The 122243-nt window shown below is 46.1% G+C and overlaps 3 protein-coding genes and 1 pseudogene across 16 annotated transcripts; 1 reads left to right on the forward strand and 3 right to left on the reverse strand.

Moving 5' to 3' along the window:
* Positions 1-13469: 13469 nt before the first annotated feature.
* On the reverse strand, positions 13470-31916 carry Znf180 (zinc finger protein 180). Of its 5 annotated transcripts, none has more exons than XM_020172994.2 (6): positions 31674-31916; positions 28468-28546; positions 27640-27663; positions 20418-20492; positions 16429-16555; positions 13470-15317 (listed from the first exon to the last, which is right to left on the reverse strand). In XM_020172994.2, the coding sequence occupies exons 2-6, from the start codon at positions 28516-28518 to the stop codon at positions 13585-13587; spliced, it is 2010 nt and encodes a 669-aa protein (XP_020028583.1). In that variant the 5' UTR covers positions 28519-28546; positions 31674-31916; the 3' UTR covers positions 13470-13584. The 5 variants fall into 5 exon arrangements, with proteins under 5 accessions (XP_020028583.1, XP_073913643.1, XP_020028581.2 ...); XM_074057542.1 differs by lacking the exon at positions 31674-31916 and adding an exon at positions 31579-31627; XM_020172992.2 differs by lacking the exon at positions 31674-31916 and adding an exon at positions 30868-31551.
* Positions 31917-33750: 1834 nt separating this feature from the next.
* On the reverse strand, positions 33751-74819 carry Ceacam20 (CEA cell adhesion molecule 20). 6 transcript variants are annotated; one of them, XM_074057553.1, is made up of 20 exons: positions 74541-74819; positions 71597-71713; positions 70798-71076; positions 70348-70629; positions 68233-68511; positions 64096-64374; positions 61859-61970; positions 61570-61655; positions 60199-60263; positions 59740-59775; positions 59173-59292; positions 57307-57426; positions 54444-54563; positions 52549-52668; positions 49699-49818; positions 47859-47978; positions 46002-46121; positions 43158-43277; positions 40296-40415; positions 33751-37647 (listed from the first exon to the last, which is right to left on the reverse strand). In XM_074057553.1, the coding sequence occupies exons 1-20, from the start codon at positions 74590-74592 to the stop codon at positions 37594-37596; spliced, it is 2721 nt and encodes a 906-aa protein (XP_073913654.1). In that variant the 5' UTR covers positions 74593-74819; the 3' UTR covers positions 33751-37593. The 6 variants fall into 6 exon arrangements, with proteins under 6 accessions (XP_073913654.1, XP_073913653.1, XP_073913649.1 ...); XM_074057552.1 differs by lacking the exons at positions 68233-68511; positions 70348-70629 and having other exon boundaries at positions 64258-64374; positions 74541-74812; XM_074057548.1 differs by lacking the exons at positions 68233-68511; positions 70348-70629 and having other exon boundaries at positions 74541-74811.
* Positions 34946-35048, reverse strand: LOC141418341 (small nucleolar RNA SNORA8; annotated as a pseudogene).
* Positions 74820-91636: 16817 nt separating the features above from the next.
* Igsf23 (immunoglobulin superfamily member 23) lies at positions 91637-103959 on the forward strand. Of its 5 annotated transcripts, none has more exons than XM_074057565.1 (3): positions 91637-91820; positions 98410-98679; positions 100453-103959. In XM_074057565.1, exons 1-3 carry the CDS (start codon positions 91745-91747, stop codon positions 100950-100952), a joined length of 846 nt encoding a protein of 281 aa, XP_073913666.1. In that variant the 5' UTR covers positions 91637-91744; the 3' UTR covers positions 100953-103959. The 5 variants fall into 5 exon arrangements, 1 of the variants encoding a protein (XP_073913666.1); XR_012442586.1 differs by lacking the exons at positions 98410-98679; positions 100453-103959 and adding exons at positions 93290-93383; positions 96255-96911 and having other exon boundaries at positions 91641-91820; XR_012442585.1 differs by lacking the exons at positions 98410-98679; positions 100453-103959 and adding an exon at positions 96255-96911 and having other exon boundaries at positions 91641-91820.
* Positions 103960-122243: the final 18284 nt, after the last annotated feature.

Consider the following 122243-nt stretch of genomic DNA (forward strand, 5'->3'; position numbering starts at 1 on the left):
GTATATTTCTTCATGAACAGATTAGAAAGAAACACACATTAAAAGGAGAAAAATCTTCCCTCAAAAAGAAGATATGCAGGGGAGGGAGCAGGCCATTTTCTAGTACATTCTAATAAGAACCAATGTCTGTTACTTTGGGAAGTAAAGTGATTGCAGCCGCTACTCTCCTCTCTTGTATCATCAGAATTGCCTTCCTCCCATAATCAAATGCTGACTTTCCCAATCCCCCTTGTGGATAGGGATGGCCATATTACCTTGTTAGGCCAAGTCTTGGTGCAATGGTTGAGAAAATTTTTTTCTACCTGATAAAAAGAACCCTCTCTACCTTTCTTCCCGCTGTGTGAGAATGTATGGGGCACAGCAGCAATTTTGTGACTGGGAAAAACACGTGAGGAGAACAGCAGAGAAGTAAATCAAAATACTTGTTCACTGCTATGCTAAGCAAACCCTGAAAATGCCTACTGACTGAGTTCTTGTGAAACAAGCCCTTACATCAGCTGGGGACTCTATTACATGTAGCTGAGGATAGCTCCCTTAATGAACAAGTATCAGGTGCCACTTTCTCTGAGGGTCTTCCAGAGCATTTCTCTATAAAGTCAAAATATATAGGATAGTTTTTAAAGCAGAGAATATATTTTGCAGTTGGCTTTTACTCAAGTGGAAGTTAATGGGGAGTCCAGTAGTCCACCCGACAGCCTTACAAGAATAAGCTGGTAACACTCAACACAATGATTTCTTTTTCATCACGTTTTTTCTTTTTTTCCACGAGCATGGAGACCCTCTCATAAGTCATTACTGTCCCTAACTTGGGAGTCTATTTGCCTTTTTGTTTTCTGATTTTAAAGCCTCTCTATCATTTACCAGAGTTTGACTTAGTACAGAATATTGCTCAAGTATAGTTTTACACAGAATACTTTAATTCATATATGAATCTGCATCAGCCCAAAAGACCTACAAATGTTACTTCTTTGTTTATGAGTTCCAATCCTAATGCAGTATATTGAAGTGCACCAAGATCCCTGATTGATACTTTCATTAATGAGAGTTTCACCGTCATGGTTCCAATGGCCCTGAAATGGCATGAGAACACTACGGATTTACTTGGATTCACGTACACATACCCAGTCTTTTCCCCAGTGATGATGACCAAGATTTGGGGTAAAGTCATTGTGTTAGTTTGGCATCACTATAACCAAATATGTGAGATTTAACAACTTAAAAAGAGGAAAGGTTCATTTTGGCTCATGGTTTCACAAGTTCCCACCTACGGTCACTTGGCCCTGTTGCCGTGGGTCTGTAGCAGCACAGTACATCATGACAGGTGTGGTAGAGGAAAGGAGGCCTAGTCACCTCATGGTAGCCAAGAAAGGCAGGAGGGGTCAGGATCCCAATGACCTAACGTCCTTCTGCTAGGCTGTCCCTCCTAAAGATTCCACCACCTCCCAATAGCACAATAGGTTTGGGACCAAGTCTTTGACACATGGATCTTTGAGGGATACTCCATATCCAACCTACAGCAGCCACAAATCTTTACAAATGCTATATATGACCTGGGTCAAGAGATCCAAAGTTTATCAGTGAAACTGTGCACTCTGAGGGCCACTGTACAGGAAAGAGATGCTAACAACTGGCTGGTCCCACAGTACTTGCCATATATGCTCCACCTCAGGATGGAGTAGCAGGACCCAAATTACAATCTAATTTGTGCTTGATGGATGGTAGATAAGGTATTGTTTTCTAGAATGAGGAAGGAACTCCATTTTAAAATCAGGTTCTAGCACTAAGAAGTGAGAGATGTGGGGTCCTGCAACACAGAACAATAGGACCAACTCTTAGAAGCCATAGGACACAAAAAACATAGGGAAAAGAAACGTCAGTCAGTCTTGCTTAGACATTTGACTCCTAAGCTTTCCTTGAACTTGTGTTTGATGATATTTTGTAATGCTCTTTCATTTCCCCCTTTTATAGCTAAGTCTCTTCAATAATTAATCCACGCTTACCTGCCTATACCCACATTCAGGTGATGAGATGGGCCATACTCACTAAATTTTTCCTTCATCCTAAGCTTTAACAAAAGCAAATGAAGGCTTGTTATCTGCCCTCTTTAATAATATTTACAACCAAATGCTTCTGGGGATGAGCCCCATCCATTTGTCACATCTTTATATATCCTTACACAGACCACAGTTCTACCTGCTAGAGAGAAACCTAATGAGGTCAACATGTGAGTGCCAGTCAGTGAGGGCTTGGTTATATGCTATAGGATTTTAGACGCTCTTTTCAGTGTGTGATGAGCTGATGCCCAGTTTACAGATGAATGGCCTAGAAAAAATTCTGCTTCCTGTATGAGGCTACAATTTTACCACTCATTGTAATATTAGATGCTTACCAACACTTGCCTGCAGGACAATTTGGACTGATCAATATAAAATATATTTATTTATTTAAACATTTTTATTAGTGTATTAATGAAACACCTTTTGTTAAAGTGCTAAAAAGTCAAGTGTGTACCTATCTTCAGCAATGCTGATACTACATCCCACAATGGATCAGTAGCTCTGTACAGACCTATGTTGGCCCATCTGTGACAAATTACTTCTTGGGAACTAAACAGTTCCTGTCAGTGGCTCCTGTGAAACCACCCAGGTGGCTCTGAAAGTGTTTTGATCAGTCATAAGATGTTACAAGCTTGTATTTATTCTTCTGCCCCAAGTTGCACTATTCACCAGAGCCCTGGTTCCGTATCATTGCCGCACAACAGATGGGTCCACAGGACAATGACACAAACCAAGAGACTGCTCAACCTGTGAAGGCACAGCTAATGCTGCTGCTTCCAGTTCAACTCCAGTTCCAGCCTCAAACCCTTCTCTTACTTTACATTTTAATTCAGTATCTTGTCACCAATTTCAAAAAGCCATAATTTTAAATTTTCACTTAAAGCCAGAGGCTTTAGTTATTATATAGACTAAATACAGTTGGACTTCACCCATTAATAATATCCCAGACACAGTAGCAGCCAATCTTCTCAACTGGACAAAGGATAACTAGGTGTCCAATTTTTTAGGGACACATCTTCAAACTGGCTGTATCATACACAGGAATACATAATCAACACTACCATTAACTCCCAATTAAAGCACAAAATTATATTTTAAAAAACAGATCCCCCAACTCTCTCCACCCCAGCATAACATAAAAATGCTAGAGTACTTAGTGCCAATAATAGAATACTCAGTATAGTAGTATCAGAGAATAAAGATAGATTTGAGATTTCATCAGAAAAAAAAACATTTCCTCTTGCTTTTCCATAGTTTGAGTTCCTTTTTAACCTCAATGATTAAAATTCCTGCACATTCTACTTATAATCACGTTTACATGCTTTTCAAGTAAAACTACAAATTCAGGTTAATAGCATGCCCTTGACATTTTTGTTAACTACAGAAAACTCAGAAGCTTACGCCCACAGAGTTTGATCATATCACAAAATGTCTTGCGGGGGGTGGTGTGGCATTCATTTTCAGAAGGCAAGTTGTGAGCAATGTACACAAATCAAATTCAGAATGAGGATGAGTCCAATGTCAGAAGTCATTCACCTGCTCCCTATGCAGTTTTAAAATTCAGTATGGATGTACTCTTTGAAAAAGAGAATATTTCTTAGCATTGAAGTATTAAAAATATTTTGGTCACCTTTTATTTCTAATTTTACTGGAGAATGATCAATGAAATTCAGCTTGTAAACACAAAGTTCACTACCCCTTATCTGAAATGTTTGGGATCAGAAGCATTTTGAATTTTAGATTTGTTTGCTTTGAAGTATCTGTATACGCTTAATGAGGTATCTTTTTTTTATTATTATTCTTTGGGGGTTGTCTTTATTTTTTTTTCATTTTTCTTTTATTATTCATATGTGCATACAAGGCTTGGTTCATTTCTCCCCCTGCCCCCAACCCCCTCCCTTACCACCCACTCTGCCCCCTCCCTCTCCCCCCCCTCAATACCCAGCAGAAACTATTTTGCCCTTATTTCTAATTTTGTTGTAGAGAGAGTATAAGCAATAATAGGAAGGAACAAGGGTTTTTGCTGGTTGAGATAAGGATAGCTATACAGGGCATTGGCTCACATTGATTTCCTGTGCGTGGGTGTTACATTCTAGGTTAATTCTTTTTGATCTAACCTTTTCTCTAGTACCTGTTCCCCTTTTCCTATTGGCCTCAGTTGCTTTAAGGTATCTGCTTTAGTTTCTCTGCATTAAGGGCAACAAATGCTAGCTAGTTTTTTAGGTGTCTTACCTATCCTCACCCCTCCCTTGTGTGCTCTCGCTTTTATCATGTGCTCATAGTCCAATCCCCTTGTTGTGTTTGCCCTTGATCTAATGTCCACATATGAGGGAGAACATACGATTTTTGGTTTTTTGGCCCAGGCTAACCTCACTCAGAATGATGTTCTCCAATTCCACCCATTTACCAGCGAATGATAACATTTTGTTCTTCTTCATGGCTGCATAAAATTCCATTGTGTATAGACACCACATTTTCTTAATCCATTCGTCAGTGCTGGGGCATCTTGGCTGTTTCCATAACTTGGCTATTGTGAATAGTGCCGCAATAAACATGGATGTGCAGGTGCTTCTGGAGTAACAGTCTTTTAGGTATATCCCCAAGAGTGGTATTGCTGGATCAAATGGTAGATCGATGTCCAGCTTTTTAAGTAGCCTCCAAACTTTTTTCCAGAGTGGTTGTACTAGTCTACATTCCCACCAACAGTGTAAGAGGGTTCCTATTTCCCCGCATCCTCGCCAACACCTGTTGTTGGTGGTGTTGCTGATCATGGCTACTCTAACAGGGGTGAGGTGGAATCTTAGCGTGGTTTTAATTTGCATTTCCTTTATTGCTAAAGATGGTCAGCATTTTTTCATGTGTTTTCTGGCCATTTGAATTTCTTCTTTTGAGAAAGTTCTGTTTAGTTCACTTGCCCATTTCTTTATTGGTTCATTAGTTTTGGGAGAATTTAGTTTTTTAAGTTCCCTGTATATTCTGGTTATCAGTCCTTTGTCTGATGTATAGTTGGCAAATATTTTCTCCCACTCTGTGGGTGTTCTCTTCAGTTTAGAGACCATTTCTTTTGATGAACAGAAGCTTTTTAGTTTTATGAGGTCCCATTTATCTATGCTATCTCTTAGTTGCTGTGCTGCTGGGGTTTCGTTGAGAAAGTTCTTACCTATACCTACTAACTCCAGAGTATTTCCTACTCTTTCTTAGGAGTAGGAAAACTTAAGAGTTTGGGGTCTGATATTAAGATCCTTGATCCATTTTGAGTTAATCTTGGTATAGGGTGATAAACATGGATCTAGTTTCAGTTTTTTGCAGACTGCTAACCAGTTTTCCCAGCAGTTTTTGTTGAAGAGGCTGCTATTTCTCCATTGTATATTTTTAGCTCCTTTGTCAAAGATAAGTTGCTTATAGTTGTGTGGCTTCATATCTGGATCCTCTATTCTGTTCCACTGGTCTTCATGTCTGTTTTTGTGCCAGTACCAGCTGTTTTTATTGTTATTGCTTTGTAATATAGTTTGAAGTCAGGTATTGTGATACCTCCTGCATTGTTCTTTTGACTGAGTATTGCCTTGGCTATTTGTGGCCTCTTGTGTTCCCATATAAAGTTAATGGTAGATTTTTCAATCTCTTTAATGAATGTCATTGGAATTTTGATGGGAATTGCATTAAACATGTAGATTACTTTGGGGAGTATCGACATTTTTACTATGTTGATTCTACCAATCCATGAGCATGGGAGATCTCTCCACTTTCTTTAGTCTTCCTCAATCTCTTTCTTCAGAAGTGTATAGTTTTCCTTGTAGAGGTCTTTCACATCTTTTGTTAGGTTTACACCTAGGTATTTGATTTTGTTTGAGGCTATTGTAAATGGAATTGTTTTCATACATTCTTTTTCAGTTTGCTCATTGTTAGTGTATAGAAATGCTAATGATTTTTCTATGTTGATTTTATATCCTGCTACCTTGCTGTAGCTATTGATGATGTCTAGAAGCTTCTGAGTAGAGTTTTTTGGGTCTTTAAGGTATAGGATCATGTTGTCTGCAAATAGGGATATTTTGACAGTTTCTTTACCTATTTGTATTCCTTTTATTCCTTCTTCTTGCCTAATTGCTCTGGCTAGGAATTCCAGTACTATGTTGAATAGGAGTGGAGATAGTGGGCATCCTTGTCTGGTTCCTGATTTTAGAGGGAATGGTTTTAATTTTTCTCCGTTCAGTATAATGCTGGCTGTAGGTTTGTCATATATAGCTTTTATAATGTTGAGGAACTTTCCTTCTATTCCTAGTTTTCTTAGAGCTTTTATCATGAAATGATGTTGGATCTTATCAAAGGCTTTTTCTGCATCTATTGAGATGATCAGTAGTTTTTGTCTTTGCTTCTGTTAATGTGGTTTATTACGTTTATTGATTTTCGTATGTTGAACCACCCCTGCATCCCTGGGATGAAGCCTACTTGGTCGTGGTAAATAATCTTTTTGATGTGTTGCTGAATTCGGTTTGCCATTATTTTGTTGAGGATTTTTGCATCAATGTTCATTAAGGAGATTGGCCTATAGTTCTCCTTTTTGGAGGTGTCTTTGCCTGGTTTTGGGATAAGTGTAATACTGGCTTCATAAAATGTGTTTGGCAGTTTTCCTTCCCTTTCTATTTCGTGGAACAGTTTAAGGAGGATTGGTATCAGTTCTTCTTTAAAGGTCTGATAGAATTCAGCAGAGAATCCATCAGGTCCTGGACTTTTCTTTTTGGGGAGATTCTTGATTGCTGCTTCAATTTCATTTTGTGTTATAGGTCTATTCAGGTGATTAATTTCCTCTTGGTTCAGTTTTGGATGATCATATGTATCTAGAAATCTGTCCATTTCTTTTAGATTTTCAAATTTATTTGAATATAGGTTCTCAAAGTAGGCTCTGATGATTTCCTGGACTTCCATGGTGTTTGTTGTTATCTCCCCTTTTGCATTCCTAATTCTACTAATTTGGGTTTTTTCTCTCCTCATTTTAGTCAGGTTTGCCAGGGGTCTATCGATCTTGTTTATTTTTTCAAAGAACCAACTTTTTGTTTCATTAATTCTTTGTATGGTTTTTTTGGTTTCTATTTCGTTGATTTCAGCTCTTATTTTTATTATTTCTCTCCTTCTATTTGTTTTGGGATTTGCTTGTTTTTGTTTTTCTAGGAGTTTGAGATGTATCATTAGGTTATTGATTTGGGATCTTTCAACCTTTTTAATATATGCACTCATGGCTATAAACTTTCCTCTCAAGACTGCCTTAGCTGTGTCCCATAGGTTCCGGCAGGTTGTGTTTTCATTTTCATTGACTTCCAGGAACTTTTTAATTTCCTCTTTTATTGCATCAATGATCCATTCTTCATTAAGTAATGAGTTATTTAGTTTCCAGCTGTTTGCATGGTTTTTGTCTTTACTTTTGTTGTTGAGTTCTACTTTTACTGCATTGTGGTCAGATAGTATGCACGGTATTATTTTACTTTCTTATATTTGCTGAGGCTTGCTTTGTGCCCTAGGATATGATCTATTTTGGAGAAGGTTCCATGGGCTGCTGAGAAGAATGTATATTCTGTAGAGGTTGGATGAAATGTTCTGTAGACATCTACTAGGTCCACTTGATCTATTGCATATTTTAGATCTTGGATTTCTTTATTGAGTTTTTGTTTGGATGACCTATCTATTGATGATAATGGAGTGTTAAAGTCTCCCACAACCACTGTGTTGGCATTTATATATGCTTTTAGGTCTTTCAGGGTATGTTTGATGAAATTGGGTGCGTTGACATTGGGTGCGTACAGATTGATGATTATTATTTCCTTTTGGTCTATTTCCCCTTTTATTAGTATGGAATGTCCTTCTTTATCTCGTTTGATCAATGTAGGTTTGAAGTCTACTTTGTCAGAGATAAGTATTGCTACTCCTGCTTGTTTTCGGGGGCCATTGGCTTGCTAAATCTTCTTCCAGCCTTTCATCCTAAGCATATGCTTATTTCTGTCAGTGATATGAGTCTCCTGTAAGCAACAAATTGTTGGATCTTCTTTTTTAATCCATTTTGTCAAATGATGTCTTTTGATGGGTGAATTAAGTCCATTAACATTAAGCGTTAGTACTGATAGGTATGTGGTGATTCCTGCCATTTAGTTGCCTTAGTTGTTTGAAGGTTTGATTGTGTGTACCTAACTTGATGTTACTCTCTACTGTCTTGCTTTTCTTATCCTGTGGTTTGGTGCTGTCTGCATTTTCATAGTTAAGTTGGGTGTCACTTTCTGTGTGCAGGATCCCTTGCAGAATCTTTTGTAATGGTGGCTTTGTGGTCACATATTGTTTTAGTTTCTGCTTATCATGGAAGACTTTTATTGCTCCATCTATTTTGAATGATAGCTTTGCTGGGTAGAGTATCCTGGGGTTGAAGTTATTTTCATTCAGGGCCCGGAAGATCTCACCCCACGCTCTTCTTGCTTTTAATGTTTCTGTTGAGAAGTCTGCTGTGATTTTGATGGGTTTACCTTTGTATGTTACTTGTTTTTTCTCTCTTACAGCCTTCAATATTCTTTCCTTAGTTTCTGAACTTGTTGTTTTAATGATGATGTGTTGTGGAGTAGTTCTATTTTGATCTGGTCTGTTTGGTGTCCTGGAGGCCTCTTGTGTCTGTATGGGAATATCTTTCTCTAGATTTGGGAAATTTTCCGTTATTATTTTGTTGAATATATTATGCATTCCCTTCGCTTGCACCTCTTCTCCTTCTTCGATGCCCATGATTCTCAAGTTTGGTCTTTTGATGGAGTCAGTGAGTTCTTGCATTTTCTTTTCACAGGTCTTGAGTTGTTTAATTAATAGTTCTTCGGTTTTTCCTTTAATTACCATTTCATCTTCAAGTTCTGAGATTCTGTCTTCTGTTTGTTCTATTCTGCTGGATTGGCCTTCCGTTTTGTTTTGCAGTTCTGTTTCGTTCTTTTTTCTGAGGTTTTCCATATCCTGGCAGTTTTCTTCTTTATTGTTGTCTATTTTTGTCCTGAGTTCATTTATCCATTTATTCATTGTGTTCTCTCTTTCACTTTGGTGTTTATACAGTGCTTCTATGGTTTCCTTTATTTCTTCTTTTGCTTTTTCAAATTCTATTTTTATTGTCTTGGAATTTCTTGAGTGTCTCCTGTACATTTTGGTTGACCCTATCCAGTATCATCTCTATAAAATTCTCATTGAGTACTTGTAGTATGTCTTCTTTTAAATTATTCTTGTGGGCTTCATTGGGTCCTTTGGCATAGTTTATCTTCATTTTGTTGGAGTCTGGATCTGAGTTTCTGTTCTCTTCATTCCCCTCTGGTTCCTGTACTAATTTTTTGCTGTGGGGAAACTGGTTTCCCTGTTTTTTCTGTCTTCCCATCATTGTCCTTGGTGTTGTTACTGTCCCTGTACTGTGTGTAATTAAGTATTTTCTAGCTTGTAATAATAACAATGGTAATATTTAGAATGGAAGAGTGAGCTGAGATGGAAAGCAAGAAGTTAAAGAAAAGGGGAAAACAAATATACAGACAAGAGGGAGAAAGCAGAACAAGGTATCAGACAAGAGAATTTCAAAGGTATAAACAGGGAGTGTTAGTGTACTAATTGACAGTAAGCTGAACAGACATTAGAGAGACAGAGAGAGGATTGAAAATCAAAGATAAAAAAATAAAAAATAAGTAAATGAAAGTAATATCTATGAATTAAAAATGAATTAAAATAAAATGGAAAATAGAAAATTAAAAAAAAAAAACCAAAAAACTTCCAAGTTTATATGCAATGCAGTTTCAGTCTTAATAATTTGGGTGTCCGTCTCAATCTCCAGTCCTGGAGTTGGTGCCTCAGATGTTGTTCTGTAGTTGTCTCATCAAAGGGGATGCATAAAGTAGAACAAAACTACACACTCACACACACACACAAAAGCCCCATCAAGTGTCCCCAGTTCAAATGCAATACAGTTTCAGTAAGTTTTTCGGCTTGCAGGTGTAATTCGGTTGTTCTCTCATCAAAGGTAGGGAGAAAAAAAAAAGCGTCTGGAGACAGTTCTGAGAGTGGTATCTGCAACTGTGGCTTGCCTGCCTGCTGCTCTCAGCCTGTAGCTGGCGGCGTTATTTATGCAGATCTCTGGGGTGAGCTAGCACTCACCTGGTCCCACAGGCTTTGTTTGCTCAGAGTTCTCCTATGCATGAGCCTCTGCTACAGGCTTTCCCCTTTCCAAGCACTGGGAAAGGTGACACTGCCCCCACGTTGTCAGGCCTGCGTATTTACAGTTCATGTGGGAGGTGGGGCTTCCCCCCTCTCCTCTGAAGTTTTCCTCCCACTGCCACTTTCAGAAGCTTTCCTGCTCCTGCTTACTGGGCGGTGCTGCTGCTCCTGCCGGCCGCCATGTTTGTTTACAGTTCACGTGGAAAGTGGGTCTTCCCTCCTCCACTCTCACAAGCTTCCCCGCTCCTGGTTGCTGGGCGCGCACCCCGCTCCCGCCAGAGGCTCTCCGGCCCACCTGGCTTGTTTATTTACAGTCCTGGGAAGGATTCCCTTCCCCCAATCTTCAGCGCTCAGGGCGCCCCACCCTCTTTCCCGCGTGTCTTAACTGTTCTTATTGCTTATTACTCAGTTTCTCTTTTTTTTTCCCCGGGTGGAGGTCAGTCTGTCCAGGGGGCTATGCTGCTCTGGCCCAGGCTTGTCTGTGGGGCTACTGCGGTACCGCGAAGCTCACCTGGTCCGTGTCTTCCCAAGCCATATGGGCGCCGGCCACTGGCGGCCCCGGAAGCCCTCCTCGTTTCTCCGCTTAACGTGGAGTGGAGATTCTCTGCACCAGCTGGAGATGTGGAGGGGTCAAAGTTATGCCTTTTCTCGGTGATTATGCCTGCAAAGTGTGTCTCCAGCGTCTCTCCAAGATTTCACTATAGGAGGGTCGCTTTCTGCTTCCTACCTCTAGCTGCCATCTTGGAATTCCGGGTTAATGAGGTATCTTAAGAATGGGACCCAAGTCTAAACACGAAATTAATTTTTCATATGTACCTTACACATACAGCCTGAAGGTAATTTTATACAGTAGTATTTTAAGTGTCTGTGTTGTGACTGTCACATAAGGTCAGGAGTGGAATTTTCTATTTGTCAAATCATGTTGGCACTCAAAAATCGAAAAAATTTTGGATTTTAGAGTATTTAGAATTTCAGGTTTTAGGATGGGTACGATGTTCAACCTGTTGTGTGTGTGCATATTTTTAGTAATATGTCATTAACATCAAGCTAGTGGTTCCCCATCTTTTAACCCTAAACTTTAGACTTAGAAGTTTAATAACTTTTTTTTTTTTTTTTGCAGGATGACACTATTCTTTATTTTGGGTTGACCACTTTATAACTATAATACATTTCTTGCAAAGGGAAATTTTAAGTAACAGAAATTACCCTAGAATTTTTGTTTAGTGCTTAATAACCTCAAAACACTTGGTGATCATAAATCACCATCCAGGAACTGGTATGTTTATGATAACACACATGGATGACTCATACAGTCAACCTAGCCAGGTAGTGGGGACACATACTCACTCACACTCACACACAAAAACACTTACAAAGGCTTCAAAGTGTTTTTGCATCTTCACAAATTTCATCCTCTATAAAATATTTTCAACATTTACTGCAAAATTCCTTTTAAATAAATAACTTCCAAAACTTGACTCCTCAGATCCCTCATGTTTAGTCCACTGGACTTTATGGTCATTTGTACAATCGAGATTCCTTCCTTCAAAGTAGGATTCAACATACCAAGGAAAAGTCAGCCACGTGTACCTAGCACTGAAGCTGGCTTAGTCTGTAATTTGGGAAGGTGATTTCGTCACCATGTTACTCGGGGTTTTCCACAGTTTCCTGCCCTGTCCAAAAGCCAATGCATGGAGATTCCTTGCTGTTTCTCTATCTGCACTCATGGACTGACAGGATATTTTCCTGGGGTGGGAACCAGTTTTCCAACCATCAACAATCATTCCCCCAGACCTCCTGAGTGCCAGGGGTACAACACACTCTAGTGTAATCCTCAAACAGATGGCTCCCAGGGGTCAGTCATCACATGGGTACAGGATTTTACTAAGAGTAACCCCTCTCAGATGTCACATTGGGTTTTCTTTTCTCCTGGAATTTACCTATAGCATCTAGCCTCTCCATTCAACTCTCAGCCTATTTTTATTACATTTCAGGGAGGCTTTAGGCACATGGGAATTTACAGGATTAGAATTCATGATTTAGGGACAAAGGTCAGAAAGACATATCCTAAAAATCAAAAAGTGCCTCAAAGTTTCCTGACTAAATGCATTCTCACAAGCTTCACTTAGGTGAACAGCACTTAGCTAAAGCACACACTCCCACTCAAGGGCTCTCCTATTAGGGAAAATGAAGCAGAAGACACAGTGCTACATGAGGGGAAGGAAGTCCACTGGAAAATACGACCCCTTTATACTGCCTTGGACACAGGAAAAAAATTAGCCTCTATACTGCCCATGAATTCTCAATCCCATTCTGGCATTTCTGGTATAAATTCTAGTTACCCATTCCCAAAGTACAATTTTATTCTCAATATCCCTAGAGGGCAACCATTTCATTCTAAGTCAAATAGAGACCTCAGAAACATGGGGATAACTGACATCTGGTTGCTCAGTCTTTCCTAGACACTCAAACAAAATGGAAAGCTTTGTCTCTCTTTTGTTTTTAACCAATTTTTACTCACCATATCATGTATTATAGCAAAACAGCATACATGCCAAAAAGGAAGACCTGACATAAACCAAAATATCAAGTAAAAACATAATTCCTTTGTATTCAGATTCACACACAAATGTTTTATCAGTGTTACTAAAAACGAATACTTCCCTATGTTTCCCAGCATTTTTCATTCCCACGCCATAGCCATGTCCTAATTGTAGAAATTCCTCAATTTGTAATGAACAGTGCTATGCCAAAAAGACTGCAAACTACCTAAATGAAAAATGGTAACTGAAATATTGTTTTCCAGCCTAACTTCTAAAAACTGTAACCATCTTCCCTACTGCAAATCCACCTGTGAGGGCATTTCATTTACTTTTTGAGAGCTACCTCACTAGTTTTCTAAGACTCATGTCTGAGTGCTTTCTGCAAAGGAAAGTGTGTTTATTACTTTGCAGGAATGCTCACAAGAGCCAAGTATAATTTTTCTTTGAGACACTGTCCCATTATGTCACCCAGGTTGACCTCAAACTCACCATCTGCTTGCTTCCACCTCTGAATTGCTGGGATTAGAGGGATGCACCACCTCACCTGGCCCAAGGTAATTTTGCATGTGGAATTGCCAAATTTAAATATAATTCATAGACTTCCCCACCCCTTTTCTTCTTTAGAACAAATTTCCAGGTATACAATAGCAGGGATAAACAAAAGTTTTTCCATGTACATTGTTTTTATATTAGTTCTTCCCACTAAATGCACTCTCACAAAAACAAATTTTTGAAAGTATGGAAGTAAAAGGAATACATTTTGCCTGAAGGATTCTATGCTAGTTATACTCATACAGCTTCTCTTCGTTATGAGTTGCCTGATGCCTACTAAGTTTAGAGCTGTTGATGAAAGCTTTCCCACACTGATTGCAAGTAAAGGGTTTCTCTCCAGTATGAGTTCGCTGATGTACAATAAGTCTAGCACTCAAGCTGAATGTTTTCCCACACTGGTTGCATTCATAGGGCTTCTCCCCCGTATGAGTTCTCTGATGTTGAGTAAGGCATGAGCTCTGCCTGAAGGATTTCCCACACTGGCTGCATTCATAGGGCTTTTCTCCAGTATGAGTCCTCTGGTGCACTACGAGAACATAACTTTGGCTGAAGGATTTCCCACACTGGTTACATTCATAAGGTTTCTCTCCAGTATGAGTCCTCTGATGCATAACAAGGTGGGAGCTGCGGTTAAAAGACTTCCCACACTCATTACACTCATAGGGCTTCTCTCCAGTGTGTGTTCTTTGATGTGCTACCAGCTGAGAGCTCCAGCTGAAAGATTTCCCACATTGATTACATTCAAAAGGTTTTTCTCCTGTGTGAGTCCTCTGATGGGCTACAAGTTTATAACTTTGACTAAAGGATTTCCCACATTGGTTGCATTCATAGGGTTTTTCTCCAGTATGAATTCTTTGATGTGCAATAAGTTTATAACTCTGGATAAACGATTTCCCACACTGATCACATTCATAGGGCTTCTCTCCAGTATGAGTTCTTTGATGTGCAATAAGTTTGTAGCTCTGCCTGAATGACTTCCCACACTGGCTGCACTCATAAGGCTTCTCTCCAGTGTGAGTTCTCTGGTGCACCACAAGGACGTAGCTCTGGCTAAAGGATTTGCCACACTGGTTACACCTATAGGGCTTCTCTCCAGTATGTGTTCTTTGGTGGGAAACCAGATGTGAGCTTCGGCTGAAGGATTTCCCACATTCATTGCATTCATAAGGCTTCTCACCTGTATGAGTTCTCTGATGAGCAACAAGGTGTGAGCTCCAGCTGAAGGATTTCCCACACTGATTACACTCAAAGGGTTTCTCTTCAGAATGGTTTCTTGTGTTTTGAACAAGGGGAGATGTTATACTACATTTATATTGACTCTGCTCAACAGTCATTCTCTGTTGTTCAAGGGATATATCACAGTTCAAAACTTGCCCACATTCCTTAAAGTCTAAGGTTTTACCTCCTGCATGAATTTTTTCATGTATACTTAGAGATGTACCATGGGTAAAGGGCTGAATACTGTCATTCAATTCACAGGATTTATCTCTCTTTGAAGTTCTTGTAAAGTGAATGAGGTGAATGTTCTGAGGGGTCTTTCCAAATTCATTGTTTTCACACATTTTATCACTGTCATTAATGTTCTGATGATTGCTTGCACAAGAACTATAATGCAATTTTCTAACATGTGATAAATGTTTATGAAAATGGTTTCTTATGGGTATCATCGGGAGCGAAATAAAACTGGAATTCAGACCACTCTTTTCTTCCAGTTCATTACTTTTGCAGATTCTCTCATGAATTACAGCTTTCCTTTGAGTGAATGCCACTTTCTGAAAAAGTTTCTCTTGTTTTTCCTGCTGCTTCTCCACTTGATCCTTGCAATCACAAATGTCTTCACAGGAAGAAAGCCAAGGACCATCTCTTGTTAACCTTTCTATCTTCACTCCATGGGGTGATTCTTCATCAAAAATGCTCTGCTTTGAGGTTGATTCACTTCTTCCAAGTGCAGTTGCCAAGTCTGGAAGAAAGCAAAACAAGACACTCTAGACAAAAAAATTTTAGAGCTGGAACAGTGGGATAAAATTCAAAATATATGTGGATTTGTTTTCATTTGTGGACCTATAACCTGGGTTGAGAAGGCAAAAAAGTGGGAATTAGTATTAAATACAGCCTCGGAGCACAACAGGGCCTTCAAATGAAACTACTTTTACCTTAGTTTTGTCTGAATAAGCAAGACTTTGAATGCCAAGTACCTACATATTCCAAAATAAGATCACGTACAGGTTCTCAACCCAATTTTGAAATCCTTAGAAATGCAGCAGAAGATCCTTTCCATCCTCAGTAGTGCTAAACATGTTCACTAAAATGGGTTAGTACCTACATTTGTAGGAATTTCTGGAGGTGTGCAACTTACTAGAAAGTCAAAACATGAGCAAACTACTTTGTGAACCCAGAAAAAGGAATGTGCACTACTATCCCAGTTCTCTAAATACATTATAGGCTAATGTGACCCCATGGTTTCCTGAGATTCCAACTGAGTAAGAATATAGGTTTGCTCAGAGGCAGAAGCCTGAGTGGCATTTAAGTAATACAGTGGAAGAAATAAACCAAGCCTTGTATGCACATATGAATAATAAAAAAAAAAGAAAAAAAGAAAAAAAAAAAGTAATACAGTGGAGATAACAACAGGAAAAAGTGGTCATCTGGACCTTCCATCAGGATATGGGGGAAAGTGGCATCCTACAGGGACTTCTCAAACATACTTTCTACACCTGTAATGATGCCTATGTGTCTGGTTCTCAAACTGGACATAAGTCTTGGGAAACTCTCTTTGTATTCTTCCCCTTGCTCCTCTGGCTTGAGATACTGATGGGGAAAAGAGTTAAGAAAATCACTACAGAACCTGGTGGCAGCCTTTGGCCTTTAGAAACCATGAGCTGAAAAACTCAAAATCAAGAAACTACCTTATCTACTCTACAAATCCAAGCTAACATTCACTGGGAAATAAAAAGCACAAATACAATCTGTGTATGGTCAAAGTATTCTGGTTGTTGAAGCCCACAGCTCTTAAAGGGGATGTGAAACATTTCAGTAGACACCCCTTAAGTAAGGGGGGATTATGTGCTTACCCCAAGAGATCAGGCCCCTGTGGTTCTCCAGGACCACATTTCTGTCTGAGGTCCTCTGAGCGGAGTTCCAAGTGCTCTGTTCCTCCTGAGTGAAGTCCACAGTAACAATTTTCAAGTTTATTCCCTCCTGAAACAGGACACAAATTCTTGCTCAGATGGGCATCATTTCTTATAGATGTCCATGGAGGAGGAAACATTTGACAGGAAGTAGAAAAATCTAATGACCTGGAAATTATCTTGAGACTGTCAGTTTTCAAAGGATTCTAGTCAAAGTATACAAATGGGTTTTGGGTTTTGGATGCTGAATCAGTTTTAACAACCTCAAAGAGGAACACCAGATAAGAACTGATATAATTTGCTTCCTCTCTTGTCTACTTTAAACAAAATGTTTATTATGAATTTTGCACTGGTGAATTTCCACTTAGATATTCCCTCTAAATTCCCAAGAAACTAACAGAACAAGGGTGAACAAATTTTTTTCTGTCAAAGGCCTTGCAGGTCATACAGTCTCCATCACAACTACTCAACTATGCTACTATATAACAAGAAAGAAGTCATGGAAAATATATAAATAAATGGATGAGGCTATATTACAGTAAAAATTTATTTTAAAAAACAGGCAGTGGATAAGATTTGGTCCACAGGCTATGAGACAGAAGGTGATAGATAAGCCTCAATGAAAGACAACAGGTATAATTCAAGAGCACAGGACTTAGAAGAACAGTCTTGGATTTTCTCACCTTTAAAGAACATCTATCTGAACCAGAATTCTGAATTCTGAGTTTTACTACAATTATATCAACTTACTTCAACAATAATTAGGTAAACAAAATTTGTAATTTGACAACCTGTCTTTTAATGGTGAATTTATTAGGCATAATCACACCCCCTCAGAAGGTTTAGTGAATTCACTGTACTGTAAAGTTTACTAAATCAACAACAAAAGCTGGTGATTATTATTATTATTATTATTATTAGGTCTGAGAGCTCTGAAAGACTAAATGACAGTCAATGTCATTTATCCTAAACCCTTTGTCTTCAGATGCTCGCTCTATTTCTGTCAACATGCAAAGCTTCAGGACAGGACCTCTTAGGAGACAGTCACTGTCATTACTGCCTTATCAATTAGGCTTGAGCTGCCTCCTCTAAGAAAAGAATGCCTTTCCAAGATATTCTAATCCAAAAAAAAAAAAAAAGTGCTAAGTGTGACCTGTCCTCACCCAAAAACAGCAAATACCAAGGAGTCAACTGCTTCTTGCAACTAAAAGCTCTTTAAGTAGAACAGGCTTGCATAAGCTGTGGTTCCCAAGTGGGATACATGGTCCTGAATCCCATGAAAACACATGCAAAAGGCTGCTGCATTTTTCTAAAGTGGTGGGGGGGAGGGGAGGACATAAATTTCACCAAAATCTTAAAGGTTTTCATGATAAGCCCAAAATGGGATTCAGAAATACAGTTAAAAACTGCCACCTGCGCTGAACACAGATCTCTAGGATAGCATTTTTGACCCTTAATCCAGCTTCCCTTTAATGAACACTTGCCTTTGCTATTTAATGCAGATGCCACTGGGGTCAAGCATGTTTAAATATCAAATAGATAACAGTAGTCTAGATTTATACCCCTCACTCCACCCCCCTTGCAGAGCTCCAAGGACTTTTGTTATAAGACTGACCACACTCTGTCATCGTGGATCATCTCCTGGTCACACTGAGATTCATGTCACTCTCCTCACTTCTTACAGCTCTGTCCTAACCACAATTCAGATCCCACCACCCCATCCATGAAGACTCACACCTAGGATCACACCCTCTACTAAAACAATTTACATTGTCATGTCTTGCACTGTCTACAGCATCATTGGTATATTCACCTGATAGTGATAAAAATAACTGACCTTAATGAGATACCTAAGAACTTTTAGAAGCACCAGTGTGGTGTCAGACAGTGGGCTAACTGGTCACATGGATTATCATACACTTAATTTTCACAAGGCTCCTGTAAGAAAATACTATGAGCAGCACCATTTTCATACGAAGAACAAGGAAGAGAAATGAAGACATATACCTAAGGCTGGTAGCTGGGATGCAACCTCAAGGCTGCATGATGGCAGACACTGTGTTCTGTCATTGTATGATCCCTGAGAAAAGCAGGACACCAAATGTCGTATCTCTGATATACCCCTTTCCATTCCCAGGGCTCCAGCCAAGCCAAGGAATTGATCTGAGCCAGGAGGGCCCAATCTAAAATGTTCAGATAAAGTTAACTCCTCACAAGCACACTGGGAACCCAATGGAGGGAACCTGCGTCCTGAACAAAGCGGGAAGTAAGCTTATTATGCCAATGCTTATATCATCTAACCTATAAAACCCCTGACCTGTGGTCAGCAGAGCCATAAAGAAGAACTGTGGAGTGGACTAGTCCTCTGGGTCCAGCAGCCACCACTGAACCTTCCAGCATGGTGCTGTATGAGAAGTAAGCATGATTGGTGAGGCACCATGAGGGACGGGGGAGCTTCCTGTCCAGCCTATCACACTGGACTCCCCATTGGTAAGTGAACCTCCTCTGTTAGCTCCCCTTTAGTTACATTTCAGCAAATCTGTCTTGCACACCGCCTCTGGGTGTTTGCTTCAGTTTCTTGGCAACCTTAGCACAGATGGTCTGTGGATGCTATGGTCATCGGTTCCTAGGAACAGCCCAATTCTCGGGTATTGGAGCTGCTCACTCCAAGACCACTCCCTGGTGACACCCCATAACACACTCCATCTCTCCAATGACACATCTGTGACACCCTCCGACCACACACCAAATTGCTCCTGTTACTGCCTTGGCTCTCCCTTTACTGCTCTTGTTCTGTGATGACTTTGGGACATCTATACTGCCATCCAAAGGTCTCTGTTCTTTTCCTTTCTGTGCGGTGCCTTCTTTAGCTGTATCTTTCCATCTTAATTATTCACTTTCATCCATTTCACTTCATTTATTTTCATTTCTCCACTTGATACATTTAAAAATTGTCTTTCAAATATTCCCTTGGCCTATGGAGCTTCCACTGCACATATGTGGCAAGTTACAAACTCACTGGATTTGAAAGTCAATGTACTATCGACAGAAAGTGGGTCACAAACTGCCCCAGGTAAGAAAAGCCACAAAAGCAGCTGGACAGTTATAAATCTATAGTTACTGTCTCCCCATGATTCTTTGTGAGCAAACAGCAATTTGATTATACCTACTGGGGCAGCTTATTCTGTTATAATCTAAAATTATGGGGGAGAGGGATGTGCTTTTTGCTTTTTTGGTGGCACCGGGGTTTGAACTCACAGCCTCACACTTTCTAGACAGGTGCTCTACTACTTAAGCCACTCCACCAGCCCTTTTTTGTGTTGGATTTTTTCAAGATAGGGTCTCGAACTATTTGCCCATGGCTGGCCTCAAACCCTGATCCTCCTGATAGCTTCCTCCAGAGTAGCTAGGACTACAGGCGTGAGCCACAGGCACTCAGCCCAAACTTATGCTTGTAAGCTTTCTGCACCCTTTTCAAACTTTCTCCACTCCAAATCCAGTATTTCACAGAGAAAATCCAGGCCTTCAGATAACTCTCCCAACCTCATTCTTCCTAGATGATAATGTCCTGAATACAGACCCAGGGATTCACATTTGCCGTGTCCCTGGTATTAATCAACAGTTCTGCTTTACAGTTGATCTCCTCTGGTCCTGATTGCTAGCTTCTTTTTTTCCACTCACTCCTTCCTGTAGCCACTTCAATAGAGTCAAATTTTCTCAAACTCTTCAGAGAAAATAACTCCTCAATCTCAAGTATCCTCGCAGCTCTCCCTGTCAGTCTTTTACACAATGACCGAATTTCCTGGAAAAGCCACACACTCTTCCCTTCATTTCCTCACTCTCTACACTCCCCAGCTCCTTTCAATTCACTTCTATCCCTGACCAGCCATGCACGCTTCTCCATGTAAGGAAAGAAGCCTTGCCCAACTCACCTGGGGCGGGATGGCCAGTGACTCAGCATCTTCCTCCTCAACCTTGATGATGATCTCTTGGGGAAGGAGAGAATCCTAAGAAGGAGGAACAGAGGAGAAAAAGGAAAAGAATCAGGGAACTGAGTCTTAGCTCAAAACTCCCACTGAGAGGCAGCTAGAATTTGACATAGCAACTGCATTAACATCCTGCCTAACAACCTTCTTGTAAACCATGAGAAAGGGACACCTGGAACAGAAGGGCCCCAGACATGGGTCTGAGGTCTCTGTGGATCTTCCAGGAAGCCCCACTGCCATGTGCAGCAAGAGTCATCCTGCCTAAACTCCTGCATCACAGAATGTAAGCAAATGAATGGACTACAGCACGACCAAAGGCAGAATCACATGGTGGTACAGCACACCATGGCAGGGAGTGGATGGTGGAACACCATGCTCACTCATGGTGGTCAGGAAGCAAAGAGAGACAGGAAAGAGCCAGGGTCTCAGCATCCCCTTCAAGGTCACATCCCCAGTGACCTAACTTCCTTCTGCTGGGCCCAGCTCCTAATGGTTCCACCACTTCCCAGTAGTGCCACCAAATCTTTATCACATGAGCAGCTGGAGGAACCTTCTTTCTTTGGCTCCCATGATTCCCTTTGTACTTAATTCTTCAAGCCCTGGTACATGACCAACATCCTGGACTGTGCAGACTGTTTCACTACAGTCCTAACTCTGTTGCTAAGTAACGACTCCAGCTCTGGCAGCCCACTGGCGAGAACTTCATATATTCTTGTAGACATATAAGCCAAACAACCTTGCTGGATTGGCTACGTGTTTATATTTATACTTAATGTCTTATTATAAGGCTGGGATCATGGCTGAAGTGGTAGAGTGCCTGCCTACAAACCATGAGGCTGAATTCAAACACATAGTGTCCTATTTTTAAATAACTAAAGACCCACAAGACATCAGAAAAACAGAACCCCACTCAGCTTTCCTAATGACCGTATCATACACATTATCAAAAGAAGCAACTGGACATTGGTACAATACTAGTAACTCAGACTTTATTCAGATTTCATCAGTTTTTAAGCACATTATTTTTATTTTTGTTTCTTAGTGATAATATTTTTAAAGAAGCACAATAGACCACACTTACATGTATTTGTATTTTTCCTACATCTAGATGTAGGTATAAGAGATCTCACTAAAAGATAAAATGATTGTAGCAAAAGTGGGAGGGGGTTAAATGTTCTGGTAAGTGCCTGGCTAAATAAATTCTGCTTCATCCAGAGAACCAAGTACTGTTTAGCAACCAAGAGAAAAAGAGATAGGTCTACATGTACTGAAACAAATAAATGACAGAAAGATGTCTATAATATACTGTCGAGTAAAGAAATTAAGATGAATAATACAGTACTGGGATTTGAACTCAGGGCCTCACATTTGATAGGCAGGCACTCTACTGCTGAGCCGCTCCACCAGCCCTGTTTTGTTTTCGGTGTTTTCAAGATGGAGTCTCTCGAACTAGTTGCCTGGGCTGGCACTGAACCTCAATCCCTCTGATTTCTGCCTCTTTAGTAGCTAGGATTACAGGTGTAGCCACTGGCGCCCAGCTGTAGTCATCTTTTTCAGTAGCATTTATATTCTTGAGTTCAACATTCAGAAATCAGTGTTTTTTTCTTGAAAAATTACCTTTAAGCTGGGTACAGTGGCTCATGCCTGTAATCCTACTTAACTCAGGAGGCTGAAATGAAAAGATCATGGTTTGAGGTCAAGCCAGGCAAAAAGTTTGCAAGACACCATCTCAACCAACAGATGGGTATGGTGCCACATGCCTGTCATCCCAGGTCCTGGGAGGCCAAATTCAGGAGGGTCACAGTTCAAGGCCAGCTCAGGCAAAAAAGTACACAAGACCCCATCTCAGCAGAAGAAAATCTGGGCATGCTGGTGTAAGCCTGTCATCTCAGCTCCAGCAGGAAGTATAAAAGAAGAAAATCATGGACCAGGCCAGACTGCATAAAACTCAAGACCTTATCTCCAAAATAACCAGAGATAAGGGATGGAGGCATGGCTCAAGTGGCAGAATACCTGCCTAGTAAGTGTTAAGCCCTGAGTTCAAACCCCAGGACCACCTTCAAACAAGATCATTCCTTTGTAGTTTCCTGAGGTTTCTTCCTGAAAGTCACAATAACTCAATCTGTCCAATGGCAGGGAGTTTGTAGCAAGTCTACTCTGCTCCTTCCGAAATCTTCAAACACTGAAAGGCAAGTGCTGTTGACTCTTGATAATAGCTCAACTATGCAGAAGACTGAATCGAAAGCTACATGCAAACAGCTGCATTCTCATAGCTGTGCAATTCCACAATGCAGTGCACAGTGTTAGTGAAAGGGGCTGGCACCCGTGTGAATAAAGGCAGGATGGGATTTCTCCAAACCTAAACACACCTCTGGATATTTGGTGGACAGAGCTTGCCCAGCATGTGTGAGGTCCTGGGTTCTATCCCAGCACTGCAAACCAAACAGAACAAAACAGGCTGGTGCAGTGGCTCGAGTGGTACAGTGCCTGCCTAGGAAGAATAAGGTTCTGATTTCATACCCCAGTACTGCCAAAAACTAAAACAAAAAGGGCTGGGAGGAGAGACATGGCTAAAGTGGCAGACCTCTCGCCTAGCATCTACTATTTCAAAAGCCCTGGGTTCAATCTAAGGCGCATTGTTGAGAAAGAGGGACATGGAACATGCTGTCTGAGCCTTGGCATTGGTCCCTGTGGTCCCTAAAGGCACCAAAGCACTACTCAATTCAAGTCCCTCCTCTGGCTAGAGGAAACCTGAGATGGAGGCTTTTCCCCTCAGAAAGTTCAAAGCACCAGCCTCCAGAACCTGCACCTCACTTGTTCTCACAAGTAAATGCTCAAGAGCCACCTGTCACTAAGTAAGTAAAACACTCCCATCTTTTTTTTCCTTCCTTCCTTCCTTCCTTTCTCCCTCCCTCCCTCCTTCCGTCCTTCACTGGGCATTGAACCCAGGGCTTTGCACACGCTAGGCAAGTACTCTATTACTGAGCTACATCTCCAGTACTCGTCTCTTTTTCCATAGATCTATTTTGGATTCCTGAGAGTTTTAGGAATGCTTCCTGGATTTACTTCCTTGCTTTCATGATTTCCTTCAGATAACATCATCTATCACTTGCATGATGACAAATATACATATAAACTAAAATATATGCAGTATTTCACCACAGAATATCTCACAAAATCCTCTAAGCAAATCTGAAGGAGTGATGTATCTATTTCAAAGCCAAGAAATTAAAGGTGACAAAAGTTGAGCAAATCCACCTAAGTCCACTGGTTGCTGGATACAAACTCCTCCTCTTTCCCTTGTTCCATGGGTTAAAGTCTGACTGACCATTGCAGACCCAGAGCAAATGACACCTCCTCCAGGAAGTGTCCCCAAATAGCACAAAGCCCCATCTATGCATCCCTTAAGATTTACCTGTCTTTCCCAGATCTTTTCTATACCAGTAAAATGATTCTCCTCATATTATTTCCATCTCTCCATATCTCTCCCTGAATCCTAAATTTGATACCATAAGGAACCACAGTTCTTAGACTGGTGTGGTATGCACCCCTGTAATCCCAGCTACTTGGAAAGTGGCGGCAGGAGGACCTTGAGTTCAAGGCCAGCCCAGGAAAATTAGTGAGACCCTATCTCAAAAACAAAATACAAACAAAAGGGCTAGAGACACAGCTTAAGCAGTCAAGCACTTGCCAGGTCCTGGGTTCAATCCCCAGTAGTATAAAAAAAAACAAAAAATAAAAAAAAAAAAAAAGAACCACAGTTCTTTATCACTGTATTGTCCTCAGTATCCTCAGTATTAAGGAGCACCAAAACAAAAAAAGAAAACGTTCTCTGGGCCCAGCGTGGTAGCTGTTATCCCAGCACTAGAAGGCTGAAGGAGAGTGGCAAGTTTGAAACTAGCCTGAGCTACACAGCAAGATGTTGTCCCCAAACGCAAAAAAAACAAAAAATAGAGACAAACAAAAAGTTCTCTGCATTCTTAGAAGGACTAGAGATGTGTGCAGAGTCTGGGGCACATGAGGGGATTAAAGACCTCACCCCATCCTCTTCTCTGAGCACTTCTCCATGCTCCTTCTTGTTCAACAGTCACCCGTGTCAGAAAGAAAGCTTGCCTTTTCTCTTGGCATCTGTCACACACTAGGAACAGCAATGTTTCTGCTGACATCCACAGAGGGAAGGTCATGGAAAGACAATGACTGCTCTCTCTGTGACATGGGGGTTGAGAGGGGAGCATCTGTGACCCAAAGCAGAGGAACAGAGACAAGCAGAGCCATTACAGAGTGAGGTCACCCCTCCCTGTGGACCAGGGTTGAAGCAAACAAAGGGCCACTTGCTATTTGCTCACCATAAGGAAATGACCGAATTCACCCGTCTCACCTTGAGGCATGCTCAAAGCAACAAAACAAAGTAACTGAGGAATCCCAGAGTGAAGCTGCGCTCAGTCCTCAGGTGTCCTGGAGGACATGTCTCTGTCTGTGAGGTTTGACCACACAGGCATCACACAGGAAGATGCCGTGGAGACATAAGGCAGAACTCCCACTCTGGCTCCTGTGATCAGACATCCACAGGCCAACGCACAGAGAGCCTGAACTTTTGTAACCACTGATTCTATGAACCCCTGCCCCCAAACTGCAAAGCTGGAAGGGTCCCTGGCTTCAATGTCAGAGCCCTGCCCCCGGGGGGAGGAGGGGGTCCCCTCTAGTTCTCATACACAAGGAACTTCTCTCTCCCAACACCCACCACTAGGCATGAACAGTACTCGCTCCTCAACCATGCAGAAGGGACTGTCCACCACAGCAACCTGCTGGCCTCTGGGTGCTGACACTGACAGTGGACAGTGTCCATAAAAAGTCCTTACAGGATTTTTTAAACTCAGATCCTGAAGACAGGAAGGGCTCAGTGGCTCAGGGTCTTTCCTGACCCAGGTACTTCCAAGTATACAAGCTGCTGAAATCGCTCAGGTAACCTCCCAATACCCAACCATTTCTCTGTACATGAGCTCCCTGGACTCAGGGCCTTCACTCAGATCCAGTAAGACCTGAGCTCTCTTGGCATCTCTCTCTGCCAGGGACCTAGAGAGTACACACCAGGCCTGTGCCAAGTGGCCACACATCTTCTGACTATCATTATAACTAAGTGGAGGACATGCAGAGTGAGCAGAGTGGTGGCCTGCTGCTAAGATGGCCCCCAATGGTCCCTGCCTGAAGTCCTTACCCACATGGTACCAGGTAGGCTATGTGACAGTGTCACTTCTGAGACCAGATGATAAAAGACACTGTGGCTTCCATCCGGATTCTGTGTAATTAGTTCCTGTAGGTAGGTAGGTAGGTAGATAGACAGATCTATCATATCATCATATCTCTCTCATTATCATCTCTCTCTTTCATCTGCTGTGAGAGAAAGTAGCTGCTATGGTGGGAACAGCCCTAGAGAGAGGCCTCCGGGGTGGGGGGGGCAGGTTTGTTACTGAGGCCTCTTGCCAACACTACCTTAACTGCGTTTGCAAGTGGATCCACCCACCCAGCCAGGCCTATCAGACCTGCAACTTGACTGAAATCTTATGAGGGATCCTGAGTTCCAGAAGTGCCCAACTAAGCCACTCCTGGATTGCTGAACCTCAGAACACAAAAGTGTGAGAAGAAAGGAAAAAAGAAAGAGAGAGAAGGGAGTGTGTGTTAGTTGGATGTTTTGAGTTGCTAAGTTTTGGGGTATACAATACTGATAACAGAAGGAGGGTTGCTTTGCTTTTCGTGTATGGCCCTAGAGAATAAGATATGTCTGAGTTCAATCCCCATTACCAAAAAGAAGTGTGTCCCTGGCTGAGAGGGCAAAATAATGCATGGCAGGACCGCGTGCTGTGTCCTTCTCCCAGCACTCCCTGAGGCCCTCACACTGATTAGACAGTCAGTAAACGTGTGATGAACACAGCAACACAATGAACAGACCACTAATTCAGTGTCTGACATAGAAGATGGCAGAAAAGACCGTTAAGATTCCCAAACAATGCCAGCATGGTGGCATACACCTGTAATTCCAGCTACTCAGGAGATAGAGGTAAGAGGATCAATGTTGAAGGCCAGCCCAGGCAAAAGTTAGCAAGATGTTGTCTCAAAAACAAAATAAAAACAAAGGGCTAGGGGCATGGCTCAAATAGCAGAGCACTTGTCCTGGATTCAATCCCCAGCACAAAAAAAAAAAAAAACCTCGCTGTACTTTTAATAAAAATGTAAATATCTATCTGCATAACTCCTCCCCTGAAATCATATGAAAAACGCTTCCAGCAGTGCTATCTAAAGAGTATTGGAGATAAAGAGGTCTGTGACACAGACGTCTCCCGCCCACAGGGGTTCTGCCACCCACATTAGGTCACCGTCTGCCAAGGGGCCCTGCTGGGCTGGGACTCAGACCGTGCCACATGGATGACCTGCTGTGTGGATGCATGCCACAGGCTACACAGCTGACACCCATGCCACTTCCTCCTGCTGGAGGACCTCAGCCTGCTCAAGCTCCACACACCTGCCAGGCTGTACTCCCACCCCAGCAGAACGCTCATCTCCAGCTCCAATACCCCCTGCTGGGCAAGGACACCTGCTCGCTGCGCTTGGGTTCCAAATGCACAGAGTACTGGGGCATCCCTTTGCCCACCCTGGCTTCTCACCTCACCTAATCCCCTCTTCCCCACACGTACACTGGGCTCATCTCACATGGGTTCACTCCCCACTCAAGGCCACCTCCTTGAGTGGGGAGTGAACCGGGCTCTCCCAACCACAGGGCCACTGCTGTATACACAATTCCCTCCCTTACCAGGGCTCTGACACCAGGCTGGCTGCCATTCCATGGACACCCCACTCAGATGTCCTCCTCACTCAGATCACACCATGGCCTCCACAGCAGGCAATCCCCTCAACAGCAGATACCTTCCTAGCTCATCCCCACACAGCTAGTGGTTTTGGAATTAAACTGTTCAGCAAGGGGGGAGAAGTGCAAACACACTGTTAAGAGAATGAGTATTTTCAAAGAATATTTGTCATAAGAAAATGCTTTAAATTATGAATTTTTAACCTTAAAATGTACTGTACAAAAGTATAAAACTAAGGTGAGGTGGTGCATGCCTACAATCCCAGTACTTGCAAGGCTAGGCAGGAAAATGGAAAGTCTGAAGCCAACCTGGGCTATACAGCAAGACCCCATCTAAAGGAAACAAACAAACAAAAAGTACAAAAGTGTAGATAAGTAATTTTTAAATTACCTGTAATTAAAATCACTTATAAGTCACTTTACAAAATCATATAATCACAATTTTTAATTTACAGATCTTTTATTGTTTGCTGTATTTATGATCTTCTAATTCATTTTCTATAGACACACAAACTATATCCCTGCTTCAAAAGGCTAAATGCTATCTTTTTAACATTGATCATAATACTGGGCTGGCAGAAAGGCTCAAGCAGCAGAGCTCCTGCCTAGCAAACATGAGGCCCTGAGTTCAAATCCCGGCACTGCAAAAAAAAATCCTAATGCTATTATTTAAATAAATGCTATCTACTTAATATAAATTATAATTATCTTTCTCTGAAAGACAAAGATATGACTGGTTATCACAACATATCAGTTTTGATGGCCACAGTGTATTTCATAGCATGGTGTAGCCATAAGTCACTCAACTACTCTGAACAATTAACTATCTGGAATTCATTGCACATTTAGGAAACTTCCATCTGTTTGAGCTCTAACAAAGCTGTAAATTCCTGGTGAAAGGTACTCAGTATTCTAAGAGTTGTTAACTCAGCATACCAAATTTCTCCCAGAAAGCTTTTCCTCAGACTAAAGGATAAAGAATTGAGCAGAGAGACTGAGAAAATGTTCAGCGTGCAGGTGTTAAATGGCTATGAGGGATCAAAGCCCCCAAAACGCCGCAAAGAGAACACAGGGGTCAGGCCAGGCGCCGGGGTGGCAGCAAGCTCCAGGGACTCTCAGGGCAAGGGCTCCACTCACCTGCACACAGGCCTTCAGGGGCTCCGGGGGCTTCTGGTCCTGTCCTTCCATGCTCTCGTCCAGGCCCAGCGGGGTGCAGCTGCAGTGAGAAGGGGAGCCCTGAGCACAGCATCACACAGCATTTCCTGCAGATTGATGGCACTGTGTCCACATGCCAACCTGCCCCCAGACTAACCTCTGACCGCAGGCTGCGCGTCCCCATGGTAAGTGTGCTTCTAGCAGATTCTGCACAAACATCTGCACACACACTCAAGAGTCCCTCAGTTCCTTTCCCACACCAAGCCCCTAAAGCTCCAACCCAGCTCTTTCACCATATCAATCTGTAAGCCCATCTCGTACCCAAACACGGCCTTCCACCCACCCCCAAATCTGCAGCACAATCAGGCCTTTCCGTATTCCACTGGGCCCTGGGTTCCCCACAAACTCCAGCACATGGAGGACCCCCAAGTTCATACCCTCCTACCTCAACCTGACTAGAATCCAAGACCCCAAACCAGCACCTTCTTCCTAGAGCCACCAACAGGACTCTGGCCACCAAAGCCCAGAATCCAGTGACTACATGCATGGGGCTCCTGACACCAACCCACCCCTTCCCAGAATGGGATGAGTGAATGCTGACCCGCCCTTCCATCAGCCTGTCCTGAACCTCCAGGAACGTGTCACAGACTGCTGCTGTGATCGCTCCCTGCTCAAACAGCCAAGCATGGGCTCCTGACTGCCCCCCACTGCCTACTAGAACATTGCCAGTCCAGATTCCTACCCTGACACCTCAATCTGAGCTTTGACCTAGTTCCTCCATCAACTTGCGTGTTCTTGGACTGAAACTGCAAAGTCTGGGCAGGCCTGGGGTCCTATGGCAAACACCAGCACATGCCAGTCGGGATAGCTCCCCCCAGACCAAGCAGCCCCTGCCAAATCCCACCCTGTGTACCCCACCTCCCCAGCACCTTATGACTCCCTCTTATCCACCACCCTGACCCTTCATTCGCACTCAAGCATCACAGTGCATTCACATCGCCCTGGGATCCTCTACCCAACATTTTTTTGTTGTTGTTTTGCATTACTGGGGATTGAGCCCAGGGCCTTGCAAGCACTCTACCACTTAAGTCATGCCCCAGTCCTTTAGTTTGTTTTTTTTGTTTGTTTGTTTCTAAAACAGGGTCTCATTAACTTTGCCAGGGCTGACCTGTGACTCAAGATTCTCCTGCCTCTGCCTCCCAAGTATCTGGGATTGCAGGCATACCCCGCCAGGCCTGGCTCCAACCCACTTTCTTCTATGGCCCTCCAGAGTCCCCTACTTGAGTCACACCTGGGCAGATTCCTTCCCTACCACCTTCCTGGGCACCTCTAGTTCAGGATGATCCTGTCTTTCCATCAACATGGACATCATGGTATCTCCAGAACAACACCCATAGAAGACTCAGCACTGAAAGATCCACTTCCAGCCTCCTGTTTCCCATCAATCACCCATTCACATACAGAGGGGACCTGGTACAGCCACCCCTCTGTGGCCCTGGACATGCAGCTTCCCCCTCCTCCAGCTCAGGCATCTTTGGGCACTACCTGAGGTCCATGACTGCCCAGTGCCTTCCCATTCCGCCCACAGGCCAACGCATGCACAGAGCACAGCTCCCGAGATGAGAACCTGCAGATACAAACAGGGGATCCCCAGTCTCTGCTTAGCAGCCACTGCACAGGGGCCACCCACCCAGCCTTCCTCCTTCCAGGACACAGCCACACTCAAACCTAGTGCAGGTTCACTCAGAATCCACATCCAGGCCCTGGGCCCTTCACCAGTCTGGGGGTCTTAAACCAGAATATGCACTCCTCATCCTAAGCCTCAAACTACCTGGGATACCACAGCCTCCACACAAGTCCTGAAGTCATTAGCACCACTGACTGCCTGTAGTCAAACCCCAGAACAGCATATCTGTAATCCGGGCTAATCAAGAAGTGGATACAGGGAGGATCGAGGTTCAAGGCTAGGCTGGGCCCCGACCTAAAAATAACTAAAGCAAAAAAGGCTGGGAGAGTGGCTTGAGTGTAGAGCATCTGCCTAGCGGGCTTTGAATTCAAACCCCAGTACTGCCAAAAAAAAACTCTAAAAGCAAAAGAACTGAAGTGGTAGAGCACTTGCCTAACAAGCAAGAGGTCTTGGCTTCAATGTCTAATATCACCAAAAAAAACAAAACAACAGACACCTAAACAGTAGTCAGTGCCAGGACTTGGGCACTCACCACCTTAAGGGTTCTCAATCCTGTGCTGGAGCTCCCATAGAAACGGGGCCTTCTACCTCCTCCTGCGCAAATGTGACCTAAAGTCAGCCCCTTCCAGGCCCAGCTTGGGCATTCTAGTGCCTACAAGCAGAGGAACTCAAGTAAAGTTTCCAGCCACACCTACTTCATAAGGACACGTGTAGCGTCCTGGCTCCCCAATCAATCTGAGTGCAGCAGTGCGGCTCCGTCCTTCCTGGGCTCAGATTCTGAACCTCCAGCCCGGCGTCTCCACCAAACTTCAACGCCCTGGCACTCCGCATTAATCCACATTGGTCCCGGGATAATCCGCCCAGTTCCTGCTTCGTTTGGACAGTCCCCACACACACCCCACACGTGCAGGGAGCATTCTGCAGAAAACCTCCTCCTCCTCCTGGTACCTTGTGTCTATCAGAGTCTCCCACCGAGAGTTCGCTGCGGCCACACTGCCTCTCTGGGGACAAGGCAGTGTGGCCTCTCTGGGGACAAGAACGTGCAACTTTGACCTGATTTCTCCACCAAGCATATGTCCCCAAGGTCTTGGAAAAAAGCAGCGTCTGCTCCAGGGTCCCGGAGCCACCTGCCGGTGCTCCCCACCCAAACACCTACTTAAGGACATAGGTGTAGTAGCACAGAAACAGAACCTGCAATTGAGTCATCAACCTGAGCGCCCCGGGGTCCCCCCCATATCCGTGCACCTGCCCTGACTTCCACCATCCTGAGCATAGGTGCACCACCAGAGCAAGCACCGCGCAAGCACACAGAGCTCAGGCGCCGCTGCCTCAGTGTCCCCACCACCTCTCCCACACTAAGCTAAGGCGCCGCAGGCTGAGACGCCCGCACGCACACCCACACTCACCCCCATTTCCAGCTTGCCGCCTGGATCCTGCGCATGCGCGAACCGGACACCAAGCGCAGCCCGTCGCGTCCCCCCGCCAACCCCCACCCACCAACCTGGGCGTTCACCGGCCTGTGCCCGCCTGAGTTCCCGGCACAGCTCGGCGACACGACGGACTCGCGTTAACGACCTCCTGTCCCGGTTCTACAGCACGTCCGACTGGGGTGGAGATAGTTCTTTCCCAAACCCTATTAAGACCGTTTGGGGTTGACTGCGAAGGGCTGCTGTACGGGACAACAGCAGGCGACCGCAAATCGGACAATGGCTGCGCTGCGGGCCTAACCCGGAAGTGCGCTGGGCTCGGCGCAACTGAACTACAACTTCCAGAAGTCTCAGCGGCGCGCGTGCGCGTGGCGTCTGGGCAGGGCTTAGTTCCTTCGGGAGGGCGGCGCGAGGCTGCGCGGTGCTCCTCCGCGGCTCTGTCATTCTCCGTACGGGTTACTATTTTGCGTGTCTGAGGTTTTTGCGGGACACTGAAACGAGGAGTATAACGGGATGACCGAGGGAGGGAAGTGACGGATGAGGACTGGCCGACATGGAAAGGCTGGCCTTGGACCTGCCTTGAGTCCCGGTAGTCTCCCGGATCGCGAAATCCAGATGGAAACCGCGGGGACCCCTCCTGGGAGCCCACTGCTTGTCGGTCCGGGTGGCAAACCTGGGACTCCGTTGTGACGTTCCCACTTTGCAGTCGAGGGAGCTCCTGCCGAGCCCCTTCAACAATCTGATGTGTTTTTGTACTTAATAATGGTAAAATAAGAATCCACTTGATTTTTTAACCTGAGTTCTCAGTCTGTGATGCCTTAAACATTGTTCCCTCTCTCTCCCCTTTTCTCTTGCTCTCATAAATGCCCGTTTTCCTGGCCCATTCCCCACTTTTCCAATAGGTAAAGCAGATTCGCACCACAGAGCCTTTGCACGTGCCGTTCCTGCTGTCTGGCAGGCTGTTCCTCTGACGGTTCCACTTGACTCTGACTGGTCTTTAGGATATGTCACCTTCTCATGAGGCCTCGCCTGACCACTGTTATAAACTTGGAAACAAACATTTCTGTTCCCTCATTTTCTTTGCCTCCCTCCCCATCTTTTTTTTTCTCTAGAGAACTTTTCATTATCTAGTAAGACCCTGAGTTCAAACCCCAGTACCACAAAAAAGAAAAAAGAAACTAATATCAAAGACAGTTTAGAAAGTCATTGAATCTTAAACATACAATAACAGACATTTCTGTAGCACTCAATGCCAGGCCCTGTTGTAAGGTTCATACATATACTTTTTTTCTCATTTAATCTTATGAGATGGGACTGTCATTTATATTTTACAAAAGATGAAATTTCTGTTAAGCCTACAGATGTTAAGCACCTATATTGTATTGTTAGGGTACAGCTGGTAATTGAATCCAGGAAATCTGACTCCAGAGCCCATACTTTTACATTAGATTTTACACTTAAATTAATTTTACATTATCTAGCCCTTATCCACTGTGATGGTTAATCTTGATGTTCAATCTGACTGGATTGAGAGACACCTAGAAGGTAACTAAAGTGCATTTCTAAGTGTCATGAAGGCATCTTCTAGAACTGATTAACTGGGGGAGAAGGGAGGACCTGCCCTGCATGTGAACAGCACCATCCAATAGATGGGGCCTGAATAGAACAAAAGGGGACCAAGGCGGAAGCCCACTAGAGACAAGAGGTGGGCTCTCCTCCCTGCTTCCTGGTCACCATGGAGCCAGCAACTCTGATCGATCCACTACACGCTCCCCACCATGATGCTTTGCCTGTCCTGGGGCCCACAGCAATGAAGCCAGCCCACCATGGACTGAAGCCTCTGGAACTTTGAGCCAAAACCTTTCCTCCTTTTAAGTTGTTCTCTCAGGTATCCAACACAGCGGCAAAAAAAGCCAACACATCTACCCATTGATATCTTTCTTCTACGTAAGCAACACCAGTTTTGCAGACAAGACAGGAAACAAATATTTGCTCACAAAAAAAGAACAAAAGTCATATTAAAAAACTGAGTAAAATAAATGCAAGACATAAAAAGAACCATCTTACTGATAGACATAAACTGCAAATAGAAATGCTTGGAGCTCGGTGTGTTGTCATGGTGTCAAATCTATGTGTACAAATACCACAAAATCATGATAGGGTGCTTTTATTTTTTTGTTGTTGTTGCTCATCTTCCTGTTTTTTTCTTTTCATTTGTTTTTGTTGTCAACTAGTTTTTTCTTTTTTACTTTTAACATATTCAGACAATAAAGCATTTGTAATGTTTAATTTAAACTGACTTTGTCTTTTTAGGGAGTGAGGAGGAGGTTAAGACAGAGTCTCCCTATTTAACAGCCTGTGTTAAATAGGGAGACTCTGTCCTTAAACTCATGATCCTCCTTCCTCAGACTATTGAGTGCTGGAATTATGAGCATGCACCACCAAGCCCAGCTCACTTAGTCTTTTGTTTGGCCCTTCCTTCTTTTCTTCCTTTCTTCCTTCCTCCTTCCTTCCCTCCCTCCTTCTTTCCTTCCTTCTCCTCTGGGGGCCTCCAAATCCTGGCTTAACCTCAATATTATAGGGACTGCAGAATAGCTACCGCTAAGAAACAAGAACCCATTCTAGAAAGATACCCATTCACTCAGAAGTTTCTATAGCACCTGTTTGGGGTTGACCAAGACCCAAGTTTCCCATTGAGGTAGTATTTTGGGGGGAGATTAATGGTACTGGAGTTTGAGCTGAGGGTCTCCAACTTGCTAGGCAGGTGCTAGGCAGCCCATTTTGCTTTATTTTTCATGTAGGATCTCAATGTTTTACTCAGGGCCTGCCTCAGACCACAACTGCAGTCCTACCTATCGCCTCCCTCAGAGCTGGGATGAAGCCATCGACCACCATGCCTGGCTTTTTTGGTCAGGCTGGCCTTGAACTGTGATCCTCCCATCTCCACCTCCCAAGAAGCTGGGATTATAAGTGTGAGCCACTGTGCCTGCCTAACACTGAGATAGTACTGGCCAAGATTTAGGTGAAGGGCAAAAAAGTCATCAATCCACTTTCTGTAAATACTAGAAGACAAAGGTAAAAGTCACAGAGCTGGTGGAGTGGCTCAAGTGGTAGAACATCTGCCCAGCAAACATGAGGCCTGAGTTCAATCCCCAGTACTGCCAAAAAAAAAAAAGTTCAGAGTAGAGAGCAGCGAGGGAACGTTATCTAGGATTCTGAAGACAAGGGGATGTTTCTTGGCTTGGAAGAGGGAATGGCCCAGGGCTCAAATCAGATGTTTCTGACATTCTATTTTTTTTCTATTTATGACCTTACCAACCTAAACTAGTACAAGAAACTATGAAAATGCTGAATCACCAGAGATACCAGGTTTCATGTGCACAAAGGCAAGAAAACCAACATTGCTACATACTGAATTTCTACCATGCTGTCCTTTGAACACCAGCATTCTTCCACATAGCATTAAAGATTGTAAGAACAGTGTCCTCCATCATTTCTAGTGATTAACTCTCGACAATCTGAATCAATATTACTATCAATATTATAATCTGACAGCTCCAAGAAGAGCAACCCATTCTGGAAACCCTTTCTTGGTTTCCAGGAGTTTGAACTATTGGCTTCTCTCTTACCTTCTTCAGTCCTTTAATGTCTCCTATAAATGTGTAGGTACCCTGGTCTCAGTGGTCAGCCCCCCTGCCCTTTTGTGGCACTGCAGTTTTATCTCAGGCCCTCATGCTGGCTAGACAGCGCTCTACCACCTGAGCCACTCCACCAGCCCTGTTTTGTGTTGGGTATTTTCAAGAAAGGGCCTCATGAACTATTTGTCCAGGGCTGACTTCCAACCTCAATCCTCCTGATCTCTGCCTCCTGAGTAAGTAGGATTACAGGCGTGAGCCACTGCACCCGGCTAGCCCCTATTCTCCCTGTCTTCATTCCTTCTCTCTGGAACTAATGAAGCAGGCCTGGGTTGCTCAAACCTACACATGTTCAAGAACAGCCTGTGTTCATGACTAACATTGGCAGCTCAGGGCCTGAACTCTGGCCATGCTGTATCTGATAGGAATGTTTTTGCACATCCAAGGCCTTGATCAACACTGTTCTGGTTTGTCAAGAGCGTGCATAACAACAACGTGATTTATGGGGGACACTGGCCTCCCACTAGGGAGTCTGGAGCTTCAGTGCCCCTGAGATCAGTCACAGAGCATATGCAGATGGGACTGACCATCTATAAAAACCCTGAACATCCAGGTTTAGTGAGTGACTCTGGTGGGCAACACTTTGCACACTATCACACATCATTGCTGGGGGTCTTTCTACGTGAGTCCACTGAACACTTCGGCGAACACTGAAGCTCATACATGATGTCCTCCTCTTCCCTTTGCTGATTTCTCTGTCTTTGTGTTGTTGAAAAAAATTAATCATAGCCAGGTGTGGTGGTTCACACCTGTAATCCCACACGTGGGAGGCAGAAGCAGGATTATCGATAATTCAAGGACAGCTTGGGCTACACAGAGAGACTCTGTTTCAAAAATCTAAGAAAAAGAAAAGGAGGGGAGACTAGGGATGTAGCTCAGTGGTAGAGTGCTGGCCTAGCATGTGTGAGGTCCTGGTTTCAATTCCCAGAACAAGACAAAAATAAAATTGTAACCATGAGTGTAACAGCTGGGTCATGAAAGTCTATCAAGTCATTGAGGTGGCCATGGGGACCCCTGAAAGAAGAGGTTATCTAGCCCCATAAGTGTAAATCCCAACAACTCCCAAATGTGTATCACCAGCCCTGCTCTACCTAGACTTTTATGAACAGTTGCCTACTTGATTCTCCAAATGATTCCTTTATTTACTTATTTATTTATTTTTATTTGTGGTACTGAGAATTACACTCAGGGCCTTGCATTAGCTAGACAGGTGCTCTACAACTTGAGCCAACCCCCTCACCCCAGTCCTTTTTGCTTTTAGTTTGTTTTTAAGATATGGTCTTGCACTAACTTTGCCCAAGCCAACCTCAGACCATGAGCTTCCTACCTCTGCCTCCTGAGTAGCTGGAATTACAGGTATGCACCACCATGCCCAGCCCCTCCAATTAATTCTTGAAGACCTGACTAGACAAATGTTTCATTTTCCTCCCTACCACGAACCTGCTCCTCCTCCCCAATTACTGCTTCAGAAAGTGCCATCCCAACCATCCAGCTGCTCTACCCACAAACTTCAGAAATACCCCTGATTCCTTGCTATCTTTACCTTCATCAAATCTCATCAGTGCCCTCTCCTCCCCTGGGACCCTCAGGAATATAAGAATGTCATGCCCATCCCTCCCCTGGGACACTCGGTCACTGGCTTCACCCCAGCTTCTCTCCAGACAGTTCTTAGGAGTTACTTGTTACTCATCCTCTACCCTGATTTCAAAAGCCACTGTCTGATCCCTGTAGATGTCTGTCCCCTGTACATCTCTAGCTGACCCAGATTCATATGTCTCCTTGGCTGCTATGTCCATTGATCTTGTTTGTCATCTTCAAGTTGTAACTCTGATGTCCTCAGCCTCCGAGTCCCAACTCTTGGCCCTCTAATATCAGTTCAAGAGCCGTTGAGCACTTCAGTCATGCTGGTCCTAGAATGGCTCACATACTTCCCAATTGTGACAGGTAGACTCTAAGGCAGTTCCCATAATCCCCGCTTCCTGGTACTTACGCCTGTAGTTTGTTCCCTCCCCTTGACCTTGGACTTGCATCTAACCAATAAGATTCAGCAAAAGTAGCAGATGTATGTGACCATGTTACGTAAGATCACCCATTTCTACTGCTTTTCAAGAAGCACGAATCAAAAGCTGGTGGAACCCAGGATGTAGAGCCTGACCAACACACCAAAATAGAACATCACAAGGTCTACAAGGGTGATGCAGCTGAGTGGCTGGATTATCATAGGTACACAGTAAATGTCACTGAGCACATGATTCAGCGTGGTTTCTCTGGGACCTCTTGAGAGGAACGTGTGCTTCCATTAGACTGAGGGGTTAACTTGGCAGTACATGCTGGACTCTGAATTCACAGGCATCTGTTAAGCAGAGAAGAAAAAGTGAGTTCCACCTGCTGCTTGACGCCTCCTGCTCTCCTCGGCTGGAGTCTGTGGCCTACACAGCCTGGCACTCTCCTGTCCTATTGGAATTTCTTTGGAAATTCCAAAGATCTTCCTCCTTTTTCACTGCCCTTCAGTCATGCTGGAACTTCTCCATCCTAGAATGGCCCACGTACTTCCCCACTATGATAGACAGACTCTAAGGTAGCCCATAGTCCCCCTGCCTCCTGGTATTGGTGACCTTATAAGATCCCCTTCTTCTGAGCACAGAACCTATGGCTTTCATCTAACCAATAGGATACGGCAAAGGTGGAAGGATGTATGGGACTGTGATTCTGTTACAATCATAATTTCCACCTTGGCTTTGAAGGAAAAACAAGATGAAAGAAAGAAAAGACACGTGGCAAAAGATGAAGCGTGGCCCCTAGCTGACAGTCAGTAAGAAACTGAGACCCTCACAATCACAGCCTGCAAGGATCTGAACACTGCCAATAACCAAGAACTTGGAAGAGGATCTTCTCCCAGCCAAGCCTCGGATGAGACCTCAGCCTTGACCTATACCTGGTGACAGCCTTGCAGGAGATGCCTCTAAGCAGTGCTGGGCTCCTGATGCACAGAAACTGTGAGATGATAAATTATGTTGTCTTAAGGTGGTACATCCATGATAATTTATCTAGCAACTGATACCTAGAACACCCACCTCAGGGCTTTTTTTCTTTGGTGACCCTCAACTTGGGATGCTCCATGTCATGCCCTTGGCATGGTTCTCTCCTTTCATCCTTCCGGAATGTAGCAGACACCATGTTGACTGGCCTACCACTCCTCCCCATAGCTCCACCCTTGCTTGCTTCTATTGAAGAGACTGAGAAACCCAACACCTCATTTTCTCAGCCTTCCTTTCAATGACACTAAAGATGTACATGAGGAAGCTTTTTGGGAAGACATAATAGTGAATAAATACAGCTTCCCTCCTAGACCCTGAAGAAGAGCGTGACTTAAGTAGCTAGGTTTGTACAAACTCATGGCTGATTGCAGAGCTAACTCAATCTACACAATCCCCTGACCCAACTCAATTCTCCTCTGCAGGACTTGAACTTAGAGACACTTAAATCATAGAGAGGAAGATGTTATAATATAGTAGGAAGTCATAGAGGAGCCATGACCAGAAGACGTACGTAGGAAATCCATCCAGATTGTGAAAAATGAAACAAATTCATAGATTAGCCAAAGAAAGAGACAATAAGAGAGACAAGCTTCATGGTAGCCTTCCAGTCCCCGTGAATCCCAGCAGTAATTTCTGAAATTGAGTTATCTGACAGACCTCAATGTGCTCTCAGTAACTCCCACTTTATTCGAACTACTTCAGAGAGTTTATCTTTCATAGTATTAAAAATCCCTGACCAGGCCAGGCACTGGTGCATCACACCTGTAATCCCAGCTACTTGGGAGGCTGAGATCAGGAGGATGGCAATTTGAGGCCAGTCCAAGCAAATAGTTATCAAGACCCTATCTCCAAATAACCAGAATAAAATGAACTGGAGATGTGGCTCAAGCAGTAGAGCACCTACTTTGCTAGTGCAAAGTCCTTATCAAAAAATAAAATACCCTAAACAAGATATATAGTATATCCACACTTTTTGAGAATGGCTCATCTGTCAATTACGCTAAAGTCCACCACTCTCTAAGCAATCCTCATGATAAGTGATCCGCCTTCTTGAAAAAAAAGGAACACAGCAGTCCTCTATGTTAAGCAAACATTTTAGACAGCACTAAATTATTAAAGTTCTGTGACCCTAAACCTTGGCTTTTCCAAACCCAATAAAAGTGTCCCTGGGACAGGCACCGAGCTTTGGTCTGGCTCCTCTGGACAAACCTGGGTTGGTCATCAACACCTTCAGAATACAGAACCAAAGGCCCAGTACTGGACCTGGCATCATCCAGCCAAGCCTTACACCAGGATGCTGTCGCCTGAGTTCTCTGGAGGAGTTCCACTAATCCCTAATTCTCTGAGCTTGCTACGGGAACTTTTGTTTAGACTTGGATGAACTAATAGTTTTCATGCTTTTAAGTGGTTTAACTGTACATATTGCTCTTCATTTGCTTCCAGGAAGCTCAAAGACAAATAAGGTATCGGAACAGAGACCACATAGATCCAGCATATTTTTACCTGTTTGCTTATAACTTGACCTCCTTCTATTTTAAAAAATATTTTTCTTAGCCAGGCATGGTGTTGTATGCCTGTAATCCCAGCACTCTGGAGGCTGAGGCAGGCGAATCATGAGTTTGAGGCCATCTTGGGCTACATAGAGAGACCCTGTCTAAAGTACAGAGGTGGGAGAGAGAGGGAAAATGAAGGGAGGGGAGAGAGAGAGGTGAGACAGATGGGGAGTGAAATTGACAGAAAAGAAGTGGGTGGAGTGAAAGCAAATTCAATGCACATAGAATGAAGTACAAAGGAGTGGGTAAAATAACAGGGTAAATTCACCAAAAAATGACAGGATGGAATCCAACTGAAATGATTTATAGGAAAATTCTGTTGGTACAGCATCATAAAGACTTCAGCAGAGGAAAAGGCAAACAAGGGACAGCCTTCTACCTGCCTAAAGACTCAGCATGGCATAAAATACCTCGTACTCTGCCTCTGTATTGTCTTCTGGAACAGAGCGGACCGGTGGACGCATCCGGGGTTTGGGCACAGGATTTCTAGGGCCAGAAGAGTGGCCTCCCGGGGCTGTAGGTGGTTCCATCTGCAGGTGGGCAGAGAAATCAGGTGAGAGCCCCCATAGACTGCCTGGAGACCTACACAGAGGAAAGAAGTCACCCAGGACCTCGCAGAGAATCAGATTAGAGAAGGATTGGGACCCACCCCACAGATCATAAGCTCTTGGCAAAGTAGCAGGATAAAAAATGAACATACAGAAATCAGTAGCCTTTCTATACAACAACAATGAACAGAATGAGAAAGAAATCAGGAAAACAATCCCATATACAATAGCATCAAAAACAATAAAGTACCTTGGAATAAATTAAGCAAAAGAAACCCAAGACATTTTTAATAAAAATTATACACCACTGAAGAGAGATATTGAAGACAACTTCAGAAGATGCAAAGACCTTCCATGCTTGCAGATTGGCAGAATCAACATTGTGAAAATGGTTATACTACCAAAAGCAATCTACATGTTCACTGCAATCCCTATCAAAATTCCAATGACATCCTGCACAGAAATAGAAAACTCAATCTTCAAATACATATGGAAACACAAAAGACCTCAAATAGCCAAACCAATTCTGGGCAAAAAGTCCAATGCTGGAGGCATCACAATACCTGACTTCAAACTATACCACAGAGCCATAGCAATATAAACAGCATGGTATTGGCACAAAAACTGACAGGAAGACCAATGGATCAGAATAGAAGATCCAGACATAAACCCACACAGCTACAGCCAATAGATCTTTGACAAAGGAGCACAAACACACAATGGATATCTTCATGTATAAGGCTGAAAGTAGATTCCTGTCTTTCACCCTGTACCAAAATCAACTCAAAGTGGATAAAAAAACCTAATATAAAGACTGAAACTTTGAAACAACTCCAGGAAGCAGTAGGAATTACACCGGAACATATAGATATAGGGAATGATTCCTAAGTAGAACTCAAAAGGCTCAGCATCTAAGAGAAACAATGAACAAATGGAACTGCATCAAACTAAAGAGCTTCTGCCCAGCAAAAGGAAACAATCACCAGACTCAAGAGACAGCCCACAGAATGGGAGAAAATCTTTGCCAGTAACTCATCTGATAAGGGACTAGATCCAGAACCTACAGGAAACAAAAAATTCAACCACAAAAGAATCAGCACCCCAATGAAGAAATGGGCAAAAGAATTCAACAGGAAATTCTCAAAGGAAGAGGTACAAAAAGCCAGTAAATACATGAAGAAGTGTTCAACTACCCTAGTTATAAAAGAGACGCCAATCAAAACTGCACTAAGATTTCATCTCACCAAAGTGAGAATGGCCACAGTCAAGGCCAATGACAATGACAAATGCTGGCGAGGATGCCAGCAAGAACCTTATACACTGCTGGTGGGAATGTAAATTAGTATTACCATTATGGAGAGCAGTATTGAGATTCCTCAAAAAGCTAAAGTTAGAACTGTCCTATGATCCTGTGATCCTATGATCCTTTGATCTTATGATCCTTTTGAGCATCCACCCAAAAGAATGAGAGTCAGGATACAACAGAGACACCTGTACACCAATGTTCAACATAGCACTATTCACAACAGCCAAAGTTTGTAAACAACCCAGATGCCCTAACTGATGAATGGATCAAGACAATGTGGTACATATACACAATGGAGTTTTATTCAGCCATAAGGAATAATGAAGTGGTTCGAAGATAAGTGGATACAATTCGAGGACATCATGTTAGTGAAGTAAGCCAGGAACAGAAACACAAAGGCTACATGTTATCTCTCACATATGGAAGATAGATCAAAAAGATAAACATATACACAAAAACTAGCATGATCATATACAAACTCAGATGGAGAACATGTTTGTAACAGTAAAATTACTCTATGGAACTCGGCGAAAGAAAAAAAATGATACAGCATCAGTAATATGGCATACCATAAGATGTAAAGGTAGAGGATATAAGGATGGGTATTGAAAGCTGTTGAAAAATATGGGTAGGAGGTAAAGGGGTAAGGGAGAGCGATGGAAGGGGTTGAACAGACCAAAGTGAAGAATATCCACAGTGGGAATATATTGAGTAACTACTTTGAACATCACCTTAAATATTAATAATGAAAGACAGGACTATAAGTAGGTATAGTGTTTGGGGGTACTAAGGAAGGAGGAGGGTAAATGAAAGAGACTAAGGTGAGGATATATGGTCGATGGACTTTGTACACTGATAGGAAAGAGAACAAAGAAACTTCTTGCAATTGCTTTAAGTGGGATGGAGAGGGGCTGAGGGGAGAACAATGTAAGTGATGTGATCAATGTACAGTGTAAGCCCAATCAAAGTGTTACTTTGAATCCTCATACATACAGAATATATCCTAATTTTAAAAATGTATACTAAAAAAGTTTTGTTAGCTGGGCAAGGTGGTGTGTGCCCTTAATCCCAGTACTCAGGAGGCAGGGGGAGGGGAGAGAGATAAGAAGAAGGAGGAGAAGAAGGAAGGGGAGAGAGAAGAGAAGGAGTATGGAGACAGAAAGAGAGAAGGACAAGGAAGAGAACTTGAGGGAAAAGAAGTGGAGGGAGTGAAAATCAATTCATAGGATGTGGAGTAAAGTACAGGCATGGACTGTAAAGGGATGGGTGGAATTAAGCAGAAAATAACAGGAGGAAAGGGACGAAATGAGGGAAAAAGACTTCTAAGGGAAATTCTGTTGGGAGTTTATCATAAAGACTTCAGCAGGGAACAAGGCACACAGAGTCTATCTGCCTAAAGACAGCATGGCATAAAATACCTCGTAGTCTGTCTCTGTATTGTCTTCTGGAACAGAGTGGACCGGTGGACGCATCGGGGGTTTCGGCACTGGATTTCTGGGGCCAGAAGAATGGCTGCCGGGGGCTGAAGGTGGTTCCATCTGCAGGTGGGCAGAGAAATCAGGTAAGAGACCCAGAGAAAGGAAGGGAGTCACCCAGGACCTTGCAGAGTATCAGAAGTAGAGAAGGATTGGGACCTGCCCCACAGATCATAAACTCTTGGCAAAGTAGCAAGATAAAAATTTAACATACAGAAGTCAGTAGCCTTTCTATATACTAACTAAGAACAGAGTGAGAAAGAAATCAGGGAAACAATTCCATTTACAATAGCATCAAAAACAATAAAGTACCTTGGAATAAATTAAGCAAAAGAAACCCAAGACATTTAATAAAAATTATACACCACTGAAAAGAGATATTGAAGACGACTTCAGAAGATGGAAAGACCTTCCAAGCTCATGGATTGGCAGAATAAACATTGTGAAAATGGCCATACTTCCAAAAGCAATCTACACGTTCACTGCAATCCCTATCAAAATTCCAATGACATTCTGCACAGTTAGAAAAATCAATCTTGAAATACATATGGCAACACAAAAGACCTCGAATACCAAAACAATTCTGAGCAAGAAGTCCAATGCTGGAGGAATCACAAACCTGACTTCAAACTATACCACAGAGCCATAACAAAAAAAATAGTACGGTATTGGCACAAAAACTGACAAGAAGACTAATGGATCAGAACAGAAGATCCCGACATAAACCCACACAGATACAGCCAACAGATCTTCGACAAAGGAGAAAAAACACACAATGGAGAAGAGATAGAATATTCAACAAATATTGCTGGGAAAACTGGATATCCACATGTATAAGACTGAAAGTAGATTCCTGTCTTTCACCCTGTACCAAAATCAACTCAAAGTGGATCAAAGACCTTAATATAAGATAGAAACTTTGGAACTCCAGGAAGCAGTAGGAATTACATTGGAAAAGATTTGTATAGAGAATGATTCCTAAGTAAAACTCAAAAGGCTCAGCATCTAAGAGAAACAATGAATAAATGGGACTGCACCAAACTAAAGAGCTTCTGCCCAGCAAAGGTAAGAATCACCAGACAGAAAGGAAGAAAATCTTTGCTAGTTATTCATCTAATAAGGAATTAATATCAAGAATCTAAAGGAAACTCAAAACACTCAGCCACCAAAGAATCAGCACCACAATGAAAAAATGATCACATGAAATCAACAGGGGATTCGCAAAGGAAGAGGTACAAATGGCCGGTAAATACATGAAGAAGTGTTCAACTTCCCTGGTTATAAAAGAGATGCAAATCAAAACAGCTCTTAGAGTTCATCTCACCACAGTTAGAGGGCCACAGTCAAGGCCAATGACAATGACAAATGCTGGCGAGGATGCCAGCAAGAACCCTATACACTGCTGGTGGGAATGTAAATTAGCACAACCACTACGGAGAGCAGTATTGAGATTCCACAAAAAGGTAAAGTTAGAACTGCCATATCATCCAGTGATATTGCTCCTGGGCATCTACCCAAAAGAACAAGTCTCAGGACACAACAGAGACACCTGAACACCAATGTCCATCGCAGCCAGTATTTACAACAGCCAAGCTTTGGAAACAACTCAGATGACCTACAACTGATGAATCGATCAAGAAACTGTGGTATGTATACACAACCTGGAGTATTACTCAGCCATAGGAATAACGACGTGCTTTGAAGGTAAATGGATGCAATTGGAGGACATCATGTTAAGTGAAGTAAGTCAGGAACAGAAACACAAAGCCACATGTTTCCTCTCACACATGGAGGATAGATTCAAAAGGTAAAATGTATGCAAAACCTAGCATGATCATGTACAAACTCAGATGGAGAACATGTTTGTAACAGTGAAATTACTCTATGGAACTCGGAAAGAGGGAAAGAAAAAAAGAATGTTAGAGCATAGGTAATATGGCAAACCATAGAGGTGAACATAGAGGATATAAGCATGTGTATCGAAAGCTGTTGAAAAATGGAGATAGGAGGTAAAGAGGTAAGGGAGAGCGATGGAAGGGGTTGAACAAACCAAAGTGAAGAATATCCACAGTGGGAATATATTGAGAAACCACTTTGAACATCACCTTAAATATTAATAATGAAAGACAGGACTGTAAGTAGGTATAGTGTTGGGGAGTAACAGTGGAAGAGGGAGGGTAAATGAAAGGGATTAAGGTGAAGATATAAGGTCAATGGACTTTATATACTTATAGGAAAGAGAACAAAGAAACCTCTTGCAATTGTTTTAAGTAGGGTGGAGAGGGGCTGAGGGGAGAACAATGTAAGTGATGTGACCAATGTACAGTGTAAGCCCAATCAAAGTGTCATTTTGAATCCTCCCACATAAGGAATATATCCTAATTTTAAAAATGCATGGTATAAAACTTTTGTTACCTGGGCAAGGTGGTGTGTGCCTTTAATCCCAGTACTCAGGAGGTAGGGCGAGGGGAGAGAGATAAGAAGAAGGAGGCAGAGGCAGAGGAAAGGGAAAGAGAAAGGGAAGAGAATGAGAGAGGGATGAGGAAGAGAACTTGAGGGAAAACAAGTGGAGGGAGTGAAAATCAATTCAAAGGACATGGAGTGAAGTACGGGCATGGACTGTAAAGGGATGGGTGGATTTAAGCAGAAAATAACAAGATGAAAATAGATGAAATGGAGGGAAAAAGACTTCTAAGGAAAATTCTCTTGGGAGTTTATCATGAAGACTTCAGCAGGGAACAAGGCACACAGAGCCTATCTGCCTAAAGACAGCATGGCATAAAATACCTCATAGTCTGTTTCTGTGTTGTCTTCTGGAACAGAGCGGACTGGTGGATGCATCTGGAGTTTGGGCGCTGGATTTCTGGGTCCAGATAAGTGGCCTATGAAGGCTGAAGGTGGTTCCATCTGCAAGTGGGCAGAGAAATCAGGTGTGACCGAAGTCTTAGACTTCCTGAAAAGCCACAGAGAAAAGGGGATCTACCCAGGATCTCAAGGAGAATCAGAAATAGAGAAGGATTAGAACCCAGACCCGTGGCTGGCAGGAGCTCTCTCTTTACTTCTGCTACATCAGCAGCCTCTCCTCCCAGCCTCCTTCACACTCGGCATGACCAGGTACTGCCACCTCACTGGAATCCAATTATAAGACCTAGATTCAAACTGCGAAGAATCAAGAAAGAGTCTGACCCTAACCCCTGTGATTTCCAGAGCAAATCAAACATAAAAATCTCAGACTGCAATTACCCTACAGCTCCCTTGATCAAATTGTTAGGGACCACATGCCTGGTAGAACTGTTCCGTGAATTCTGACAGCATCACTGGGGCAGATCAAGTTGTAAAGAGGTCATAGTGCTTGGGAGTGGGGTCAGACACCCCAGATATTCTCAGAGAGTTTCAGCCTCAAAGATACTTATAGTTCAGCCTGGCACTGGTGGCTCACACCTGAAATCTAGCTATTAGGGAGGCTGAGACTGGGAGGATTGAGGTTTGAGGCCAGCCCAGCAAATAGTTTGCAAGACCCCATCTCCAAAATAACCAGAGCAAAATGAGCTGGAGATGTGGCTCAAGCAGTAGAGCGCCTGCTCTGCAAGTGCAAAGCCTTGAGTTCAAATACCAGTCTCTCCATATTTTCTTTTTAAATCCCTAACCAAGACATACAGGACATCCACATGATTTGAGAATGGTTCATCTGTCGATTACGCTAATACCACCACCCTCTGCGTCGTCCCCATGCTAAGGAACTGTCCAGTGAACAACAGGGAACACAGCTGTCCTCTACTCAAGCCGGCACATCAAGCAGCACTAAAGAACTAAAGTTCTGTGACCCTAAACCTTGCCCTTTCCACCCCAATAAAAGTGTCCCTGGAACCAACACCCAGCTTTGGTCTGCCTCCATCTTCTGCCTCCTCTGGAAAAACCTTGGTTGGTCACTAGCACCTCAGAATACAGAACCAAAAGCCCAGTACTGGACCTGGCGTCATCCAGCCAAGCCTTACACCAGGATGCTGTCGCCTGAGTTCTCTGGAGGAGTTCCACTAATCCCTAATTCTCTGAGCTTGCTATTGGCACTTTGGTTCACTTGGATGGACTCATAGTTTTCATGCTTTTAAGTGATTTAACCGTCATATCGCTCTTCATTTGCTGCCAGGAAACTCAAAGACAAATAAGAGGGATGGGGACAGATACCACGGAGGTCCAGCATAGTTTTACTTTTTACCTAAGCTGTGATTTCCTTCTATTGTTAAAAATATTTTTCTTAGCTGGGCTTAGTGGTGCATGCCTGTAATCCCAGCACTTGGGAGGCTGAGGCAGGAGAATCAGAGAGACCCTTCTAATGGAGAGAGGGAGAGAGAGAGAGAAGGGGGAAATGAGGAGGAGTTGAAGGAAGGAAGTGAAATTGACAGAAAAGAAGTGGGCAGAGTGAAAGCAAATTTGATGAATTCATTCTATAATGAATTACAATAGGTGGGTAAAGGAACAGGGTGAAATTCACTAGAAATTCACTAGAAAATGACAGGATAGAATGCAACTGCAATTATTTTTAAGGGAAATTCTGTTGGTACAGCATCATAAAGACTTCAGCAAAGAAAAAGGCACACAGGGGACAGCCTTCTATCTGCCTAAAGACAGCATGGCATAAAATACCTCGTACTCTGCCTCTGTATTGTCTTCTGGAACAGAGCGGACTGGTGGATGCATCTGGAGTTTCAGCGCTGGATTTCTGGGTCCAGATAAGTGGCCTATGAAGGCTGAAGGTGGTTCCATCTGCAAGTGGGCAGAGAAATCAGGTGTGACCGAAGTCTTAGACTTCCTGAAAAGCCACAGAGAAAAGGGGATCTACCCAGGATCTCAAGGAGAATCAGAAATAGAGAAAGATTAGAACCCAGACTCGTGGCTGGCAGGAGTTCTCTCTCTACTTCTGCTACATCAGCAGCCTCTCCTCCCAGCCTCCTTCACACTCGGCATGACCAGGCACTGCCACCTCACTGGAATCCAATTATAAGACCTAGATTCAAAGTGCGAAGAATCAAGAAAGAGTCTGACCCTAACCCCTGTGATTTCCAGAGCAAATCAAACATAAAAATCTCAGACTGCAATTACCCTACAGCTCCCTTGATCAAATTGTTAGGGACCACATGCCTGGTAGAACTGTTCCGTGAATTCTGACAGCATCACTGGGGCAGATCAAGTTGTAAAGAGGTCATAGTGCTTGGGAGTGGGGTCAGACACCCCAGATATTCTCAGAGAGTTTCAGCCTCAAAGATACTTATAGTTCAGCCTGGTACTGGTGGCTCACACCTGTAATCCTAGTATTTGGGAGGCTGAAACTGTGAGGATTGAGGTTTGAGGCCAGCTCAGCAAATAGTTTGCAAGACCCCATCTCCAAAATAACCAGAGCAAAATGAGCTGGAGATGTGGCTCAAGCAGTAGAGCGCCTGCTCTGCAAGTGCAAAGCCTTGAGTTCAAATACCAGTCTCTCCAAAACTTTTTTAAAATCCCTAACCAAGACATACAGGACATCCACATGATTTGAGAATGGTTCATCTGTCGATTACGCTAATACCACCACCCTCTGCGTCATCCCCATGCTAAGGAACTGTCCAGTGAACAACAGGGAACACAGCTGTCCTCTACTCAAGCCGGCACATCAAGCAGCACTAAAGAACTAAAGTTCTGTGACCCTAAACCTTGCCCTTTCCACCCCAATAAAAGTGTCCCTGGAACCAACACCCAGCTTTGGTCTGCCTCCATCTTCTGCCTCCTCTGGAAAAACCTGGGTTGGTCACTAGCACCTCAGAATACAGAACCAAAAGCCCAGTACTGGACCTGGCGTCATCCAGCCAAGCCTTACACCAGGATGCTGTCGCCTGAGTTCTCTGGAGGAGTTCCACTAATCCCTAATTCTCTGAGCTTGCTATTGGCACTTTGGTTCACTTGGATGGACTCATAGTTTTCATGCTTTTAAGTGATTTAACCGTCATATCGCTCTTCATTTGCTGCCAGGAAACTCAAAGACAAATAAGAGGGATGGGGACAGATACCACGGAGGTCCAGCATAGTTTTACTTTTTACCTAAGCTGTGATTTCCTTCTATTGTTAAAGATATTTTTCTTAGCTGGGCTTAGTGGTGCATGCCTGTAATCCCAGCACGTGGGAGGCTGAGGCAGGAGAATCAGAGAGCCCCTTCCAATGGAGAGAGGGAGAGAGAGAGAGAAGGGGGAAATGAGGAGGAGTTGAGGGAAGGAAGTGAAATTGACAGAAAAGAAGTGGGCAGAGTGAAAGCAAATTGGATGAACATAGAATGAATTACAATAGGTGGGTAAAGGAACAGGGTGAAATTCACTAGAAAATGACAGGATAGAATGCAACTGCAATTATTTTTAAGGGAAATTCTGTTGGTAGAGCATCATAAAGACTTCAGCAAAGAAAAAGGCACACAGGGGACAGCCTTCTATCTGCCTAAAGACAGCATGGCATAAAATACCTCGTACTCTGCCTCTGTATTGTCTTCTGGAACAGAGCGGACCGGTGGACGCATCCGTGGTTTCGGCACTGGATTTCTGAGGCCAGAAGCGGGGCTTCCGGGGGCTGAAGGTGGTTCCATCTGCAGGTGGGCAGAGAAATCAGGTGAGAGACCCAGAGAGAGGAAGGGAGTCACCGAGGACCTTGCAGAGTATCAGAAATAGAGAATATTCAGACCCACTCCACAGATCATAAACTCTTGGCAATGTAGTAGGATAAAAAATAGCACGCAGAAATCAGTAGCCTTCCTATATATCAAAAGACAGACTGAGAAAGAAATCAGAGAAACAATCCCATTTACAATATCATCAAAACCATAAAGTACCTTTGAATAAATTTAGCAAAAGAAACCCAAGACATTTAATAAAAATTATACACCACTGAAAAGAGATATTGAAGATGACTTCAGAAGATGGAAAGACCTTCCAAGCTCGTGGATTGATAGAATCAACATTGTGAAAATGTCCATACTACCAAAAGCAATCTACATGTTTAACACAACCCCTATCATAATTCCAATGATACTGTCCACAAATAGAAAAATCATCTTGAAATACATATGGAAACACAAAAGACCTCGAATAGCTAAAGCAATTTTGAGTAAAAAATTCAATGCTGGAGGCATCACAATACCCAACTTCAAACTACACAACGGAGCCATAACAAGAAAAACAGCATGACATTGGCACAAAAACTGACAGGAAGACTAATGGATCAGAAGAGAAAAAACAGACATAAACCCACACAGCTACAGCCAACAGATCTTTGACAAAGGAGAAAAAACACATTATGTAGAAAAGACAACGTCTTCAACAAATGCTGCTCGGAAAACTGGATATCCACATGTATAAGACTGAAAGTAGATTCCTGTCTTTCACCCTGTACCAAAATCAACTCAAAGTGAATCAAAAACCTTAATATAAAGACTGAAATTTTGAAACAACTCCAGGAAGCAGTAGGAATTACACTGGAACATATAGATATAGGGAATGACTTCCTAAGTAGAACTCAAAAGGCTCAGCATCTAAGAGAAACAATGAACAAATGGAACTGCATCAAACTAAAGAGCTTCTGCCCAGCAAAAGGAAACAATCACCAGACTCAAGAGACAGCCCACAGAATGGGAGAAAATCTCTGCCAGTGACTCATCTGATAAGGAACTAAAATCCAGAACCTACAGGAATCAAAAAACTAGCCACCAAAGAATCAGCACCCCAATGAAGAAATGGGCACATGAATTCAACAGGGCATTCTCAAAGGAAGAGGTACAGATGGCCAGTAAATACATGAAGAACTGTGCAACTTCCCATGTTATAAAAGAGACACAAATCAAAACTGCACTAAGATTTCACCTCACCCCTGTTAAAATGGCCATAGTTAAGGCATATGACAATGAGAAATGCTGGCAAGGATGCCAGCAAGAACCCTATACAATGCTGGTGGGAATGTAAATTAGCACAACCACTATGGAGATTTCCTCAAAAAGCTAAAGTTAGAACTGCCCTATGATCCAGTGATATCACTCCTGGGCATCTACTCAAAAGAACAAGAGTCAGGATTCAATAGAGACACCTGTACACCAATGTTCACCACAGCAGTGTTCATCACAGCCAAGCTTGGAAACAACCCAGATGCCCTACAACTGATGAATGGATGAAGAAAATGTGGTACAAACACACACCCTGGAGTATTACTCAGCCATAGGAATAACGACATGCTTTGAAGGTAAATGGATGCAACTGGGGATACCATGTTAGGTGAAGTAAGCCAGGCTCAGAAACACAAACGCTGCATGCTTTTTCCCATACAGGAAAAATAGATCCAAAAGATAAAAATGTACACAAAAGCGAGCATGATCATGTACAAACTCAGATGGAGAACATGTTTGTAACAGTGAAATTACTCTATCGAACTCGGGGAAAGAGGGAAAGAAAAAAGAGAATGTTAGAGCATAGGTAATATGGCATACCACAAGATGTGAAGATAGAGGATATAAATATGTATACTGAAAGCTGTTAAAAAATAGGGGCAGGAGGTAAAGGGGTAAGGGAGAGCGATGGAAGGGGCTGAACAGACCAAAGTGAAGAATATCCACAGTGGGAATATATTGAGAAACCACTTTGAACATCACCTTAAATATTAATAATGAAAGACAGGACTGTAAGTAGGTATAGTGTTGGGGAGTAACAGTGGAAGAGAGAGGGTAAATGAAAGAGATTAAGGTGAGGATACAAGGTCAATGGACTTTATACACTTATAGGAAAGAGAACAAAGAAACCTCTTGCAATTGTTTTAAGTAGGGTGGAGAGGGGCTAAGGGGAGAACAATGTAAGTGATGTGATCGATGTACAGTGTAAGCCCAATCAAAGTGTCACTTTGAATCCTCCCACATAAGGAATATATCCTAATTTTAAAAATGCATGGTATAAAACTTTTGTTACCTGGGCAAGGTGGTGTGTGCCTTTAATCCCAGTACTCAGGAGGTAGGGCGAGGGGAGAGAGATAAGAAGAAGGAGGCAGAGGAGGAGGAAGGGGAAAGAGAAAGGGAAGAGAATGAGAGAGGGATGAGGAAGAGAACTTGAGGGAAAACAAGTGGAGGGAGTGAAAATCAATTCATAGGACATGGAGTGAAGTACAGGCATGGACTGTAAAGGGATGGGTGGATTTAAGCAGAAAATAACAAGATGAAAATGGATGAAATGGAGGGAAAAGACTTCTAAGGAAAATTCTCTTGGGAGTTTATCATGAAGACTTCAGCAGGAAACAAGGCACACAAAGCCTATCTGCCTAAAGACAGCATGGCATAAAATACCTCGTATTCTGTTTCTGTGTTGTCTTCTGGAACAGAGCGGACAGGTGGATGCATCTGGAGTTTGGGCGCTGGATTTCTGGGGCCAGAAATGTGGCCTCCGAAGGCTGAAGGTGGTTCCATCTGCAAGTGGGCAGAGAAAACATGTGTGACCGAAGTCTTAGACTGCCTGAAAAGCCACAGAGAGGAAGGGATCTACCCAGGGTCTCATGGAGAATCAGAAATAAAGAAAGATTAGAACCCAGACCCGTGGCTGGCAGGAGCTCTCTCTACTTCTGCTACATCAGCAGCCTCTCCTCCCAGCCTCCTTCACACTCGGCATGACCAGGCCATTGCCACCTCATGGGAATCCAATTATAAGCCCTAGATTCAAAGTAAAAAGAATTAGTAAGAATCTGACCCTAACCCTTGTGATTATGGAGCATTGTTCCCCTCGTCCCTGACACTGGGATACACGATGAAGGGTGATTTCCTGAGCAAATCAAACATAAAAATCTCAGACTGCAATTACCCTACAGCTCCCTTGATCAAATTGTTAGGGACCACATGCCTGGTAGAACTGTTCCGTGAATTCTGACAGCATCACTGGGGCAGATCAAGTTGTAAAGAGGTCATAGTGCTTGGGAGTGGGGTCAGACACCCCAGATATTCTCAGAGAGTTTCAGCCTCAAAGATACTTATAGTTCAGCCTGGCACTGGTGGCTCACACCTGTAATCCTAGTATTTGGGAGGCTGAAACTGTGAGGATTGAGGTTTGAAGCCAGCTCAGCAAATAGTTTGCAAGACCCCATCTCCAAAATAACCAGAGCAAAATGAGCTGGAGATGTGGCTCAAGCAGTAGAGCGCCTGCTCTGCAAGTGCAAAGCCTTGAGTTCAAATACCAGTCTCTCCAAAACTTTTTTAAAATCCCTAACCAAGACATACAGGACATCCACATGATTTGAGAATGGTTCATCTGTCGATTACGCTAATACCACCACCCTCTGCGTCATCCCCATGCTAAGGAACTGTCCAGTGAACAACAGGGAACACAGCTGTCCTCTACTCAAGCCGGCACATCAAGCAGCACTAAAGAACTAAAGTTCTGTGACCCTAAACCCTACCCTTTCCACCCCAATAAAAGTGTCCCTGGAACCAACACCCAGCTTTGGTCTGCCTCCATCTTCTGCCTCCTCTGGAAAAACCTGGGTTGGTCACTAGCTCCTTCAGAATACAGAACCAAAGGCCCAGTACTGGACCTGGCATCATCCAGCCAAGCCTTACACCAGGATGCTGTCGCCTGAGTTCTCTGGAGGAGTTCCACTAATCCCTAATTCTCTGAGCTTGCTATTGGCACTTTGGTTCACTTGGATGGACTCATAGTTTTCATGCTTTTAAGTGATTTAACCGTCATATCGCTCTTCATTTGCTGCCAGGAAACTCAAAGACAAATAAGAGGGATGGGGACAGATACCACGGAGGTCCAGCATAGTTTTACTTTTTACCTAAGCTGTGATTTCCTTCTATTGTTAAAAATATTTTTCTTAGCTGGGCTTAGTGGTGCATGCCTGTAATCCCAGCACTTGGGAGGCTGAGGCAGGAGAATCAGAGAGACCCTTCTAATGGAGAGAGGGAGAGAGAGAGAGAAGGGGGAAATGAGGAGGAGTTGAGGGAAGGAAGTGAAATTGACAGAAAAGAAGTGGGCAGAGTGAAAGCAAATTGGATGCACATAGAATGAAGTACAATGAGGGGACCTAAAGGAATGGGGTGAAATTCACTAGAAAATGACAGGATGGAATGCAACTGCAATTATTTTTAAGGGAAATTCTGTTGGTAGAGCATCATAAAGACTTCAGCAAAGAAAAAGGCACACAGGGGACAGCCTTCTATCTGCCTAAAGACAGCATGGCATAAAATACCTCGTACTCTGCCTCTGTATTGTCTTCTGGAACAGAGCGGACCGGTGGACGCATTGGGGGTTTCGGCACTGGATTTCTGGGGCCAAAAGACTGGCCTCCGGGGGCTGAAGGTGGTTCCATCTGCAGGTGGGCAGAGAAATCAGGTGAGAGACCCAGAGAGAGGAAGGGAGTCACCGAGAACCTTGCAGAGTATCAGAAATAGAGAATATTCAGACCCACTCCACAGATCATAAACTCTTGGCAATGTAGTAGGATAAAAAATAGCACGCAGAAATCAGTAGCCTTCCTATATATCAACAAAGAACAGAATGAGAAAGAAATCAGGGAAACAATCCCATTTACAATATCATCGAAACCATAAAGTACCTTTGAATAAATTTAGCGAAAGAAACCCAAGACATTTAATAAAAATTATACACCACTGAAAAGAGATATTGAAGACGACTTCAGAAGATGGAAAGACCTTCCAAGCTCATGGATTGGCAGAATAAACATTGTGAAAATGGCCATACTTCCAAAAGCAATCTACACGTTCACTGCAATCCCTATCAAAATTCCAATGACATTCTGCACAGTTAGAAAAATCAATCTTGAAATACATATGGCAACACAAAAGACCTCGAATACCAAAACAATTGTGAGCAAGAAGTCCAATGACGGAGGCACCACAATGCCTGACTTCAAACTATACCACAGAGCCATAACAAAAAACAATAGTACGGTATTGGCACAAAAACTGACAGGAAGAATTTGGATCAGAACAGAAGATCCCAACATAAACCCACACAGATACAGCCAACAGATCTTCGACAAAGGAGCTCAAACACACAATGGAGAAGAGATAGAATATTCAACAACTATTGCTGGGAAAACTGGATAGCCACATGTATAAGACTGAAAGTAGATTTCTGTCTTTCACCCTGTACCAAAATCAACTCAAAGTGGATCAAAGACCTTAATATAAGACAGAAACTTTGAGACAACTCCAGGAAGCAGTAGGAATTACACTGGAACAGATCTGTATAGGGAATGATTCCTAAGTAGAATTCAAAAGGCTCAGCATCTAGAGAAACAATGAACAAATGGGACTGCATCAACTAAAGATCTTCTGCCCAGCAAAGGAAACAATCACCAGACTCAAGAGACAGCAGAGAATGGTAGAAAATCTTTGCCAGTGATGCATCTAATCAGGGACTAATATACAGAATCTACAGGAAACAAAAAACTCAGCCACCAAAGAATCAGAATCCCAATGAAGAAAGGGACACATGAAGTAAACAGGGAATTCTCAAAGGAAGACGTACAAATGGCCAGTAAATACATGAAGAAGTGTTCGACTTCCCTGGTTATAAAAGAGATGCAAATCAAAACTGCACTAAGATTTCATCTCACCAAAGTGAGAATGGCCACAGTCAAGGCATATGACAATGACAAATGCTGGCGAGGATGCCAGCAAGAACCCTATACACTGCTGGTGGGAATGTAATTAGCACAACCACTATGGACAGCAGTATTGAGATTCCTCAAAACGTAAAGTTAGAACTGCCATATCATCCAGTGATATTGCTCCTGGGCATCTACCCAAAAGAATGAGACTCAGGACACAACAGAGACACCTGTACACCAATGTCCATCGCAGCCAGTACTTACAACAGCCAAGCTTTGGAAACAACTCAGATGACCTACAACTGATGAATGGATCAAGAAAATGTGGTACGTATAAACACCCTGGAGTATTACTCAGCCATAGGAATAACGATGTGGTTGAGGTAAATGGATGCAATTGGAGGACATCATGTTAAGTGAAGTAAGCCAGGAACAGAAACACAAAGCCACATGTTTTCTCTCACACATGGAGGATAGATTCAAAAGGTAAAATGTATGCAAAACCTAGCATGATCATGTACAAACTCAGATGGAGAACATGTTTGTAACAGTGAAATTACTCTATGAAACTCAGAAAGAGGGCAAGAAAAAAAGAATGATAGAGCATAGGTAATATGGCATACCATAAGAGGTGAAGATAGAGGATATAAGCATGTGTATCGAAAGCTGTTGAAAAATGGAGATAGGAGGTAAAGAGGTAAGGGAGAGTGACGGAAGGGGTTGAACAGACCAAAGTAAAGAATATCCACAGTGGGAATATATTGAGAAACCACTTTGAAAATCACCTTCAATATTAATAATGAAAGACAGGACTGTAAGTAGGTATAGTGTTTGGGGGTAACAGTGGAAAGGGGAGGGTAAATGAAAGGGATTAAGGTGAGGATATAAGGTCAATGGACTTTATACACTTATAGGAAAGAGAACAAAGAAACCTCTTGCAATTGTTTTAAGTAGGGTGGAGAGGGGCTGAGTGGAGGAAAATGTAAGTGATGTGACCAATGTACAGTGTAAGCCCAATCAAAGTGTCATTTTGAATCCTCCCACATAAGGAATATATCCTAATTTTAAAAATGCATAGTAAAAAACTTATGTTACCTGGGCTAGGTGGTGTGTGTCTTTAATCCCGGTACTCAGGATGTAGGGCGAGGGGAGAGAGATAAGAAGAAGGAGGCAGAGGAGGAGGAAGGGGAAAGAGAAAGGGAAGAGAGACAGAGAGAATGAGAGAGGGATGAGGAAGAGAACTTGAGGGAAAACAAGTGGAGGGAGTGAAAATCAATTCATAGGACATGGAGTGAAGTACAGGCATGGACTGTAAAGGGATGGGTAGATTTATGCAGAAAATAACAGGATGAAAATGGATGAAATGGAGGGAAAAAGACTTCTAAGTGAAATTCTGTTGGGAGTTTATCATGAAGACTTCAACAGGGAACAAGGCACACAGAGCCTATCTGCCTAAAGACAGCATGGCATAAAATACCTCGTATTCTGTCTCTGTATTGTCTTCTGGAACAGAGTGGACACGTGGATGCATCTGGAGTTTGGGCGCTGGATTTCTGGGGCCAGAAATGTGGCCTCCGAAGGCTGGAGGTGGTTCCATCTGCAAGTGGGCAGAGAGGTAAGGTGTGACCCACATCTTAGACTGTTTGAAAAGCCACAGAGAGGAAGGGATCTACCCAAGATCTCATGGAGAATCAGAAATAGAGAAAGATTAGAACCCAGACCCGTGGCTGGCAGGAGCTCTCTCTTTACTTCTGCTACATCAGCAGCCTCTCCTCCCAGCCTCCTTCACACTCGGCATGACCAGGCCATTGCCACCTCATGGGAATCCAATTATAAGCCCTAGATTCAAAGTGCAAAGAATCAAGATTCCCTGTGATTTTGAGGCCCTGTTCCCCTCCTCCCTGACGCTGGGATACACGATGAAGGGTGATTTCCTGAGCAAATCAAACATAAAAATCTCAGACTGCAATTACCCTACAGCTCCCTTGATCAAATTGTTAGGGACCACATGCCTGGTAGAACTGTTCCGTGAATTCTGACAGCATCACTGGGGCAGATCAAGTTGTAAAGAGGTCATAGTGCTTGGGAGTGGGGTCAGACACCCCAGATATTCTCAGAGAGAGTTTCAGCCTCAAAGATAGTTATAGTTCAGCCTGGCACTGTAATCCTAGCTATTAGGGAGGCTGAAACTGTGAGGATTGGGGTTTGAGGCCAGCTCAGCAAATAGTTTGCAAGACCCCATCTCCAAAATAACCAGAGCAAAATGAGCTGGAGATGTGGCTCAAGCAGTAGAGCGCTTGCTCTGCAAGTACAAAGCCTTGAGTTCAAATACCAGTCTCTCCAAAACTTTTTTAAAATCCCTAACCAAGACATACAGGACATCCACATGATTTGAGAATGGTTCATCTGTCGATTACGCTAATACCACCACCCTCTGCGTCATCCCCATGCTAAGGAACTGTCCAGTGAACAACAGGGAACACAGCTGTCCTCTACTCAAGCCGGCACATCAAGCAGCACTAAAGAACTAAAGTTCTGTGACCCTAAACCCTACCCTTTCCACCCCAATAAAAGTGTCCCTGGAACCAACACCCAGCTTTGGTCTGCCTCCATCTTCTGCCTCCTCTGGAAAAACCTGGGTTGGTCACTAGCTCCTTCAGAATACAGAACCAAAAGCCCAGTACTGGACCTGGCGTCATCCAGCCAAGCCTTACACCAGGATGCTGTCGCCTGAGTTCTCTGGAGGAGTTCCACTAATCCCTAATTCTCTGAGCTTGCTATTGGCACTTTGGTTCACTTGGATGGACTCATAGTTTTCATGCTTTTAAGTGATTTAACCGTCATATCGCTCTTCATTTGCTGCCAGGAAACTCAAAGACAAATAAGAGGGATGGGGACAGATACCACGGAGGTCCAGCATAGTTTTACTTTTTACCTAAGCTGTGATTTCCTTCTATTGTTAAAAATATTTTTCTTAGCTGGGCTTAGTGGTGCATGTCTGTAATTCCAGCACTTGGGAGGCTGAGACAGGAGAATCAGAGAGCCCCTTCTACTGGAGAGAGGGAGAGAGAGAGAGAAGGGGGAAATGAGGAGGAGTTGAGGGAAGGAAGTGAAATTGACAGAAAAGAAGTGGTCAGAGTGAAAGCAAATTGGATGCACATAGAATGAAGTACAATGAGGGGACCTAAAGGAACAGGGTGAAATTCACTAGAAATGACAGGATGGAATGCAACCAAAATGATTTAGGGAACTTGTTGGTAGATCATCAAAAACACTTCAGCCAGGATAAAGGCACACAGGGGACAGCCTTCTATCTGCTTAAAGACAGCATGGCCTAAAATACCTCGTAGTCTGTCTCTGTATTATTTTCTGGAACAGAGCGGACCGGTGGACGCATCGGGGGGTTTGGCGCTGGATTTCCAGGGCTAGAAAAGTGACCTCCAAGGGCTGAAGGTGGTTCCATCTGCAGGTGAGCAGAGAAATAAGGTGTGACCCCAGTCAAAGACTGCCTGAAGACCCAGAGAGAGGAAGGGAGTCACCCAGGGCCCTGCAGAAAGTCAGATTTAGAGAAGGATTAGACCTGAAAACCCAGAGCCGCAGCTGGCAGCAGCTCTCTCTTTACTTCTGCTACATCAGCAGCCTCTCATCCCAGCTTCCTTCCCACCTGGCATGGCCAGGCCATTGCCACCTCACTGGGATCCAATTATAAGCTCTAGATTAGTGGTCAAAAGAATCTAGCAGGAGACAGAGTCTTGGAGTCTGACCTGGCTTCCTGTGAACATGGGACATGTCCCCTCCTCCCTGACCTGGCAATGCACTATGAAGAGCAATTTCTTGGGTTTGTCAAACATAAAATTTTTACTCTGCAATTACCCTACAGCTTCTTCATCAATCCAGAGGGACTACATACCTCAAAGGACTCTTCTGTGAGTGCTGATGGCAGTGTCTAGAGGGAGATCAAGTTGTAAAGTGGACGTAGGTCTTGGGAGGGGTAGACACCCTCAGATGTGCTCAGAAAAAGTTTCATCCTCAAAGGTAGGTAAATCTCCCAGCCAGCCACCAGTGGCTTATGCCTGTAATCCCAGCTACTTAGGAGACTGAGACTGGGAAAATGGAGGTCCGAGGCCAACCCTGGCAACTAGGTCACAAGATCCCATCTCCAAATAACCAGAGCAAAATGGACTTGAGGAGTAGCTCTAGCAGTAGAAACCAGGGGGAGGAGAGGCACAGAGAACCCCAGCTGCCCCAGATTTCCCCAAGCCATAGTGCCAGCCCCTCAACCTAGAGGGAAGGATTGGACCAGCTCTGTGGGGCTGGAGAAGAACCAGAAAGCCAGGGCTTCAGGGGGGTCCCTCTGGAGTTCACCCACCTTTTTGACTCCAATCTGGTCCCAGGCCTCAGACACATTGTCATACACAGGTCTCCTTGGCTTATCTAAGAAAAGTGAATTCCAGCACAGAGCTAGAATTAGGATGAGAACTGGAGGTGGGGCTGTTTTCCTGGACCCCTATCCACCCCAAGACTCTCCCATCTTATTTCTGGTGACCTTATCCTAAGAACGTCCTGGAAATCAAATTCTGGGTTAAATAAATCTATTTGGTGACACAGATGAGGTAAGAAATCCAAGTCATACTGCCAGTTAGATGTGCCATGGGACCTGCGAACCCTGCATGGGTTTAGCCCTTTATCCCACACACACACACACCCCTTGGTCTTGCTTTTTGTTCTCTGTAAAATGGAACTGGATTGGATTATTTCAAGAGAGGCTTCCAAATCATGAGGCTCATTCCTTCAGAATCCAAGATCCAGACATGGAAAAGACGCCTCATTGTCAACAGGTGTAGTGCCATACATCTGTAATCCCAGCACTCAGGAAGCTAAGGTGGGAAGACCACGAGCTCCAGGCCTAGGCTACATAGGAAGCCCCTGTCTGAAAAAAAACAAAATAAGAAGCCAGGTGCCTAGCTACTTGGGAGGCTGAGATTGGGAGGATGAAGGTTTGAGACTAGCCTAAGCAGAGAATTCACAAGACTCCATGTCAACTAATAGCTGGGTGTGGTGGCACACACCTGTCATCCCAGTTATACAGGAGGCTGGATTATAAGGATTGTAGTTCCAGGCCAGCTCCAGCAAAAAAAAAGGGGGAGACCCCCATCTCGACAGAAAAAAACTGTGCATGGTGGTGCACACCTGTCATCCCAGCAACAGTGGGAAGCTAAAATAGGAGGATAGTGGTCCCGGCAAAAAGTGAGACCTTGTCTGCAAAATAACCAGGGCACAAAGGGCTACAGGCACGGCTCAAGCAGTAGAGTTCCTGCTTCACAATGCAAAGCCCTGAATTCAAACCCCAGTACTGCAAAAAAAAAAAAAAGTCTCATTTCACTTTCAGTCACCTTCCATCCATCTGCAGAGGACACGTGGACAAATTAAGAGACTGGGTTTGGGTTCAGCAGGAAGGAATGTAGTGATTTATCTGCTCTGTCTACAACAACCAACTAATAAGGTTTCCCATGACCAAGGAAGGGCAGAATGCCCTCATGTTATCCTGCAGTGTTCCTAACTCCTGTCTCTACATCACCCGTATTCCAGATGTGGACACTGAGGCTTGGGGAGAGCAGGGCTTGCCCGTGATCCAACAGTAACCCCAGGACAGAGCTGAGAGGAGGGGCCTGGGTTCCCAGCAGCAGCCTGGTCCCCAGTCCTCACCACCGCCTGGAGTATCAGCCGTGGAGTCACTTACTGGGTCTGGACTCTGTGGGGGGCCTCCTCTCAAAGGTGGGTTGTGTGGCCTCAGGAACAAGGATAGCTGTTGAGCTCCTGCAGGGCCTGAAATCCCAAAGCCCTCATTATTCTGTACAGCTAGTGCGTGCCCACCTGCATAGGCTCTGTCTATACCCCGTGTCCATTCTTGGACACTACCTCCAAGATAGCCCTGAAGTCTCAGGTCTCACTGAGCCTGGGACCCGGCTCAGCACCACGGTCAGCAACCCTCCCCTGCTGGCCACTCCTTCCCCCTCTTCCCTCATTACCTTAGGGCACTCCTGGTGTACAGGAAATACCCCAGTCCTATGACAATGACGAGCAGGATACCAACAATGATGCCAGCGATGACCCCTGCAGACAGGGAGGATGACTCGGGACCTGGGTAAAGAGAAAGAATCAAGACCCAGGCCTGCTGGGCGCCGGTGGTTCACACCTGTACTCCTAGCTACTCAGAAGGCAGAGATCAGGAGGACTGTGGTTTGAAGCCAGCCTGGGGAAATAGTTCATGAGACCCTATCTCGAAAAAACTCACCACAAAAAAGGGCTTGCAGAGTGGCTCAAGTGGTAGAGCACCTGCCTACCAAGCATGAAGCCCTGAGTTCTAACCCCAGTGCCACCAAAATGGAAAAGACTGAGGTCTGGCCCACTCTCATCCTTGTCCCCAGTCCCTTTCCTAAGCTTGTGGTCTGTCTGCTGATATTTTAAGAGTAACTAATTTGCCAGTCATTTGGGTGGGGGGGTGGAGCAGCTGGTGCTATGAAGGGGATCGTTTCTGAACTCAGTGAACCTGTGTTCAAGTCTCAGCTGTGTGGTTTTGCACACACTACTCTGTGCTTTGGTTTTCTCCTCTGTAAAATGGGAATGGTAGTGCGTACTTTACAGGGCTGCTGGAAAGAGCAAACATATACATCTTCACATTCAATGCATTCACAGTGTTTGGAGCCATGGAGAGTTGCTGTGATTCATCCTGCTGATAGGATGATGGAGCAGGGATGTGAATTTCACCCCTCCCACAGAGGAGGCATGGGCCAGACAAAAGGGCCTCAGGAACCAGAAGCCTGGCTCTCCCTGGGATGGAGCCCCTCGACTCTTGGAGGCCGTGGTGACCCCAGACAAGTGAATTCATTCCAGAGCCTCATTCCCTCCTCTGCGGATTGAGGGAAATGGTAACCACTTCACAGGATGTTACAAAGATGAGGTGAGATTACAAATGTCACTTCTTGGCATACAGAAGGTGATTAATATGTGGCAGTTAGCATTAATAATGACCTGATGTTTGCCCCTGCCCTGCCCTTCCTTCCCTTCCCTTCCCTGTACTGGGATTGGAATCCAGGGTCCCACACATGCTAGGCAGGGGCTCTACCACTGATCCATACCCCCAGTCCTTTTGTTTGCCTTTTGTTTTTTAGTCAGGGTATCGCTAACTTTCCCTGGGCTGGCCTTGAACTCACAATCCTCCTGCCTCCACTACACCTGGTTTTGCTCATCACACTTCTACCAGAACCTTTCTCAAAGGAGTGAAATTCAACCACCAGGATTACCAGGGCGGCCATGAGGGTCTGGGGTATGAGAAAGAGGCTGTTAGGAGAGTCAGGGGAGACTTCCTGGGATGCTCAGATGTTGTTAGTTTTATTCAGAAGCTCCCTTTCTTCTTCTCCTTCTCCTTTTTAGTGGTATTAGTAGGCAGGCACCGTACTACTTGAGCCACACACCAGCCCTGAATTTCCATTTCTTCATATGTCAAACAAAGATAACCTAACCCTAACCCTAAATTTTTTGAGGGGACTAAATGGGACCATGCATAAAAATACCAGAGCATTGCCTGACACTAAGTAGGTGCCTGATAGATACTCTAAGCACCAAGAGCTCTTCATTCCCCATCTCATTCAAACTCAACAGCATCCCTGTGAGTCTCAAACTCACTAACTTGCTCCTCCTCCTCCATATGTAGATGATCCTCACAAGAAAAGAAGCTTATTTCGGAGATTAAGTGAGGTAACTTGGAAGCGGCATGGGGCCCTCAGCTTAGTGGACAACTGCTAAATGTTGGGTTCAACTCCCTGCATCTCAGGCTTTCCTCTGTACAATGGAGATACCAACTGGCTCCCCTCCTAACTGGCTGATAGAGTAGGGAACACTCTATCAGCCTGTAGTTCCAGCACTCTGGAGGCTGAGGCAAGAGGAGTGCGAGTTCAAGGCCAGTCTGGACTATATAGCAAGACTCTCACAAAACAAAACAAACAAAAAAGTAAGCATCACCAACCCCATTGACAGGTAAGAAAACTGAGGCACAGAACAGCCAGGAGACAGTAGGCAGGAAGTGGAGGTTTTAGGGCCTGCACATTCAGATCTGGGATTCAATGCCTCTAGACTGGGAACCTACCCATGCTCTACATCTGCTGTCACACTCTCGCCCGTGACAGGGGAAGAGTAGGTGGCGGGGGTCACACAGGGAAAGGCCACTTGGATCCCAGGGGAAGGTGCTTCCTTCTGAGACACTCACCCACCACCTTGACCATGACGGAGGCAGAGCGGGCCAGGCTGGTGACGGCGTTGAAGGCTGTGCAGTTGTAGTTCCCCTCGTGTTCCCAGCTCAGGACATCAATGGTCAGCTGTGATCCCACATGCACCCAGGGGAAGGCCTCCAGGGTCCAGTTATACTCACAGCCTGGCTCAGATTCGGCCCAACAATGCAGGGTCAGGTTGGAGTTGAACCTCGCCTTGATGGTGCTGACAACTGTGGTTGCCGTCCCACTGGTGATGCTCACTCGGTCAGGGCCATCTGTATGCACAGCCAAACATTAGCCACCCTGGTCTCCATTGGCAAGTTACCCATTCTGCCCCTTCTGCTTCCACCCTGGAAACTTTGCTCTCAATTCGAGCTAAAGGAATTCCAGTCTTCATCCTGAAAAACAAAGGCTCTTCCTGGTTTGGTTTGGTTTGGTTTTGAGACAGGGTCTCACAGCCCCAACTAGGCTCGAACTCACAATCCTCCTGCCTCAGCCTTGCAAGTACTGGGATTACAGATGTGCACCACCACACCCACCAACAAAGGCTCTTCCAACTACAGGTGAAAGGAATCGCGGCAGGAGAAAATGAAAGTGTTCCCTTTGGCTCTGAGCTGCCCAAGAGCGTGTGGTCCACACTATAGGGACAAAAACTCTCTGTGTTTGCAAAAGTGAATTCAAACAAAGACGTCACAGAGGACACCAGGCTTCAGAAATTGTCTAACACCGTGTGCTCTCAATGCCATAAACTTTGTAATTCCAGAAGAGAATCAGTGGCCCTCTGTTCTCCTCCCACGTAACTGAAGGAAACAAATGAAAGTAGCTGTTAGACTTCCCACCCAAACGAAAAGAGTGTGAGAGCCACGTCTTCTTTCAGTGACTGGGAACTGTCCCATCCTCCACACAGCAGCCCGAAGAGTCTGTCCAAGAACACACTTGTCACTATTCCCTCCTCTGTGTGGAACCCTCCATAGCTAGTGTCCTTGGGACAAAGCCCAGGGTCAATGAGGTCATCTACAACCTGACCCTGGTAAATTACAGGTGACCACACAATCCCACTTCCCAGACCTTTCCACATTTCCTACTCTTAATCCAGGACAAGACGCTCCCAGGATATTCCAGCTTTGTCACACTCTGTCTTGCCTCAGAGCCATCGCACACCCCTCTCTTGCTTCTGGAACGTTCTTCCCTAACCTTATCCTACTCACCCTTAGCATTTTATGGTGGCCATGACCCTTCCCGATAAGTATCCCCATGCTCTCGGGACCGGGGCTCCCTATGGGCTCCCACATCTCCTTTCACTACGGCAACATTTATCGTACTCTCATATGTAACCTTGACTGTCAACTGGAGTGGATTGAGAGACACCTAGGAGATTAGGAAACACACTTCTGGGTGTTTCTATGAGGGGGTTTCCAGAGATGATTAGATCATGAGGCTCTGGCCTAATCAATCACTTAATTCATTGATGGATTCAGAATTTTTTTTTTTGGTGGAACTGGGATTTGAACCCAGAGCCACAAGCTTGCTAGGCAGGTACTTGAGCCACGACACCAGCCTGGATTCAGAATTCGAATAGACTATTGGAAGGTGGTAGGCATGTGGAAGGTGGGGCCTGGATGCAGGAAGTACGTCACAGGGGCGTGGCTTTGAAGGGCATATATTAGCCCCGCCCCTTCCTGCCCCTTCTCTACTTCCCGGGGGCCACAAGGTGAGCAGCTTTCCTTCCCCATGTCCTTCTGCCATGATGCTCTACCTCACCATAGGCCCAGAAACCTGGAGTCAGCTGAGCGTGGGCTGAAACCTCTGAAACTGAACTCAAATCAACATTTCCTCCTTCGAAGTAGTTCTGTCAGGCATTTTGTCACAGTGCCCAAAAAAACTGACAAAGACAGAAAATTGGTACCAGAAGTGGGGTCCTTGCTGTGACTGCTACCCGACTGCGTGACTCAGAAGCCTTTGGGAGTGGCTTGGGGGAGGAATTTGGCAATGTTTGGAGAATGCTGTAAGCAGAGTTAAATGGTGACTCTGGCACTGCTCAGAAGACCACTGACAGGACACTGAGCCAAATAAATCTTTCCCCCTTTTTTTTTCTTTTTTTTGGTAGTATGGAGGTGTGAAGTTGGAGCCTCCCGCTTGCTAGGCAGGCGCTCTATCATTTGAACCACACCACCAGCCCTTTTTGCTTTCATTACTTTTTAAATAGAGTCTTGCATTTATGCCTGGAACACAATACTCCTAGTTACACTTCTCTTGTAGCTGGGATGACAGGCACCCACCACCATGCCCAGACTTGTTTTTTGGTTAAGATAAGGTCTTAAGAATTTTTTCCCCAGGCTGACCTTGAATCTCAATCCTTCCAATCGAGTAGCTAGGATTATAGACATGAGCCACCACACCCATCCCTCCTTTTAAATTATTCTCTTGGGTATTTGCACAACAACAACAACAAAACTAACACACCTGAGTTTTGATGTCCCTAACCTCAGCAAGCTGTGAGCACTGAAAATCACCGCTGTGGTCCTCAACTGCCCAACATGTTACTCAGCAGAGGGAGAACACAAAATAAATGCCCGGGGTTTCATGTCTAAGGAAGAAAGGGAAGGGGAGAGAGCAACAGAAAAGTGGAAAAAAAGAGAAAAGTATACAGGAATTATGACACACACCTGTAATCCCAGACTTGGGAGGCTGAGGCAGGAAGATGGAGAGTTTGAGGCCAGCCTGGGCGACATAACAAGACCCTGTCTCAGAGAGAGCGAGAGAGAGAGAGAGAGAGAATGAGAGGAGAGGTAGGAAAGAGGGAGGAGTGAGAGAAGGAAGTGGAGAGAGGAGGAAGGGAGGGAACAGAGAGGAAGGAGAGCAGGAGGAAGGAGAGAGGGAGGAGAAAACAAGGGAGGAGGGAGGAAAGAGAGAAGGAGGACAGAGGGAGGGAGGGAAGAGGAGAAAGAGAACTTAAGCCCTGTCCCCATAAGCCCCTGTTACCTAAGGATAAAGTGGTCCTATATTTTGTCCCCCTACAAAACCACTTCTTTGCATCTTCTCCATCTTGGTTCCTGGTCCTATATCCTTTGTGTAGCTCAGGCAAAAGGCCTTGGAAGTCATTCTGGACCCTTCTCTTCCTCTTTTAGGTCAAACAGCAGCATGTGCTGTGAGTTGTGTATCCTAAAGACATTCACAATCTGACCACATGCCATCACCTCCAAGCCACCACCTTGCCCCAGACTCATCTCTCACTGGACAATGGTGGCCACCATGAGAAGTCACCTTGAAGACCACCAATGACAGCAGTATCATTAACTAAAGACTCAGTTGCTAGGTCCTGAATTCCACCCCCAGCCCTCCCACAGGCTGCACCTACACCCTGACACAATGGGGAAACTGAGGCAGATCCTTACTGAGGGATACAGGAGGTGCTGACAGCCTTCATATGTGTCTTAGACTACATGGCCATCCAGACACTCCTGTCCACCCTTCCTTTCCTCTCCTTTTCACTTGTGGCTCAGTCTGACAGCTCCCAAACCTTCCACATCTGCCTCCCTGGTTAGTTACACGGGAGCAGTTCCCAAAATAAAATCTTCTCAGGTATAATCCCATTAATCCTATCCTGGATCCGCATCTCCAGCGACCCAGATGAACACAACTCCTGTCTTACAGCCCCCTGCTTCTCTCCTACTTCCATCCTTGCCATGAGATCCAGTGAAAACCTGTGTGGTTCTGACTCTCTTCTACTTAGAACCATCTGTGGCTCCCATGCTCTCCTGGCCCAGAGGGCTTTGTGTGACCTGGCCCTCAGCCCCCTAAATGACTTCTAACTCTTTTATCCTTCCACTGTCCCCATAATTCCCTCTTCTCTGATCACCAGGCCTCCTGATGTTTCCTCCCACACACTAGACACAGCTCCACCTCTTCTGCCATTCCGTCCCCCCTGACTTCCATTCTTTGGCCACCTGCCTGGCTCACCCCTGCTTACATCTGTGTGCCACACCAGAACACAAGCTGTGTGAGGGCCAGTACTTGGCCTTGGCCAGTCCCCAAATTCACACCTGGCACAGATCAATGACAAAATGAAAGACAAGAAGGAAAAAGCTTAAAGAGAAGAGAGACAGGAGAAAGTCCAGACTCTGGTGACTCACAGCTGATGTTCAGCCTGAGGGGGTCACTCCGAGCTTGGCTGCCCCTGTGCCATATCTCACACTTATAGGGCCCTGTGTCGTCCCGCCGGAGGCCATGGATGACCAGCGTCTTGTTGTCGCTGGACAGTGCCAGGTGCTCACTGGGAAGGAGGGGCTGATCACCCACAAACCACTGGATGCTGACCCACTTGTGGCTGGTTTGGCAGGTCAGGGACACAGAGCTTGCGTTTTCCATGAGATGCAGACTCGGGGGCCTCACTTGAGGTGGGGTCAGTAATTCTGGAAACACATGGAGATCCAGGGTCAAGTTCAAGGACCCTTCCTCAGTGTTCTGCCTGTGTAGGGCCAAAAGCGTTTTCCAGGTGTGTCTGGGTGTATTGTGAGTGATGTGTCTGTGTATTGTGAGTAGAGTGTGTATTGTGAGTGGAGTGTGTATTGTGTGTATTGTGAGTGGAGTGTGTGAGTGCTTAAGAGCTAGTTCTGTAAGGTGCTTCTCTTGTGGTAAGTGAGTGGTTGTGTGATGACTGTGTGACTGACTATGTTACGGGTTTTGTATGGTGGAGAGTACGTTGTATGTATATCTTGTGTGTGTGAGCACGTACTTTGTGCCTGCTGTATGTGGTATGTGTGCTGCAAATGTGAGGTGTGTGTGTTACATGTATATATTTTCTGCATACAAGTGCATGTTCTATGTCTGATATTATATATGTTGTATTATGAACTGTATATTGTGTGTACACGCTTTGTATATAATTGTGTTGTGTGTACGGTGTGTGTGTACATTTTGTCAGTTGGATAGATGATAGATGATAAATAGATAGGTAGATAGATAAATGATAGATAGATTAACAGATAGATAGATGATAGATAGATAAGTGGATAGGTAGGCAGATAGATAGGTAGATAGATAGATAGGTAGATATAGATGCACTGAGGGTGCTGAATGCACAGTATGCAATGCATTTTCCTTGTTATATGTTTTTTTTGGGGGGGAGATTACTGAGGACCCAATCCGGGGCCTTGTGCATACCAGGTAAGTTCTCTACCACTGTGCTATGCCCCTGACCCTTTGTATTTATTTTTGAGATAGGGTCTCACTAGGTTTGCTGAGGTTGGCCTCAAACTCACTATTCTTCTGCCTCCATTTCCCAAGTAGCTGGGATTACAGGCGTGTACCACCATGCCTGGCTTCTGTATCATGTGTCTTAAGTATCTGAGCTGTTGAGTGGTTCCAATGTTGGGTGGATGTCGAGTGTCTGTGATGTGTATGTGTTGTGTGTCTGTTGTGGGCATGTGTTTTAGCTGAGAGTGTGTCATGTGTCTATGGTATTGTTTATTGCATACATGTATGTGAAATACGCCTTGTTTGTGTGTGTCATGTGTGTTAAGAATCTGTGTATTGATTCTTACTGTGTGAGTGATTCTGTGTATTGATTCTTACTGTGCAACCTGTGTGAGTTGCAGGTTTGTGTGTCTAGTATATGTATGTGTTGCTGTCTTTGATGTGTCATATACTTTGTGTTGAGTGTGTTTCATATGTCCATCGTGTGCATGTTACATGTATTTGTGTTGTGTGAGAGTGTATCACGTCTGGTATTGTATCTTATACCTATGCATTGTATGTGAGCTGCATGTGTTCCATACATGTGTTGTGCTATGTGTGTGGATATTATTTGTGTGTGTGGCCCTGAGTGGATGGAGTGTTTGTCAGTGTAGAAAATCAACCTCCTCACTTCCAGACAATCAAATCCAGCCAGCCATGAGGAGACAATAGGGTCTTGTGCAGGACGTGCCAAGATGGGAGTTGGGTTCCTCCCTGAGGTCGAAGCCCTGCTCGGCCACCAGCCTAGTAGGAAATCCCCACTCTCCCAGTTCCTCCTCAAACCCTGGGTGCTATGTGGCTCTTACTTTATCCTGAGCCAGCTTCCTTGAGACTCTAATGACAACCTTTGTTCCTCTGTCTGGAACACAGCACAGACATCCCACGTGCAACCCCATATCCATCCAGGCCCACAGAATATCCAAAAGGCTCAGATTAATTTCTCAGTCCCTTCTGATACCATCAGCCCCTGGTATGCAGAGGAAAAAGGACAGAAGCCAGCAAAGGAGCCTCACCAAGGACTCGAACTTCAAGCGCACCCAGGAGAGACAGCTGGGTGATGTTGTTGGATACCAGGCACCTGTACATGCCCTCATGTTCCTTGGACACGCCTTGGACAGTTAGCGTGCTCGTGTTCGTGGTAGGAGGTGAGATCGAGTCACTGGGAGATACCAGGTGTGCGTGGGGGCGAGACTGCGTTTCCACCTGGACGTTCATGGTGGCGCCCTCCAGTACCTCAACCACCTCCCCATTGGGTACACCCGACACCAGCTTGATTTCAACGGAGTCAGGACCAGCTGGGAGGACAGGAACAATCATGGCAGTGACCATATCGTCAGCAACAACTCCTCTTACAGGGCCTCAGGAAGTCAGTAATGCTGTATTTCTCCCCTGCCCACTCAGGCTGTGGATCAAATGCAAGGAAGTGAGTGTGGGTGAGGGGCTGGGAGAAGGGAAAGACTCACAGTTCACATGCAGGAAGGTGAGGTCACTACTCTGGACCTCAAGGGTACTCCACACTTCACACTGGTAAGACCCAGCGTCCTCCCGCTGGACAGTGAGGATGGTGAGAGTCTTGTTATCCTCAGACAGCAGCATGCGCTCATTAAACACAAGTGGGAGACTGTTGAAGACCCAGTGGATGGTGACATTGACGTCCGCGGTGCTACAGGTGAAGGTCACCATGCCCCTATGCTCTATGACCGTGTCCTGGTTCACTGAAATGGTGGGCTTGGCCAGCGGTTCTGTATAGGATGAAAGCAAGAGGGGGAGACATAGGCAGAAACACAGCCAGAGGAAGAGCAAGACACGGCCACAGAGGGACCGAAAGGGGCAGGAAGGGACTGGATGGACCAGATGACACCCTGGAGCTGCACTGGCTGGCCTCAAATGCCAGACCTACTGCTGGTTCTAGGCAGGGCAACTTCCTCCCCGTCTCCACGCCCCACAGGACAGTGTGAGAGACTGGGACACCAGAATGGCTCCCTCAGTACCGGCTGCAGAGAGGGGAAAGCTCTTAAGGACGCCAACAAGAAGCCCCTATCCACTTCTCAGCCATCACTCCCTGCCTGGGGCTTGGCATATCCCCCGTCCATCCCTCTAGCCCCGCCCCCAAGACCAGTGATTGGACCAGTCGTTGACAGCCCCTAGCTGGACCAATCAGATTCATCCCCTTGGGGAGGGGGTGAAACCCAGAGGAGCGATGTCGGTGAAGACAGATCAGAAAGACAGCCTTGGGGTCTGTGCCCACGCCTCTGCATCTACCGTGAAGCTGGGTTGTCCAGGGGGTCTCCAAACCGAGAACAACATCCTTCTCCGTTTGGGTGGCACTGGAGGTGGCCTGGGCAGCGGCTGGAGGACTGCATGTGGTCAGAAGTGAGGCTGGAAGGGAAGAGAGGAGGTGTTCAGGGAGAGAGAGGTGGAATGGAGGCCAGGGTGGTCTGGGTTTTTGGGTTTTTGTTTTGTTTTTTTTTTTTTGGTGGGGGCGGTGGGACTGAGATTTGAACGCAGGGCTCTGTGCTTGCAAAGCAGGTGCTCTACTACTTGAGCCACACCTCCAGTCCATTTTGCTCTGGTTATTTTGGAGGTGGGGGGGGGGTCTCTCAAACTATTTGCCCAGGGCTGGCCTTGAAATTTGATCCTCCCAATCTCAGCCTCCAAAGTAGCTAGGATTACAGATGTGAGCCACTGGCGCCCAGTCCTAAGGTCGCAAATGTGTCCTTCTATCCCTAGAGGCTGTGTTTTTTTCTTTTTTGTGTGTAGTACTGAGGATTGAACCCAGGGCCACTTTACTAGGTAAGCCCTCTACCACTTGAGCCACGACCCCAGCCCTTTGCTTTTTTTTTTTTCTTTTTTTTCCAAGATATGGTCTTGCTAACTTTGCCCAGGCTGACCTCAAACTCATGAGCCTCCTGTCTCTGCCTCCCAATTAGCTAGGATTACAGGTGTCTGTCACCACACCCAGCTCCTAGAGGCGTTTCCTAACTATCATTTACTGACTGTGTGAGTTTTGGCATGTATTTATCTTCTCTGAGCCTTGATTTGCTGAGTTGTAAGATGGCCTTTACATCACCTGCACCCCAGGGTTCTGGCAGGGCGCTGACATATTGGCAAGCTTTACAACCCGCTCCACAATGGTCACCGTGTCCTTGTCAACCATTCTTACTCTTTTGAGATGCATGAGGGTTCCCCTCATTTCACAGAGAGAAATAGGTGCCCAGACAGGTGAAGTCACTTCCCAAGACCATCTCCTAAATGCAGAAGTTAAACTTGAACTTGGCCTGCCAGTCCTTGAAGGCTGAGCTGTTAACACCCTGTGATTCTACCTCCAACACAGAAACAGGCACAGAGCCAACCCCTGATAAATGGGAGCGTCTACTGTTACCTCTGATGGGAGAATTTATCTTTGATACTTCCTTGGACTTGATATTGGGACAGCCCTTGCTTGAGACAGGAAAGAGAAGGGACAAAGTCACAGAAGTTCCTGGTTCACCATATGGTCATTCTGCACACACAGTCACAGAGGCTGGAAGAGATGCTGGGCCCGGGTAGGTGGGGACCCAAGCCCACAGCCATGCTCAGGTACAGTCTTGACGCCTCTCACCTTCCTGTGAGCTCAACTTACAGAGGTTGCCACCAGGCCCCTCTCCACTCGCCAAAGACCTCAGTTTGGGGCCCAGAAGCAGCGCTTCCTGCCTGTAATCCCAGGCTGGGCAAAAAGGTCACAAGACCCTATCTCAGAAAAACAAGTGGTGGTGCACAGTGGACCACGCCTGTAATCCCAGCTCCTCGGGAAGAACAGGTAGGAAGATCGTGGTTCAAGGCCATTGCCCTCTGGGGAAATGGAGGAGAGACCCTATCTGAAAAGTTACAGTTAAAAGGGCTGGGGGCATGGCTCAAGGGGTAGAGTGTCTGCCTAGCAAGTGCAAGGCCTTGGGTTCCATCCCCAGGCCTGCCTCTTGGCCAGACCTGCTGGGACAGGAAGCATTTGCCTCCCGCTCCTTCCTTCTAGAAAGGTCCTGACTGTCCTCCCAGGAGGAGACAAACCCACAGACACGGCTGGGAACTCTGAGCACCCCAAGAGGATCCCAAGTTTGCATGGCCACCCAGGCAGGCAGGATGCTCCAGCCAGAGAGGGGAACCCAGCCCAGCAAGGCTGGCTGAGGCCTCGCCTCTGCCCGGGACCCACTTCCAAACCGTTTCCTACCTCCAAATGCTTTTCTTGTCAAAATATTCTGGCTTCTCCTTTTTGTTGTGGGTTCAGGGTTTTTGCCCTTTTTTCACTGGTGGGGTGGAACCCAGGGCCTTGCGCTTGCTAGGCAGGTGCTCTACCACTTGAGCCATGCCCCCCATCCTTTTTCATTTTTCAGACAGTCTCACTAACTTTTTGCTCAGGCTAGCTTTTTTTTTTTTTTGGACACAACTGGGGTTTAAACTCAGGGCCTTAGACTTGTCAGGCAGGCACTCTGTCACTTGAGCCTCTCCACCAGCCCTTTTTTCGATGGGTTTTACGATAAGGTCTTGCTAGCCATTTGCCCAGGCTGACTTTGAACCTTGATGCTCCTGATCTCTGCCTTCTGAGTTGATAGGATTACAGACGTGAGCCCTCGGCACCCAGTTTCAGGCTGGCCTTAAACACATGATTCTCCTGCCTCTGCTTCCTAAGTAGATGGGATTACAGATGTATGCTACCACACTCAGCCTTGTCTCAGGTGTTTTTTAGTGAAGAATTTCACATCCATTCCCTGTCCTGATGCTTGGGCCACTCAGGCTTGGACATCCTCCCTCTGCCTGCTTCACTGTCTGTCCTTCTGTCTCTGTTATGCCCCAGTTCTTTCCCCACCTATCTTTCTCTCTGACTCTCTCTGTCTCTCCCTCCTTCCTCCCTCTGTCTTTCTTTCTTTTTGTCCCTGTATAGTTTTCTCTCTGTCTCCTACCCATCTCTGTTTCCCCTTGATACAGTTTCTTTCTCTCTCTCTCTCTCTCTCTCTCTCTCTCTCTCTCTCTCTCTCTCTGTATTTTTGCCTCTTTCTCCCTGGCCTGCTTTTGTCTCCTTTTGTGATCCTTCTTGATCTGTCTTTATCAGTGTCTTTATCTGTCTCTGTCTGCCTCTGCCTGTCTCTTTCTGCAAACACGCACATGCACACAGAGACAACTGGGCACACACAGCCCCTCCAGCCCAGCCGTCTGCAGGAAGCAGGGCTCTCACCTGACAGCAGGATGCCTGTCCACCGATGGCACCATAGGTCAGCAGGCCCCATGGGTCCTAGCGCCAGGCCTCAGAGTGCCAGGCCGTTGGTCTCCAAGGTTCACATGCAGGCTCGGGCCCAACTCCAGCCACCCGCCAGCCCTGGGCTCTTCCCTCCTGCCCTGTGGCAACCTCTCTATGATGACAGCTGACAGAATGGCGGGGGAAGGGAAGGAACTTTGTCCTCATCTTGCCCTTCACCCCCTTACTGCACCCCCGCCCTGGCTCACTTTTCTTCTCTACCTAACAGACAGAAGAAATTCCAGGAACCCTGAGGACCAGGAACTAAGACTGTTAAGGCCATCAGCAATGACAACAATAAAAATCGTGACAGCCATTACTCAGAGCTTAGTAAAACCAGGCCTGTTGCCAAAATCACCATGAACAGCCTACAGATGACAGCTTGTGTGTCATGCAGATTCTTATGGGAGACTAAGGCTCTGGGGTCAGATAGTAGGACACACACAGGGCAGGGCTGGGAAACCCCAGAGAAGCCTGGCCTAGTCTGGGGACCAGATGACAGGGAGGACTTCCTGGAGGAGGGGGACATCTGAGCATGTTCAGTAGATGAGAGCTGTTGGTCAAAACAAAAAGGAATCATGGACTGGGCATGGTGGTTCACACCTATAATCCCAGCACTGGGGAGGCTGAGGCAGGAAGGTCATGAGTTTGAGTTCAGCCTGGGGCTACAGAGTGAGCCCTATCTCAAAATAAAGAGCTGGGGGTACAGTTCAGTGGTAGAGCACTTGCCTAGTATGTGGGGGGCCCTGGGTTTCATCCCCAGTACTGAAAAGAAAGAAAGGAGGGAGGGGGAGAGGGAGAGACACAGAGAGAGAGACAGAGAGACAGAGACAGAGAGAGAGAACTTAAAGACAAATCCTGGGCCCAGTCTTCAAATCTCCCTGCCAGCACAGCACCACTTCCACCTGAACCATCACAGTCATCCTCTCACTCCCTCTCTGGAGCTCCAGTAACTACCTAAGCTGGCTTATGTCCTTCCTCTACTCCTGTGTCACTCAGAGTGAAAGCCAACATCCTGTGGTGGCCCACGAGGCCCCAACATGATCCAATGCTCTGCCCAATCTCCCACTGCCCCCAGCTCCATCCACTCCAGCCACACTGGCCTCTCCGCTGGTCTATGAACACTCACAGCCCAGCCTCTGCCTCAGGACCTTTGCACTTGCTTTTCTCTCTGCCCAAACTCTTTCCAAAATATCCACGTGGCTTCCTCACTCCCCTCGCTCAGGTTCTCACGCAGGTGAGCCCTCCTCTGAGCACCCTGAAGTAGGACATCCACCCGCTGGGCACCCCAGGACCTCCTTGCTCACACCTCTGGTGTATTTATCTCCAAAATATTGTCATCTGACATATTCTGTGCCACCTGGTGTGTTTATTGATTGTCGGCCTCCCCCCAATGTCAGGTGCGTGCAGACAGGGAATGTTTTTTCTTTTTTGTTTTTAATTCTTTTTTTGTACATTTTAATGAGTTTCATTATGACATTTTCATCGTGCGTGCAAGGCAATTTGTCATATTCACCCCTTCATTACTCTGTCTTGTCCCCCCTTCCCCCTCCTCTTCCCTAATAGACTCCCTTCTACCTTTCATGCATTTTTTAAAATCCTTATTTTTCTTCCTAGAACTGGTTTATTTCATTTAACAAGATGAACTCCAGTTCCATCCATTTTCCTGCAAATGACATGCTCTCATTGGTTATGGCTGAATAATACTCTATTGTGCATACATAACACATTTTCTTTGTCCATTCTTCAGTTTATGGGCACCTGGGCTGATTCCATGACTTGGGCATTGTGAACAGCACTGCAGTAAACGTGGTGTGCAGGTGTCTCTGCTGTATGCTCACTTACACTCCCTCAGGTACACACAGGAGGGGTATCGAGGGATCATACGGTAGTTCTCTTTTTGAGGAACCTCCATCCTGATTTCCATAGTGGCTACACTAATTTAACAACAGTGTATAGGGGTTCGTTTTCCCCCACATCCTCGCCAGCACTTGTTCTTGCTGTTTCCTTGATGTCAGCTAGGGTAGGATGGAATCTTACTGTCGTTTGATTTGTATTTCTTTTATGGTTAAGGATTCTTCATGGATTCATTCATTAGCCATTTGTACTTCTTCTTTGAGAATTGTCTGTTTAATTCATTTATCCTTTAATTGATTGGGTGATTTGTACTTTTGATGTTTAGTTGTTTGAGCTCTTGATATATGCTGTCTATTAATCCTTGTCTCAGATGTATAGCTGGTAAAGGTTTCCTTCCATTCTGTAGGCTGTCTCTTCACCCTGGTAACTGTACCCTTTGATGTGCAAAACCTTTGTAATTTGGTGCACTCCCATTGGGGACCAAGGTTTTGGGGGGATTTTTGTCTTTTTTTTTTTTTTTTTTTTTTTGGTGAGACCCACTTGGGTTTGAACTCAGGGCTTCACACTTGCAAAGCAGGCATTCCACTGCTTGAGCCACACCCCAGTCCATTTTTCTCTGGTTATTTTGGAGATGGGTCTCAAGAACTATTTGCCCAGGCTGGCCGAACCATGATCCTCCCGATCTCAGCCTCCCAAGTAGCTGGGATTACAGGCGTGAGCCACTGGCACAGGGCAAGTGTTCTGTCTGCTTCATTTGCCATCAAACGCACAAAGCATACAACAGTGCCTGGAACACAGTAGGCACTCAGCACACACTTTGTGAATGAATGTGTGAGACCCCACATCGCAGGCTTTATTGAATCCAGATTAAGTGGGCTTTGTCATTCTTGTGACACACAGGCAGGTCATCAGGGTAAGGGCAGTCCCAGCCACACAGCTCCCAAAGAGCAGAGAGGAGATCCAGACCCACATCCCACATCAAAGCCCATGTCTTGTTTCTGCTTTGTTTTTGTCTGTTTATTTGTTTTTGCCGAGGATAGAACCCGGGGTCTTGCTCATGCTAGGTAAGTACTCTAGCACTGAGTGACATCCTCAGCCCTTGTTTTTATGAGACAAGTTCTCACTTTGTAGCCCAGGCTGACCTTGAATATGATATCCTCTTGCCTCTGCATCCCAAGTGCTGGGATTACAGGTGTGTGCCACCGTGCCCAGCCAAAGCCCATGTACTTAACCATTGTGCTGTACTCCTGAGGCCCTTTGGAGTGACTGGTGTCCTCCTCAACCCTATGACCTTTAACTCTCCCGCTCCCCACCTGCAAGGAAGTTCCAGTCAAGTGAACAGGACTGCACAAGTGGACAAATAATTCCAGAGAAGTTTAAACTCCTTTCAGAATGCAGTAACTGACCAAGCCTGCTCAGGTGTCCCTAACCTCAAACACTCGACAGAAGTCACTGATTGCTGATGGCCACAGAGCCCCAGATACCTCTGAAAATAAGGTGAAACTAGGTGTGGTGGTGCACACCTGTAATTCCACACAGCAGGATCACGAGTTTGAGGCCAGCCTGGGCTGCACGCCAAGACCCTGTCTCAAAAAATGAAGAATCTGTTGAAACGGTTCCAGGAATGGGGGGAGGGGGAATAAAGGAGAATGACAGAGGGGGTGAATTCAACTATGATATGTTGTAAGAACTTTTGTAAATATCATAATGTACTCCCAGTACAACAATAATAATTTTTTTTTAAAAATAAAGAAGCCAGGCACTCGTGGTTCATGGTTGTAATCCTAGCTACTTGGCAGACTGAGATTGGGAGCATCAAGGTTCAAGGCCAGACCAGGCAAATAGTTCACAAGACACCATCTCCACTCTCCAAAATAACCAGAGCAAAACAGACCGGAGGTGTGGCTCAAGCGGTAGAGAGCTTGGTTTGCAGGCGTGAAGCCCTGAGTTGAAACCCCAGTCCTAACCCCCCGCCCCCCGCCAAAAAAAAAGAAAATGCAGTGGAAGTTGCATGACCTGAATCAAAGCTACAGTGTCCCTCAGAAAACACACATATACACACAACTCACCACACAATGCCAGAGACCCTTTCCAAAAAAACCCACGCCCAGACACACCGCTAAACTGCGGAAAACCAACAACAAAAGAAAAAAGACTTGAAAAGCATCCAGAGGAGAAACCAACTGTGCCCTTATGGGAACAGTAACCCACATGGCAGCAGGTTTCTCATCAGAAACCGTGAGGGCCAAAAGGAAGTGGCACTGCATTTTGTAAAGAACTGTCAATCCAGAGTTCTGGATCCAGTGGAAATATTCTTTGGGATGTTTCTGGATCCAGTGGAAATATTCTTTGGGAATGAAGACGGAATAAAGTGGCATTGTGGGTGGCCCGGACTAACCTTGATCCGCTCTCTAAGGCCATGCAGCCTGCACGTCCTTTTGTGTGTGTAACATTGTACAAGCAGTAGCTGTAAACGCTGTGTCCAACGCTGGGCACCTGCACGAAAGGCAATTTCCCAGCTGGACAGTAGGTGGCGCCGCTGCCTAGGATTAGAGATGCTCCCTCCCCCCAATCCCCAGCTAAAAGGGGAGTGACACTGTTGTCCACACAGCTTTGGACTTTACTGTGGCTTGGAAAGTCACCTGAAATATTTTGGGTTACAAAAAAAATTCACAAGGAAATGACAGTCTAGAAGATCCAATATTGGATCTAGAAGTTCTAGTGTTAGTTCTGAATGATTTTTTTTTTAATTGCTTGGGATGGAACCTAGGGCGTTGTGCACACTAAGCAAGTGCTCTGCCACAGAGCTACAGCTCTGATCTTTTTTATTGTTTTATTTTAAGAAAAGTTCTCACTAAATTGCCCAGGCTAGCCTAGAACTTGAAATCCTTCTGCCTCTGCCTCCCAAGTGCTGGGATTACAGGCGTGAACCACCACAGCTGGCTAGAACAAATGTTTTTATATAGTTCAAATTCTCTTTGGGAATACAGTCAAAAAAGTCTTGTTTACCTTTGGGGAATCTCCTGAACACTTCAACATCACTGGGCATCCACCGTAGTTTCCACAGTTCAATTTTCCTAAATTAAATCTGTCTTCACTACAGAGAAGCTGCAAGAACTGATGATCCCCACCCCCTGACAGCCACACCCTTGTTCAGTCCCTGCTTATTGAGTGTGGACTGTACCTAGTGACTCGATTCTAAAGAGTAAACTACAACAGAAAGTGATGGATGTGGCTGGGAGCAGTGGCTCACTCCTGTAATCCCAGCTACTTGGGAAGCAGAGGTACGAGGATCAGGGCTCAAGTCCAGCCCAGGCAAAGTTAGCGCAAGACCCTGTCTGAATAAAACAAACTGAAAGCAAAGGAACTGGGGCCGTGGCTCAAATGGTAGAGTGCATGCCTAGCAAGCATGAAGCCCTGAACTCAAATACCAGTACCACGTAAAGTGGGGGGGGGGTGCCACTTCTGAGATTAGATTACAAAAACTGTTACTCCCACTCCTTCTCTCTCTCTCTTTGCTACCTGTCCATAGCCAACACCATCAGACTGAGTTTGGAATCAGAACCCCCCCCTCCCCCACAGTAGCATGCTTTTGGGTGACACTGCAGCCCCCACCGACATTCTCCTGTGACAGTCTCCAGGAGAAGAATGTAGCCAAGCTGAGCCCAAATGCTTGATCCCAAAAACCTATGAAGGTTAAGGGTGCAGCTGCAGCTGAGGGTAGAGCACTGGCCTAGCATGCACACAGCCCGGGCTCCCTCCCCAGCATCACCAAAAGAAACAAATGAACAAACACTGAGATAGCTGATTTTTTATCGTCTAGAGTCACTAAGTTTTAGAGTTGCTAGTTATGCAGGAATAGACACAGGTAGCTTGTGGGGTTACTCTGCCCAGCTACTCAGGAGGTAGAGATCAGGAGGATGGCAGTTCCAGGCAAAATGGGCAAAAAGGAGTGAGATCCCAGCTCAACAAACAAGTTGGTAATCCCAGCTACCAGGAGGCATAGGAGGATCACAGTCCCTGGGGAAAAAGCAAGGTCCTACCCAAAAAATAACTAAAGCAAAAAAGGCTGGAGCCATGGCTCAAGTGTTAGAGTGCCCTGACTTCAAACCACAGTACTGCCAAAGAAAAAGCACAATATCCAACATCTCATCAATAACACATTCCTGTCACCCAATCCTCCCACCAAAAATGAAGGGCTAATATTTCAGTTTGCTTTTATTTTATTTTATTGGCAGTCCTGAGGTTTGAACTCAGCACCTCAGACTTGCTAGGCAGGTGCTGTATCACTTAAGCTACAACCCCAGTCCCCGAGTTTGCATTTTTAAAAATTGTCTCCACCTCATGGCCCTCTTTGGTGGAAAGGGAAAAAGAAGGATTATCATCCACTATGAGCTTCTCATCTGATATGCTGAGTTTTGGCTGAGAACATGCAAACAGAAGACAGGGCAGACAGCTGAACTTCAAAAATTATTTTCTAGCCAGGCATGGTGGACACGCCTGTAATCCTAGCTACTCAGGAGGCAGAGATCAGAAGGATTGTGGTTTGAAGCCAGCCCCAGGCAAATAGTTCATGAGACCCTATCTCAAAAAATCCTTCACAAAATAGAGCTGGTGGAGTGGCTCAAGGTGTAGGCCCTAAGTTAAACCCAGTACCGAGAAAAGAAAAAAAAAAAAAAAAGGAAGGAAAGGGAAGATAAAAGAAACTGCAGACTCATCCATAGTGAGGGTATTAGGTGAGTGACTGCCTGAGGAGGCAGAAGCAGCACAGGAGAGTGTGCAGAAAGAAGCAGGAGGAGTTCCTGGGGAGGAGGCATGTGCTCCTTTCTGTGATTGTGGTGATGCCGTCACAGGTGTGTACACATGAAAGCCTCGCCCACTTACACACCTTAAATATACGCAGTTTTGTGAAAACACCTGCAGAATGGAGACCATATATGCAAATCATATATCTGATAAGGGGTTGGATTTCCAGAATATACAGAAAACTCCCAAAACTCAACAACCATATAACAACCCACCTGCCAGGCACCAGTGGCTCACACTTGTAATCCTGGCTACTTGGGAGGCTGAGGTCAGGAGGATCGGAGTTTGGGGCCAGCCTGGGCAAACAGGTTGAGAGATCCCATCTCCAAAATAACCAGAGCAAAACAGACTAGAGGTGTGGCTCAAGTGGTAGAGCACCTGCTTTGTAAGTGCAAAGCCCTGAGTTCAAACCCCAGTCCCACCAAAAAAACTATATATATATATATATATATATATATATATATATATATATATATATATATTAACAAATGATCAAATGTGGAGCACTTCTGGATGTAAAGCCAGGATGATTTCTGGGTGTAAGAGAAAGAGAGGAACTGGAGATGACAAGGACATAGGAGTGAGGCAGAGAGTGGGAAAACCTGATGGCTGAGAACTATGGCTTGCATAGTGATAAAAAATCACATCCGAGACTGCTGATGCTAACAGAGTGACAGTCACATACAGCAGAGTCTGGCTGACCCACAGTCTCCACAGCCTGTGAAAAATGACAGCCCCGTCTGGCCATCCAAGGCCAACGATGCCCTTCCCTTGCCCAACACGTGGGAGGAGTTGCTGAGGCATAACCTGGTCTCCGGAAGTTCACATTAACCCAATTTTCCAGGATGGACCACCCCATGTCCACAGACCCCAGTAAAATCTGCAGATCTTGGTATACCCTCCCAGAGCAGTGTCCACTCTCCTGCCTGGACAGTGTGCTTTCTCTTAGCTTTGCATTAACCACCCTGCTTCTGCCTCAGGCTCCTCTGTGTCCATCCTTGAATTTTTTCTCTGATGAGACCAAAACTTTCTGGCCCCCAGACCTGGTGACCTGAATCCAGTGACAACAGGAAAATGTAGGAAGCGTTGAGGGTGACCGATGAGTGACAGATGGAGACAGTGGAGGCTCTGGGCAGAGCAATGTGGAAATGGACAAGGCTAAGTCACACTTTGAGCTCCCAGGTGGGGTTGAGAAGCACATTGCCACAGGCAGGGGACAACTGAAGGGGTTGCTGAGGGGTCAGAAGGGAGATGAGGACAAGGAAAGGACATCTGGGAGCCAGGAAGTTCCCTAGCCATGATCTGTGGTATCTGTTCATTACTGTGGCGTAAACTTTCCCACCATGGCCAACTTCTGGCTACCAAAGACCTCACGACTGGTTTGCCTTCCTGAATATTTAACAGCCCAACATGCTGCCATGAGTCCCTCTGGCAGTCACTAGAGAGGATGGAGGTGGGAATAACCCTGATATTTAACATCTGGCAGCCCTGCTGTGTCTCAGCTGCCTTATCTGTCCCAGTAAGAAAGGAGAAAACATAGGCTCAGAGAGGCACTTGACTCAAAGTCAGCCACCAGCAAGTGGAGAGCCTGGGATTTGAACCCAGGCCGACAGACTCAATGCCTCACTAGCGTTGATCATGTGGTCAGAAGCTCCCCTTGCCAAGCATTCAGCCCCCAAGAGCCACTTTTCTAGGAGCGTCATCCCTCATAACAATTCTACAAGCAAGGTAGAGACTACTGTTTTCTCCATTGTACAGATGGGGAAACTGAGGTTGCAAAGAACAGGAGCCTGTCACTGCCTAGAGTTAAAAGACCTTGCACCTGGGCAGGTTCCCCCCCCCCACATCTGTGCCCTCAGCCCTGGCTACACCATCAGCAAGTCCCAAATGTCTCCCCCAAGCTCAAAGGCTCATCTCCACACCCCAATTCCCATTGCAATCATTGAATCTTTGTTGAGATGAACTGAGTGGTTTCAGTAGTAAACCTTCCTCTCTTCCTCCCTCCCTCCCACCCTTTCTTCCTTCCTTCCTTCCTCCCTCCTTCATTCACTCACTCACTCCCTTCCTGCTCCTCCTCTTCCTCCTCCCCTTCTTCCTCCTTCTCTCTCTCTCTGTCTCCCCCCACTTCATTCTGACAGAGCCTTGCTACATAGGCCGGGTTAGTCTCAAACTCATGATCGCCCTGCATCAGCCTGCTGAGAGCTGGGATTACAGACAAGCACTACCACTTGGCTTTTAACCGTTCTAGTCCATATTAAGTCATCAACCATTCCTCACATTGTTAAAATCCATCCAGGAGCTCCAGAACTCAACAGGCAGGTGCTTGTTCCTTCTGGGACAATCAGAGCAACTCACAAGTTTCCTGACACATTACAGTGTGTGTGTGAAGAGGGTACTTGAAAGGGGGGGTGAATGAAGATTAAGGTGAGGGAACATGGTTGATGGACTTCATATGCCTACATGAAATAGAACAAAGCAATCTCTTGCGATGGCTTTAAGTGGGGCGGGGAGGTGGTTGATGAGGAGTGATGGTGGGGACAATCTAACCAATGTGCAATATAAACCTGTTTGGAATTATCACAATTAATCTCCCCTGTACAATGAATAGATCGAAGGAAGGAAGGTAGGTAAATGCCAGCACCAGTGGCTCACACCTGTCATCCTAGCTACTCAGGAGGCAGAGATCAGGAGGATTGAGGTTTGAAGTCCGCCCAGGAAAATACTTGGTGAGACCCTATCTCAAAAAAACCCATCACAAAAGAAGGGCTGGTGGAGTGGCTCAAGGTGTAGGCCCTGAGTTCAAGCCCCAGTACCACTAAGAAAAAAAGCAGCATAGGAATGACCACGGGCACCTGTGAAGTAAAAGCCAGGCCCTTACTACCGGTCATCAAAGAACCTCAGAATTACAGGCCCAGGTTCCTGGATTGAGACATCGGCCTGTCCTGTGAGTCCCCAGATGGAGGACCCAGCAAGATGGCACACTACCCAGACTCCAGACTTAAGAGAACTGTGAGATATTTGGGGCTGCCACTCAAAACCACCGAATTTGTGGTAATTTGTTTAAAAAAAAAAGACTTGACTGTTAAATGGCAAACTGTGAAGAGTATATACATGAAAGCAGAGATTAGTTCCTTTGAGAAAGAAATGACATAAATAAAAAAGCACGCCATTTAAAAATGGATAAAATGTACTAAAAATTACTAAAGATGAAATCCAAGGAATAAATTTTTTTTTTGCTTTTTTCTTTTATTCATATGTGCATACAATGTTTGGGTCATTTCTCCCCCCTTTCCCCCGCCCCCTCCCTTACCAGGAATAAATTCTTAAAGTGTTCCCACTATGGACAGAAATACAAATAAAATGAAGATGAAATTTTCTGTGTACTAGGTTAGAAGTGTTTTTAACATTTTCTAATATTCAACATTAGCAAGGTTGTAAAAAACCTAGGTACTGTCATATGTTCCCAATAAAAATGTTTTCACAGACTAATGTAATGCTATAGACCACATTTTCTTTTTTGTGGTACTGGGGTTTGAACTCAGGGCCTCACACTTGCTAGGCAGAGCGCTCTACCACTTGAGCCTCTCCACCAGCCCTTAGACCACATTTTTAAGTTTTTACACTTATTGGCATATTGATCTCAGTTTTTAAAATTTTCATCTTAAGGGACTAAATAGACACAAGTATAATTATACTGATTGTAACATTGTGGATGCAAGAAAAAATTACAAAAAAAAAGGACAAATAAAATTAGGTTTGTAATAGTAAGACAGAAAAAATAGACAAATTTAAAATTTAAAAAAAGAATCCGCAAGTTTCCTGACACATTAATAGAACTAATTGCAATAAAAACCTCCCCACGGTGGGCCTCTGAATGTGGCTCGCACACCTGATGGTGGCACCGAGAGCAGGCACAAGGCCAAGGCACTGCTGTTCCCCTCTGAGCCTAGACTGGTCTCCTTCTTATCCAGAGAGCAAACTCCCTGCCCAGCCAGGGCAAGGTCCCTGCCCTGCCCAGCTGGGAATCAATGCTAATAAGCCGTGTTTTCCCATGTGGCAACCACAGAGTGCTCACCTGTGATCCCTAAGAGCTGTAAATTAGGTAGGGCCCTGACTGCCTGCACCCGCAAACCACTCCCAGAGAAGTACTAATCACTGCCCTCCACCTGAAATGCACAGCTCCGCCGCCAGGGGGCGTCATTCGCACAGAGCACCATAACCTGCTCCAATAGGTCGGGCAAGGCAGTGGCCAGGATTCTGGTCCATAGCTTCATGGGGTGAGAAGGGACCTGAAAGAACTTGACTGGGGGGAGGACCCCCCCCCATATATCAGCTACAGCCTGAATGACAAGATAGAAGCCAAGCAACAGGAAGAATTCAATGGGAGTGGAGGATGGAGGAGTTGAGCAGACGGTGTCCACCAGAGTTAGGCTCCTGGCCATACTTGTTACAGTTCTATTCTGTCCTCTAGAAGAGGGGGAAAGGGGGCTAAAAGCAGAAACCTTTGGGTATTCAGGGCCTCATTATGTAGCACAGGCTGGCCTTGAACTCTCAATTTTCCTGCCACCATCTCCTAAACACTGGGATTACAGACGTACACCACCATACCCATCAACCTTCATTCTTCCAATGGTTGAAAAAAAGGGGGAAAGACACCCAGCCGAAGGGGCAGGGGCCATGGCTATAAGCCTTATTGGTTTGCATCACTCTTCACTGCCTTCTCATTGGCTATGCTGCCTCCTCCTTGCTTTATCGACCACACTGATTGACTTCTCATTGCCCAACCCAACAAGTGACTGGGAGAATCATCTTCCTGAAGGCACAGGCTTGATCCTGGTCTTGAAGTCATAGAATGGGCGTTGTGATTCATGCTTATAATCTCATCTACTCAGGTGGCAGAAATCGGGAGAATCATAGCTCAAGGCCAACCCAAGCAAAATGTTATCAAGACCCAATCTCAGTCAATAAGCTAGGCATGATGGCTCATACCTGTAATTCCAGCTACACAGGAGGTATAGTAGGAGAATCTTGGTCTGAGGCCAGCCCTGGGCAGGGACTTGAGATTCCAGCTGAAAAATAAGTAAAGCAAAAAAAAGGGTTGGGGGTGTGGTTCAAGTGGTACAGCGCTTGCCTAGCAAAAGCACAGCCTTGAGTTCAATCCCCAGCACTGCCAAAGAAACAAAAAAAGCCATTCATTACCTTCTTCTTCCCTTCCCTCACCTGAAAGAACAGGTGACTCCCCTTCCCTCAATAAAGCTATTCTACCTCACCACCACCCCAGAAAAAGTCATTCATTATCACAGTTTCTTTGTATCACATATTTGGGAGTGGAGTGTGTTCCTGCATCCTTCTGGCTCTGATTTTCTCCCGAGATTTTAGTCACGTGACAATGTTTGTTGCAAAGGATGCTGGGAAATGTAGTCTTTATTCTGAGGAACCATATGCCCAGCATAACTACAGCCATAAAAGAGAGACACCATGGACTGGCGTGTCATGGCGTCTTACCCATGATAACTTCTTGCACCGCAAGGGCAGGTCCTTGTGTGGCAGGAGGGAGCAGACCAAACTGTGCTCTTTCTGGAGACAGGCAAATCCAAAACCAGGGGAGGGACAGGACCTGAAGCGAGCAAAGTGAGTTTCTTGTGGCAAACCCATCAGTCACATAACAGGGAGGTGGGGACAAAGGCTGAAGCCATTTCTAACTGAATACCATTACCATCGTAGCGGGGATGAGTCTTTGTGGTGTGGGACAGTCCCACCTGTGTTCAATAAATGTCCGTACTGTTTCATCTTTAGGCAGTGTGACAGCTGAATTGCAGGAGATATTTACAAAACCCTTGGAAGGGGCAGGGGACGACTTAGACTGGAAAGGACAGGAGCGTCCTTGTCGTAGGAATGTGTGATAAGATGGTAACAGGTACTTAGAAACGGCCATGTTGAAAACACTGACTCCTTATGGGCCCACGAGTTAACTGAAAGCCTGGCCTCCCTGCCTGCATTTTTGCATGTGTCCTTTTACTCTGAGGCTCTCACCTGCAGTCACCTTGGAGTCCAAGGAGGACAGGAGTGATGGGTAACACCATATGACAAGAGTTGAAATAGCGCCAGGCACAGGTGGCTCATGCCTGTAATCCCAGCTACTCCGGAGGACCTCTTTGAAGCCAGCCCAGGGCAACTAGTTCACGAGACCCTATCTTGAAAAAAACCCATCCCAAAAAAGTGATATTGGAGTGGTTCAAGTGGTAGAGCTTTTGCCTAGCAAGTGTGAGACCCTGAGTTCAAACCCCAGTGCTGCCAAAAAAACTCTAGCATCTAGAGATATTAAGAGGTCCTAATTGTCCTTACAGCCACAGGCCCCAGAGCCCAGATCCTGGATCTAGCCAGCCACTCAGCAGCTGTATGGCCCAGATAAGTCACCTAACCTCCCTGTGCCTCAGTTTCCTCTTCTGCAGCAGGAGAAAGGCAGCACTTGCCTCACAGGATTGTTGACCAGCTAAGAGAGCTAATAAGTCAAGTGTGAAGTTATATGAAGAGACAGAGCCCAGTTCAAGGTCAAGATCTCTGTCCAGCTGACCATCATCATGACCTCATCCTCAAAAGGGGAGGCGTGCTTTTGGTACCTTGCCAAAAAATCTCACCAGGAGGTAGACTGACCTATCCTCATCGTTATCTTTTTACTTTGATCTGTGCTGAAATGTAACTAGCATATTACTTAGTAAAGGTAAATTATACTAGTATATAATTTCATAGATGCTATATAAAAACTGAATTGAGTTTATTTTAGAGGTTTTTTTATTTGTTTTGAGGTGCTGGAGATGGATCTCAAGACCTATGCCTGCTACACACGTGTCAACCATGTAGCCTAGGTTGGGCTCCAACACAAGATCCTTCTGCCTCCTGAGAGCTGGGATTACAGATGTGAACCACAAAGCCTGGCGCCAGATGAGTTGTTTTGAGGAAAAAAATCTAGCAAATATGAGTGCAGGTAGGCTAAGTACAGTGGCTCATATCTATAATCCCAGCTACCTGGGGAGGTAGAGCTTGAGAAGATCACAGTTTAAGGCCAGCCCACCCAAAAAGTTAGTGAGACCCCATTTCAATTAATAAACCAGGTGTGGTGTCACATGTTATAATCCCAGGTACATGGGAGGCATAGGTAGGAGGATCAGGCCAGCCCAGGCAAAAACATGAAAAATAACTAAAGCAAAAAGGGCTGGTGGTGTGGCTCAAGTGGCAGAGTGCCTGCCTAGCAAGTGTGAAGCCCTGAGTTCAAACCCCAGGGCTGCTCCCCCACCACCACCACCAAAACAAAAAAAAAAAAAAAGAGAGAGAAGAAAAAACACAGGTGGTATGAGACTGAGGTCTGTGAAACGTTCAAGAGCAACCCAGCTGGACACTGGCGAAAGTAAGGAAAACAGATGTGTTTGTTTTGGGTGCTGGGGGTGGAACCAGAGCCTCTCAGGTTTTATTAGTAAGTATTGACAGTAGGGACAGAACCGAGCTCCGTTCTGGTTTGTGCAGAGGTGACTGAGCCTTTGAGAGGGAGAGTGAGGGAGGCAGACAGAGCAGGGCAGGAAAGGAAAATGGTAACAGCTTGCTCAGTGTTGGTGTGGGTGGCCAGGCGCCTCTGCTCTTTGTAATTATCACAGTTAGGATGCTGTCCTAACTGCTAGAGGGATGGGGACAGGAGGCTTGGCCTTGGGAAGATTCCACTGCAAAGGAATGGCACAATCCTGGGGCTGTGGGTGGAGCTCACTGAGCACGCAGAGGCCCTGGGTTCATTCACAGCAGTAAGAATTAAAAAAGAAAAAGTAAGTCATTTCTCACAAACACCCAACTTCTAGATTCTCCTCCTCCTTCTCCTCCAGCCTCAGGCTCCCCCAGATCCAAAGTCATAACCACTTCAAACTCTTCATCATTTTTCTTTTCAGTCAACATTCTTTTAGACAAAAGGAACTGAACCCCAAATCAAACTGACTCAAGAAAAACAATGGGAGGATTTAATCGAGCATAACGCAAAACTTGAAAGATTAGCAGGGACATCAGGCATGGCTGAATCTAGGTGTTTAAATGACATCACCAGGAATCTCTTGGTCCATGGACTACTGCTTTCCTGTCTACTGGCCTCACTCTTAGGCAGCCTCTCTACTCACAGGAGAAAGGTGAACCCTAGCAGCTCACATATCTATCTCTCCAGCTTAGTGAGTTTAAAGAAGGAAAATACAGTTATTCCCCAGAGTTCCAATAGTAGAAGTCCTGGATTGCTCTTTCTTGGCCTACTGGGCTCTTAAACCATCCCGTCATGGGCTTGAGATACTCTGATTGGCCAGTTTTGAGTCACATGTCCAGCTCTCAACCAATCACTGATATTAAGGAATGCTCTGATTGGCCAGTTCTGGGCCCCTCTGTTCCCTGAAGCTGTTAGAGTGTCTGTTTCTTAAAGGAACCACCAGGCACTGTTACCTGGATGAAAGATGGGTCCGGGGGTATGTGATTGAAGTACTGTGTGAAAATAAATAATGAAACCCATTAAAATTGTAAAAGTGGGGGAGGAGGGATAAGAAAGACTAATGCAGGTTAATTTGATCAAAGTCTGTTATATGCATGTGTGGAAATACCACAGAAACCCCTTTTTACAATTAATATATGCTAATAACAAATAATAAAACAACGAAAAGAAAGAGGGAGGGGCAGAGCCAGTCCTCACCCGCAGGGTAGTCATTAATCTTTATTAATTGTGATCACATTTTTATCATCCATCACTGATCTCCTGACCTGGCTGATGACCCCCAAATCAGACAAATCATAAGAAAGCAGTTTGCAAATGCTGATAACCAAATCACCTGATAATGACGATAATTAAAGGCTCAGGGATGAACCTTTGCCCCTGGGTGAAACCTGGACCTCTTCTCTGGTAGGAAAAAAAAAAGCCTGAGCCTCTGAGTCAGATGGATTGGAGTTCAAATGTCAACACTCCCTATTCACCCACTCGCTCCTTCCTTCATGTTCACTAAAACCAACAAAACATATATGGAGCGCCTATGGTGTGCACAGCTGTGAACCAGACATAATTCCTACCCTCCTGGATCTGAGATTCCAGTTGGGGAGGTAGGTGTGGGAAGGAGGAGACAGCTCATAAAGAAATAAAGAAAATAGTGGTGTAGGGCTGGGGACCAGGCTTGAGCGAAAAGCACCTAACCTAGCAAGTTCAAGGCTCTGGGTTCAACAATCAGTACCAGAAAAGAAATGGTGATAAATATAAAGAAAACAAAGCAATGTGGTTTAGCAGCAAAGGGCTGGAGACTGAGCTACAGCAGCAGTTTGGGGAAGCTTTTTTGAGGAGGGGATATCTAATTTGAGAATCAGAGATGCAGTCAGCCACGAGATGATTTGCGTAAGGCATAAAATCACTTTCCACAGCAAGTGCCAAGGCCCTGGGGTGACTCCCTCCAAATGCTGATGGGAAGTCCCTGTGAGGAGCTGTGTGATGTCAGATGAGTTACTTAGCTTCTACACACCTCTGTAAGGTGAGGGTGACCCACCCTGGTGGTTGCTGCGACGATTGGATTACAGAGCTGTTGTAGAAAGGCCAGTGCTGAGCCTAGCATACCTTTTTGTGTTCAATAAACACCAGCTATCAGTTTGAGCAACCCAGTATAATTATTGAGGAGGAGAGAAAGGACCTGGAGAAGAAGGGCCTGCGTGGAAAGAAAGAAGGGGCTCTGGCTTATCCTTCCAGAATCTAAATTTCAAGACATAGTGTGAGCAGGGTCGTGCAAAATCATTGCTGCCTGTGCCTCTAGCATCATAACAACTAGCATGTTCCATAGCTACCGCAGTTCCTGGAGCACCCACCGTGTCCCAGGCACGGTTCTGGGCCCTAGTGCGGTAGTCCCTGTGACTCTGATGCAGGCACCGTTCTGGACCTCTTCATTTTACAAAGGAGGAAAACTGAGGCTCAGAGCTGAGAGTCACAGAGCCTGGCAGGGATACCAGAAGACAGCAGGGCCCCAGCTGCCTGCTATCAGTTGCCCTTTGGCCCCTCGCCTTTGAGGAGGTCGGGGGGGACCTGGCAGTTCCGATTTCCCCTCCGTCTTCATCACTCTCCCAGCGCTGGTTATAGGGCGGAGGGGGAAGGAGAGCAAAACGCCAGACTGCTCCCCTCCCACCACCCCACTAAGCCTGGAAGTGGTTTCCCAGACAACAGCTGGAGCCAGGGAGGGGGCGTGGCCAGGAACGGGGCGGGGCGGCCGGGGAAGGGAGAGAGCGAGGCCATCGTGGGGCTGGAGGCGAGGCCGGGGGAGGGGCGTGGCCAGCACGGCCTGACCCCGAGCTCCGGGCGAGGGGGCGTGGCCAGTTGCGGCCAGGGGCGGGGCCGGCGCGGGGCGGGGCTGGGGCCGCAGGAAACAAACTGCAGGTGGGAAAAGCTGCCACCCGCCGCGACGTGACCTCCCCCGCGCTGTAATCGGACGGAGCTCGCCATGCGGTGTCCTCTGGACGCCGGCTTCGGCCCCAGCCCTGGCCACCGCCCCGCCTGGAAGACACTGCTTCTAACAGGTGCGTGAGAGACAGCGGCTTCACCGTAGGTTGGGGACAAGGAGACCCTGCTCTGTGCATGTCAAAGTTGTCCCCTCACAGAGCTCCGACTCTGTTGAGTTTAAAGCCCGGGTCCCCAAACTCACCAGCACTCTTTTTTGTGGGGACGGGCGGGGAGTCTTTCTGAGATAGTCTGGCTGTGTAACCCAGGAAGGCCTCGAACTCGCGATCCTCCTGCCTGTGCGTCTGAGGATTACAGGGTGCGCCAACCAGCACCCTCAGGAGCACTCTTGAACTACAGCCCGCCTGCCCCAAGAGTGCTGCTAGTGACCCCTTTTAAAAAGGAAGAAATTGAGACCAGAGAGAAGACATCACCTACCCAAGATCGCCGGGCTGGCAAAGGGCAGAATCAGAATTCAGCACCCATTCCACCCTGCTGCCACACCCTAATAAAATTATAATAAATAATGATAGCCATCATATAACAGCTTTTCGTGACTAAGCCTGTCTGAATGCTTGCCCATCCTCAGTGCTTTCATGTAGTGACATTTAACTCTTTAACAAAATCCCATGAGCCAGGGGCTGTGTGATCCCCATTTTGTAGAGGGAGACACTGAGGCTCAGAGACATTTTGTGCCTTCCCCAGTCACACAGCTCAGAAGTGGCAGGATGAGGATTTGAAGCCAAATGGTCTCACTGTGGAGATCATACTTTTCAGAGCCCATGCAGATCTACCTCCCAGATAACAAACAATTACCTCCTTTTCTAGGTCTTAAAAAGTCCAGTTCTAACAGGGCATGGTGACACACATTTGTAATCCCAGCCAAATTTGGGAATCTGAGGCCAGAGGATGGAGAGAGGTCCAAGCCAGCCTGGCTACATAGTGAGACCCAACTCAAAACAAAACAAAACAGAAAACCAGGGCTGGGGATGTGGTTCAAGTGGTAAAGCCAACAAAGCCGGAGGCTTTGCAAAAAAACAAAAACAAACCAAAAAGCCAGTTTGGTGTAATTTTAACAGCCCAAACCCCACTCGGTTTAAAGCTTTGCTGGATCCCCAGCTTAGGCCTGTGACTGCAGTGGGGACCGAGACTTGGTGGCCTCTTCCTTTTTCTTTCTCTGTCCCTTCTCTCTGCCAGAGCTGTCTCTGGGATCCCTGTGGGTGTGAGCAGAGTAGGAGGAGATGAAGTTTCTGCCTGGTGCTATAGTTGTGAAGGAGAAACAGGCCTGCATGTGTCACAACCCCCTCCAGCCTCTCTCTGCTAAGATCAGAAATAGCCCTGTCTTCCAAGAGGGCCTGAGCCAGGACAGCCTCCAGCTGACCCCCTTCAGAGACACCTGCCACTTCTCACTTGGATGTCTTTGTCCTGGCAAAAAAGGAAGGGAGGCCAGTAGGCCACTTCCACCAGCCCTGTCCCCACCCCATGAGTTTCTTCTACCCCATCCTCACCTGGAAACAAAGGTCTAATTTCCTCCATCCCCAAATTCCAGGGGACACATCCCAAGGTCTCCAAGGTTCTCTCGAGGCCACCTGGCCTTGCCCTGCGTGGGAGGGAAGCCTGAGCCTCGCCCTCCAGAGGTGACAGTAAGTCCTCCAGTGCCCCTCCTTTCCCCTCCACCAGCTCTGGGCCTCCCTCACCCTCAGGGCCCTGGAGGCCTTTTCTGGACTTCACTCAGGAATGTGGGATCTTGGTATTTGTTTTATTCTTTGGCTTTTGATTGTTGTTTGTTGAGGTTTTGGTTTGGTTTAGTTTAGTTTTTTTCTCCTGACAGGATCTGGCAATGCAGGCTGGCCTTGAACTTGATCCTTCTGCCTCCCCCTCCCCAGTGCTGGGATTCTAAGGAATGGGTCACCATGCCTGACTGGTTCTAAATTGTTTTTTTCCCAAGGAGATGCACTTGTGTGATTAAAAAATTTAATTTAAAAGATTATGAAAATTAATTTAAAGCTTAATTTAAATATTTTACTTATGAAAAAAAGTCTTCAAAGGAAATACGCTTGCAAAATAATCTTCTTTGAGCACTACAATTAAGGATTTTTTTCTACTACCTTTTCTTTACTTTCCAAATTATTCTATGAGAATAAGCCTGGTTTTTTGTTTGTTTGGTTTTGGTTTTGGTGTTACTGGGGATTTGAACTCAGAGCTTTATGCTTGCTAGGCAGGCGCTCTACCACTTGCACCACTCCACCAGCCCTTTTTTTGTGTTAGGTTTTTTAAAATAGGATCTCACAAACTATTTGTCCAGACTGGCTTCGAACCACGATCCTCCTGATCTCGACTTCCCAACTGGTTTTGTGATACTTTTGAAGATTTGCTGAATATAATTTTACTTGATGCTTAAAAGAAATAGAGGCAATTAAACCTTAAGAACATAATGAAAGGTTCTAAAAGGCTGGATTTATCTCCTTTCCTTGTTTGTTTGTTTCATATTTTGGCATTACTGGGATTTGAACTCAGGGCTTCAGCCTTGCTAGGCAGGCACTCTACCACTTGAACCACACTCCTAGCCCTTTTAGTTTGTTTTTTAGCTAGGGGCTATAGTTTTTTTGCCCAGAGCTGGCTTTGTATTGCAGTCCTCATATGTCTACCTCCTGAGTGGCTGGGATGACAGGTATGTACCACTACACCCAGCCAGGAAACAGATTTTAATAATTCTCACCCACAAAAAAAAATTATAGGCATATGAAGTAATGCAATGATAATTAGTCCAATTTGGCTATTCCACAATGTAGACATATTTAAACACGTAAATATGTACAATTTGAATTTGCCAATTAAAATAACCTTTTTATAAAACAATACGGGTAATGTTACAACTCATCAGAGTGACCAGAACAGTCCTAAAGCTTTATCTCTTACATTGGCTTATAATCCATTACTATTTCAGAATCAGGTGGTTAAAAAAAGAAAAAAAAAAGTAGAGGGAAAAGTGAGGAAATTACATGGCATATGAATCACTTTTCAAGAAAGCTATAAATGATATACAATTATATATGTATACATAAATGTGCCTATATATCAGTAAAGGCCTCAGTGAATGCAATTTACTTCTTATTATTTAGTTATTTATTTTTGTAACATGAGAGGATCGAACCCTAGGCCATGTGTACACTAGGCAAGTGCTCTACCACTGAACTACATCTCCAGCAATAAAGCAATTGCTATAAAAGCAGAGAAAGTAATGTTGCAGAGACAGGCATAGGGTAGATTCCTTACATTCGTGGCTGATGCTAGGAGTGGTCAGGTTACCAGTTGCTGGGTGTCAGTGGCTCATGCCTATAATCCTAGCTATTTGGGAGGCTGAGATTGGGAGGATCCCAGTTCAAGGCCAGCCCAGGAAAATAGTTCACGAGACCCTATCTCCAATATGGCCAGAGTAAAATGGACTGGAGGTGTGATTCAAGGGGTAGAGCGCCTGCTTTGTAAATGTTAATCCCTGAGTTCAAATCCCAGTCCCACACTAAAAGAAAGGGAAAGAAAGGAGGGAAGGAGAGAGGGAGAGAGAGAGAGGTGAGGAAGGTGAGGAAGGGAGGGAGGGAGGAAAGGAGGAAGGGAGGGAAGGAGGAAGGGAGGGAAGGAGGAAGGAGGAAGGGAGGGAGGAAGGAAGGGAGGGAGGGAGGAAGGAAGGAAGGAAGGAAGGAAGGAAGGAAGGAAGGAAGGAAGGAAGGAAGGAAGAAAGGAAGGAAGGCACGGTCCGTTTGCAGAGACAGAGCGGGGTATGGCTACACCAGTATGGTATGGTGTAGCACCAAGGGGTTGGCAAGAGCAGGAAGTTGTTACAACCCGCCCCCCAAACTGTAAGCAAGAAAAACAGACACCTCCCCCGCAAGGCAGAAGAGAGGAGTATGTGGAGAGGGCCACCCAGTAGAAGCTTCAAGTTTTAGCGAAAGGTAGAGTGAGAGCTATGGTTCCACTGATAGAAGACAACCAGCCACAAAAGGCGAGGGGACCCAGCCATGCAGCTTAGAGAAGTCAGCCTTATGGGCAGCAGCACAGAGAAAGATAAGCAGATCTTAGCTGGGCACGGTAGTTCACATCTTTAATCCCAGCTAATCAGCAGGTGGAGAAAGGAGAATCCCAACTTCGAGAGCAGCTGGAATAAAAGGGCCAGGTGCGTGGCTCTCTTTGTGGAGGGCTTGCAGGGCATGTGCCAGGCCCTGGGTTCAACCCTCAGTGCTCCAAGAACAGCAACAAAAAAGCAAGCAGATCTTTGTTGTATCCCATATAATAGTACATTTGCATTGGGTAATGGATACAAAGAATCCATGAGTTGTTACTTCTTAAGTATTCAGCAGTGCCTACCTGGAGTGGGATCTCCATGAATGTCCCCTTATTTCTACACTACTTTTTTTTGACATCAGCTCACTCTCAGTGGCTTGGGAAGGATGACTTGTGGGCAGCACCTGCCCTCCGGTCTCACCTGCTGTTTCCTCTCCCTTCCTGTCTCCTCCAAGGCCTACACCTGTTCTGCTTCCTCCGAGCAGTTGGACTCCTGGAGAGAAGGAACCAGAGCCCACCTGCCTGTCCCCAAGGGCCTTGGTAGCATTCTCAGCACCTCTTGGTTCTGAAGGCACCAAGCCCAGTCAGAAGCCATGATCTCCTCTCCCAAGAGCCTCCTGGGACCCCCTCACCCCGGCCAGGAGGCACTGGGCGTCAGAGGTAGCCTGGCAGAGATGCTGGAGACCAGCAGAGGGCACAGGAGTGCGGTGGAGCACACCCATGTTAAGAGTGGGTGACATGGAGGAAGGACGGAGGGCTCAGAACAAAGACCCACCGGAACCCAGCAGGGCCCATCATGACACCTGTGCCAGGCATCAGTCACTCCCTGTCTTAGTTTCTGTTGCTTTAACAGAATACTGGAGACTGGATGATTTATAAACACTAGAGATTTTGGTCAACACACAGAGGCTGGGAGCTCCAAGAGCACAGTGGCCTTCTGCAACATGGTGAAGGTCTCACTTGGGCCAGGGAGAGCAGGGTGTTGATTTGGGGGCTTCCTCCCCTCCCCTGCTTCTGAGACAGCATCTCACTATGTAGCCAGGCTGGCCTAGAATTCATGATCCTCCTGCCTCTGCCTCTGGAATAGCTGGTATTACAGGTGTGCACTACCATGCCTGGCTCCCTCGTACTTATTACTTTGTGCTGGAATCTGACATCAGTCCTGAGTGGAGGCTCCCACCACATGCTACAACATCAGATTGCCCCCAAGTTCAAGTCCCACATGCACCTCTCACCTCTCTCTGACCATGAAGCCTTGGGCCTACAGCCCACCCCTCCAGAAAATGTGGAAAGAGAGCTATGGGCACCTCCACCCTGGATCCTTTGAGTCAGTTTCCCACATAGAACCCTCAGCCCTGTGAGGTCCCATGTCTTCCCTTCTTCACTCAGTCAGCGTCTGCCCCTGGCTCCGTCTCACTCAGAGCCAAAGTCAAAGTCCTCACCCTGGCCCAAAAGGCCCTCTGTTGCCTCTCGGACCTTTTCTCCCACCTCTCTCCCCACTTCCCACCTCTCCATGCACATCTTAGCTCACACCTACCCCAGGGCCTTGGCACTTGCTCTCCCCTCTGTTTGAACACTTTTATCCCCAACAAATCCATGTGGCTTCTTCCTCACTTCTTTCAGGTCATTGTTCAAAACATCACCTCCTCAAAGAGGCCCTCCTTGACCCATCTTAGCTGAAATGGACTTGTCCAACCACACCTTTTCATTTTCTTCACAGCACATATCTTCCCTGAGTATATATGCCACCATCTGTGTGTTGACTCTCCCCCCGCACCCCACTCCACTCAGTTCCAGGAGGGCAGGGACTGTTAGGACCCCAGGGTCCTCCATTTGACTTCCCTATGTGTTTGGGAGCCATGACAGGCTGGGGAGTGAGGGATGGGGCAGAGAAGGCAGGGCTGCTTATCACCATGGCAACTGGAGCATCATCCCACTAGCTGGGAAACTCAGGGCCTGGTATGGGAGCAGACATCAGAATTCTTCACCTGGGAAAGCACAGGAACCCAGGTATTTATGCTCTGTCCTCCATCAGCCCGCTGAGGGGCTGCTCCCTGGGGCGCCCATTACCTGGGGTTTCTGGCTGCTGTCTCCATGGGGAGGCTGGGTTCTGCTGGCCAGTGACAGCCTATAAGAGGACAACATGAGCCAGCAGTTATGGCAGGGAGTGAGGGTTTGGGGGGAGCCAACAGGTTTTATCCCATTTCAAGTAGCACAAGGCACAGATCAGGCACTGAAAACACATTTGTAAGTGGGGGGGGTGAATAGGTGGATGGATGGATGGATGGATGGATGGATGGGTGGGTGGATGGATGGATGGGTGGGTGGATGGATGGATGGATGGATGGATGGGTGGGTGGATGGGTGGGTGGGTGGATGGGTGGATGGATGGATGGATGGTGGGTGGATGGGTGGATGGATGGATGGATGGGTGGGTGGATGGGTGGGTGGATGGATGGGTGGATGGATGGGTGGGTGGGTGGGTGGATGGGTGGATGGATGGATGGGTGGATGGTGGGTGGATGGAATGCCTCCATGGTGGGCAGGAGAGACACCAGCATCCTGGGAGGACTCCACCCAGTAGCCTTGCACTTGCTTCTGTTCACACAGACAGCCCCAGCCAAATGTCACTGGTGACATTCCCAGAGGCTTCCCAGGGTGTGATCTACAGCAACCTCAACTATTCAGTGATCCTGCAATGGGTGACAACAATGAGCCCCGAGCCCATGCTGAGCTGGACCCTCGATGGGAGGCTGTGTGGGGCCGGGGAGAAGCTGTTCATCCACCAATTGTCCTTGGAGCAACTGGGCATGTACAGGTGCACGGCTCCAAACAGCGAGGAGCAGCTGGTCTCTGAGCCTGTGATGGTGTCATTGCCACGTGAGATCCCCTTCCCCATACCCAAGACCTCTGCTCTCTCACAAGTCTGCCACAGAGCCACCTCTGCAAGGCGCTTTGTGGCCAAAATGTCATCTCATCTTCCCTCCACCTGGAGGGCTGAGGCTTGTTAATCCACTTTATAGATGAGAGACTGAGGCTCAAAGATGTTACTGCAACAAAAGCCTGGCTCAGTCTGGACTTGATTACCTGCGTCTCGGCTCCACCCTCTCCAGCTCTGAGACTGAGCACACACCTGGAAAACATGCAGGCCATCGTATAAGGAATGGTTCAAGGAACAGCTTTTGGAATTTGAATTCTGGCCTCTTTCTGGCTGTGTGACTTTGAACCAGTGTCTTAACTTCTCTGTGCCTCATCTAGAAAATGGGGGAAATAGCTGGGTGTGGTGGTTCATACCTGAAATCCTAGCACTTGGGGGGTTGAGGCAGGAGGATTGTGAGTTTGAGGCCAGCCTAGGCTACATAGTAAGATCCTGTCTCAAAAACAAAACAAAAAAATTGGAAAAATAGTAGCACCCACTCCAAAGTGTACAAAGAGACAAGCAGGGAACAGCACTACCAGATGCTAGTGATGGGTACCATTGTTACACTAGCATTGTGATTATTATTAATTATTATTATTATTATTATTATTATTATTATTATTATTATTGTGGGGTTTTACCACACACAATAGTGAATATGAAGCCCCAAGGAGGTAATAGCTAGAACAGCAGTTTGTTGGAATCAGAGAAATGATTTGAGAGCCTGTCCAACCTGGTTTCAAGCCCAGTGTGGTTGTGCATGCCTGTAATCTCAGCTACTCAGGAGGCGGACGGCAGAATCTTGAGTTCAAGGCTGGCTGAGGCAAAGTCAGCAAGACCCACTCTCAAAGACAAAATACAAATAGAAGGGCTGGGGTGTGGCTCAAGCAGTAGAGCACTGGCCTACCCTATGTTCATCCACCAGAAAAGCAAAAATGAAGAAAGAAAAGGGAGGGGAGGAGAAGGAAGGAGAAGCGGGAAGGTATTTGGGGCAGGAGCAAAGACCTGGAGCTGGATGGAGCAGAACAGGATGGGGTAAGGGGCTTCATCTGCCCAGCCAGGGTGCCCAGCAGAGCCAGGGTTTTGTTTTGAATTTATTCACAGGGATAACTGAAAACTTAAAATCTTCTAGCACTGGTGACCCTGATATGTTCCACACAATACTTCCAAGTCCATCAACCAGCCAGGAAATGTTCATTGGGCAACCACTCTGTGCCCAGCCCATACTGCACCCTGCTGGGGACAGTCTGGAGACCCAACCGTGCTATCCCACAACTGGGAGCCAGTGAGAGACATCCACAGATACTGATGACCAGGACTGGCAGGGCTGCGTGCAGGAGTCCAGGTCCTGTGGGACACAACCCACCCTGGGGATCCGGGAGGGCTTCCTGGAGGAGGGAGTATCTGAGCTGGTCTTAGGAGAGAAGAATTATGCAGACCAGGGGCTGGGGGTGTGGCTCAGTGGTACAGTGCTTACCTAGCATGCACAAGGCCCTGGGTTCCACCAAAAAGAAAGAAAAGAAAAGAGAAAAAAAGAAAGTGGGGTGAGGGTAGAACCCGGTCATAAAGGCAAGGGAGGGGACAAAGCCAAAGTGAGAGACCAGCTTCTGCCCCAGGGTACTGGGGCTACAGCAGGATGCTGAGCTGTGGGAGGAAAAGGCCCGGGTGGGAGCCTGAGGCCACATGGAGGGAGGAGGGCACCTCCCTCAATCTCTCCATTCCTTGGTTCCCAGAACCCACAGTGGCTCCCACAGCTGCTGAGCCCATGGAGCCAGACCCCACCCCGTCCCTAGAAGGAGGATCTGCCATGGGCCTTGTCGTGGCCGCCACTGTGGGAGGCCTAACGCTAGTTGGAGCTGCTTGCTTCTACCTTGTCCAGAGCCTAAGGTACCTCTGCCCTCACACCTGTGCACCAGATCCAGAGGTCACTCTGCGTCAAGGCCATCCAACTGCCGGGTGTGGTAACTCACACCTGCAATGCCAGCTACTCAGGAGCCAGGGAGACCAACCTGGGCAAAAAGTTAGTGAGACCCCACTTAACCAGTTACCCCAGCATTGTGGCATGCACCTGTCAACCCAGCGATATGGGAGGCATGAAAAGAAGGATCACGGTTCAGGCAGACCTGGGCAAGGAGTATGGGAGATGCGAGAGACCCTCTCTAAAAAAAAAGTAAAACGGGCCGGGCAGGTGACTCAAGTGGTAGACTCTTACCTAGCAAGCACAAAGCCCTGAGTTCAAACAAACCCCAGTACTGCCAAAGAGGCGGGAGAAGGCGAGGGTTCAGGGCTGCAGAACTCACATCCCACCTTGGTTCTCACCAGCAGAGAGGCCACGGGCAAGTCATTATTTGCCCATCTGCAAAATGGGACCATATTAATACCGCCTGCAGAGTACTAAGGACAGCGCCAGGCCTGGTGGCCCTGCTAAGTGCTGCAGCCCATCCCTCTACACACAGCCCCACTGGGGACACCCACAGGAAGGGGGACAGGGATTGTGGAGGGGGGTGCCACTCAAGCAGCTCAGGAAAGGCTCCAGAGAAAGCAGCATATGACCTTGTGTGACATTATTATCTCTGAAGACCTCGTCATCACCTCCAAATATCCTAGGGTCAGGCCTTCACTGTGTGTAATGTGCCTTGCATGCCAGTGACTCTGACTCTGACTCTCTCTCTCTCTCTCTCTCTCTCTCTCTCTCTCTCTCTCTCTCTCTGCACTACAGGACTGACCGATAGAGATGACCAGTGTGCAGCTGAAGTGTGGACACCCAAATCGTCCCCCCAAGTTGGCCACAGCTGAGCTCCAGGGCTCAGCCTCAGTGCTCAGAAACTTGGGTGGGGATTTTTGCCTCAGACGCTGGGCAGACCCCAAAGTGCATCTTCTACAGGCAGCTGGGAGTCTGTGAACCAAAACAGAAAACCAAGATGGAGTTTAGAACCCCTTCCCTGGAGACGCCTAACATTCAGTGCCTCTAGGACCACACAGCATGGTGCCTCACCAGAATGGTAGCAGACCTGAGTTCAAGGCTTTTTGTTTGCTTGGTTTTTTGGCAGTATTGGGGTTTGAACTCAGGGCCTTGAGCTTGCTAGGCAAGCTCTCTACCACTTGAGCCACTCCGCCAGTCCTTTTTGCTTTAGTTATTTTTCAGGTAGGGTCTCGATTTTCTTACCCAGGCCAGTCTCATACATCAGTCCTAGCCTCCCATGCAGCTGGGGTGACAGGCACCCCTCACTACGCTCAGCTATTGATTGAGATGGTGTCTAGCAAACTTTCTGCCCAATTGTACCTGGAACTCAAAATCCTCCTACCTCAGCCTCCTGAGCACTGGGATTACAGGCATGGACCACCACACTGGGCTTAGTTTTTTTTAATTTTATAGTAAATAGCCACTAGTGACTAGTGGTTGTTATGTTGGACAATGCAGCTCAGAGTCCTAATTGTGAAAAAATCCTAACAGTAAATCCCCTGGCACCCGTATGTGTAGATTGCTGACCATGTGGCCGTTGTGGGGCTTTGCCGTGGTCTGTCCAAGCGTCCAGACTTCCTTGGAAGGCTTTTAACAATTGTCCGCCATCATCCACCACCTGCCTGCCCCACCTCCTTCCTCTGTAGAGAAGAAGTTAGTCACTTCCTGAGTGCAAAACGGATGGGGTCTGGCTGCATCTCAGAGGTGACACTGCGAACAATGCCTTGGCCACCAGCCAAGTTGTCCCCTAGCCAAGGACTCAACAGTACCCTTTGCCCTTTTCTGGGATTGCTTGGTTTTTTGCGTATGTCTTTTGGTGGTGGTGGGATTTGCGCCCAGGGCCTCGTGCTTGCTAGGTGGGGCCCTACCACTTGAACCACGTCCCTGTAGGGACAGCTACCAAGTCATAGTGATGTCCCCCTTCCCAGAAATACCGTGCAAATGTCTTTGCAGGGCCCTCCTATCCACCCCTTCATAAACTCCATCCCCTGGGGCTGGAGACGTGGCTCAAGTGGTAGAGCACCTGCTTTGCAAGCTCCAAGCCCTGAGTTCAAATCCCAGTCCCACCAAAAAAAGAAAAAGTCCATCCCATGTTTAAGCTCTCTCCTAGCATGTTTTTTAGGCCACTCGTCATTTATGTCATTAAATATTTACCTATGTGATTACTTAATACTTATCTCAACCATGAGACTGTCAGCTCTGTGACCTTGACATACAGTAGGTGTTTAATACATGTTTCTTGAGGGCCGGGGGTGTGGCTCAAGTGGTAGCTCACTGCCTAGGAAGCGTGAATCCCTTCAATCCCCAGTGCTGCAAAAAGAGAAAGAGAGAGAAGAAAGGAAACTTTTTAATTTTTTAACTAAAAATAAGTGTTTGTTGAATGAATGAGTGATTAAAACCACAGTGCCAGGGAAATAGAGGCTCTGCTTGATGACGTCATGCAGAGAGTGAGGCTCCTTTGCCTGTGGCTCCGCCCTCCTGAGGATGACAACATGACAAAGACCACCACCCCACCCCAGCCTGCAGGAAGCGGGAATTATGGGAAAGGGCTCTCGCCTTCCTTGGAGGGCATGACCCAGAAGTTGTTCACATCACCTCCTCTCCCAGTCCATTGGCCAGAACTTGGTCTGTTCCCTTCCTCCCTCCCCCTGCTTCCTCCTCTTCTCCAGACACACCTGCCTGTGTCAGTGTGTCTTGATGGCGCACTGTGACCGTTATTTCCAAGGTGTCAGGTGTCTCACACCTGCCTAGTGCAGTGCAGGTACCTGGAAGAGACTCTGGTCCGTGTACCATCTGGGGACCCGGACTTCTTCCAGCCTGTGGCCCTGATACCACACATAATCGTGAGACCCCCCTGAGAAATGTCATCTAGCTGAGTGACTAGAAATAGAGGAAGACGTTCAGTGAACCCACTGAACCTTTTCCAGTTGCACCCACTTCCCCCCTGCCACTGGGTGTTTGCACGTGCTCTCGCCTCCCCTCTTCCTCTCATTCACTCCAGCTCATGAAAAAATCCCACGCAGTCAACACTTGCCTGGGTTGGGCCCCCCCAGTTGCACCCCTCTCTCTCTCTCTCTCTCTCTCTCCCTCTCTCTCTCCCCACCCTCTTTCTCTCACACACACGCACAAACCCATCATGAGTAAGATTTTCCTTTTCTCTGTACAGTACTGGGATTTGAACTCAGGGCCTTGCACTCACTAGGCAGGTGCTCTACCCCTTGAGCCTCTCCCCTGGTCTCATGAGTAAGAATTTTTCAAATTTTCAGCACTGACAACATAATTGTGGAACCTAATTCTTAGGTCCATGAGGCCAGTGCACAGGGCGTGAAAGATTTCACAAAAAAAAAAACCAAGAATTGAAGCAGAAGCAAAATGTTCTCCCCTTTGCAAGGGAGGAAAGGGGCCGCTCTTAAGCAGTATCAGCCCCAAGTGAGGTTGGTGGGGTTTCTAAGCATTTGAGGTGCAGAAGGAATGTGCTGATGACATTTTGGCTTTTTTTTTTGGTTCAGCTAGCATCTGGGACCGTCACTTTCTCAGTGCTTTGCTAGGGTGGTTGTGGGCCGGCTTGTGTAATCTTTTCTATGACATCATGGGGTCAAATGTGTTGTCAACAAGACGCAAGTGGGTCCCCTGGAGTTCAGAAAAAGTTTCTGCAGAAGCACAGTAAAATAGCCTTCCTGCCAGACAAGGTGGAGTCCTGTGCAAAATGGAGTAGGTTAGGCTAATTTGAGTTGGGCCTTACAGTAATTTTATGTGGAAAAGGACTGAAGGGCACAGAGCAATCGGACGTCAAATAATAGCCAGTCATTCACTTTCTCACTGGACAATTTTCCTGCTGTACCTGGCTTGTGTGCGGCCCTGCAGAGATGCAGAGGTGACCTGCCCTCCTGGTGCCCAGAGTCTAGGGGAAGCTGGGATCAGGAGCTCTGAGGGTAATCCAATGCAGCCTGAGGTCCAGGTGGGCTTCCTGGAGGAGATGTCCATTGTACTGGAGAACATATTAAGACCATGAAGAACAAAAAGACCCGGGCCTGGAGAGAATGATATTTGGCTGTGGTGCCCAAAGGGACTGGAAAGTGAGTGCTATTATTAGATGGGAAAATTAGGCAACCATAAATGTGAAAATGACAACTTCCTATTCGTCACAGCTCTGGGCTTGCTCCCAAGACACAGAGCCATTCCTAGAGTGGTAACTGGGGGTGGGCAGGGCTGAGACAGGGAAGCCTGGGCCGGGAGTGGGGGGGAGCAGAGGGAGCATTGTCCAGTCCAGCAATCCAAGAGGGCTTCCTGGAGGAAAGGATGGCTCAGCCATTCACTGAGAAGGTTCTGGACAGAGAGCAGAAGAAAAGCCAAAGCCTGGAGAAAATAGTAAACAGGGATCAGGGTTAGGGTCGGTGAGGAAGGAGATGTCAGCAACTTGGTCAGGTGCCACATGGCTCAGGGTCAGTGCAACTGGGAGCAGCACTTAACTACCCGGCATGGCTCACCGGTGACTCAAGCCCGACCTTGGAGAGCAGGGCTGTGTCATTTCCTTACATGAGCACTGAGGCAACCGGGCTTTGACAAAAGAAGGCATAGAATTACCATTGTGAGTCACCCTGCACCCCAAAGGAATGCAGGAACACAGACGGGGGTAAAAAGAGGCCTCTTTGGAGCCTCAGCTATGGGGGAAGGGCCGGCAAGTAGGCTTGCTCTCAGGTGTTTCTTTCTAGCTCTTTCCTTGGTTACCCTGGGGGACTAGAAAAGATTGTCACCTTATTGCCATCCTCCCTCCATGAACACCACAAAGAGCAGGGACTGCCATTACCGTGTCCATGTGAGGACCTGCCCTGCCCTGCAGGACACTCTGTAGCTCCCTACTACCCAAGGAAGCAAGTCACAAAAAAATCAGGAGAGCCCAGGGAAGCAATAGGGAGGTCTATGCTATGTGCTGGTTTGAAGTGTTACGTGCCAGTACCGAGGGTCCTTGCCTTCACAAGCCAGAGAATCAGGCAGCTGATTGACTTGTGATCCAAAGCTGGTGTATAAAGTGGGATTTATTAGAGAGAAAGGAAAGGCTACAGCTAGAGCAGTGCAGCGGAGCCCGGAAGCCGGTCGCTCGCTGCTCAGGCGAAGGCTGGGGTTTTTATGGACGTTCTAGCTCTGCGTTGGGTGGGTTTTTCTCATTGGCCATGGGTTCACGGGCTTTCTCAGGTGAACTGGTCTGTTTGCCCCTTAATTTGGGGAGGTGGGGAACAATCTTGAGAGCATTTTGCTTATCAGCCCTCTGGCAGATCTATCAGACCCAGTATTTCCTCTTCAGGGTGCAGAAATGCAGATTTACAACTCCTCAGGATGCAGGAATCCCAGTCCTCTCCATGGGGGATGGGCTACTCACTCATCTGCCTTAGGTCCCCAGACCCAACAAATCCCCCTGAGACAAGTACCCAACTGCTGTTGGGGAGAGGGGCGATGACTCTTCTATCTGCTTCCTGCTAGCAATGGGGCAACGAGGTGGGGGGCAGGTGTGATGGTACTTGTCTCAGGGGTTTACATGTGTAGTCTCCAGGGGCCCCAAAGAACAGGATGGAGGACTTATGTGTAGGCAGAGGTGAGTATTCCTTGACTAAGAGCTGGAGTTTGATCCGTTGGACCTGTCGAGATATGAATCTGGAGACAGCATTTATTATGCAAGGCCCAAATAGGAATATTAGTAGGAGCATAAAAAGGGATCTGGCAAGGGCTGCATATCTAGGGATTCAGGTTCTGCAAAATCCTGTTACTCCCAAGAAAGCTCTAAGCTGCTTTATGGTCTGGGGGAGTGGGAAATGGAGGATTTTGTTGATTCACTCGTAACTGAGGAAGTGAGTCTGTCCCTTTAAGACCACACCTAGGTAGGTGACCTGAGGGAGGCATAATTGAGCCTTTTCCTTAGGGACATTGTATCTCCAGGAGGCCAGAAAGTTTAAAAGGACTCAGTTGCCCTGCAGATGAGGGCTCTGTGGCTCTGCACAGAAGTCAGTCATCACCATATTGAAGAAGGGTGGCCTCTGGGTAGTGCCAACCTAACAAGTCGCTGGTTAGGGCCTGTCCAAAAAGATGAGGGCTGTCTCTAAACCCTTGTGGCAAAACTGTCCAAGTCAGTTGCTCTGAAGGGTTAGTGGGATCTTCAAAGGCAAACAGGGGCTGACTGTCAGGATGCAGAGGAATGCAAAAGAAAGCGTCCTTTAAATCTAGTACAGAGTAATATTGGGCTTTTGAGGGTGTTTGAGCCAATAGAGTAGAGGGATTGGGAACAGTCAGGTGGAGGGGAACACTGCTTCATTAATGAGCTGGAAGTCTTGAACCAACCTCCATTTGTCTGGCCCCTTACGGACATCAAGAATAGGAGTATTGTAAGAGCTGGAGCAACTAATTAGCAGCCCTTGTTTTTATAAGGAATTTCTGATAGGTAAGAGGCCTTGTGATTCCTCAGGCTTGAGGGGATACTGTTTTTGATGCGGAAACTGTGAGGGATCTTGGAGCTTTATTTGAATTGGGGTGCTGTTCTGGCTCACCCTACACACTTGTCCCTGAAGGAGGGGGCAGCAGAGCTAGTCACCTGGGGGAGGAGAATTTGAGCCTTTAGTTAAGATAGTAAATCATGTTCCAGCAGGGGCACTGGAGCCTCAGGAACTATGAGGAAAGAGTGACAAGAGCAGGCCATAGGCCAGGTAAAGTAATGCCCTAGGTGCTGGCCAGATCTGCCCCAAACAATAAACTTGTCATTGTACCAGGGACCAGGAGAGAATGGTAAGACAGAGAAACAGGCTCCACCATCTAGGAGGAAAATGACCTTTCACTTCTCTACCATTATGGATATCCAAGGCCCCTCAACATTGAGCCTGGACAGGAGGCCCCAGGACCCATCAATCCATAGGAGGTGACACCCCACCTTCCATCTGGAGACGGGGCACTTAGACCTCCAGTGGTTACCTTTGCAGAGAGGGCACGGTCCTGGTGGGGGTGGGGCTGTCTCCCGGGCTGTCCCCCTTTGGGCATTCTCTGCACAAGTGCCCCTCCTGTCCACAATGGTAGCAGGCTTGGGATGTAGGCCTCCATCCTGTGGGGCACTCCCTGAGAGCTGCAATGAGGTCACAGTGGTTTTTTTTATCCTCTTCTTTCTTTTTAGTGATGTCCCAGTTATAGTATACAGACATGGCTAGCTGCATTAGTTGTCCAGTGATTTTCCCCTTCAGCCACAGACTTTTGGAGTTATCTACAGATATCTGGGGCTGACTGAGTTAGAATTTATCTTTGAGGAGAACCTCTCCCACCTGTGACTCTGGGCCCGCTGTGGTATGCTTTCTGATAGCATCCTTAAGATGCTATAGAAAGGTAAGGGGGTTTTCTTCAGAGCCTTGTTTTACTACAGTCACCTGGGAATAGTTTAGAGGTTTGACTTTGGTCCTTTTTTGCTTTTCCACTGTAAGATGGATGAAGTGACGTCAACACCATTCATCCTCCCCACCATTTTGATCCCAATGTGGATCTGCCAAGGGGACTGCCTGTGCCCCTGTGGGTATAGGCACATTCATTTCCTCATTTCCAGGTGCCATGGGGTTTGGAGCTCACTGTAGATGGAAATCGTCCCCAACCTTACTGGCCTGGGCCAGGACCCGTTGCTTTTCTAATGAGGAAGGAGTCTGGTCTATTAGAAGCATAATATCCTTTCATGCCAATGCAAAGGTTTGGATCACAGAGATAAAGACTTGGATGTACTGGTCTGGGGCATCAGTATAGCTACCCAGATCTTTTTTAATCTCCCTTCGATCTGAAACTGGAAGGGTACATAGACTCACCCTCTTCCTACCACTGCCTGTTGAAGGGGGAAAGCATCCATTAGGAGGTTCTGAATATTGGGGTAGCTTAGTAGGTAGGGCAGAGGGTGGAGCAGTAGGGATGGGGGGCCTTGTCACTGGTAAGGGATTTTTCTGGTCGTCCTTCCCCGTGTTAATCCTGTGGCTTACAAAGAATGGCCAGTGTTTGAATATCTAGATTGCAATTATGGAACCATTCTGGATGGTCTCGGAAATAAAAGAAAAGCTGTGTACAGGGGAGTCCACTTTTTCTCCCTTTTACAGAAAAGGTCTAATTGGAGTATGGTACTATACTTTAAGAAACCCTGTGAAGGCAACTTCTCTTGGTCACCCAAGGGATGACCAAGAAAGATGCGGGGTTTTTTTTTTTCTTGAGATTAATAGGACCAAGGTCCTTCCAATGTTTCAATAGACAGGCCAGCAATGACCACTTATGTACTGAGGCCAGAAGACTGGAAGGGGCAGGTCCCATCTAGAACAACAACAACAAAAAAAACCTGGGTCAGTTCCCATCTTGGTGTCCCAACTGGGGATTAACCTAACTAAGAAGAGCAGGCATCCCTGACTGTGACTTCCTTCTGCCATCCGTGACCAGGACTAAAGGAAGTGACTGCGTCGGAATAGGACACCTGACCAATGCAGTGAGAGAAAAACTCTGGGATCCTGCCTTTTAGCAAAAAAGCAGGCAACCTCTTTAACAAAGGGGTGCATCACCTGGAGAGGTGCCTGTAAGGTTGTAGAAGGGCACTCAGGGGGGGTCCCAGGACAAGGGGATGACTAGTGTTAATATTTGGAGGAAAAAAAAGTTTTATGCTGTGCCCAAAAAGTATAGGAAATTTTAAATGAGAAGTTTAGAGACCATAACAATGTCCATTTTGCTGTTCCCAGAAGGTAACATTAGTGCTTTTGGGGACCATAACCTTGAGATAAGAATTGGTTTCCAAGGGCTTAATCAGTCAGGCCCGATGCCTGAGGTGGGCCTGGGAACAGGGCCTGCACAAAGTGCCACCGCCCCTCCCACATGCCTGGGACAAGTGACCCTGTCTGCCCCGGCCCTGCCCTGTGGCCCGTCACCCCTTCCCCATGTCCACCTGCCTGCACACATTTATTTTTCCTGCCTTCCCTTTTTGGAGGAGTGGTGGTGGGTCGCAGTCACCTCCTGTATGGCTGGTGGCTTTGGATGTGTGCCGAGCCCTCTCTATGGATTGCATTAGCTATGGCATGGCTGCAGTTTTCTGCAGGCGCCTTTGCCTCCGCTGGTGCCCAGCATCTAATTTAAAGCTGCTGTGGGTGTAATTTAAGAAAGTCCTAAGGTACCATGGTATGAGTTTTCCACGGGAGGCCGGGATCCCAGTAAGCACAGGGAGGGGAAAGCAGACAGAGATGAAGGACAAGGTGGCGGGACTGGGAGGGAGCAGATCAGGTGTCTGACATCTCAGGTAAGGGAGGGGAAGGCAGAGCCTGGAGGCAGAACCACGCCTGAGGGATAAACGATTAAGTGTGCTTTCAGTTCGCTCCCACTAAGTGGTACTGGAACACTGTCAGCGACACAAAATCTCCACTTTCAGGTCACTGCCTCCGGCAGAAGGGGTGTTTGACAGATGGGAAAAGCAAAAAGTCATCAGGTGCCACAACCAATCAGGTTTCCTCCAACGTAGCATGAGGTGTACCTGAATAAGCACCGGGCTGGGTCTTGGCCTGCAGGAGGGAGCATGAGCTCCCTCAGAGCTGGAATCACCATGAGGCCAGAGTGGGAAAGTCCCTCAGGAAGACAGGAACAGAGAAAGAGACAGGGTGAGCAGTCCAAGGAAGTCTGCTTTTGGCTAGTCCTCAGTGGGGGAGTTTCCTCCAGCAGGCATCCAGCAGGTCGCCAGAGGCTCACGGTAGCCCCTTAGGCATGCCCCTGCTGGTTTGGTGTTCAAGTCACACTGACCTTGGTCCAGAAGAAAAGTCCCTTTGTGGTCTCCAAAATGTTATGTGCTGGTGTCGAGGGTCCTTGCCTTCACAGGCCGGAGAACTGGCTCGTGAGGCAGCTGGTTGACTTGTGAGCCAAAGCCGGTGTACGAAGTGGGATTTGTTAGAGAAAGGAAAGGCTACAGCTGGAGCAGTGCAGCGGAGCCCGGAAACCAGTGGCTCCCTGCTCAGGTGAAGGCTGGGCTTTTATGGACGTTTTAACTCTGGGTTTGGGTAAGCGTTAGGTGGGCTCTTTTCATGGGCTGCAGATTCATAGGTTTTCTCAGGTGAACTGGTCTGTTTGCCCCTTAATTGGGAGGGAGGGGAAACAATCTTGAGAGCATTTTGCTCATCAGCCTTGTGGCAGATCTATCAGACCCTGTATCTCCTCCTCTGGGTGCAGGAATGCAGTTGACAACTCCTTCCCAGAATGCAGGAATCTCCATGGGGATGGGATACTCACTCATCTGCCTTAGGTCTCCAGACCCAACAGAATCACTAAAACCAGAGTTTTGGACTCAAAGCCCAAACTCCTGAGATTCCATAAGCCAAGTCTGGCCACCCGTCCCTAACTGCTGAATAAAGAGGCCTGGTGAAGGCAGAGAAAGGAGGTTTAGTACACAGCTCGGGGCATGCCATGGGAAATGGCAGAGGAAGCACTCAGCCCATCTTCTGCCATCTTCGGGGTACAGACATGAGTTTCAGGCTTAAGTAGACAAAAGACCTGGGAGCAGGGGACAAAGGTATGCGTGGTTAAACAGTCTCAGTCACAGGTGTGATCTGGCTGCTCATTACCTCAGTCCTTGTTCCGGGAGAGGTTCTGGAGTTATCATCTGAATTCATTGACACCTGCCAGGTGGGCCATCCTGAGGAAGGTCTACTGTTGGGGGTAAGTTTTCCTTTTCATGAAAATGTTATCAACTTACTGTCCTGGAATCCAAGGTGACTGCAAAGTGACTGCAAAGAGAAGGACTTAGAGCAAAGACAGATACAAAAAGGAGGCAGGGATGCCAAGCTTCTCCTGCTATTCTCCAAGTAAGGAGTCAATATTTTTCAGCAAAAGCAGTTGGAGCATCTCTGCAATTTCCCCCTCATGTTTGAAAATTTCTCAATCTTGAGGAAATTAAGGAGCTGTTTGTTTTGGGTTTGTTTTTTTTTCTTGACAACTGATAAATTAGTGCAGGAGAAGGGACAGATAGCTGACGGCTAAGCCAAAAGAACATCTAAGTCCAAAAATAGAAACATCAGTATAAAGCAGAATATAAAGTAAACAAAAGCCAGAAGACACCTAGTTAAATAAACTGTGGAGGGGAACCTTTTTTTTTTTTTATTTTGCAGTACTGGGACTTGAACTCAGGACCTTCACCTTGAGCCACTCCACCAGCCCTTTTTTTGTGAAGGGTTTTTCAAGATAGGGTCTCCTGAACTATTTGCCTGGGCTGGCTTTCAACCTGAATCCTCCTGATCTCTGCCTTCTGAGTAGCTAGGATTACAGGCATGAGCCACCGGCGCCCGGCAACTACTAAAAAATTCCTTTGGAGTCAGCAGAATAGTCATTTTTGTCTCTACTTAAATAGAAGGGCTTGGCCAAAAAAACATGAGTTTTGCCTTCTGTCCAAAGGGCCTGCCTGCCAGGGCTTGGATGTCTAGTAGCTGTGCATAAGAACACTTCTTTAAAACCTCTTGGCTTGTGGCTGGTACAGTGACTAAGTTGTCAATCACCTGCCTAGCAAGCATGAAGCCCTGAGTTCAAATCCCAGTGCCACCAAAAAAAAAAAGTGGAGCTTAAACCTCTTGGCTTTAGTGAGTTTTGTGAGGTCTATCACAGGTGACTCCATCTGGATTGTGACAGCTTTCCCCACTTGTCTCCAAACTGTTTGTCTCTGATCGATCTCCTCTGAAGATTTCACAAATGAACCATTCTGGTTAATGAAAGTCCCTCATTGACGGGAAAGCTTTTTCCTGGATGTTCTGAGTTGATCCCCTGCTGGAGGGGAAGCAACAGGAAGTTTAGGATGGAGTCAGTGCCAATAACACCCATTTGGCCAAATGATAAGCACCTCAGAGGTTTAGAAGATGTGGCCCTTGGGCTGGCATCCATTTGTAATTTTTTCTGTCCTATAGATGATGTCCTGACATCGTAAAAATATCTCAGAATGTCAACAGACAACAGTTAAAAGTTTCACGAGGAAATACAAAAGCAAACGTTTAAAAGACTGTAAAAAAGAGTTGAATGCAAATTACACTTATGACAAAATGAAAAAGGTTAAGTTTACTGTCCATACAGTCCTGTTCCTAAGGCAGAGGATAGTTCTTGAATGCCTGCAGTTTAGTTAGACCTGGTTGAGATAAGAACTTTGAAAAACTGGTTTTCTTAAAGTGGCAGCAAAAGAGGTGTAAGAGAGAACAGAAGCAGCAATTTTTCACATTAATTCTACAGTAAGAATCATCCTAAACCAGGCTCTGGTGGCTTCTGCCTGTACTCCCAGCTACTCAGGAGGCAGAGATCAGGAGGATCATGGTTCAAAGCCAGCCTGGGCAAATGGTTCCCAAAACCCTATCTTGAAAAAAATTCTCCACAAAAAAAGGACTGGTGGAGTGGCCTGAATTCAGGTGTAGGCCCTGAATTCAAATCCCATTCTCTAAAAAAAAAAAACTAAACTAAATTAGGCAAGCCATAAATGTCAATTTAAGTGTACATAGTTTCAAGAGCTCAAGAACATGCAAAACTTAAGTGACCACAAGTACATTGCTCAGTTATTTCTCAAAATTCCAGGAGCAGATTGAGCTGTGCTCTGTGCTGCTCTTTTAGGACCCATTTTGGGAGGTTTGCTAGCTGAAGCAAGAGTCAACACAGGGGAAGCCTTTTTGAGTCAGTCTCAGTTTTAATAAGACTATTGCCATAGCTATCAGAATTTTAGCTTCTAATAAGCCAATCATCCCAGACATAAAATGGACACACATAAAATACACACAATGACACACAGAGACAATGACTGTAATGCAGAGAGCCCTCTTACACTGTCTTTCTCTTTTTTAGTAGACTAGTCAGCTAGGATTTTCCCAAGGGGGCAAGATGGACTCAGTGCTTTTCACTCTTAAACTGTCATAAGCCTAGAATGTCCCATGGTCGCACAACTGCAAGAGAGATCTCCCACACACCCTGGTCCTTGTACCTTTACTCCTTGGCCCTTCAAGTTTCTCTGTCTACAAACACAAATGGCCCAAGCCTCAAATAGCCCTAAGGAGCTCAAACAAGAGAGGAACAAGACAAAAAGCACAAAATTTCAAATTTCTTGTCAAAACAAATGTTCTGTACAAATGACAAAAAAAGCAAGGTCCAATTGTGCACTAATTAGAGAGCCCACTTAAAAGGACAAAAGAGGTCTCCATCACAAACACCCTGGGCTCCCTGTTTCCTTTCATTCCTTCCCTGCCAACTGCTGGCACAAATTCTCAAATAACCCCAAATGCTCAGAGAAACCTCTGAATTAGGGATCCAAAATTCCTTGTCAGACAAATGGCTAAAGCCCAAATGGATCAGAAGAGCCTCCAGACAGCAAGGGAAAGGAAGGCAAAGGCCTGAGAGCTCGTCACAGTCACACTTCACAGCCCCACGGCCCAGATGCTCGCTTCTGCATCCCACCAGAGGATGGGATTCTTCCAAGTGGAAGAATGAGCAAAGATCCCTGCAATCAAAGCAATTGCAGCAGCTGTGGGGAGGCCAATTCTAGTTTTCCTCTCCATCCAGGGTCAATCGTTGCAGGTGACTACCACCTAAAGGTCATATTTTCTCCAGGCTGGCTTGCCAAAGCTGAAACTGGAGTTTTGAACTCAAGGCCCAAACTCCTGAGATTCCATGTGCCAGGTCTGGCTACTTGCTCCTAAATGCCAAATAAAGAGGCCTGGTGAAGATAAAGAAAGGAGATTACACAGCTCAGGACATGCCGTGGGAAGAGGCAGGGTAAGCACTCAGCTTGTCTTCAGCCATTTTGGGGTGCAGACATGAGCTATAGGTTTAAATAGACAGAAGAACTGGGGGCAGGGGATAAAAGTACACATAAACAGTCCCAGTCACAGGTGTGTTCTGGTTGACCATTACCTCAGTCCTTGTTCCAGAAGAAATTCCTGGAGAGGTTCCAGAGTTGGCAATCTGGATTTATTGTCACCTGGCAGGTGGTCCTTCAAGAAGAACGTCTGCTGTTGGGGTTAGTTTCTGTCCCTTGTCATGAGGGTGTTATTATCTGTCTTTTCTGGAATCCAAGGTGATTGAAAAGTGACTGCAAAGAGAATGGCTTAGTACAAAGACAGATACAAAAAGGAAGCAGGGATGCCAAGCTTCTCCTGCTTCTAGTTAATTTGTGGGCCCAAGTGGGGAGTCAGTGCTTTTCAGCAAAAGCAGTTTAACTGTCTCTTACATCACCAGTCCTGGGACCCCAGGAATCTTTACAGCCACCTGTTAAACAATTGCACAAACAACTTTTTTTTTAGCCACATAACATTTCTAAATAGCTGATTTAACCATTGCCACACAGTTTTATGATCCTCTATTTTATGGGTAAGAAAAAAGAGGAAAGAAAAAATGATACAGATTGCTTAAAATCCCCAGCTATTAATTGGCAGAAGCAGAATGGGAACCGAGGAAATCAATCACATCTCTCTCTCTCTCTCTCTCTCTCTCTCTCTCTCCCGCCCTCCCACCACCACCACCACATGCTTTCTTTTCTTTCTTTCTTTCCCCCCATATCCCTGGCCCTTCTACATCAAACAACTTTCAGGAAAGTTTTGAAACTCAAAATCGGGAGGCAGAGATCAGGAGGATCATAGTTTGAGGCCAGCCTGGGCAAACAGCTCCTGCAACCCATCTCCAAAATAACTAGAGCAAAATGGACTGGAGGTGTGGCTCAAGCGGCAGAGCTCCTGCTTTGCAAGTGTGAAGCCCTGAGTTCAAAGCCCAGTGCCACCAAAAAAACCACTCTGTGACAACCATGACCGTCCCTGGCCACCACACCCTTGAGTGCTTCACAGCGATTCAGCTACGGTTTCTAAAACCACAAACACGCATCCCCTTATGCACAATGATCACTTGTAGGGATGGGAGTGACAGGGACGGCCACACACCATAGGACACAAGGCAGGTGAGGGACCCAGGGCAGTGCAGGTTACAAGCACGCCAAAAAGCCCCTTCCACTGAAGATGGGTTCAGAAGCGATGGTGCTCTGTCAGTCCATTTTCTGTTGCTTTAACAGAATTCCTGAGGCTAGGTAATTTATACAGAAAAGAGGTTTTTGTTGCTCGCGGTTCTGGAGGCATTTGTCATGCTGCTGGTGAGGACTTTCTTGCTACATCACAACGTGATAGACAGCATCACGTGGTGAGACAGAGAAAGCACCGCTAATAAATCAATAAGTCCATCGATTACCAGTCATGTGTAAATAAGGAGTTTTTCATGATCCAAACACCCCCCAAAGGTCTGCCTCCAAATGCCCCCCTAATGCATCATTGAGGGGTTAAGTTTCCAACACATGACGTTTGAGGGACACACTGCAGCCAAAGCAGGTACATTTACACCACGGAAAACCACCCAGCCATGAGCAATCCACAGAAGAATGAATGAGTGACCGATGTGGCCGTGTGTCCTTGTAGGGAAAAGTCACCGAGATGCACTGTGAGATAAAGACAGGAAGAGGAATTTCTGCTTTCTCTCCTTTCCACCAGGCACACCTCTTGCAAAATGTCCCCTTTTCCCCGCTCTCTAGAAAGGAAAGAGGAAGCTCAAGAAATAGTACCTGGCATAGAGCCCTGTGCCCTACATCACAGATGTGAAAAGTCTAGGGCACTATGAAATTACCAGGTCTTTTTTAGTTATTTAAATTTTTTGGCAGTTCTGGGATTTGAACTCAGGGCCTTGCACTTGCTATGCAGGTGCTCTACAACTTGAGCCACGCCCCCAGCCCTTTTTAATATATTGAATAAAATCAAGTAAGTCTGACATTAAGAATGTCAGTATGAGTATCCGTCTGCCACAGCAAATCAACTTACCCATGTCCTTGAACTGTTTGGATCAGTCTGAGTGTGTCCCAACCATTTTAGCTAATTTTTGAGTAAGTTCTTGCATTTTTTCCCAGGCTGGCCCAATCCTCCTATGTACAGCTCCCACTTAGCTGGGATGACAGGTATGTGCCAAACCACCCAGCTTTTATTGGTTGAGATGGGGTCTCGTTGTGACCAGGAGGTTTAGCTCTGGTAAATACATTGGTTCTTGCACCCAGCAAGAGACGAATTCAAGCCAGGTACCAGTGGCTCATGCCTGTCTTCCTAGCTACTCAGGAGGCAGAGATCAAGAGGATCACGGTTCAAAACCAGCCCTGGCAAATAGTTCATGAGCCCCTATCTCAAAAATACCTAACACAAAAGGAGCTGGTGGAGTGGCTCAAGGTGTAGGCCCTGAGTTCAAGCCCTGGTACCACCAAAAAAAAAAAAAAAAAAAAGAGAGAGATGAATTCAACTAAGACGTGAAAATGTAGTAAAAATAATAGCAAAGTATCAGGAAAGGAATTTAGTCTAACAGAATAAAAGTGGGGAAAAATGGCAAAAAGCAGAAACAGTTTCTGCCCCCCATACAGGAAATGAGAGTAGAGACTCAAAATGGTGACCCCCATCTTAGCCTCCGGGTGCTAAAGGAGGGAGGTGTCACCCAGGCCCACTCAAATCCCAGAGGCAGAGGTGCGCTGCAGAGCCTCCCTTTGCTGGATAGTCTTTGACTCCTGTAGGCCTTTCACCCACCCAAGGAGCCTTGTCAGCATCTCAAAGAGAAGGCGGACAGAGAGCCCTGGGGTGTGGAAAGCCCTGTCTTGGGAGGGGGTGGCTAGAGTTTTAGTTTTAATGTCTGAGTCTGGCTTTTTACTATTTATTCAAATGCTACAATCTCCTAACTTCTCATCTGCCTCTCTTGCTTTATCCGCATTTGTGGCTGACCGCTACAGAACAAGAAGGGGCAGACCTACCATGGCCAGGAACCTGGGAGGTGGGGGAACCCCCAAGGTGACAGCAAGGACTGCAGGAGGAACAGGGCACCAGTCACAGCTTCTCGATTTGGAAAGAACTCAGCAGAGCAAGGATGGTAGAAAATCCAGAGATTTCTAAGAGACGCCCCTCTATGATTCCATTCTGAAATTCACCTGCATGTGTCCAGGGTGAGACAGTCCCCGGATGACAGATGAGGGGGTTCCCTCAGCTGCCCAGTTGTCACGGGAATTCACAGGAACTTGAAATTCACACAAGAAAAATTTCAAGGTGGCTCACCACAAGGGAGTCTCTCCCAAGGTGGAAGTTTTAGCAAGGATTTATTTTAGAATAACAGGGTAAAGTAGAGAGAAATGGGGCAAAGAGAGAAACATTTCCTGCTCCCCACACAGGCAATGGGAGTAACAGTTGTGTCTCTTGAAGCCAGGCCCCAGTGGCTCATGTCTGTAATCCTAGCTACTTGGGAGGCTGAGATCAGGAGGATGGAGGTTTGAGGCCAGCCCAGACAAACAGTTTGTGAGTCCCTACTCAAACTAACCAGAGCAAAATGGACGGGAGGTGTGGTTCAAGAGGTAGAGCGCCTGCTTTGCAGGTGTGAAGCCCTGAGTTCAAATTCCAGTGCCACACACACAAGCACACACTAAAAAAAAAAATTAATAGTGGCTCTCATCTGGGGTCTTCATACTTTGTGAGTGGGACCAGGCTATCCAGCACCCCCTGGTCAGTAGACAATGCTTTGGATTGCCGAGATGCGTGCTGTTTGTTATTCTAAAACACAGAGATGTCAGCGAGGGACCACAGGTGGCTTTCAGGACTTCCCTTTCCCAGACCTGCGCTCCGGCTTTCTGCCTTCGTACCATTTGTGGAGAGTTTGTGGGTTCTTAGCATTTCACAGGGGAAGCAGATGCAGACAGCCTCTTATGTCACCCTGTCCTTATAGCTTACCGTGTAGAGGGAGGCCATAGCTTGCTGAACTGGTTTTTCGGTTCACGGTTCTAACCTCTGAGTGCAATCCTTTTCATATGTATTATTAATTTCTCTGCCTGCCGCCGCACCTAGCTATCCTGCCTCACCCATCCACGGTAGGACAGAGAGGGCAACCAGAGACACACTAGCCAGAACCCAATGGAGGAAGGTTCTAGCATGATACAGGGACAACACAAATCAGGGGTCAGAGGGGCTAGTGGTGCTTCATGGGGACCTTGGTCAGGATGGACACCCCTGAATCTGTGGCCTAGACTTACATAAAACACAGGGACAACAGGTGTGAGCCTTAGGACTTCCATTTGCTCTGGAGCATTCTGCCTCTCTAACGAGTCATAACACCGACAAGGAAGCAGATTCGCCCTTTGGTTCTCTTTTGTGATTCTAGAATTTGAACTCAGGGCCTCGTGCTTACTAAGCAGGTGCTCTGTCCCTGCACCAGGCCTCCAACCCTTTTTGCTTTGGTTATTTTTTGGATAGAGTCTTGCTTTTTACCCTGGGCTGGCCTTAAACCCGATCTCTGCCTCCAGCTAGCAAGAATAACACACATGATGATGCTTCTGGCCCACCTTTCCCTCGTCTATTAATTTTGGCGGGGAGGTTAGGGGCAGTACTGGAGCTTGAACTCAGGGCTTTGCACCTGCTAGGCAGGCACCATGCCTCTTGAGCCACACCCCCAGCCCTTTTTGCTCTGGTTATTTTGAGCTCACTATTTTTACCCAGGGCAGCCTAGCTCACAATCCTATTTTAGGTTTCCAGCCATAGCTGGGATGGTGGGTGAGCCACCACACCCAGGTTTTTTCCATTAGGATGGGGTCTCACAAGCTTTTTTGCCCTGGGCAGCCCAGAAGCAGCTTCCTCCCAATCTCAGCCAGCCAAGTAGCTTGGGATGGGAGCTCGTGTCTCTGATTTCTTAGCTTCACTTCCTTTGTCTGTTTTAATTCCTGAGTTTTGGCTTTTTGATAGTTGCTATTTTTAGTCTCCCTGAAGGCTCACCCTAATCCCGCTCTGCCTGTGTCTCTGTCTCTCATCCTCTGTCTTAATCTTTGTGTCTCTCTTCCTCCCTCCTTCCCTTCTCCCATCTCCTCCACCAGCCCTTTGTGTGGCTACTTTGATGGCCGTTTTCCTCCTCAGAATGTGAACTTCATGAGGCAGATTCTCCTCCGTGCTTTCTGTCTGTCGTATCCCCTGTGTCTGGAATCGTCCCCATCAATAAATAAATATTGAATGTTTACAGGATGTTTTAGGCCCCAGGAGCCACTCATCCCAACATACCAGCCAAGCACCAGTGGCTCACGCCTGTAATCCCAGCTACTTGGGAAACTGAGACCCGAGGGATGAAGGTTCCAGGCCTAGGATGGGTTTTTGAGACCCCCATCTCCAACATAGCCAGAGCAAAATGAACTGAGGTGTGGCTCAAGTGGTAGAGTGCCTGCTTTGTAAGCACAAAGCCCTGAGTTCAAACCCCAGTCCCACCAAAATACACACACGCACACATACAGACAACAGCAACAGCAGAAAGACAATGATAGTGAAGGGCAGAGAAAGGAGTTCTGTTCTGGCTTGGGCATCATCCGCCATCTTCCCAGAAGAGACATTTGCCTTGGTTTGCACAGAAGGAAGAATTGGAGGCGGGAGGACAAATGAGCATAATTACTCAATGCGCGTTTCAGAGCAGTGGGTTGGTAAAAGAATTTACCAAGTCAGGGGAGTAGGAAAAGCAAAGATTTACTAGAAAAATCTTTAAACGGAAAGAAAATGGCAAGTGGTAAACAAGGGAGCCTAAGGCTTCAGAGAACATCTTTTTAACTTGGGCTAGGCTCCTTTTGATCGGTCGCCTCCCTTTTTTGTGGTCCTTGCTGATTGGGTGTGTCTTTCTCCAGCATGGCAGAAATATTTTGGAGCTTGACCACTTCCACATTCCATCTGTCCATTTCCGACTTGGTCACCTCCACACTCCACATGGCCCTTGGTATTTTTCTGTCCTCCGTGTCCTCTTGAAAGGATGGAGCTTCCTCTATGTTCCCAAGAGAACACAGAACCAATCCTGGTTTTGATGGGTGATGATCTTATCTTGTAAATATTTACTGTTGGTTAGGGTCATAGAAATGTCCCTTTTTTTTTTTTTTTTTTTTTATTGTTCTGGCAAAGGGTTCTGGAGCAATCGGAGGGGACAGGTGGGAATTTAATTAACTGACAGAATAAAATTACATGAAGGCCTAGTCCAGAGGCCTAACAGGCTCTGGAGGGTCAGACAGAAGGGGATGGAACCCACATTTTGGCACATCTGTAATTTATTCCCAGTCAATGATGTGTTCAGTTGTCAGAGGTGGTGGCAGGTGGTCTGGCACCTGCCAGGGTCGGTCAAGTGAGCCTTGTTACAACAAGAGTCCTTGCTGCCTGGCAAGTGGTCTGTCTTGGGAGGCTCTGCTATTCCTTTTAGGGGGGAGTTTTGCCCATTCCCTGCTGTAAAGATGTTATGATCAGTTCTCTCCTTTCTGGATTCCAAGACGGCTGCAGGAGAAAACAGTTCAGAGTCACAAATACAAAATGGAGGCAGGGCTGCCAAGTTTTTCTTCTGCTTCCAGTTAATTTGTGTAAAGATTCAGTACTCCTCAGCAAAGCAGATTTTACGTGTCTGCGGCAAGTGGCAGGACACCTGGTAGGTAAAAACTCAGGATTGGTTGGTCCCAGTTCTGGGTTCCAATCTCAGCTCTGCCACTCAGCAGCAGGAGCCTTTGGCAAGTTGTTGAGTCTCTTTGAGCCTCAGTTTCCTTACCTGGAAATTGGGAATGGTCCTGTTACTAGAATCAGTGCTGAGTTTGTGAAACAAAAAAGAATTTTAGGACACATCAAGGTAGAGACCAAGAAAGTTTATTAGTAAGCACAAGAAAGAAAAGCTGGAAAGACAGTACAAAGCCCAGGCACATCTGCCGGGAGTGCTCTCTGACCTCAGGGGTATTTATCGTGGAAAGGTAAGTGGGGGTTTGGCTCAAATTCACTTAGGAAAAGTGCTCCCCTTTGTCCTGACACCTGGCATATTTAATCATTGTTGCTGTTCCACTGTTTTATCAGATTTAAGGTTGGGGCTAGAGGTGTGGTTCAAGCAGGAGAGCATCTGTTTTGCAAGCACAAAGTCCTAAGTTCAAACCCCAGAAAAAAGTATGAAAGAGGTTCTTTGTTGTTGTTGTTGTTTTCAGTACTGGGGTTTGAACTCAAGGCCTACACTCTGAGCCACTCCACCAGCCCTTTTTTATGGTGGGTTTTTCAAGATAGGGTCTCTACAACTATTTGCCTGGGCTGGCTTTAAACTTTGATCCTCCTGATCTCTGCTTCCTGAGTAGCTGGGATTATAGGCGTGAGCCACCAGCATCAGGCCATGTTGGGTGGTGTGTGTGTGTGTGTTTGTGTGTTTGGTGGTACCTGGTCTTGAACTTAGGGCCTCACACTTGCTAGGCAGGTTCTACCACTTGAGCAACTCCACCAGTCCCTGTGTTGGGTGTTTTCAAGATAGGGTCTCTTTCCCTATTTCCCTGGGCTGGCCTCAAACCACAATCCTCTTGATCTCTGCTTCCTGAGTAGGTAGGGGGCCCGCTAATAACATTCTTTTTTTCTTTTAGTGGAACTGGGGTTTGAACTCGGGGCTTTGCCCTTGCAAAGCAGGCACTTTACCACTTGAGCCACTCCTCCAGTCCATTTTGCTCCGTTATTTTGGAGATGGGGGTCTTGAGAACTATTTGCCCAGGCTGGCCTTGAACCT

The sequence above is a fragment of the Castor canadensis genome, chromosome 16 (assembly GCF_047511655.1).
Source record: "Castor canadensis chromosome 16, mCasCan1.hap1v2, whole genome shotgun sequence".
NCBI classification, from domain to species: Eukaryota; Metazoa; Chordata; class Mammalia; order Rodentia; family Castoridae; genus Castor; species Castor canadensis.

Excerpts from the sequence above, each read along its gene's own strand:
- Znf180 (XM_074057542.1), bottom strand. The coding sequence starts at position 31,613 with ATGCGCAGGATCCAGGCGGCAAGCTGGAAATGGGG. Across the intron at positions 28,547-31,578 it reads GCGGCAAGCTGGAAATGGGG|CTGCACCCCGCTGGGCCTGG; the intron begins GTGAGTGTGGGT and ends TTCTCACTGCAG. Across the intron at positions 20,493-27,639 it reads GGTCTTGCTGTATAGCCCAG|GATTCTCTCCTTCCCCAAGA; the intron begins GTTGGCTTCAGA and ends CCTCCTTCTTAG.
- Ceacam20 (XM_074057553.1), bottom strand. The coding sequence starts at position 74,592 with ATGGGGCCTGCTGACCTATGGTGCCATCGGTGGACAGGCATCCTGCTG. Across the intron at positions 47,979-49,698 it reads ATACAGAGGCAGAGTACGAG|ATGGAACCACCTTCAGCCTT; the intron begins GTATTTTATGCC and ends GCCCACTTGCAG. Across the intron at positions 46,122-47,858 it reads ATACAGAGGCAGAGTACGAG|ATGGAACCACCTTCAGCCTT; the intron begins GTATTTTATGCC and ends GCCCACTTGCAG.
- Igsf23 (XM_074057565.1), top strand. The coding sequence starts at position 91,745 with ATGCGGTGTCCTCTGGACGCCGGCTTCGGCCCCAGCCCTGGCCACCGC. Across the intron at positions 91,821-98,409 it reads GAAGACACTGCTTCTAACAG|ACAGCCCCAGCCAAATGTCA; the intron begins GTGCGTGAGAGA and ends CTGTTCACACAG. Across the intron at positions 98,680-100,452 it reads TGTGATGGTGTCATTGCCAC|AACCCACAGTGGCTCCCACA; the intron begins GTGAGATCCCCT and ends CTTGGTTCCCAG.